The sequence below is a fragment of the Mustela nigripes genome, unplaced genomic scaffold (assembly GCF_022355385.1).
Source record: "Mustela nigripes isolate SB6536 unplaced genomic scaffold, MUSNIG.SB6536 HiC_scaffold_148, whole genome shotgun sequence".
NCBI classification, from domain to species: Eukaryota; Metazoa; Chordata; class Mammalia; order Carnivora; family Mustelidae; genus Mustela; species Mustela nigripes.
The window spans coordinates 5,999,477-6,141,903 of NW_026739562.1; the positions used below are offsets into that span (position 1 = coordinate 5,999,477).

Genomic DNA, 142,427 nt, shown 5'->3' on the forward strand with positions numbered 1-142,427 from the left:
GGCAGATGCTTAACCGACTGAGCCATCCTAGTGCCCTGCATTATATGTATTTAATCAACAATTCCAAGGCCCTTTGAAAATGCAGGTGTCATTTTTCTTTGTTGTTGGTTTCAAGATATTACAGATAACCTTAACTTTCTTGAAGGATGTGTTTTACTCACAGCTAGCTAGACCAACAAGGGTAATGAAATGTCAGGATACACTTAACATTTGCCAACCTGTCACTTTGGGGCATTCTTCTAAAGGCCTTTTTGGTAGGAAAAGATTGTTTGAGCACTTAAGATTAGGAATCTTAAGGGATCTTGGTTCACAGATACTCTCTTTGATAACGTATGTCCCTTTCCAGGAGTACATTTTGGGAGACTAGAGCTCACTGTTAAGTCCTTAATTATTTGAAGATCTCTGTGCCAGTATTAGGTTTCAGGCAAGGCCAAGTTTAGCCAAGTTTCCTGAAAGTATTCCCAGTGTTAACTCCAATGATTTCATCTGATTCCTTTTTATGCACTCTTTTTTTTTTTTTTAAGATTTTATTTATTTATTTGACAGACAGAGATGACAAGTAGGCAGAGAGGCAGGCAGAGAGAGAGGAGGAAGCAGGCTCCCCGCTGAGCAGAGAGCCTGATGTGGGGCTCAATCTCAGGACCTGAGCTGAAGGCAGAGGCTTTAACCCACTGAGCCACCCAGGCGCCCCCTTTTATGCAATCTTGACACAGCCAAATTTTATAGAGTATATAAAATAAACTGCTGTCTATAGAGTGGTGAGTGGTTTCGTGATTCTCTTCTGTTTTGAGAATGGCTTCTCTCCACTGTTTATCTGATGCCTGCAACCTCAGCCATCATGAATGTTTTGTTTTCTCTTTTGCAGATGACACGATTGGTGCTGCCCGGTATGGTGGAAAGGTGAGTCACGAGCACACTCACAAACACTAGAGAGACAGAGCTCATGATTATTTATAGGGAGAATCCTTTCTTTGCAAAATTCAGTAGAGTGACTAATGAACCTATCCTCCATGTCTTAGCAACAGAGTAATGTGCCTGGCGAGTCACACGGTAGAGCATGAGTCATCTGGTGGCGGAGGCCTTTTCCACTTGATTCCCTTTTTATTTCTCTCTCCAGGGTTGTGGTGGTTCCTTTAGATCAGGATTAAAAAGTCTGCCTGAGTCACCATCACCAACTCAATTGCCTGCTATTCTGAGGGGGTGGACAGAGTTCCTGGGGTATTCCCGGGAATGCCTTCTTAAAGCTATATGCTCTCAGAACTAAAATCAGTGGAGTTTCACAAAGCAAAACCCCATCTTCTGGTTGTTTAGTTTTTAAGGGGTGAATGGATATATGAGGAACTTAGGTATGTTATAAAATGGTTATAAGATGTCAAACCTACCTTTGGAACAGAAACCCACACCGTGGAGCCCCCTTTGTGTTCTGGCTTGGGAGGGGTTCCCCTAGAATATGTTAGATGTCTTCATTTTCATTGAGAAATGTGTCGTAGAGTTTCTTCTTGAAATAGCACAAAGTGTAAAATTGTAATTAAGCTCTGTTTCTCCCTTGGAAAAGCCTGAATGATGCCTTGGCTTTCAAAAGAAACCTGTTGAAAAGATCTGGGCTTGCATCTTGAGTTAGCTTGATCGTTTGCTAAATTTAGGGCTTCACAGTCATCCTTCCTCTGCAAAACAGCTTTGAGTTTGGAGGAGATCCAAAAGAATCATAGCTTCGGAAAGGGCATAGTCCAAAGACCCTACTTTGAAGAAACCTCTGTGACCAGCTACAGGCAAGGTTGACAGCTAATGTTTGTTGAGAACCTGTTACGTCCCAAGTGTTGTACTGAGGACTTGATGTGTGTTAACTCATTTAACTTCGATAGCCTCCCACCATTGTACAGAGGAGGAAGCGAGGTTAGGAATCCATTTTGTTTGGCATCTACAGAGATTGGTGGAAAAACTCCTTCTTTGCAGTTTTTGTTTGTGATTCCATTTTATATGAAGTTTGGTATATTTCAATTCCTGTAGTAAAATTTCCCTCTAAACACTCAGACTGCTTCGTGTTGGTCGACAGTGAGAGTGTGCCTCTGATGGTCAGATATGGAAGTGAACAGACAGTGGTCTAACCGGACAGAACCCTAGATTACAGAGAATTGGGGCCGACAGGGTAGAACGCTGGAGGGATGAAGTAAGTCATGGCCATCATCTTAATCCAGTTTCGCTATCTGCCAGTGACTCGGTATTAATTCAGGACAGTAAGTCCATCCATTAAAAATGAAATACTTAAAAACCACAGAAGCATTGGAAAAGGGATTTTTAAGTGTGTTGGTGAAAACCATATCAAAAAGAGATGATTGTTGTGAAGTAATCTTGCAGATCATAATGGATTTAAATAGTCATGGAATTCTAGTACTGTAATTAGTTGAAACCAGTCCCACCCTTATTTGATAGAAAGTGAGTCCCAAAGAGATTGAGCGCTATGAAGCTTCATGATTCGTTAGTAAATGATACAGACACAGAGTGCCAGGAACTTCACTCCTATCTTTAGAGACCTGGCAGCCTTGACTGCAGTTATAGCTAGAGCACCTAGATAAAAACCATGCAAAGAAGAGGAGCCATTCATTCAGCAGGCACTCACTGAGTAGAGTTTATCATGGAGCCATTCATTCAGCAGGCACTCACTGAGTAGAGTTTATCATGGAGTATACAGAAGACGAAGCCGATCTTTGCCTTTAGGAAATCAAGTTGATTTTAAACTAAATTTGAGAAATGATCTGGTGGGAAGCCGTCATAGGCTGTGGACTGAAGCTGACACCGTGAGGGTGATCGTGGCTCTTGCTAAGAACTGGTAAGAAATATAAGTGGACTTTATCCATCAGTACTTTTGGTCAGAAAAGGGAACAGCGAAGTCCACTCGAATTAAGAGTTACTGGTTCTATTAGTTAAGGTAAGCTAACTGCTGTAAGAGACCATCCTAAGATCTCCGTGGCTTACCATTCTAAAGGCTGACTTTCTTCCTCCGGGTACATGGCCAGTATGGATCAGTGGTTGGGGCTGTGCTCTACCCGGCCATTCAGGGATCTCAGACTCCTTCTGTGTAGGGGCTGTTCTTCCCTTGGACCTAGCAGCTCTCTGCTGCGTTTTCTGCATCCAGCTAGCAGGTGAGGGAAGAGCGAATAGGATGACTTTATGGGAGGTTTCATTGGGCCAGGCCAGGCCTGGAAGGGGTATACATCACTTCTGCCAACAATTCATTGTCTAGAACTCAGTCACAGGCTACCACTAACTGCACACGAGGCCAGAAATGTTGTTAGCTGTGTGCCCAAGAGGAGAGGAAAAACTCCAAGGTAACCGATCATCTGGAAGCCTTCTTCCTCGTACATATAAGTGATTTTATTATAGCCTGTCCTTAAACGGCATATTTCCTATGGTTGGTTTCCATAGGAGTCGAATTTCCATTGAGGCAAGCAGAGTCCTTTCTAAAGATCCTTTGTTGTTGTTGTCGTTGCTGCTTTTCCCCTTTCACTGATTCTACCTCTGATGTATGAGATTTTCCAAACCCTCTAGAACGATAGCCTAAAGCCAACTCTCACTAAACAAGTACCTATAATTAAACTAAGGTATTATTACCACAGAAATAGAAAGTGCATAATTACATTATAGAGGAAACTTGCTCTTTCCACTTCTCTGGAATTATAAACATTGTGTACAGCTGGAGCCAGGAGGTGGTTGCCATAACAACCATGGAAAAGCTAAAAATAGCCCCTTTCATACTGTATTGCTTAAGGTGGAATTATGACATGTTACCGTGTTTTAGGGCAGGCAGTCCTCTTTCATGTGGGAAATGTTTGCAAACTTCCTTCAGCAAAGCACGATTCGTATAATGTATTTGGATTGCCGGTTCTAATTATGTGTCTGACCCCTCTGTTCCACAATTCTTTTCTGACATAGAACTCTGTTTTGATACGTTTCTCAGTCTTCTGGAGAGTCTGCTGGAGAATTGTCTGGACCAATTTCAGTGTTATATTTAAGCTTAAAAAAAAAAAAAAAAAAAAAGTAAGGACCCTCCAGGAGCTCCCTTTTGAGCTCCTTGATAAGAAATGGAAATGGGAAGCATCATCATGGCGTCTTTTCTGCACAATCTCCCTTACCTGCCATCAAACTCTGTATACAGTTAGCCGCCCGCATCAGAGTTGACCCTGTGTTCCAGTCCTCCACGGGAGCACTTATACCTCCCCATCTCTCTCCCCAGCATCACAGGGCAGTGCCGACCTTCCCGAGGAAGGCGGAGATCAGCGACTTATTCAAAGGAGACCTAACACTTCCTCTGTGACAGTAGTATTTTTACAGAGCTGTGGGCAAGGATACTGCAGCAGTCCGATAGCATGGTGGGGGCATTTATGGGAAAATAAAGGCCTGACAATTTTTTTATCCAGGTGACAGTTAAGGAGAGCCTTAGGATAGGGTTTCTTTCCACAGGTCTGCGGGAATGCTACGAGAGAGCAGAGCTATGAGAAGCTATAAATACCAGATACTGAATTTTATAGGGTTGGATGAGTTTGACCTTTGGCTTGTAAAAGGGCTAGTAATTGAAGAGAGTATGTTTCTACGAAAAGGCGCTTTCTTATCAGCAGTGGTGTCTTCTGTTTTGTTTTTGCAGCATTTTAGTTCTGGTAGATCCTCGGTAATTTGTACCACTGAGACACCATCGTGTGGCTGTTAGCAAGGAAGCAGTGTGATTAATTAAGAATGTTCTATCACAGAAAATATGACTTGACTTGTTTATTTGTCATAACAGGCTGGGAAGTGTGCCGAAGTAAGAGCAACACGCGTCTTCATTATGGAACTTGGGCACATATTGTTAATGTACCTTCCGATCTTAGAATTGTTCCCCAAGTCCCCAGAAAATGAGAGATTAACTAAGGTTCGGTTTTCTGTTTGTTTTCGTGTGCAATTAAGCGCAGCCCATTTTGTCCTCCTGCTTGATATAACAGAGCTGTCGTGAGTCTGGCTCTGCCATGGAAACTGGTTTGACGTCACTAATTCTGCTTAGATGGAGGGATGGAGGATTAGAGACAGACAAAGTAGTTGATTTTAAAGACGAGCCCTTTGTGCCTCGCAGTCCCAAATGTTCACCACATCCCTGCATGGAGAATAGATACTGTATACAGTACAAGGATTAAGACAGCTCTACCAGTGTGTTGTTTATGATTCACACAAAACTAAGTTGAATATTATCATCCTTGGAGAGAAAGAGCATTCTGTGCTGTTGTGTGTGTGGGTGGGGAAGGAAGGTTTTTGCCAGACAAATTCGTGAGCTGCTTGTTGGCACAGAGTTTTCATGGAAGGGGTGTTTCTCTGCTGTCATTATGATACAATTATAAATGCTCTTTTATTTCCTCAGGTCTAGTGCGTTCTTGCTTTAGACTTCGTTGGTCTTGGGTCTGTTTAATGTGGTCTTAGAGTACAGATACTTTGTTTGAAAACGTTCTCTCAAATTCTGACTTTTCACGAACAACCAACTCCTAGCTCCCAGGCATTTTAACTGGGGTAGAGTATCTGAGAAACGAAGATCTTAGTTGCGTCAAGGGGTAAACAATTAAAGGAGCACACGTGCATAATTGTGACGTATTTGATTATTGGTCTATTATTTTTGAAAATGGGAAAGAAGTTTTTATTGTCTTTAAATAAATTTTTTCTGTATTGAAATCATTGCTTTGGTGAGTGAAGTTAAAAGTGTGTTCTGTTTTGGTAAGATCAGAATTTCATTTTTAAAATGCATTTGAGGGGCACCTGGGTGGTTCAGTTGGTTAAGCAACTGCCTTTGGCTCAGGTCATGATCCCGGAGACCACGAATCGAGTCCTGCATCAGGCTCCCAGCTCCACGGGAAGTCTGCTTCTCCCTCTGACCCTCTCCCCTCTCATGCTCTCTCTCACCTTCTCTCTCTCAAATAAATAAATAAAATCTTTAAAAAAATGCATTTGATAACATTAAACTTTAATTTTGGAAGACTTGTAAATTGCATTTCATGTGTGAGGAATGAAATTAAAATTTCATTTCATTTCAAAATTAAGATTTTTGTTCAAGGGCACATGTAACCGCCCACCAATCTGAGTGTAATGGAGCACACAATCCAGCTGACAAAACCAGCCGCGCTGTACCCCAGCTTCCATGAAGAACACGATCATCTAGAACTCCTCTAAACTAGCTTTTCTTCTTCATTTGCTCCAAACGATTGAGGCCATGGCAATTCCTGGTTACACCAGAAGAGGTTAAAATAAAATGCTAACCTAAAGTCACAGGAGTGCTTAAGGCTTAGACAGGGGTACAGCTTGTCAGGATTTAAGGTTACTTCTCAGAAAGCATTCTGTGTTGTGGAAGACACCATAGCTCTCTCCTCTTTCCTGTGATTGAGGTCTGCTCTGAGCTTAAAAGTGACACCTTGTAATAGATCATAAATACGCTTCTCTCTCTCTTTGTCTTTTCCAGGTTTGTTGAGATACATTTCACATACCATACAATCCATCCATTAAAGTGTACAATTTGGTGGTTTCTAGCATGTTCACAAAGCTGTGCAACCATCCCCACAATCTAATTTGAGAACATTTTTAACACCCTAAGAAGATAGGGATATTTTAAACATCGTTAATTAGTATTATTCTCTTAAAGGTCTCCAGTAACAAAAGTTGCCTTTTAGTCCACTTTGATCAGAGGAGTTTCTCACAAATAGATAAAATCAAAATCTTAAATACTTATTCCTAATTACTAGTTTTTGCCCTAGAGTGATTGGGTTCTAACTCTTGATAGGCATTCTTACTCCCTTCTAGTATTTAAAAACAAAAGCCTTTTGGGGCACCTGGGTGGCTCAGTCGGTTAAGCCTCTGCTTTCAGCTCAGGTCATGATCTCAGAGTCCTGGGATCAAGCCCCACATCAGGCTCTCTGCTCAGCAGGGAGCCTGCTTCCCCCTTTCTCTCTGCCTGCCTCTCTGCCTGCTTGTGATCTCTCTCTCTGTCAAATAAATAAAGTCTTAAAAAAAAAAAAAAGACTTTTTTTGGTCTCTGAGATACAAACAAAACATGCAAGAATCATATATCAGTGCATAGACTAAATATTTCCAACTTTCTTTAAAACCTCAATATAATACTTTTAAATTTGACATTTGATTTCAGTGACCAAAATATGAGTGGATTTCACTGTTCAGGAACATGTGTATTACTAGTAAAGACTTGGGTTCAAAAATGAAAACACAAGACGACAACTTGTTTCCAGGGACACAGTAAGCTAAGAGTCCAGACTTCCGTCTGATGGTTGAAGTGGCATCTCGCCTAGGGGCTGGCAGATGGACTCAGTGATTTTGGGGGATTATTTCTTTTCAGATTTATGTCTAAAATAACGTAGATTCCATTTAATCATGTTTCTTTTATTATTTTGCATATTTTATTATTTTGCATGGGTCTATAGAGTTCTTTTTAAAAAAATGCTGAAAAAATAGGTCTTGGGGGAGGTAAATTCGGAAGAACAAGGGGAAGCTGAGTGGAAGGAAAGGAGCCTCACCTGGAGGACAGGAGGTGGGTAGGGTTTGCTTGAAGTAGATGAAGGGGACTGACACCCCACCCACTACCCTGAGAATAATGGATTTGTTGGGGGAAGAGTGGCTCTTAATTCTGTTGAAAATTCCTAAAGCCCTAATTCCAAACTTTACCCAAACTGGATGTACTTGCTGGCCACTAGTGTATTTACAGCATTGCTTTCCTCCAATTATTGTTCATTTATTAGTAAAATTAGTAATTCCTAATAACTTTCTGACTTGGACCTTTCAGTAGTCTCTAGAAGTTACAGTAGAAATTGAGCTTTGCCTTTGGGCAAAGAATATGGTTTGATCTCCTATAGAGTTGCATAATTTTATAGTCAACTCTTTGTTTTGTAACCAAGTAGCAACAGCCTGGAGGAAGAAGCAGGGCAGAACATAACCATTCGCTTGTCACTGGGAGATTTTATTAAGCACCTGTTACATGCTCAGGACTGTGCAGGGGTGTTGGAGGAAACGTGTAAGGTAAGGGCTATGATGTGTAGAAACTTAGGGTTTTGTCGAGGGAGAAAAGCATTTATACATATGCGATGATTAAATACTACAGCAAGGTAGTTTGTGCTACCAGGCCAGGATTATGAGAGTGTTTCTAAGAGCAAGGATTCTTGGTGATGTGGCCAGAGAAGACCTCTGACAGGAGAGATCAACCGGAGGAGATTGTCGCTCTGATCTGGTCATGCCCCGGATTACTAAAGCAGAAATGAGCTAATCGCAGACAAGAGCTATTTTTAGTTGATTGAGTTATGCCTCATTCACTGACCAAGGATATCATGTGCTATGAAAGGCAAGGAGAGATGTCTGTTAGAAAAACAGTTATATTCTGTTTAAAGTAATTCTATGTCACGAACTGTAATTTACAAGCCATTGTGTCTGTGATTTCATTCTGTTTACTTGGTGCATTTTCCTTTTCAGATCTAAAGGGGCAATTCTGAATATCTCCTCTGCCAGTGGCATAGCCCCAGTTCCACTGTTGGCCATCTACTCTGCAACCAAGGTGAACAATTTTTTAGTCAATCATGTCAGGCTAAGAATGATGAGAAATAACTATAGAGGCTTCTTGGAGTTCTCTTCTTGGCTGTTTTCAAATGGACTGGGAAGGAAAGGAATGAGGCACTAAGAGCTCAGATTCACAGATGCTTTATTTTCCTGGCAGTCAGCTGGTTTTAAAACCGATACAGGCGTACCTCTGAGTTACCAGAGGCTTGGTTCTAGACCCTCACAATAGCGCGAATATCACAGTAAAGCAAGGCCAATGAGTGGTTTGTTTTCACAGTGTATATAAAAGTTACGTTTACACTAGGGTCTGTGTGGAAAAAAAAAGTTATGTTTACACTACACCGTAGTCTTTTAAGTGTGCAATAGTATTATGTGTGCAATAGCATTATGTGTGTAATAGCATTATGTCTCGAAAAGCAATGTACCTATTTTAATTAAAAAATACTTTATTGCTAAAATTTGCTGTCCTCTGAGTCCTCAACATGTGGTAATCACTGAACACAGATCACCATAATAAATATAATAATAACGAAAAACTTGAAATATTACGAGAATTGCCAAAATATGATGCAGGGACAAGAAGTGAGCATATGCTGTTGGAAAAATGGTGTCAGTAGACTTGCCTGATGCAGGGTTGCCACAAACCTTCCACTTTGTAAAGAACACAGTCTGTGTGATGTGCAGTAAGGCGAAATACAAGGAAACAAGGTATGCCTGATTTTGTGCTTTCCATGGAGAGCTGGCCTAGGCCAGTCAGCTCTGTTGATCAGAACATGTTGATGATGGCGGATTTGGCTCATGAATGAGTCAGCTTCCTCATCCAGCAAAAGTTTGAACTCTGCAGAGCTAAGTGAAAGAATTTGCCACCAGTCAGGACATAAATATACATAGTAGGTACAAGACAGCCCGGATCAGAGTGTGAGTATTTTACATTATTCAGAATTCATAGGTATTTATTGTCACTTCTGGAGTGAGACAAGGATTTTCTAGAACTCTGTAAGATGTCATAATTCTATACAATATCACCACTCACCTCTTCACATTACTAGGAGGAAAAATAATTTAGAATCCATTTCCGGCTGCCGACAGGTCCATGGTGTCTTCTTACCCGTTGCTGAGGCATACGACACATCTCTGAAATGAAAGTAACCATTGAGATGCTGAAATTAAACAAGCTTTTAGGGGAAAATGAGCAAAGTATAGTAAGAACTTGCGATATGTCAGAGAAGGAAAAGAGCAAAATGTTTGCCTTCTTTTTCCCTTGGCTCCGTATCCACCGGAAAAACGTGAACAGTGACTACTGTTTTGAAAAAGCAAGGCACCACGCCCCCTCCTGCCATCTTCTTGCTTTCTGTATCTCTGAAATATACAGAAGGTGGGTTTAAGATGAACACCATGTTTCTTGAAGTGATTTTTGGACCCAAGCTTCTCACCCTGTTCTGCTCTGTGGGCATAAGACTATGATTAATTGGGACCCCAGCAGAGTCATTATTGATACATTATTTTAAGCCTGAGGTGGAGTCCATATTTGAAAAATGGGACATTATATTTTACAAATAGATTTAAAAGTATTCTATCAGAAGAAGATGGGCTGTCACATTCATCCCTACACTTCTTGGATCTTTCCATCCCCAAGGACCAAAAGGATGCTTGCTCTTTTCTTTACTGACAACAAAATCCCTATAGAGGAGAGTTGAACAGAATTCATATTGTGTTTCCGTTCGAATGGCAAGTGGGGAGGAGGAACCGGAGCCTTTGTTATATAATAAAACATTTCTTCTTGGAAAGTAATTTTCTGAAAAAAATGAAAGACCCTTTGCTGGTTAAGTCAAGATTTTATCTTGAGATTATATTTGGTAAGAGAATACTTAATTTAGTGGCAGATAAAAACAACTTGAGGTTTTGAGGGTTTTTTGTTTTTTTTTAAGGTCTCTTCTGCATTGGAAATAAGAAGAATGATTAGGAACTCAGTGTTAAATGGTTAGTTTGTTATTTGTGTTGCCATGACTACTGATCAGACCAATTGATGCAATGTATGTGTTTCCTTCTCACTCCCACCCCATCCCAGGCTTTTGTGGATTTCTTCTCTCAGTGCCTCCATGAGGAATATAAGAGCAAGGGTATCTTTGTGCAGGTGAGTAGGGTTTGTCTCAGTTGCCTATCCCTGTTTTTGTGTGGTTTCCACAGCAACTGTTGCCGTCTTGGCAACGAAAGAAAATCACATTCCTAAAGAAGTGAGTGTGACGTTAGCACACCATTAAAGACATGATTTTTTTTTCTTTTATGCACTTAAGTCTAGATTTAAAAAAATTATCCCCTAGAATTCTGAAGTAGGGATACTTAAAGTAGGACCAAGTGCATGGTTTTATTTCTTAACAGTTTTATTTTGAGAAAATTGGGACTGTCAGTATCTCTTAGCTGCCAGGTGTGAAAGGTGTGCTGTGACTCCATTCCCAAAGCCACAGGGTAAGCATCGCAGGGGCAGGCGGAGGGCTGCATAAAACCCTCTCTTTCCAGAGCAAGGCTATGACTCTGGGGTGGTGGTGAGTTTTCTTTTCTTTTTCTTTTTTTTTTTTTAATTGTGGTAAAAATACCTAACAGAAAACACTTAAATCATTTTTCGATATTGAGTTCAGTGGCATTAAGGACATTCACACTGTTGTGCTACCATCAGTACCATCCCTCTCCAGAACTTTCTCATCTTCCCAAACGGAAACACTGTATCTATTAAAGTAACTCCTCACTTCCCCCTCTCCCAGCCCTGGACACGCTCCATTCTACTTTCTGTGGCTCTGAACCTGGCTACTCGAGGGACCTCACATGGGTGGAATCCCCAGTCTTGGTCTTTCTGCGGCTGGCTCACTGCACTTCGTGTCACATCTTCAGGATTCGCCCATGTTGTTGGCTGTGTCGCACTTCCCTTTTGCTTGACGGCTGAATGGAATTCCGTCGTATATACACGCCGTGTTGTGATTCTTCTTCGTTCATCAGCTGTTGGACATTTGGGTTGCTTTCACCTTTTGGCTGCTGTGAATAGCGTTGCTGTGAACATGAGGTGTACACCTATCTTTTTGAGACTCTGCTTTCAGTTCTTTTGGACAGGTGCCCAGAAATGGAGTTGCTGGATCAGGTGGCAATTATTTACGCGTGTGTGTGTGTGTGTGTGTGTGTCTGTGTGTCTGTGTGTATGTATCTTTTCTTTGAACTGCCTTACCTTTTCTTTAGAAGCTTACCTATTTTGTATTCCCACAACATATCAGGATTCCAACTTTTCCATATCCTTACCAATACTTATTATTTTGTTGTGTTTTTGTTTTTAAATACTAGCTGTCCTAATGGGTAGGAGGTGGCCTGTCGTTGTGGTTTTGATTTGCGTCTCCCTCATTCGTGATGCTAAACACCTTTTCGGTGCCCTTTCAGCTGGTTATTGGTCATTTTGTATCTTCTTTGGAGAAATGTCAGTTCAGATTCGTTGCCCTTTTTTACTTGGGTCGTTAGCTCTTTATTGTTGAATTGTGGGAGTTCTTTATATATTCTGGATATTAACCCTTTATCAGGTATATGATTTGCAAATATTTTCTCCTGCTCTGTGGGTTGCCTTTTCATTCTGTGGCTGTGCCCTTGGATGCACAGAAGTTTTTAATTTGAATGTGGTCCGTTTCCTTTCGTTGCCTGTGCTTTTGTGTCCTATGCAGCAAATCGTTGCCTAATCGAATGTGAAGCTCTCCGTTTTCTTTCAAGTTTTTTGGTTTTAGCTTTTACATTTAGGCATTTGATCCATTTTGATTTAATCTTTGTAGAGACCTTTGCTTTTATTATGTAGCTAACAGACACAACGCTGTGAAAGTATAATACCAAATATGAGAGGGAGCAAAGGTAGGGGGTTTTATGACTACCTGTCTCAGAGCAGCTCTCCTTGTTCAACACAAAGAAATAATGGCTCACAGTGTTTCCCTGCTTAGGCACATTTTTAATAGTATCTTAGAGAAGTTGCAATGCACATCCCTTTCGTACTCCCACCCACGACCTGCCCCCACTTCTCTACACACCCCATTGTTCATCATGGCTCTCTTTATTGCGAGCCTCATATTTCGGTTTTTGTGCCCCGAAGCCCCAGATGATCAGTCATCGTAATAGCTAATGTTTGAAGTGTTACTTTCCACGCACAGGGCTAAGTACTTTATATGTATCCATTTATTTCATTTTTATCTCGTAATGACTTCATAAGGTGGTGCGATTATCATCTTCTATAAATTTATGGAAATCAGGGTTAGAGAGGTTAAGCCACTTGTCCATGTTGAACCAGGCCTCAAATCCAAGGCCATTTGGCACCAAAGCCTTTGTTTTTAATCACTGGGCTCCTAACTTGAGGCCTTTAGGGCAGCGTTGAACACATTGCAGCCATCTATCTGTGCTTGGGCAGTTACGGACTCAGTTCCATTTCTTCCCTCATATCCTTGGATGGTCAAGGTGGCCCGAAGTGTGTCTGGATCTAGCTTCCAAGCCATTATATTCTATGGGTGGAGACCACAGCTAAGTCACCCACAGTGAGATGGCGTGGTAGGTAAGGGAAGAGTAGGGTCAATGTGTCCTCATCTTCCAGGGCCACCTAGATTCTGCTTCCTGAGGTCTCGCGCCTGCAGTCCTTAAGTATCATAGCCCTTTGATGTTCTTCTGATTTGCAGCCTCCCATTAATACGCAGCATACATGGCGGGGAGGAAGACAGGTTTTTGAGAACTCTGAATTTTACACTGAACTACCACACTCCCCCTTCTTCCCCTGACCCTGTCATTTCAGTGCAAGTAGCTGAAGTCTGCCGTGTGGAATGTGGTGTATTTCAGTGACAAGGAGCTGATAAAGCACACGTGGAATGTAGGGTATCACGTGCCACACAGTGTCGTGCCATTTCCTCATTCTGAGGAATCTGTTGTAATCAAGTTATTAATTTCATAATTTTTAAACACCTGCTGAGACTCAGTAGGATCTCACCGATCCATCAGCGGGTGGCCTTGAGGCAGCATGGCCAGAAGCTGCCAGTGGCTGAATGACAAAAGGGAGTATTAGACTCTGTGAGCGCAGACGAGCGATTTCTGAAATTCTCTGAATAGATGAGACTGTCTCCTCCCTCATTCCCACAGCTTTTTTCCCTCAAAGATCTTTTCTCCATATTCTCTGCCTATTAGCCTGGCGTGATTAGAAGCTACTCCAAAAACAGTAACAGTTTGTTTTTTGAAATGTGTAACTTTGATAAACTTGTTTTTCCCCAATAATGAATTCTTAATTATGTCATTTCATTGATCATTGTCTTCCTTCAGAATGCATTCATTTGAGGTTTAAATGTAGCGTGAATTTGGCAAAAAAGAAATAAAAGCTCACATGTTTGGGAAGGAAAGTACAGCTGTCGTTTCTGTGTGAACGTACCAGAATGCTGAAGTAGAATAGAATGTCATACTAGTTCTGACCAAAGGGACAGAAATAGCTGGTCCAAATAAAGCTCAGAGTTAAAAATTATTTTTTATTTTATTTTTTTTTTTTGGTGGTGGTTTATGTCTGCCTGTTTTTTGGACCGGGAGTTATTTACTGGCAATTTTTTTTTTTTTTTCCACTCCACCCCACATACTGTTTCCCGGATGGTCTTGCTAGAAGCCAAGTCAGGTAAAATGGCTTTCCTGCCTAGTCCTCCAGCGGCTGCCTGCCGGGTTTGAGATTGAATTCTGACTCCAGAAGGCCATCGCCTCTCTTGCCACTCATCATCCCTCCCTGCGTCCGGCCAGAGTGGGCCTGGAGTGTCCAACACATACTCCGCTCTCGGCGGACTGGCTCCTTGGCCGTTGCGCCTTTCTCCTCTTCTCCCCGCTCCCCGTCTCCCCACCCCACTCGGTTCACGCTGGAGCCGATGACCCCTGTCCGTCTTTCAAGGCTCAGGCCACATTTCACCTGCCCTGGGAAACCAAATCTCAGCTACACGATATGATTTTCCTTCTGCTCTCCTCGTTCTGCTTACGACCTCGGCCCGATACTCTCTGGCTCCCCTGCCTTCGCCCACTTCAATATATCCTTGAGATCTGGATTTTTTCTTTTTTTTATTTTTTAATCTTGTTTGTGTCTGTGGTTGCTAGTGGCACATGTAATTTGGGGCACACTAGGGACCTGCTTATTGCTTGGTATCAGGGAAGACTCTGGTTATGCATGGCCGTGCTTCTCGGTACACAGACATTCATTTTAAAGGCCCTTTGAGCTTCTTCTCTTGCTCCCATAGGCTCTGGTCTTGAATTTTCAACCTCTGTATCTAGAGGGCTTCCAGGCTAATGCTGTGTTGCCATATTTCAGTTTCTTCTAATCCTTGGAAGGAAAGCTATCATTTTTAGGTCTTCCTCCATGTGAAGGTATATCAGATTGCTCTTTGGGGAGAGAAAGAGAGTATGTTTTTTTTTGAATTTAGGTTGTTTTGTATTAATTTCTTCTTAATATTTTTCCTTTGCTTTTCCCTTTCCATCTTTCCCTCAACTTCTTTTCCATAATTTTGTGAGGATATTTAAATTTTCCTTCATAGATTCAGATTTGTCATGAAATAAGCATTTTGTGGAAATGTAAATGAACAGTGGAGATAGCAAATGAAAAAAAGGTGAATTTTGGACCTGATAAATTCTGTCCATTATGTTTGAATTGAGAGTAAGAAGTTCTTTCTTGAGTAAGCCTTATCAAAAGTATGCTGTTGGTATGTTGGTGAGGACTCTCTGTTCTCATTACTGCCTTATAATTAAAGCCTAGTCAGAATTACGCTTAACGGGGCACCTGGGTGGCTCAGTGGGTTAAGCCGCTGCCTTCGGCTCAGGTCATGATCTCAGGGTCCTGGGATCGAGTCCCGCATCGGGCTCTCTGCTTGGCAGGGAGCCTGCTTCCTCCTCTCTCTCTCTCTGCCTGCCTCTCCATCTACTTATGATTTCTCTCTGTCAAATAAATAAATAAAATCTTAAAAAAAAAAAAAAAAAGAATTACGCTTAACACTTTCAAAGGACAAAATCATAAGTGATCCGATTGGCTAGTGGGTGGCCTCCGTCCTGGCTCCTTCTGTCTGCCAGGTACCAACTAGCCATGAATGAATGTATAAGGAGCTAAGACTAAGCCAACTTCCTGAGTCATACTTCTTGAACGCTTACTCTGTGAAACCTTCACAAGCTGCCTTGTTTTTTTAAAAATGTCTTATTTGGAAATAATTTCAAATCTATAGAAAAGCTGTAAGAATAAGAATAATACAAAGAACATTCTAGACCCCTCTACCCGGATTCACTTAATGTTACATAACTTACTCCATTTGCTCTATTACTGAAAGGTAAGTTGCATACATCATGGTTCTTTACCTCTAAATACTTCGGTGTGCACTGCCAAAGAATAAGGATATTCTCTTATATAACCACAACACACTTATCAACTTCAGAGTTAACATTGACATCATATTTTTATCTAATTTACCATCTGTGTTCTAGTTTTTGACTCCATAATATTTCTTATGGCATTTTTTATCCTCCAGTTAAGAATTCAGCCTAGGATCGGGTACTCCATAGTTGTCCCGTCCCTTTAGTTTACTTTAATCTGGAATAAATCCGCAGCTTTTTATTGTTTTTATGACATTGACATTTTTAAAGAGCAGAGTACGCGTCCTGCTCCTTTTGATTGAACACTGCTTATTTGGGGTTTATCTGATGCTTCCTCATAGTTGATATCACGTTATGCTTTTCTGGCCAAAATGGCACGCGTGGTTTTATATCTTTCTCGGGACATCGTATCCGGAGACACACGATAGCCCTCTGCCCTTCGTTGCTGCTGTTGATTTGGTTGCTTCACTCAAGGTTCCCCCCAGTTTTTCTGCTGTAGAGTTACTGTCTTTTCTTCTTGCACTGCTAAGCAGTCCGTGGGAAAGCACTATGAGACCAAGCAGATATCCTGTCTCCCTGTCAGTTTAGTGTTCCCTAGGTTTAGCATCCTCTGATGATTCCTCACCAACCTGTCTTAGGAAGAGGTTTTTGATGATAAAGAATTCATGAAGCCCTGCTTCATGAGTGGGTAGTTGGTCAGTTCTGTGCAAGAAGTCTCGGCTTCCTCAATCCAGACCATGGTTTTATGCAGACCGCATTTATCACTGGTATGCTTGGGGGCAGTGAGGAAGGGACACTGGGCTTGGCATCAGCAAACCCAGGTTTTACTTCTGATATCACCAGTCGGTGATCATTATCTGACCGACAGAAAGCCGCTTCCTTACTTTGAGCCCTAGTCTCCCCTTTTGGCAAGTGGGGACAAATAATGGGGCAGGTGTAAGAATGCCAGAAATGGAATTGATATCCAAGTGTGAAGAAGAGAGGAAAGAAACTTACATTTATTGAGTATGTACAATATGCTCCATGTTTTCCACTATTTTGTTATATTTCTTGAGATAGATAGACCTCAACCTAGTTCCATTTTACAGCTAGGAAACAAAGAAGCAATAGGAGTTGTGTCACTTGTGTAAAGTCCGTCTAGTGTGTCAGACCACAAATGCCTGCTACTTGCCAGGTCCTTGGGCAGGCAGGGAGGTAACGAAGTGAATAAGACACCATCCTTGTCCTCAAGGCACACAAAGAAAGAAAAGACAGGTATTTAAACACATTAGAAAGATAGTAAGTCCAAAACTAGAGGTATATATTGTGAGCCGCATTTCTTCGATGTAGACAAATTTAGAGGGTACCTGGTAGTCTGTACCTGGGGATACAATGGCAAAAAGACGGAGAGAGATGGATGTGGTAGAAACTTATGTTTAGTTGGGAGACCGACAGTAAACAGGTAAACAGATACAAGAATTCTCATTCACGACAGTATCCAGTGAGAGCGCTATGGAGAAATTAGAGGGGGGTGATGTGTTCACGAATGTGGGGAAGTGTGGGGAACTTGCCCATCTCTGGATTTTAACCTGGGTTTGAATAACTCCAAAGTCTGTGTTCTTTCTGTTTCTCATGGGGGTGTTTCTCTGCACCATATAGTTTTCTTCCTTGGAGCTGGGAAACCAAGTCTCTGGAAATGCTATCAACAAGGAGACCATTTGCTAACTGAAACCATCCCTTAGGGTTTAGTTTGTCTGACTCTTTACCAGAGGACAGACGAGGACACAGGTCGAGACCACGAAACCCAGAGAAGGTGGTTGTGGTTTCACCTGACCTGAAACTGAAATGGGTTTTCTCATTTTTAGCATGAGATTGCAGAAGAATACTCTGTTTAGATGTGAACTTACTGTAATGGGGACATTCACTGGGCCCCCTTCTCTTAAGTTACCGCCTTCCAGTGCTTTGGTAAACTCTTGGGTGATGAGAGTTGGTGGTTTCGTTAATTCATCTAAATGTAGTTTTTAATCAGAATAAATTTAGAAAATAAATAGGACACATTGAGATGAGGGAAAAATAAAATTCAATTTTTTTTAAATGAAAGAAGATAGTTCTCTTTTATATTTTGTTAAATATTTTATAGCTTTGAATAATCATGGAGATCTTTGGGGCTTCAAAGACCTAGGAAGCTAAATACTGAGAAGCGGCTATCAGGATTGAAAACCAAATTCTTCATCCATTCTTCTTGTTAATTGCCAAAGCCAATAAAAGAAGGCAATGGACTGTGTCTTTCTCTGCTAGTGCAGATGGAATCTAAGTAGAACTATAAAGCAATATAATTCTCCCGAGAAATAATCGTATCTGCACCATAACTGCTCCAACTTTGAGAACTGGCTTAAGAATTTTAACTTTAGTCCTGTTGGAGGTCATCAGACTCTGATCCCTTCCAGCCATGTGAATCTCCATGTTTGTCATTGGTAACATCCACTTTACTTGACTCTTTACAACAGTGGTAAATCACAAGAAATAAAACCTTAAGAGGTAATAATTATAAGGTGTCGGAGTAAGTCCAGAAAGAACTAACAGGTGGTTACCTCAGGAGTCACTCTATAAATACGGCGTTCTTCCACTTTTTACAAGATATAAAAAGATATAAAAAGATATAAAAATTCAGCCAAGTTTTTCTTTCTAAATTTATTCCAGAAAATATAAACATTATACACCTTAGAAAATACCAGAATTCAAACCCCACACACTTTCACTGACAGTATTTTATTTAATCCTCATAATAGTAAAGTAAGAAGGATGCTATATCCCCCAGCTGCAAAGTAAAAAACTTAAAGCTCAGTATTTTGGTCAAGATCAGACAACTAGTAAGTGGTCAAGTCCACGTGATTTCAAAACTGACATTCCCCCACCTCATACCCTACTACCTCTTTCTCCCATACCCCAAATTCAGTGCATTGGGAAATCCTGTTGACTTCAGTATCCTTTAAACATAATCCACTATCTGACCACTTCCTGGGACCACCACTGCTACCGCTAATTTAAGCCATTGTGATTGTGTGCTCTGAATATTTTGCAGTACCTTCCTACCCAGCAGTACCTTCCTACCCAGCCTCCCCTCCTCCCATCCTTGCCTATAGTCCACACAGTCTGCTCCCAACAGTCGGAGTGATCTCTTTAAAGCTAAATCCAGGTCATTTCACTTTTCTTCTCAAAAATTCTCCTGTGCCCTTTAATTTCTTTCAGAGTTAAATCATGAGCTCTTATGACCTACTATGTTCTGATGTCACACATCCCACATTTTCTCATCCCTTGCTATTTTTCTGGCCTCCTTGCAGTTCCTCAAACATTTCAAACGCATGTCTGCCTCAGGACCTTTGCACTTCTGTTCTTTCATTGAAAAGGATCTTTACCAAGATAGACTTTTTGCTAGCTCTCTCCCCTCACTGAAATCTTTGCTTATATGTCACCACATCAGAGAGGCCTTTCTTAGTCACCTGCAGGAACAGCGTCTGTCACCCCGTCCTTACTCTGTCCTTATTTTTCTTTTTTCCTTTTTATCATCACCTCCCAATGTAGTATCATGTTTTACTACTTGTTTATAATCTTTGTGTCCCACCCCCGCCCCAGATTTAAGCTGTATGAGATTAGGGACTTTGCTTTTGTTCACAAATGTAGTCCACTGCTGACAACAGTGTCCTAGTAGGTGCTCAGGAAATGTTTGTTGTTAAGTAACTGTTTTTTTTCGTGCTGTACAGTTTTTCCTTTTGTTATGTGAATGTTAACAAATAAATTCCACGTATTTGGAGGTAGGCCATTTGTGAGATTACCACCCAGCCAGTCTTTATCAAGGATTTTCTTTGTACAGAACATAGTACATTTTAACTCCTTCATTTGGGGCTTAGGCGTTAAGGTTTATATGTAATGTTACTGTGGGGCTGTTTGCTCAATGCCATGTAACCAGGGATCTCTGCCCCATCAGAGTGATGAGATAAGGAAGAGCCCTTTTGTGGAAATGCTCATCTCATGGCCTGCAAGTAAAGGAACACCAGCTCCCCAAACTGCATTCTGTGTACATAGTTATGGGTCTTCTGGAGGATCTCAGATCCTGAGATCCTGAAAGATGAACAGACACACATAAGGAGAAAAGGTTTTCTAAATGATGCCTCCGCAGAGCCACAGTTCTGCATGAAGAATGTGTGCTGGTCACACTGGTGAACTGATGCTCACAAAAGGCAGATCAGACATCGTGTCTAGAATTCTGTATTGTGCAAATGCCTGGAGTCCGGTGTCCTTTGGATCCACGTTTTCCAAAGCCTGGTTGTGAGTTGTTCTGGTCATTTTTAAATTCAAGAAGGCATGTTTAGTACAGGTACCAACATGAGAGATGCTTTACCACCTGAAATTATGATGTTCAGTATCTGATTCTTGAATGCCTGCCACGCAGTATTTCGTGTCCATCTTTTTTTTTTTTTTTAAGATTTTATTTATTCATTTGATAGACAGAGATCACAAGTGGGCAGAGAGGCAGGCAGGGGGAGGGGGGAGCAGGCTCCCTTGTGAGCAGGGGCTCGATCCCAGGACTCTGGGATCATGACCTGAGCCGCAGGCAGAAGCTTTGACCCACTGAGCCACCCAGGTGCCCTGTGGTGTCCATCTTTCCAGTATACAGTGATGCTATTATTAAGTAGCCTTCCTACTCTGAGTCAGGCCCCTAAATTGTTTTGTAAGGACCAGATTACCTAAGCAAGCTACTCCAGTAGGGGAGGAAAAAAAGATGCACGTTGTTTCCAGGGATTGTTGTTTAAAAAACACACTGGGGTGCACCTGGGTGGCTCAGTCGGTTAGATGTCTGCCTGCAGCTCACGTAGTGATCCCAGGGTTCTGGGATCAAGGCTCCCCCTGCAAACTCCCCACCTCCGCCCACCCGCCAATCAAGCTCCCTGCTTCTCCCTCTCCCTCTGCAGCTCCCTCTGCCTAGGTGCTCACTCTCTCTCAAATAAATAAAATATTAAAAAATAAATAAATAAAATTTAAAAAGCAAGCTGAATAAGGACAAAACAACAGCTTTGCTTTCTGGCCTAATTATTTTCACGTTGGGATTCCAAACTGGAAGACCAGAGCACTTGCCTACACCTGTGGTTGTGAAGGTCCAGGTTGTTTCCAGGCAGGAATCTTTATAATGGCAAAGTTTTGAGCTTAAGCAACTTGTAAAATTTGTTCTGCCACAAAATACTTCCTGTAGAAGGGTGACTATATTCCCAACCTGTTCACTGTAATATTTCCATGAGTAGGGAGGAAAATGGATTAATTTAGTTATTGTTTACTGTGTTTTTGGTGACTTCTTTAAGGATGTATCTGGATGACACTTTGGGGTATTTCTTTACTTTGACACATACCTTAAAATACTCCTTTTTAAATTCTTGGAAAGTAGCTAGACCTGTACGTTTGTCTTAGTTTAGATAGGTGATCTTGCTTAAGCTTCAGAATAATATCTAAAATTTTACACCATATTATATTGTGAACTTCCTGGCATCATTAATTATCTGTACTGCAGCAGTGGAAGGGGGTCCCGATGCAATTCCTTCAGTGCCGTGCACACTGAGGAGTTCTGTTACCAAGTCACGCAGCAGATCTGTGCGTCCCTCCTATGTGCTAGGGGCTGCTCTGAGCTTTGGCCATATGATGGTGAATAAGACCATGGCTGCATAGAGCTGATACTCTAGAAATCACTACTGTCCCGTGATTGGGTTTAGTTTTCTGTTCCATTTAGCTTTTGTCCTGCCACTGCTCCATACATTTCTTTTTTTGCTTTTTAAGATTTTATTTGTTTGACAGAGATCACAAGTAGGCAGAGAGGCAGGCAGAGAGAGAGAGAGGAGGAAGCAGGCTCCCCACTGAGCAGAGAGTCGGATGCAGGGCTTGATACCAGGACTCTGAGATCATGACCTGAGCTGCAGGCAGATGCTGAACCCACTGAGCCACCCAGGCGCCCCGTGCTTCACACATTTCTGACTCCTGAACCATACTGAACAGCTTTGCAGTTGCCCAAGGACCTTGTGCTCTCTCTCTTTTTCTTTGTCCCCACTGTTCTCATTACCCAAAATGTTCTTCCTTTGTTTGTTTACCTGGCAAAGTCCTCCACTTTAACACTTCGCTCTAAAGTATTTCATCTTTGAATCCTTTGCATCCTCTGCTAGACCACATTAACTGCCTTGATTTTAAGCCATTGGTGGAAATAAAAAACCTTTCCAGAACAGAATTTAAGTTTCTTCATTGGAAAAACATAGCTCGACTTGGGATTCCTAGGCGTGTGTCTCTTGCCTCCACTTCCCGGAGCTAGGAGGTTCCCCAGGCTCTCTGGATGGTTTAGCTGAATGGTGAGTGACCTTATTGCACCATCAAGTGGTTCATCCGGGCAGTGCCACTTAATTCTTCTGCAGGATGCTAATAGTCCAACTTATGCCATGTATCTACAGAGAGAGGGAGGGTGATAATATCAAGATGTAATTGGAAGGTATAATTGTCAGACCATCTTCATCCTGAGACACTCAGAACTTTACAGAACCCTCAGTGGCTCGTGATCCATAGATGGAAATGGGGTTTTAAATCTTCACTTTTCTTATTAACCGGGAAATCTGAAACAGAGATGTGACACGGCTTGCTTGTGTTCCTTCATTATTTAAGATGGTGCATAGGCATATGCTTTCTTTTGTTTTGTTTGCCACTCAGCTTGGCAAACGGTTTTCATTCCTCACCCATTGTTAGAGTCTCAGGGAACTCTTCATGTCATACTGTATCCTGGCCACATGGCTTTAAAATTAAATACCTTTTTGACAAAGTATTTTTGCTCAGTTAAGTGGGGGTTGCATGGATAGGGGTAAATTCTCAAAAACCAAGAATCACCTAATCAAAGGTAGCCCAGGTATTGAGGTACTTGGGGGACATTAATTAACTTAGTGTGGGTTTGTGGCTGCCGGCACATAATAGAAAGATGGAGAAGGACCGTGTTTAGGCCCTTGGGCTCTTGGTTCTTACCAGGCAGGCTGGACTTTCAGCCCCCATGTTAATGAGGGTGGAATATATTCCTTGACTCATACTTGGAGTGGGAAAAATTCAAAAACCTAAAAGCAAAAACCCCAAAGAGACATGGGAACATTCCTTCCAGCTCTCAGCAGGAAGGAAACACCTCCTCTGGGACATATCTCAATTTTATTTCTACCTCTAGTGAAATTTTTTATTTTGACCACCAGGTATTAGATCCTCCTCTTTAACAGAAACATCACTGTCCTCAATACCCTTTCCTTTCCTGCACATGTGGGAAACGGAATACATTCACTCTTTGATGAATGATCGCCCAACCAACTTCAAACTGCAGAAGGAACCTCTTATGTCATGAGTCAGGACCCGTTGGAGTAGGGTCTCCTCGTGTTCTATGTTGAATCCTATCCAAATGTGTCAAGCCTGAGCACTAAAGAACTTGACACTAGTTAAGTCCTTCTGACAGGTCATGTTCAAATCTGTCCTCCCACGCCACTCCCCTCAAGGGTCTCTTGGTTAGCCAGGCTGTTTCCATGTGGTTTTAGGGTCTCTCCCCACAACGAAGAAAGAAAAAAAAAAAAAAATGGTGTGCTGGGGGAAGATCCTATTCTATCAGCAGCAAAGTTTATAAGACTCAGACACAATGGTAAGAAACTAGGAAAGGAAGAGTAGTAGCTAGACTCTGAGAGGGGAAATGCTTATTTTTTAGAGGCACCAAAGCTGTTAGAACTATCTTAAGGAACCACAAATTAGAAGGAAAATGAGCATTATCTCTTTGGGAGGATAAAATGTCAAAAACCTTCATGGTGGTTTTGTAACAATATTCAGTTTAGTCAAGAATGGAAAGAGTATCCTTTCCAGAACCACCGCTCTCCAGGTTTGTTTAAGTGCCTTCTTTTTAAAAGGTACAAAAAGGTCTGTTTCTGCTTATGTTTAATACTTTCTAAGTCTCAAATTGTTTCATTGATAGATTGCTGTATTACAGTTGATTTTATGCCATCATGTACTCTCTCAAGCTGACTTTAGATCTCACCAAAATGTTTCTATGCTTCTGCCAGTAAGAGCAATCAAACAATTCTCAGTTTGTGGTCTAACTAATCAAGAGCATGTTTTTTGTTTTTGTTCTTGTGGTGCTGGTGATGGGCTGTTGCCCTTCTAGAGTGTTCTGCCGTACTACGTAGCTACAAAGCTGTCGAAAATCCGAAAGCCAACTCTGGATAAACCGTCTGCGGAGACATATGTGAAGTCTGCACTGAAAACTGTGGGCTTGCAGTCCCGAACCACCGGATACCTGGTCCATTCTCTTATGGTATGTAGACTTGCAAGTCTCCAATCAGCTCTTTGGTTTGGAGTTTTCTTTCCTGTTAGGTCGCAAAATAGCATGTGGTGTGTTAGCATCTATATGTTGTCTAGACTTACTAATGAGGCATCTGTGTTTTATTTTAAACACCCAAGAACTTTAAACTTGACCAACGAAACAATAGAGTAAAACATAAGATCGGATGCTCTCAGTTAGCCCAAATTGTAGGCTGTCATGACATATCTCCCCATTTCTCTCCCTAGGACTCAGTAATTTCAATCATGCCTACCTGGCTATATTTTAAAATCACCATGAATTTGGGCAAGTCCACACGGGCTCGCTATATGAAGAAAAACAAGAAGAACTAAGCACTGGTAACTCGCTGAGTAGCTTGGCCCAGTGTGCCAGCCTACGTGTGTTTACGGCAAAGCACCCACCCGTCTCCAAAGTCTGCGGTTGTCGTTTGATCAGTTACTAATAAGGCTAAATGTTGTCATAATTGGGACGAAAGCAGAAATTGTGTTCAGCAGTTCTGGACATACATTTTGAATACTGCCAGGAGTTATTTTGAAATTTAATGTAAATGCTCCTATCCAATGGACATAGAACTAATAATACTAACAAGAACAGTGTCATGGGAAGAAACGTGATTTTGGCAAATCACGGAATGACAGAGTCAGATATAACACTTCAGTGGTTTGCTCTGGCCCGGATGGTGATGGTTCTTGTATTTTCTCTGAATTATAACTTAAAAAGTAATGGCGAGCTTCATTTTTTTTTTTTTTGTAAACACTTGGAGGGAGCGGAGATTAATTGATTCACTTATAGGAGGACACATTGTAATAAGCATTGCTGTGAGGTTTTCTAAAAGTATGTCCCAATGTGTATATTTCTGTGGAACTTTTTGTTCTCAAAGGTAGCTAATGATGTAAAAATAATACAGGAAACATGAAAGTTCCTTTTGACACATGGAGCCCACTAATACATGCTTTCCTCTAATACATATTTCTTCTCAGTTTAAATGCGCGTAAATACCGAAAGCTATATGGTATGATTTATAAAGGTAAATGGGCCAAAAAATACATTGAGATGAGCAGTCACTTATTGTGCCGCTAAAACCCTGACCCAGGAGAGTGGCCTGCTTGGACCCCAGCCTCTTTTGTCTCTGCACTGCACCAGTCCTGTTCCCATGTGTGACCACAAGCTATTCCTAAAAGAGTAATGGTAACAGAGAAGTGACCTTAGACTTTGAAATCGATACCCTGTAGATAGCAGTCTGACTAGTTTTAATAAAAGATGATATAACCACAGTGATGATTGTAAATGTATTTCTTTGGTGCTTGAAATTAAGGCTGTTTTTACACAGGCTTACTATAAATTAAGACTTACTTTTATCCTGCTCCATAACTTGAGGGAAATCACCAAGAGATAATTCAGTATTGTGAAACATGTAACACAGAAGGTAGGTCTTTATGAAAGCTGTGGTTCCTAAGCTCTGAGTTTTAAGCACCAGGAGATTTGTTTTAAAAAAAAAAGAAGTAATTGCCGTGTTTAGGTGTTGAGGTGTTTCTACCCTTTAGTTTTGCTAGCTAAGGATGTAAAACAAAAATAGGAAGAGCCAAAGTACGGTCTGCTCTTAGCATCATTACATAGGAGAAAAGACAATTTAGCACCCAAAAAGTAAGAACATAATCTCAGAATCATTTAAACTGACTTTTGAATTATGATTTTGAAATGAAAATAAACTTAGTTTTATGAAAAACACATTGCCTTTTTCTTTCTCATTTTGTTGTTGAAATGGTGAAACCACAGTGACCTGAGCGATACTTTGTTTGCTTTCACACGTGGGCTCGTTGATTATTGTGGGTGGTCGTTTTCAGTGGGTTGGTAGCATGGGGAGGGATCGATGTGCAAGCATACACAGTATGCTCCCTTCCACCCAAGTTAGAAAGCAGTTGTATTCTGACCAAATCCTGTAGCAATCTCCAAACTTCTGAGCTCTAGCTTTTACTACTTCAACTTGGGTTGTGTCCTCGTATATTTGACACCTAAGACTGAAGATAATGGAATGAAACTCTGTTTCTAGGCACAGGGAAAAATTCATTGAAAAAAAAAAAAAAACAAAAACAAAAACCCAGCGTACTCCAAACTTTCAAAATAGTGGAGCACAGTTTTTAGACTTCACTTTATATCAACTTGATGTTCTAGTCCTATGTGTGCTAGATAAGGTTGGAACCCAAGAGAGTAGAGTAAAAGAGAGACTGATTCATGTAGAATCAGCTCATTTCACAACACAGTGAGCTAGATTTTAATTTCTTGTTCTTTCATGGTTTCCGGCAGTAGCATGGGGGGAACACACGTAATGACATTGCCATTCTGAGTTGTCTTTGTGCCAGTCCCCCATGCACTGGGAGTAAATACAGATGTTATGACTGTTTCTCAATTTCCTCAAATGTGGTCCTGCCCTAAATAGATGACTTCCTCTCATTGGATCATTTATTGCATTGAAATACGACAGAACTGAACTTTATATGGGGTGAACATCAGTGGTGACACCAGACAAATGGTGCTGATGCCATGTAGAAGAGATTTATTGTAATACCTTATGAGAATGCAATAAACTTAGGTTGTACTCTAATTTTTTAAACTCTGTTGATACCAAGTTATCTGAGATTTAGATGGTCCTGGATTCTGCTGCTTTGATCTGTAGTTACAGTGTCAGAGGAAATTGTCAAAGCTCTTTATTGAATATGTTGGAAACTATTCCAATTAAAAAATGTTAAAGGGCTCACTACTTTGTACTTTGATACGCACCTCATGATGAAAACTATACATGTGGACAGAATTTAAATTCCCTCTTGGAATGTAATTCTTTCTGTAGAGGTTTATGTAGAGATATCTAGAAATGAAACATTGTGTCCAGCACGAACACAAACATATTAAATGAATCCATGTTAACGTGATGATGGCATATTACAACTTTGCCCTCTCCTTTTACCTATGTATCTGAAAAGCCAGCGAAATGGGTACTACGAATGATAATCCTAAAAGGATATAAGGCAAACTTGTTTTCCTTACTACAAAAGTTTCTAGATATAGCATTGTGTACATTTATTGAGTGCTAACCACATGCTGTTTACTCTTCTGGGAAAGAAGAAGAGACTACAGTGAAAAAGGGACCAAAGATTTTGCCTCCGTAGAGCTTACATTTGAGCTGGGGAAAGGTGAGGCAAGCAAAGGAGGGAGACAGGTTAAAAAAGAAGAAAGAAAGAGTAACATAGCATAAGTGCTTTATGATATGCAGTGAGGGGTGCGGGACGAAGCTAGGTAAGGAGGTTGGGGAATCAATGTGTGTAGGCTTGTATACTCATAGTGGGTGTGGAGAGAGGTTTTGAATTGTCTTGGGGAAGCCTTTCGGCTTTGTGGGAGAAGGCAGACTAGCCTGAGCAAAGAACCCAAGGAGACTGCATGCCTGGTATATTCCAAAATGGCTATGAGTACATACATATTGAAGTACATACTGCATGAAGTCTAAAGATTTCAGAGATCTTGTTTAGTTTAGTTATGACTTTTTAGAATGAAATCACCTTACGTTGTTGGTCATATTTCACTATCTTTGTACTGCCGAATTCAATTTGCTGGTATTTTATTTGGAATTTTTGCATCTAAATTTAGGAAATTGGTTTGCAATCTTTTTCATATTTGTCTGGCTTTCATATTAATATTATAACTTCATTAAAAGAGCTGGGAATTGGGGTGCCTGGGTGGCTCGGTGGGTTAAGCCTCTGCCTTCAGCTCGGGTCATGATCTCAGGGTCCTGGGATCGAGCCCCACATCAGGCTCTCTGCTCAGCAGGGAGCCTGCTTCCCCCCTCTCTCTCTGCCTGCCTTTCTGCCTACTTGTGATCTTTCTCTCTCTGTCAAATAAAGAAAGAAAATCCTTAAGTTAAAAAAAAAAAGCAATTTTGGCTTTATCGATCCTTTTGGCCCTTCTCATTATATGTTCTCCTGATTTCTGGCAGTTTATTCTGTTATTTTTCTTATTTCACAAACTGAACATTTCATCCATGTTTTAAATTTTTTTCTATTCTGACATAAACATTTATTGCTCTAAGTTTAATTATCTTTCACTACATCCCACAATTCAGGAGTGTGTGTGTGTGTGTGTGTGTACATAAACGTGCATACACACATTCTTTTTCAGTGCTAATATTTAAAAATTTATGACTTTGACCTCTGACCTGTTTAAAAATATTTTTTTAAAGGACAAATTCAAATTTTGATAAATGCTACTTCCTTTTAAAAATGCTTGTGTTGGGGCAACTGGGTGGCTCAGTGGGTTAAGCCTGTGCCTTCAGCTCAGGTCATGATCTCAGCGGCTTGGGATCGAGCCCCACATCGGGCTGTCTGCTCAGCGGGGAGCCTGTTTCCTGCCCCCCTCTGCCTACCTCTCTGCCTACTTGTAATCTCTTTCTGTGTCAAATAAATAAATAAAATCTTAAAAAATAAAATAAAATGCTTATGTTGGTATCACCATTAATGAGGCAATTTTATATTTTGTATATTGTGTTATCGTGGACTGAAGATACAATATCAATTATGTAGTATTCCTCCCAAAAATGTATAATCTGAACCTAATCACACTTGATCTTTGCCAAAAGGCCAAGAAGCAATAATATGAACCTAATCAAAAAGAAATATCAGAAAAATCTAAATTGAAAGACACCCTACAAGATAACCAACTTAAATTTGTCAAAAGTTTCAGATTAAAGAAAACTAAAGAAATGTGACAAGTAAATGTTACATAATCTCAGATTGAATCTTGATTAAAAAATGGGATTTTTGAGACAATGGGTAAGATTTGAGTAAGGTCTGTAGGTTAGATAATAGCATCATATCCATGTTAATTTCCTGAGTTTGATCATTGTACTGTGGTTATTTAAGAAAAAGCTCTTGAATTTTAGGAAATACACACTAGAGTATTTAGGGATAATGGGACATTATCTATGCAACTTAATCTCAAAAGCTTCAGAAAAAAATTATTTATACAGAAAAAGATAAAGCAAACGTGTTAAAATGTTAACATTGGAAGAATCTAGGTAAAAGTTGATATATGAGAACTCTGTGTGCTGCACTGTAGAATTCCCATAAATCTGAAATTTATTTGGAATAAAAAGTGAAATCTTTTGTTATTGATTTCTAAATAATTAGACGAGAACATGTGGGTGTGGCCCAGCTTGGGCAAGTTATAACCTTTCTCTGCCTCAGTTTTGCCTTCTGAAAAATGAGAATAACAACACCTGACTTGTAAACTGTTGGTGAGCAAAATTTCACATTTTTTAGGTACTCAGGATCTAGCCTGGCATAAAGTAAATATATATAAAAATGCTGTAGTAGCCTGAATAGTGGCCCCCAAAGATACCAGATCCAGATCCCTGGAGCCTATAAACACTACCTTAGGTGGAAAAAGGTCTTTGCAGGTGTGATTAAGTTAGAAGATCTTCAGATGAGATTACCTAAGTGAGCCCTAAATGGAATCACAAATATCCTTAATAAGAGGACGATTACACACAGAAAAGGAGAAAGCAGGGGGACCTCGGAGGCAGAGATTGGAGGGACGCAGCCACAAGTCAAGGAATGCAGGTGGCTACTGGGCACTGTTAGAGGCCAGCAACTGGATTATTTCCCAGAGTTTCCGGAGGATTGAGGACCCAACTGACACCTTGATTTTGGACTTCTGGCCTGTGATCTTGTTTTAAGCCACTGAGTTTATGGTAATGTTACAGCAGCCATAGGAAACTAATACAAATGTAAACCCTTTACTTTCACCAGTTCTTAGAAAGTTTTTAAGATATATTTTATGTCTAGATATAGCCAACTTATTAAAAAGTTTTTACTTAAATTCAATTTAATTAACATATACTGTATATTAGTTTCCGAGGTAGAAATTAGTGATTCATCAGTTGCATACAACACTCAGGCCTCATTCATCCTGTGCCCTCCTTAATACCCATCACCCACTTACCCCATCAACCCTCAGTTTGTTTCCTATGATTGAGTCTCTTATGATTTGCCTCCCTGTTTTTTAAAATGTACCATATGTGCTTAAGAAGAATGTTTATTTTCCAATTGTTATCTTCTATATATGTACATTAAGCTTATTAGTTCTTCAAATCTCCCCTGTCTTTACTAATGTTTGTTTGCCTGACCTGTCAATAATTGAGAGAAGTATTTTGAAATCTCTCACTATAATGATGGATTCAGATTCCCTGTTTTATCCGTTTTTGCTTTATATATTTGGAGACTATCTTGTTAGGCTAATAAAGTTTAGAATTATGCCTTCCTGGTGGGTTGAACTCTTTTTTTGGTCATGCAGTGACAGCCTTATTGCTAATGCTTTTTGCCTTAAAATCTGTTTTCTGTGATTCCAAACTAGCTATCTCTGCTTTATTTTGGTTAGCATATAGTAGTATATATTTTTCAATTGTTTTACTATCTATTTTTCTATGTATTTATGTTATTCTTTACTGTAAATTCCAATTGTTTATTGAAAAATCTACCTTTTTCACGTTTTCTTCTTTTCCTCAGTTTTTATAAATATTTATGAGTTGTTTTAAAGTTCTTCTCTGCTTAATCCTACATTTGGATCATCTGTAGATCTACTTATTTGGTTTTGTTTTTCTCTTGATGATTGGTCATATTTTTCTAACTCCTTGCATGTCCCATAATTTTCTTTAATTGTATGCCAGAAATTCTATATAAAAGAAACATAAAGACTAAAGTCAGGGCACCTGGGTGGCTCAGTGGGTTAAGCCTCTGCCTTTGGCTCAGGTCATGATCTCAGGGTCCTAGGATCGAGGCCCGTATTAGGCTCTCTGCTCAGCAGGATCCTGCTTCCCTCACTCTCTCTGCCTGCCAATTTGCCTACTTGGGATCTCTCTCTCTGTGTTAAATAAATAAATAGATCTTTAAAAAACAAAAAAAGTCTAAAGTCAATGTTTTTATTCTCCAGACAGGACTTGCCTCTTCCCTGTTGGATAGAGTAAGGACTAATCACTCCAGTCTAAACAGGTGTTCAGCTGAGTTAGGGCTGGGTAGCCACTTTTTCTTTTTCTTGTTTTTAAAGATTTTATTTATTTATTTGAGAGGGCATGAGCAGGAGGAGTGGCAGGCAGAAGGAGAGGGAGAAGCAGGCTCCCCACAGAGCAGGGAGCCTGATGTAGTGTTTGATCCCAGGAGTCTGGGAGCCTGAGCTGAAGGCAGATGCTTAACTGACTGCGCCACCCAGGCGCTCCAAGTTGCCACTTTTTTAGACTTGGTGCCCTATAGTTTCAAATGTCAGCAGAATGAAAGCTGTCATGTTTCTTGTGGACTCTTCTTTCTCAGAACCTTTTTTTTTTTAAGCACTGTAAGACTATAAAAGCTTTCACCTTGTCTTCCCAGTCCAGCCCTCTCCCTTCTGTAGCCCTAGAAAGAGTGTCTAATGTTAATCATAGGGTTCATACCATATATAAACACTGACTACTTACTATGCCTCTCAAAGCCTGCATGGTCTGACTCCTCTCTACCCCATCTCGAAGAACCCCCTTAACTGCCTCTCTATTCCTACAGGAACCCTCTTTCAGTCTTTCCAATACACCTCTTCATTCAGTGTGGTTGAATGATTGCAAAAACAGCTCCCGTACTCTACTCCTCCCAGTATCCAGACCCTTTGCGCTGTGACTTTGCAACAAGTCCAGTCAAGAGGTGAAGTCTATTTCCCCACTCCTTGAACTTGGTTTAGCTTGCTCTGGCCAATAAATGAAGTGCTTTGTGCTACTTCTAAGCCTAGGTCTCCAAAGATGTATTTGTACATGCCTCCCCGGACACCACTAGTGAGCTCGTTCAAGGACAAGACGGCACATGGAGTCAAGGCTAGTCTACATCAGCCAGCCCCCAGCTGCTGATGCACCAGCTGAATCAAATACAAATCAGAACTCCCAACCAACACAAGACTCCACATACATTGTGGATACTACTCCACTAGGTTAGGTTCCCCCATGAGTCTCATACCAAATACGACAACTGTAATATTTATGTATTTTAAAAAATGTCTACCTCTCCTGCTAGACTGCAACTTCCATGAGGGCGGAAGCCGGATCTGTCTTTGATCACTACTTTGTCCTTAGTATCCAGCACAGTGCTGTCTACAGTCAGTACTTGTGACATTTGAATCAAGACTTGCCTGACATCCCAGTTCATATACTCGAAATAATGTGGTTCACGTGGCCTTGAGGACTTGGTGATTCCAGAGAAGAATGTGCTAAACCATCTAGATAAAGCCATCAGGAAGGATTTATAACCTAGGGTCTGCCCAATCCTTCACTTTCAAAGTCTCTGAAAGAACCCAGCTATTAGGCCCCAGGAAATGGCGCCATCTATCATTCCAGGAATAGTCCTGTCTTTCCTAATTTGGCTTTGCATGTGCCACATATTTGCAGAGGAGGGCACGGTGGCCTCATGTAGCATCATGGTTTAGTTTTTTCCTTTGTAATTGGGATTAAGAAAATTGGATCGGTGTATGCATATAACTACAGCATTACTCGGCATGCTCTCAGGAAATGTTAATATCATGTGCTATTATTTAGAAATCAGATGCGTAAATGGTGCCTGCTCTTTTTAGGGGTGACGTGACTATCAATATCTTAGCCACCGAATGCTCCATACTGTTTAAAACTCTGACATAACTTCCTGTTTGCCGTATGCCTTCGCATAGGTAACCTCTAGTCCCCTCTCTTGTCCTTGGTATTTGTCCGCTCTCCACCATTTCACATCCGATTATGCCGTTCTTTCATTGTTCCTCACAGTTGGTGCTATGGCTTACTGGCATATTTTATCTTGAGCAGCATCTGTAATTGTGCTGGGTGTTGAATGGGAGGAGTTCCTGTCTGGAGCCTGGGGAAGCATCCTGTCTTCCTCGATGTCGCTTAGAGTTGGTGGAGACATGAAAGCATCCTTGCCCACCCGCTGCAGAGTTGGCGGTTTCCTGCCCTATTCTCCTCCCCACTTCAAGCTGGGAACCGCTAAGCCTCTGGCAGTGAGACATGGGCTGGGAATTTCTCTGTGTAGTACCTTCACTGAAAGCTATTAGCAAGACGTGCCGTTATTTTCCCTGAATTGGATTTTCTCCAGAATTCTCAGCGGGCACTCCACAAGCAGCATATGATCAAAACAGGCAAGGTTTGGCAAGAGTCTGATGTGAAAATCAGCAACTGAAAATAAGCAGCAGTGTGTAGCTCATTCAGAATCCTTTTGGTAAAAGCTACCAGCACTTCGAAAGCATCTATCAGTTTTGCCATCCAAGGGATAGGGTATCTGTTGAGTGGGAAGTAGTCACCTGCAGAAAGCAGGCAGCTAGAAAAGGTAGAAGTCTGGCAGGTTCTTGAAAGATAAACAAGGCACAGTCAAATATCCAAGTTGCTTGGCCCTGCCCCAGACCCACTAACCCAGACTCTCGATGGGTGGCCTGGAATGTTCATTTTTTACAAGCAATGCCCTAGGGATTCCCAATGCAGATAGTCTTCCAACCATAAGCTGAGAAATGCTGGTTTCAGAGTAGAGGCAAGGCAACCAGCTCAGCACAACTTTAAGAAGGCTGTCTTGGGTGAAGGAAAACAAGAGAGCAACACGAGAGCAAAGGGCCAGGGTTGACAGTGTCCAAATCAGAGCCAAACCGATTGCTCACAGTTTAAGGGCAACTCTGGGGCCAGCCACTTGCTAGCTATCGCTTCCGACCCCTGATATCACAATCACACTGTAAGAGTTAGGAATCAGAGTAGACCAAAATTAGTTTCAGGGGAAATAATCAATAACCATAATAGGGTATCACCTACAAGGGAAAAGTAAATTCTAAGAATACAGAAACAGCAGACAGAGGGAAGAGCCACTACCAGCATCTAGGTCCAGGCAGAGGCGTGCACACATTCACACACACACCACCACCACCACCACCAAGGAAGGAACAAATCTGGGGGTGCTCTCCCATCTGTTAGGAAGTTCAGAACTATGCTGTGCATTTCAAGTAATCTGCTCCAGGTGAGGGTTTCACAGAGTTTTCAAGCAAAGGGCTGCTCATGTCTTCAGACACAGGAGAGCAAGCTACTTCCATTGCCACGAGAAGTTCAGGGTGACTTGGGTGTCCAAGAGATGTCAGTTTCCTCTGGGTCCAAGCAGATGTCACTATTTCAAAATTTGGGATCCCATTCCTTCCCAATCAATGCCTTAACTTCACAATAGGAACTTAACAAGGCTGTCAGTGTCACTAACATTGCAATTCAGCCCACAGATAGATGCCAACCACTGCAGGCTGCTTGGCATAGCACAGACAGCTGAAAGGAGCACTTGAATCAGGAAGAACCCTTTCCTCCTCCAATGTCCCTCCAGCACCCTCTACTGATGACGTTTCACATTGGACCAAATGGCAAGGGAAAAATGTTCCAGTATTGCAAGCAGGGCAGTGGAGGATGGGTTTGGAGCTGAGAATCTGGCAAGATTTGGGCTGATAACAGACAAAACACCTCACTTTCATTCCCTCTCCCACAGTCTCCACCACCACTCCCTGATAAAAACACAAACACTGCCTCTAGAAATGGAGAAACCCATGATATAAGACTCACAAAGAACATCTTTCTAATACTACGTACTAACATGTAGCTAGCATAACCAACCATGTCAGTTGCCCAGTTCTTTTTTGCCTTTAGCATTTGAAGTCCAATGTCCTGCAAGACCTCTCAGTACCAGACAAATGGGAATGATTTGTAACCCTACAGGCATCCTGAAGGTTTCTAAACTTTCTCTGCATCCAAATTACCCCGAACACTTGGTAAGAATGCAAGTGGTTTTTGTTAAAAATGCAGTTATTTTGGATGCAAGCAAGCCATGGATGGATTTTTGAGAAATGTTCTACGTGGAGGCCGAAAAGGTGTTAATCACTACTTTTAGGGACTCCTCAATCCAAACTTCTTTGTCCTTGTTCCAAAACCATAATCACTGAAAAGAAAGAAATAACATCCTTTGGAAGACACAGCTAAGGTTCCTGAACCAGAAACAGACACTGACAAATGACTAGTTGATGGGGACAAAAAAAAAAAGATAAAAATTATAGTCTGCCCTTACCACTTTTCTCTCCTTTCAGTTCTAGGATAAGTAATTTTCCTTCAGTGTCACAAAGGATAACAATGATGAATGCTGTGAAAATTAGATTTGTGGGGTACACTGAACTTTTGCAGGTAAGCAGTATATAATGCAAGACTTATTTTAAGGACTCCGACAGTGACTGTTGTTTGGTAGATCTTAGAGAATAAGCTGCACAAAACAATCTATTCAGTGCTACTTTTTCTATTTTCACACTGTAAGATACATGGTTGAAGACGGCCATATTAAAGATGCTTCTCAGAAACTCGGAGGCGGTGAAAAGAAGACACTCTTTGACCCACTGGTCAAATTTATTTATTTTTAATTTTATGTTTAAAAAATATTTTATTTATTTGACAAAGAGAGAAAGAGAGAGAGACAGACAGACAGCACAAGCAGGGGGAGCAGCAGAGGGAGAGGGAGAAGTAGACTCCCCACTGAGCAGGGAGCCTAATGTGTGGGGCTCCATCCCAGGATTCTGGGATCATGACCTGAGCCCAAGGGAGACGCTTACCTGTCTGATCACCCAGGTGCCCCAATTTATTTTATTTTTTATTTTTCAAGACACTCTTTTTTTTTTTTTTAAAGGTTTTGTTTATTTTTTATTTGACAGAGATCACAAGTAGGCAGAGAGAGAGAGAGGGAAAAGCAGGCTCCCTGCTGAGCAGAGAGCCCGATACGGGGCTCGATCCCAGCACCCTGAGATCATGACCTGAGCAGAAGGCAGAAGCTTTAACCCACTGAGCCACCCAGGCGCCCCTTTCAAGACACTCTTTTTTTTTTTTTTTAAAAAGATTTTATTTATTTATTTGACAGAGAGAGATCACAAGTAGGCAGAGAGGCAGGCAGAGAGAGAGAGGAGGAAGCAGGCTCCCTGCCGAGCAGAGAGCCCGATGCGGGACTCGATCCCAGGACCCTGAGATCATGACCTGAGCCGAAGGCAGCGGCTTAACCCACTGAGCCACCCAGGCGCCCTCAAGACACTCTTAATATTAACTGGATTTCTGTTGTGTTCCAAGGACCCTGCTACATTCTTCACATGCATTACCACATGTAACTCTCCCAACAAGAGCTATGCCCTTTTCCTAAAGAAGGGGAGTACCGGGACACCTGGGTGGGCTCAGTCAGTTCAGCGGCTGCCTGCAGCTCAGGTCATGATCCCAGAATCCTAGGATCGAGCCCCACATCGGGCTCCTTGCTCAGCAGGAAGCCTGCTTCTCCCTCCGAATGCCGCTCTGCCTGCTTGTGATCTCTCTTTGGTTTTCTGACAAATAAATACATAAAATATTAAAAAAAAAAAAAAAAAAAAGAGAGAGAGAGAAAGAGAAAGAAGAAGAAGAAGCAGCGGAGTACCTGCCCTAGGTCACACACCCAGTAAGTGGCGTGGTCCGGCTCCAGCCACACGTGGTTCAGCACCGGAGAGCGCGGAGCAGAAGGCGTGGTCCCGTGCCCCGCCGTGTTGCTGATGGAAAGACGCACGGGCTGCGGTGGGAACGCAAAGGAAGCGCCTGTGACCCCCTCCAGGGCTTCCAGGGTAAAATTCAGACCCTTTTACTTCGCACATCACGACCCGGTTTCCCACCCCCCTCGCCCTTCCCCCAGCCCCGCTGGGACCCAGTCACTCTTTCCGCAGAGACCAAGGTTGCCGGCACTTAGACGTCTCCGGCTTGGTTTGGGAGCGAGGCCGGGGGGTGGGGGGTGGATTACGGCCCGAAGGACCTCGGCCTACCTAACGCGTCTTCATTCCCACCTTCGCCATGTCCCGGCTCCCGACCGGGCTCCCACCGCACCTTCAGTCCGCGCTCTGCACCTATCCCGGCCCTTATCGGCACCTTCAGCAAGCCGGACCTCTCGCCTCAGGGAACAGGTACCTGCCCGGACTCCAGCTAACGGCGCCGGAAGTAGTGGCGGCGACGCGTGACGTCAGAGGAAATTCCTGACGCCGCGGCCTGTGGTTGCGAGTTGTCGGAGTCGGTGTTTCACTCTTAAGGTTCCCCGACAGCCGGTGGCGGCGCGGGTCTGGGCCTGGGCCAGGGTTCGTTCCAGGACCGGGCGGGTTTGTACCCGCGCGGCGGGCTCCGCCGGCTGCTGTGGGGTCCCGCATCCCCGCTGGGTGGCTGGGGCTTTGGGGACCGTCCCCTGAGGGCCGTCCCGCGTCGAACCTCCAGGACCGCGCGTCCCGAGGCTCGTGGAAGAGAAGACTCGAAAATAGGGCCGGTCGCTCGCGCTGCTTGAGGACCAGGCTTTTTCACCGCGAGGGTCTCCCGATCTGCGCTCCAGCCGCGAGAGAGGCCTTGGTTCCGCGCTTTACGGAGGAAGAAACTCGGGCCGGGAAAGGTGAAGTCCGTGGACAGGCGGTGCGGCCGGGAGCTGCCGGCTTGAGATTCGGAGCGAGTCCGGCTGGCGCCCGAGCTGCCGGCGTTTGCCTTGTGCGGGGTTCTCGGGGTGGGAGGTGGGCCTGGTGGGCCGTTTCTGGGCCACAGAATCGGTTAGGTCTGGGGTGGGGGCTCCGAAATCTCTCGTCCCAGCAGCTGTGCCCTGGCCGGTAACAGCGTCCTGCTCCCCTGGGAACAGAGCGAGAACTACAGCGCAGGGTGTTCAGAGCTTTTGACCCTCCCGTTGAGAGGAAATAAATGCAAGCTGTCGCGACACAGCTTGTGGGTGTCGAGGGGTGGCATTGGACTCTGCCGTTAGCTCTTTTGGGGGCAGATGGCCGTCTCCGTCATCTCCCTGCCTGTTCAAGGAGAAGGAATTCTATGCTGCTCGCCTGGGGAAATGTGTTCAGTGCACAGATTCCTGGGCTCACCCCAGCTCAGAAGGTCTGGGGAAGGTCTGGAAATTGGAGTGCCAAATAAGCCATAAAACGAGCTCGTCACCTGCGAGGACTCGAAATGTGACGCTTTCTTAGAGCAATAAAGAAAGGAATCATAGGTTCAGAACATGTGGCTTGGACCTCCCTGGGTTGGTCTCTTTAGTAGCTGTGCTCCTGTATTTGCTGTGAGCTCAAAATTTAATGGCAGAAATGCCAAAATAGTATACTGAGTATTAGGAGGTGGTTTTGTTTTGTTTTGTTTTTTCAGTTGACTGAAAACTGGAAGTTAATGAAGTTTGAATGTTAATCTACCTCCTGTTGACGTCCCAAGTGACTCTGGGTGAGCTGCTTAACCTTGTAGTCATCATCTGTGCTCCCTTCGCAACATCTCCCACGATGCTTGTCGCAAAGAGGAACACTTGGATCCATTCTGAGATGGATCCATTCTGAGACAGACCGTGGGTATTTTTTTTTTCAGATTTATTTATTTATTTATTTATTTATTCGACAAGGAGAGAGAGATCACAAGTAGACAGGTGGGCAGAGAAAGAGGGGGGAGGCAGGCTCCCTGCCGAGCAGAGAGCTGGATGTGGGGCTCCATCCCAGGACCCTGAGATCATGACCTGAGCCAAAGGCAGAGGCTTAACCCACTGAGCCACCCAGGTGCCCCAACCATGGGTATCTTTTAATACGCTTCCAGGGAAGTTTGATATAGCCGGTTACAACGGAATATGGAAGTGCCCTTGGAAACGGAGTCTGAGCTATTTCTCAGTATCCGTATAGGTGAGAGAATATTACGGTTTCTTTGACACTACTAAGACTAATGTCGTTTATGATAGATCTTAGAGTTTCTTAACGTGTACTTTCTTGGGAAAGAAGCAAATGTCCTGTTAGGTCATTGGGATGCCTGGGTGGCTCAGTCTGACCCTCGATCTTGGCTCAGGTCATGATCTCAGGGTGGTGAGATCGAGCCCTGCATGGGCTCTGCACCAGGCGTGAAATCTGTTTAAGATTTTCTCTTTCCACGGCAAACCCTCCTACACTGTTGGTGGGAAGGCAGGCTGGTGCAGCCACTCAGGAAAACAGTATGGAAATTTCTCAAAAAGTTGAAAATAGAACTACCGTCTGATCCAGCAATCGCACTACTGGGTATTTACCCTAAAGACACAAGCGTAGTGATCTGAAAGGGCCCAGGCACCCAAATGTTTATAGCAGCAATGTCCACAATAACCAAACTATGGAAAGAACCTAGATGTCCATCAAGAGATGAATGGATAAAGAAGATGTGGTGTATATATACAATGGAATACTCTGCAGCCATCAAAACCCTCAGAATCTTAATATTTGCAACAATGTGGATGGAACTAGAGGGTATTATGCTAAGCAAAATAAGTCAATCAGGGAAAGACAGTTATCATATGATCTCACTGATAGGAAGAATTTGAGAAACAAGACAGAGGATCATAGGGGAAGGGGTGGGAAGAATGATGATGAAACCAGAGAAGGAGACAAACCTAAGAGACTTAATCTCAGGAAACAAACTGAGGGCTGCTGGAGGGGCAGGGGGTAAGGGATGGGGTGGCTGGGTGATGGACATTGGGGAGGGTATGTGCTATGGTGAAGGAAAAAAAAAGAATTTCTTTTCTACCCCACTGCCAATGCACGCTCATTCTCTCTTGGGGAAAAAAAAACGTTCTATAAGATTGCAAAAATGAACGTTAAAACCTGCAGTTCTAAGTGACTTAGTAGGCTCCTTGATTGAGATGTTGTGATGACAGAAATTAATTTTGTATAGAATCTCCGATTGCATTGAGCTTGAAAGGATTATAAGGACTTCCTTAGGTGGTTCACACTCACAATCCTAACTAAAAGCACTTTTTTTTCCCCCAAACAGATACCCTCGTGTGGTTTTAATCAGGAATGAAATCTGAAAGCTAAGAACAGAAGCGTTTTTGGTCAATATGGAGGACAAAAGACGCCGAGCCCGAGTGCAGGGAGCCTGGGCTGGTCCCCCTAAGAGCCAGGCCCCTGCTCAGCCAGGCAAGAACTCGTGGGGATCTTGTGTGAATGTACTTGCATTTCAGTTGATGTTAAGAAGTTATTTAAAGTGTAGCTGATGCCTTGATTTTCTTGATGATCATCTTTTTTTTTAAAGATTTTATTTATTTATTAGAGAGAGAGATCACCAGTAGGCAGAGGCAGGCAGAGTGGGGGGAAGCAGGCTCCCTGCAGGGCTTGATCCCAGGTTGATCCCAGCTCGATCATGACCTGGGCCAAAGGCAGACGCTAACTGTAGGAGCCCCAGGTGCCCCACTGGTGGTCATCTTTTATTGGCGGTTGAGGTATAGTGTTCCTCGTATTTTATCACAGCTCTCACACCTTTCAGTGTGTGTAGCGGGATCTCCGACAGACTTTACTAATTAATTTCTAGGTGTCTTATCGGTTATCTTCAACTAGATTTTATTGCCCTTGCTCCCTAGAGCAGACTTTTTGAGTCTGGTTCACGTCTCTTCTTGCTCGTTTCAGCCACTGCTGCTAAGAGCCATCTCCACCAGAGACCTGGTCAGACATGGATGAACAAGGAGCATCGTCTTGCAGACAGACAGTTTGTGTTCAAAGAACCCCAGCAAGTAAGTTCTTAGTTCTCCTACAGTATTAACAGATTTGCTTGTAAGAGCTATATTCACATAGTAGACACTCCAATAGTGACTGAATAAATTCACTAATAAAAGGAATGTGAAAGGCCTTTACTTATAATGGAATGTGGCATATCAATTCCTTAATATGTCTGAAGATTCTTTATAGTCTGCTCCCAGCTGATGGGCAAGTATAATTCCCATTTTGGGGGGAAGGAAGGAGGTTATATCGTGATTAGCACTTGCATTCGCTTTCTGATTTCTAACATGGTTCTAACAAACCATGCTGTCTTAAGTGCTAGTGTAGCAGATGTCTCCGGATTGGGTTGAAATTTTCAGCTACTACAATGCCTGATATTTTAGCCTTTTTTTCCTCCCGTGGGGAAAAATTGTAAGAAACAGTGAAGATTCACTGTTGTTAATAACATGGAAAAAGCTAAAAATTAGTCATCTTGCTGTAATAGTGATTGTGTAAATAATGATTAAAACTTACTTCTTAGTTTATCTTGTATTTTATTTTTTAAAAGGCTTAATTTAATTAATTAATTTGAGAGAGAGAGCATGCATGTGCATGACTCAGCAGAGGGAGAGGGAGAATCTTTGAGGCCGACTCTGTGCTGAGCACGGAGCCCAAGCAGGGCTCAGTCTTACAACCCTGAGATCATGACCTAAGCCGAAACCAAGAGTCTGATGCTCAACCAACTGTGCCACCTAGGCACCCCAGTATGTCTTCTATTTTAAAAAGTCTCCTGGAAAAATAATTAAATAAATAAATAGTTGCCTGGCCTGAAAAGAAGGTTTTTCCAGAATTACTGGCTGCTCTGAAAGTGGATTAATTCCACTTTTATTATTTTTTCTTGCCCGCTACTAACTGTGAAATAGTTCTAAGGAAAGCAGACAAGGGTCTCTGGTAGGATTGTAAAAGCTTAAAGTAAAAAAAAAGGGATAGTTTTTAAACTTGACTTACTTTTATCAGAAATGAGAAGATGTGGTAGTCCTCCACATAAGCGTTTCTGAGGATTAGGGATCACACCAGAAGTAAAATCTGCCTGTTTCCTTGCAGGTAGTACGCAGAGCTCCAGAGCCACGAGTAATTGAGTAAGTAATTTGTTGCCTTTCTGTATTTGTTGCCCACAGGAAAATGGAGAGCCCAGATCTTTCCCTCACGGGGTTTTCCATCTGAAAGAGATAAGGGCCCAGTTACTGTATTAATTTTAGGCTGGGATAGTTGTCTCTTAGATGTCTTTAAACTTGGTCTTTTGGGAAGCCTTGCTCAATTTGCTGATGGTGTGGAAAATGCAAGAAGATACTTGTATCTTAAACTGTGATTCTGGTGTGGATTTCTTGACCCTGATCATTAAAATATCTGCAGACAGTAAGCTAAAATATCTCCTAGGTAAAGACAGAGTGGGATTTTTCCTGAGTCATTGAAATACGGCGTTTTTTGTTTTTGTTTTTTTAAGATTTATTTATTTATTTTAGAGAGCATGCACAGGGAGGGGCAGAGGGAGAAGGAGAGAGAAACTTTAGCAGACTCCTCACTGAGTTTAGAGTTCCACACCGAGCTTGATCTCAAGACCCTGAGCTCATGACCTGAGATAAAACTAAGAGTCAGATATTCAGCTGACTTTGCCACCTAGTGCCCTGAAACTGGCCTTTTTTTTTTAAATAGATTTTACTTATTTATTTGACATAGAGATCACAACTAGGCAGAGAGAGAGGGGGAAGCAGGCAGCTCTCAGCTGAGCAGAGCACCTGATGCGGGGCTTGATCCCAGGTCTCTGAGATCATGACCTGAGCTGAAGGCAGCAGCTTAACCCACTGAGCCACTCAGGCGCCCCTGAAACTGGCCTTTTGAGAGGCCTTTCATCAGGTACTGTTTTACTAGCAACACTTAACGAAAGCTGCTGGAAATCTAGAGGGCCTTAAATTCTCATATAATTGTTCCAGAGCAATTTCATTTCCTCTTATGTTGATCTATATATAAAATGTCATCTTTAATTTATAATTCCTCTTACATTGATCTGTATATATAATACTCTTTTCCAAAATTAATGAAAGATGCTTTGTGGGGTGCCTGAGTGGCTCAGTCAGTGAAGTGGCCAACTTTGGATTTCCGCTCAGGTCATGATCTTAGGGTGGTGAGATCGAGCCCCACATCAGGCTCTGTGCTCAGTGGGGAGTTGGAGCCTACGAGATTTTCTCCCTTTCTTCCTGCCTAGGAATAGTCTTTTAGGCTGCTTGGCTGTTTCCAGGTTGACTTGTAAGCCCAGGAAAAATTTGAAACAGGAATGTCATCGTACTTTTTTATTTTTATTTTAATTTTTTAATTTATTTATTTGACAGACAGAGATCACAAATAGGCAGAGGCAGGCAGAGAGAGAGAGGAGGAAGCAGGCTCCCCTGCTCAGCAGAGAGCCCAATGCGGGGCTCAATCCCAGGACCCTGGGATCATGACCTGAGCCGAAGGCAGAAGCTTTAACCCACTGAGCCACCCAGGTGCCCCAGGAGTGTCATCATACTTTCAAAAAGGGTATATAGTTGTGGCCTGGCCACTATTTAGCTATGTAATTAGTCCTTAGGTACATTAAGGCCATCTCTCTGAACTTTAGTTTCTTTGTCTGTAACATTAAAGGTTTGTACTATAGGATCATTTAAGTAGAGTCTAGTGGCTCTAACAGTCTTGAATTCGTTTGTGAACACCATGTGACATTACCTCCATTGGTGATAAAGAGAATAAAAAAAACATGAAACTTATTACTAGGTACAGATGGGACATTCAGGCTGAAAAAATAGGCAGTTGTGAATATTCAGGTCAGAGCAAAATGACAGAACTTCTGGTTTGACCCCAAGGTTTGTTAATTCTGGTTATCTAAAGTTAGCTCCTTAGATTTTTATTTAATAGCCAAAAATGTCACCCATGTTTAAAGTGAGCCAATTTCTAAACATGGCCCAAAACATATCACACTGAAACATTGTAATTATAATTTACAGTTGCAGTTAAACATTGTAATTTACACTCCGGGGGAGACCATCTAGAGATGTGATAAATGTATATGACAATAACACTGCCCACATTTTTGCTCGGAGGCACTCTCACATTTGCCCAAGAGCCCAGCTCACAGATCACAAACTACTAACTCTCATGGCAGAGGGTGATGTGAAAACTGTCCCTTTATGTTCTCTGTAACTGAACTCTGTCCAAGAAGGGTCTGACTGTTAGCCTGGTATAGGAACCTGTGCAGTCTGGATCAGTTTTCTCACTGTGGACCTGGCCATGCTGCACTTCTGGAACAGTTTTGTACTTTTTCACATTATTCCCATCTACAATGTGCAAGGCACTGGGAAACACAACAGTAACCTATTCCTTGCCCCTTAGTAGCCCACAGTTTAGTAAATGAAATAGACATGTAATAAGAAATTGCAGTCATGTATGTTGTAGAAACAGTAGAATTATAGTAAGGTCTAGTGGTAGCACAGAGGATGAGATAGTTAACATTATTTGGGTGGATTAGAGGTCAGGAAAGCATTACAGAAGGCAAGGCGGAACTGCGATGTTGAGGAATGAATTAGAATTTTCCCCCAGACTAAAGCTCAGGTGGGTGGGATTGGGGGTGCTGGATGGCAGGGAAGCATTTCAGCTTGTAGGAAAGCAGGATTAGAAATACCGTGGTGGGGCACCGGGGTGGCTCAGTGGGTTAAAGCCTCTGTCTTCGGCTCAGGTCATGGTCCCAGGGTCCTGGGATCAAGCCCCGCATCTGGCTCTCTGCTCAGCAGGGAGCTTGCTTGCTCCTCTCTCTCTGCCTGCCTCTCTGCCTACTTGTGATCTCTCTCTCTGTCAAATAAATAAATAAAATCTTGAAAAAAAAGAAAAAAGAAATATTGTGGTGTGGAAGGTCAGGGTGGGCTCATTCAGTTAAGTGTCTTTCTTTGGTTCAGGTCATGATCCTGGAGTTCTGGGATCAAGCCCCACGTTGGGCTCCCAGCTCAGAGGGAGTCTGCTTCTCCCTTTGTCCCTCCCCCTGCTAGTGCTTGCTTGCTCTCGAATAAATAAAATAAAATAAAGTTAAAAACAATACTGTGGTGTATTCAGGAGATTGCAGACAGCAGTGGAGGATCATGAGTGAGTGGGAGCGGAGCTACATCATGGGGACCTTGAATACAATGCTGAAAAGTTGGTGGGGAGCCTTTGAAGGATATTAATTAATCAGAGCAGGAACCTCATTAGGCATGTATCTGAAAGCAGCGGAAGCTCAGAGCTCTGAGATGTATTTGCCATATGTAAATGCACCTATTCCAGAGTCTCCAAAGAGATGCTCTGTTTGGTACCCCTTTATGATAGATCTCTGGACCCTATCAGCCTAAATTATGGGTGAAATATAAAGGGGTAGAATCGGGATTCATTTTATCCCTGTCTTTGTCTCCATGGCCTGATCCCCTCAGGATTCAGTTCCCAGTGACATCGGTAATCTGCCACCGTCTTGCCCTTCATCTCAGTAGTGGAGGAGGTGGGGATGTGCGTCCCTCACAGTGCATGTTCATTCTGAAGTGGTGTAGGTGACTGCAAGTTTGGAGAGCTGCAAAGCACAGCTCTCCCACTGGAGGGAGTGTAGTATTTGCCTGGTACTAACGAGTCTGTTTTCTTAATTTCTGTAGCAAAGAGGGTGTGTATGAAATCAGCATGTCACCCACAGGCATATCTAGGTAAGTGCATTCTCCCTAGAAAGTGACTATAATTTCAATTGAGTTATAGTCTCTTAAAATATTCTGTTCCCTGACTTGAAATAGGTAACTTCTGCCTCTGAAATTCTTTGGTGTGTAATATCTCTTTTTATATAGCACTTCTAACTTCAGAACATTTTCAAAGTCTGTCTGTCAGGTATGGTAACTATTACTTCTGTAACTTTTTAGATGAGGAAATGCAGGCCAAGGAAATTGAGGACTTTTTCCTAGTGCCACATAGTAACTTAAAACTCCCGTTGATCTAGCCTTTACTTCTGTGCTCTGGGTGCTACATTTTATTATGTTACATTATATGTATTACTACATTCATTATCGTATTAATCATAGTACTGCATATATCTATATGCAACATATTAGGTTATGTTAACCCTTAATCTACATGAGTGGATCAGTATTTCAGTCTACATTAAGATAAGTTTCAGTAAAGGTAAAGCATATACAACTTAGGGTATAGATGGCATTAATCATTATTAAAAGCATTTTGAGATGTACCTGGGTGGCTCAGTTGGTTAAGTGTCCACCTCTTGGTTTTGGCTCAGATGATGATCTCAGGGTTGCTGGGTCAGGTTCAGCATGTAGTCAGCTTGAGCTTTTTTCTCCCTCCCCCTCTGCTCTTTCCTCTGCTTGCACATGCTCTCTCTTTGTCTCTCTCAAATAAATAGATATAATCTTAAAAAAAATTTTTATTAAATGTTCCCTTAATTCAAGAATATACTTACTGTCACTATAAAATAATGAAGCATTTCAAATAAATGTATCTGAACTTGCATATCTGAATGCATTACTTAGGAAGAGCTTCAGAACCTCCGTTTCAAAGCCAGTTTAACAGTCACACGAGAAACCCAGTTGCATTATTTTGGTCATATCTCATTGTTAACCAGAGGTGGCTTCAGGTGAGCTTTGGCTCTTTCAAAAAATCAGACACACCCTCAGAGAGTGAAGTTCAGCAGAATGTTCCAAGGGCTTTGAGAATCAATCCAATCTATCTTTCTTTCTTTCTTTCTTTCTTTCTTTCTTTCTTTCTTTCAAGATTTTATTTATTTATTTGACAGAGATTACAAGTAGGCAGAGAGGCAGGCAGAGAGAGGAGGAAGCAGGCTCCCTGCTGAGCAGAGAGCCCGATGCGGGGCTTGATCTCAGGACTCTGGGATCATGACCTGAGTGGAAGGCATAGGCTTTAATCCACTGAGCCACTCAGGCACCCCGAGAACATTTCTTAAGAAGGATATCCAAAATGATTTTGAGCTGACTTGGCATTATTGAAATAAGTGTATATTTAGTGAGAGAAAGAACCCTCATTTGGAAATGTTTATTTTGATAGAGTCATAAATGATCCTTTTCCCTACTTGGCTTAGTCTCAGAAGACAACCAATTGTTAAAATAACACAGGGTCAGGCATTTTATTTATTACTCTGCGTTCCAGAGTGAGCCTATGAGGTGGATATCATTTTTGTGTTACAGATAAGAGAAACCAAAGTTCAGAGAGGTTAAGTAATTTGCCCAAGGTTTCACAGCAGGTGGTGGTAGAGCAGTATTTGAATCATGTCTCTAAAAGCCCTCATGCATTATTTTTCCTTTATTGCCTCTTTTATTTGTCCTAACGTGAACGTTTATTTCACAATTGGAAGAACATCATGACCTGGTGATAATTAGGTTCTTCCATGAGAGATGTAAGATGATTTCACCTACCCATGAGGAAACATCCAGATTAACTTCCTTCACTAATGGTTAGAGACTAGCTCATCTTCTCTGTTTTTTTTAAGGTTTTTATTTATTAAAAAAAAAAAAAAAGATTTTTATTTATTTTGAGTGAGAGAGAGTGTGCATGAGCAGGGGGAGAAGCAGAGGGTGAGAGGGAATCTCAGGCAGACTCCACACTGAGCACTGAGCCCCTGATGGAGGGGCTGGATCCCAGAACCCCGAGGTCATGACCTGAGCTGAAATCAAGAATCGGATGCTTAACTGACTGAGGCACCCAGGCTCCCCTCTTTTCTGTATTCTTCAGTTAATAATGCTTTAGTTATTTAGTTATATTCAATTGTAATTATTTATATATTTATATAAATATTTATATGTATTTAGTTATATTTTAGTTATATTTAGTCATAATAATGACTTAGTTAATAATGGTTCTTTCTGCATCAAGGGTGTGTTTGTATCCTGGCTTTATTAACTTAAAAGAAGCTGACTGGGTATTGGAACAGCTTTGTGAGGTCATTCCCTGGAAACAGAGGACTGGCATCAGAGACGGTAAGTAGATGTCTGAGATCGTACTTGTTGCTGCCTGGTCTCCCTTTCTAGAATGTTTTCTGATGCCGTTGCCTTTTTCACTATGCCCAGTCTTACGTAAACAGATTTAAAACCTAACAGAGGTCCTAAAGATGAGTAGGGATTTGTCAATCAAAAGGGACAAGGAAGAGTATTCTAGGCAGAAGAAACAGCAGACAGCAGGCTCAGAGATCAGAGTGAACAGGGCAGGGGCATGGAGGTGGGATTCAAGCAACCAAAGGATGTTTGGTTTGGCTGAACCGTGGTTGACATCTCTCTTTTTGAGTTTGTTCATTACCTCTATTACTTTAAATAGTGACAGTTTTCCTCTTTCTTCATAGAAACTTCCAGAGCTTCTCTTTTTCTGATTCCATTTGGCATATGTTCTTTTATGATCCTTATTACCGGCTTTTTATTCTCATTTTCATTTCATTAGAGGAGTCCAGTGTCCTTTAGTTTCAGCATTTGTGCTCTGGGAGTTTGTAAAGATTGCCTGGCTTGGAACCTGCTCCTTTGTGGGCATCCACAAGCCAACAGTATCTGCTGTACCAGAGGTGGCCACTGGAGGACGTCTGTGCTCTAACATAAAATTTCCTTTCTGGCACATTGAACGAATTCAAATTTTCTGTAAAGAAAGAGGCAAAGTATATAGACTTCATTTTTGTGACTCAGACATCAGAATAGGAATCCACTTTTTCTCCTGACTCCCAGAGTTTCCACAGGAGGGCTTTGGTGGCCAGCTTGGCATTGATTGCTGGCCTTGCCATGCAAAGTAATTGTTGATTTTAAGCAAGTTCTAGTTAAGTAGTTTTCCGATTCTTGGTTTTCTTATCTGTAAAATGGTCTAATAATAATACCTATCTCGTTAAGGGTGGTGTGATAATTAAATGAGATACAGCATGATAAGTGCTTAGCAGAATGACTGGTACATAGTAAGCCTTTGGTGAATGTTAGCTACCTTTATCATTATTGTTCTTATTATAGCAGTTGATTTCATTTGTGGGGAAAAACAGCAGATCTATGAATAATTCCCTTCTCGATAAATTGGACATCAGAAACTTCTGACTACTATCAGCTTTGTGCTGTGGTTGGTCAGAGCCCTTTTTTCTTAAAATCAAAAGGTAGCACATGGATGAACAGTATGTCGTGTTTTGTGTGGATGTTGGTGCCACAGATTCCTGCCTACTAGGGTTCAGACTCCATAACCTGCATTTTTTAGACCCTCTCTAATCTGAATTGTTCTGCAGTGTGACTCCACTCTTTTTTTTTTTTTTTTTAATTTTCTTTATTTATTAGCGAGAGAAAGAGAGATCATGAGAAGGGAGAGGGTCAGAGGGAGAAGGAGACTCCTTGTGCAGGGAGCCCAATGTGGAATTCAATCCTGGGGCTCCCAGATCATGACCTGGGCCAAAGGCTGTTGCTTAACCAGCTGAGCCACCCAGGCGCCCCTGACTCCACTCTTACTTACGTCCTCACTGACACAAACAAGTCATGTATACTCTCACCTCAGAGCTTTGCTGCTATGGTTTGTGCCAGCATACCTTCTCTTGTCTTCTTTCTTTGATCTCGTGAGTCTCTCTACTCCTGAAATCTCCTGTCTTCTAAATGTGTGGAACCCTGAGTCACAGCTCATCTTTACTCTGCCTTTGTATTTCTCGTAGTTTCTTGCACATTGCATGGCACTCAGGAGGCACACCTTAAATAGCATTAAACCATTTCAAAGGCCCTGTATTTTCTTTCTTAGATGTAACTTACAAGCAACCAAGACTTACAGCATGGTATGGAGAACTTCCTTACACTTATTCAAGAATCACTATGGAACCAAATCCTCACGTATGTTGGAATATTGCTGTTGGTATGGTTTTATAGACTATGTGCTATAAATGTAGAGTACTGTAAAATAATAGTACATTATTTTGCAGAGTTGCATGATGGTTCCTAGTACCAAAAATCCTCTGGGTTCAAACACTGCGTCTTTGTGCTTATCATTCTTCCTGTGTTTTTTGATCTAGAGATGAACTCTGACAATGAGAAAAAAATTGGAGCTAGAATAAACAGGAACTGGGCTTTAGGATTTCAGAAAAATGAGCCATTTCTTCAAATCTTCCCCTTTCGCCTGCTTTTCTGGCCATAACCTTCTGTGTACACCCTGGTACACGTTTGCTCTGGAACCAGATTCTTAGGACTGGCCAGTGAGGTCAGAACATCTCTTTCCATTTCTCAGGCTCTTTTGCCACTTGTGAAAAAAAGCTGGTGTTTTTCTTGTTGACTTTGTATTCATTCTGTGGCTGCAGTTCTTAGACTTTGGAAATCTTATCGTGGGTTTGGCTTATTTCTACTGTTTCTTTTGTTTTTAAAAATTTCCATGACAGTAGACAAGGAGATTCTAGTATATAAATTAAGATTGTCCAAAGGATAGAGTTAAGATCCAAGAAATAGCTCCCTGTTTAGTTCCTGGAATCTTGCCTTTGGCAAATAATCTTATGCTTTACTGAACGAGGCTTTGAAGAAAATGGAGTTTTGCTTATGACATTGGGATAAACAGAAGTATGACACATTTTAGAGCTTCTAGTAATTTGTAATAATAAACTCCCACTTGACTAAAATGTTCAGGACCAAAACATTGATGGGAGTGGGAGTGGGGACATGGCTTTTTCACATGAAAAGATAGCTGCATGCTTTTGTTTGTTGGGCTGCGTTTAGAATGTGACCCAGGGAAGTGCTGAGACCCTTTATAGCTGAGGTTGATTTGGAAACATGAAGAGAATTGAATTAGACCAATCCAACAGATGGCTGGCCATGTTTCTGTCAGAATTAATTTACCTTCTTGTCAACAGTCATAACAGAGAAGTTGAGGATTAAACAGGCTCTAGGGAAGAAGTTCTTTCCCATCATTTTAGTTAATCTTTTAGAACGGGATTTCTCAACCTTGATATTAGTGGTTTTTGGGCTGGGCAATTCCTTGTTGTTGGGGCTGTCCTGTATATTTTAGGATGTTTAACAGTATCCATGACTTGTACCCAGTAGATGCCAGACATTTGCTAGGGAGCAGAACTGCCCTTGGCTAAAAACCACTGCTTTATAATAAATGTAAGGCACATCAGATATGCTGAGTAGTAGGGCCTCTTATGCGTTGAGGACATATTGACAACTCTTCAATAGAATTTTTTAATGACAATCTTTTTCTTATAATGTATGTAATATGAATTTATTTTTTAAAATTTTAGAAACTACAGATAAGCCTGAAGAATATTAAAATTTTGGGTAATTCTTCCACCTAATGTTTGGGTCTAGTCTTTTTATTTTTATTTATTTATTTTTTTAAAGGTTTTATTTATTTGACAGAGACAAAGTGAGAGAGGGAGCACAAGCAGGGGAAGTGGGAGAGGGAGAAGCAGGCTTCCCACTGAGCAGAGAGCCTTATGCGGGGCTCAATCCCAGAACGTTGGGATCATGACCTGAGCTGAGGGCAGATGCTTAACGACTGAGCCACCCAGGTGCCCCTAGTCTTTTTATTTTTTAAAGCAGACTCCATGCCCTACATGGGGTTTGAACTCATGACTCTGAGATCCAGAGTCACATGCTCTACCAACTGATCCAGCCAGGAGCACCTCCCTTCCCCCCCTTTTTTTCATTTTAAGGAAATAAACAGAGAACTTGTCTATAAAAATACCAATTATGTATACTACATTTCATTTGACTGTATCATTACCATGTCTTAGTATCATTAAGTATTCTTTTAAATCATATCTAATAGCTGTGTAGTAGTCCATAACCTGTATGTACAGAGCATAATTTATTCAAACAAGCTTTTTTGTTGGATATGAAGGTTGTCAGAATTCTTTTATTTGAATTTGGCTGGCTCATAACTTTGTATTCCTCGGTTAAAGATTTAGTTTGTTTTTATGGCACTGTGAACAAAATCAAAAGAGATGCCTCTTAGACTTTTTAAAGGTATATATGTGTGTTGGGGTTCTTGCTTAATTTTAACTTGTTTAATTTTGATATTATTACCTCAAGCTTAATAACCCAAAGCACAGGAGCAAATTCAGTCAGAGGTTATTAAACTTCTTTTAGTCTTTTTTGAACTGAATCTTATATGAACCCAGTGTATGAAAATAAAGAAGTGCCTTGACTGGCTGGGAGTCCCACCAGCTTGACCTCTCCTTTCTCCTACTGAATTTCCAGAGATACCTTTGTGGTACCTAAGACTCTACAAAACACTTTTTGAAATCCACTGAATAGGTCCTTTTACTTTTGTGATTCATATTTTCTCATACTCTTTTCCTCAAATGTCTTTTAAGGATAGAATGTCTTCACTGAACAGTGAGATGATGCTGAATTTTAATTTAGACATTCAGTTCTGAGGGATCTGTATATAGAGTATTGGTTGGAGAGTCTAAATTAATCCTCTAGTTCATTATCCCCTTTTTTTCTCCTTACTTCACCACCAAAAATAACCAGTAAAAATATATACCCACTTAGAAACATAAAGCAAACTTGGAGTTATCACAGTACTCAGTCCCTAAGCAAGTCAGGGAAGTGCTAATTAGTTTTTCAGTCATATTGCAAAAAAGCTATCTTCCTCTTTTACATTCTTGTTTTTCTTGCTAAGTGTATAATTCTAGCATCTGATCTTTATCTCCATGAAGATAAGCTTAAAGCCATAAAATAAATAGGAAATACAGCTTGCTAACATTATTAGGAAAGTTCCCTTTGAAATTTATTCTCTAGAACATAGGTTACTTTAATAACATTTCTGTTTTACTGATCTAAGTTTGGTTTGTTTTTGTCATTGTTTATTTTAAAAAAATTCTCTGCTTAGAATGTAATGCTAGTATCCGTAATAAGGAATCCCAGCTTACCACGATTGCTACATCACAGCAAAGCTGAGTGATTCCCACATATGCTTTCTTGGCAGTTTTACCTGACAGTAGCTGTGGGATATACTGAAAATATTATGTTTTCCTTTGCTGAACATCTATTCCTTCACTAGCATACATAGAACCTGATTTTGAAGGTGTTCTGTCAGGTGGGGTTTTTAAAATAGAATCAGTGGATACCTGGAGGGGTCCATGAAGTCGTTTTGGGAAGTGCACAGGTCAAAACTATTTATATCATACTTGGTGAGGGTGACGTTTTCACTCTGTTGAATTTTCACTGATTATGCGAAAGTAATCGTGGGTAAAACTTCTGGTGCTTGAGCATCAATCAGGTCTTTGTCATCAAACTTTATTAGTAATCATGGTATTCTTCACCACCATTCACTTCCGGTTTAAAAAAAAAAAAAGGCTGGTTTCATTTAGGAACATTCCTCAAAGCAATAAACATTATTAGTTTTATTAAATCTCAGTGTTTGGGTTCATGTCTCTCTAATAGTTTGATGAAATGGAAAGTATGCATATAGCAGTCCTGCTACAAGCCAAGTGTGATGGCTGTCAAGGCGCAGAACACTTGTGTGATTCTTCACGCTATAGCTGAACTGCCCACTTCTATCGTGGACCATTTTTGTTTGGAAGAGCAACTAGCAGACTAGTTAATAAACTGTAGTTATTCCGGCTTGAGTATTTGGTTGCCATTTTCTCATAAATGAGTGAAGTGAGTGTCCCTTGAGGGAAAACAATGGATAGGTTTTGTTACTTATAAAAGTTGAATTTTCAAGAGAATCAGAGTTTTGGAAAAAGTCATAACCGCCACTTTGATCCTGACCTCTTTCTATTACTTAGTCTTTTCTGATGAGATCAGTGCTGATATTAATGGATATGATTTTTTAAGACTGTACAATGAAATGTGTCAACAGTAATGTCTGTCTGTATTACTCATTGGATCATTATTTTCCACATGACCAATGCTTGATGTTATAGAATCATGAAAGATTAAAAGACTCATTTGAAGTGCAAGCTGGACCAGTAGATTTAAATGTAATTGTTGGTGTGGTTTCCAGTTCCACACTGCAGCTGACCTTTAGGAAATCAGTATATGTTGAGTTTTTGTGTAATAGCAAAGAATATCCACAATTATTTGGAAAGGCTGGAAAATACTTCTGCCCTTTTCTGATTACATGTTCATGTGAAGCCAATTTTCTTCACATACTTAGCAAAAGCAACATATTGTAACAGACTGAATGCAGAAGTAGATGTGAGAATCACCTCTCTTCGGTGAAGCCAAACAGTAAAGAAATTTGCAAAACAGTGCCACTCTCTTTGTGCCAGTTTTTGTATTGGAAAATAGAGTTATTTTTTGTAATATAACGTTCATGTTAACATGTCATGGGTTTGTGTTTTTTTAAATGAATTAATCAATAATTTAACTTTTTTAGGTTTTAGTTTTTAATGTGATAAACATCATAGCTGTAACTCATGTGAACAGAAGTTCTTTGAGGTCCTCAATTTTTGATAGGGGTGTGAGAACAACTGTTGTAAAAGGAAGTTTTATTTAAAAAAAAAAAAAAAAGCAAGTTCTATAAAGTACTTGAGGCTTTGTGGCAGGAAGACAGAATTCTAACAAGAATTAATACAAGCTATGCTGATTGTAGCTCCCAGCTACAGCCTAAGGTCGGGGGTCATAGTTTCCTGTAGTACATGTGGCAAGACATGAGTCTGAGAGACAAACCACACGAGTGGCCTGGGTGCTCAGGAGGCAGGGCTGTGGCATCTGTGTAAACTGTCTATAGCTCACGGCCCAGGTGTTTATAAGGCCCTGTCATAATTCTATTCTGTAGAATGTTTTTTTCCCTTAGGTTCTATTTTTAGGAAGTTAGCCACTCTGGAAATACTGAATATCTTTTTTTAAAAGCAATTCTGTCATTCGTGATAAAATAGGAGTCGAATGAAGAGGGCCACCCAGCAGGAAAGTTGTTTCCCTCCTCAGACTTCAGTCTGTATCTGCCAATATCCCGGCAGCCCGTCGGCTGCGGCGGCAGGTCGGGCTCCGCGCTCCGCTTACCTCCTTACTGACTGACCATGATGACAGTTGCTGCTTTGTGACAGTCATGAATTTCGCATGGACAGAAAGGATGAGATGGGAAGAGAGGGTTGGTCCTCATGACGTTGCTATACCAAGTTTAGTACCTTAATAAAATCGTGGAGGTCAGCTTGCATCGAAGTAGAAATAACAGGCGGGAATCGACTCCTCTTGCCTGTGGCTGTCGCATTCCCTGCGTTTTGCTTACTCCATGCCCCTGTTCGCAGCATGACCGGTTTTACCCTGCCTTCCATTTTACCTGGGGCTGCCACCTTGTGTCTGACGGGAGCCATCTCTGCCCTTTCTCTTGGCCTCCCGATTGCAGTGGCATCCTGTGCTGCGCACACTGAAGGACCAAATCGAAGAAAACACTGGCCACACCTTCAACTCCTTGCTCTGCAATCTGTACCGAAACGAGAAGGACAGTGTCGACTGGCACAGCGACGATGAACCTTCGCTAGGGAGATGCCCCGTCATCGCTTCACTGAGCTTCGGCGCCACACGCACTTTTGAGATGAGAAGGAAACCCCCGCCAGTGAGTATTCGCTTTAGGTTTTTCCTGCCTTCTAATACTTTGTGAAAAACGTAACGCCCTGTAAAGCTCCCGGGTACAGATTTAGAGAATGGGAGTACGTGTTTCATTGTTGAAATGTTTTCAACGGGTCGCCTACCCCATGGTTAACATTAGACTCCCTCCCTCCCTTCATTCATTCGTCATCTTACCCAGCAGAAACTGCTTGCCTTTCGCCAGGTGCCAGGGTTCCGTTTCCACTGGGTGGAAAGGACCATACACAATCCCTGTCCTCATGGACATAGGGGATATTGAAATAATTATTGAAATAATTAGAATCATGATAAATGCTGTGAAGGAGAGCTTATAAAGGGAAGGCTCACGCTAGTAGACGCGAGACGGGAAAGGAAGACGGTGTGAGGAAGATGCCCCCGGGACCTTGTCGTACGGAAGTCCTCTGCATAGCCGTGTTGCCTCTTTTCTGTGAGGGAACATTGAAAGCATCCTCCTTGCCGCCTTAGCCATCTTCTAACGTACAGATGAACCTGTAATTCGTTCAGAAAATAGATACTCAAGCCAAATTATCAGAGGTGGTGGTCTGTCCAAGTTTGGAGAAGCAGGGACTAAACTGTGTAATGACTTGTTTTCCGTCCCCGCTTTTACCTAATGACCATGACATTTGAGGGACATGAAGACCGTTAATTTTTTCTTAAATCCAAAAATTATAGGACCTTAGAACTAAGATAGATAGAAGAATAGTAGGAACTCAAAAGAGCAAACCTCTACCAGATTATCTTACTATCTTTGTGTCTTTTTCTTACCAGGCTTCCCGATCATTTAGCTTATCACGTTAAAGCAGACCCAGTCCGTGCAGAAGGGCTTATAAGGCTGTGTTTAGAATATGACCTAATCCAGACCAAGTAGTTAGTGTGTCAGGGCCCATGTCTGTTCTTCATCAGATATGCTGCTTCTAAGAACATAGTTAATGGGCCGGGCTATTTTCCTGGCATGTATTTCAGTTTCCAAGCATGGTATTTTGAAGCATATTGTGTTATTTGCATTTACGCCATTAAGCAGCTTTTGTTGGTGTAATTTCCATCGATTAGGTTTCCTTTGGTCTGAGTCAGCAGGGGGCTCGACAGTTGCCAGTGAGTTACAGGGTGAACTGGCTCCTCAGGGCTTGGAATAAACTTCACAGTTCCTTGGGTGATTAGCCTTCTCACAAACCAGGAGTACCACTTGAGAAGCAGACAACCCTACCTTTGCCATATTCTCTTCGGGTATGGCTGTGCTTTATATGTAGCCTTCCACTCAGTTAAAACCCAGTTAAATCATGTGAATAATTCATCCTGCCCTTGGGAAGATTCGTGTTGTGTGAACAGCAGAGGAACACTGTGTGTCTCATTTTAACTTCAGGTCCTCTTCTCAAGCTGGGCCTAAGGAACACCGACTTTTTGTCAGGCATGGTCTTGGGAGCCAGGGCAGTAGCAGCGATTGAGTGAGATAAAGTCCCCCTTTCCCTCCTGGAGCTTATGATCTAGCATATGCTCGTGCTGTGCCTTCCTATGGGAGTTCTCCTGTAAGCTGTGCTAGATGCAGTATAATGCTTGCTGTAATCCTAGCCTCTCGTTCTTGGTGGTTTTTTCTTTGTTGCCAGGTATTTTAAGTGCTCAGTTACTGTTTCGTTACACATATCCATTCACCACCACCACGCCCCTTTTAAAAACATTTTGGCCTATTTATAGATTTGAAGCCTAAGGATTCCCAAAGCATGCTTTCTGGATAATTAGTTTTACTGTAGAAGCAGTTTCCAGCCATTAAGCATTAGCAGTGTTCTGATGCCCAGCATACACCCCATTCCATTTCCTCTCCAGGCAGCCGAAGGTCTTCATTTTCTCATATAAAAACATTAGTCATGGTGACCAAGAGCTCTTTCTTGGTTATACCTGATGTCTGTTATAGGTTAATGAGTGGATGGATAATACAACTACCACACAGCCTTGAAGGCAACCATTTGGAGGAAAATCTCAGTTTAAGAGGGAGACTGCCCATACTGAAGCTTTATCTTCTCAAGGCTTCTTATAGTTTATTTTGATGAGTATAGTGAACGCACAGGCCATGAAATACTAAAAAATGTGGTACTGTCCCTTTAATTATCTGCCAGTAGCCGGGGAATCTGTAATATACCTATGATGGCTGATTTAATAAAAATACAGATCTCCTAAGTAAGAAAATTCACCTGAGATCTTGAAACAAAGTTGGCTGAGGACCCAGATTTGGGAGGAAGTATGAAGGTGTCAGTACCGTACCTCCGGCTATTGACTCCAGTAAGTCTTGGCTTCCTGCATAATCTAAACTATGACTGAGTTTGATATAATTGTATATCTCTTCAGTTCTGGGTTTTGTTTAAGATGGGAAAATTGAAGGTTAATATATTGGAAATTATCATCATGCATTACTGAATACAGTTTAAAAATGCCCCCCCCCGCCCCCCACCAGAAGCTGTAATTCCATTCTTGGGTAAACAAGACCCAAGTTTAAACTTTTGGAAGGATTCATTTAGGTTTCTTTAACAGATTCCAAAATCTAGGGCTGCACAAATGTAGCTAAAGCAGAAGCACAGAAGCCTTTCTTAGAGTTGACAGCATTAGGCATGTGTGTTAAGAGTACATCAGCTCTGTCTTATTATAATGATCCCTTTTCTGAAGGATTGAAAGGAAGTGGTTTTTGCAAATCTGTGTCTACTTTTCTTTCTAAACTCCAGTCAGGGCTCTGAGAACATGACTCATGATTCATACAACTCAAGGTAAAAGCATAAATTAAAAAAGTATAAATTACGTTAGTCTTCTGTGCAGAATTTGTAGGAGTCTGACTTTCTGTCAGGAAACTCTTAGGAACCGAACTTAGTATGCCACCATAGGCTGTAATTTTCATGTCTGTCACCAAGACATTCAGAGTATGTTAGAGGTTGTAGGAGGGAATCTCTTTCAAAATCTGGTTCGTTTTTACCTATCAGAAGAGAAGCTAAATACCTGTTTGACTTGAGTCAAAGTTTCTCATCTGAAAGTGACATAGAAGAGTCCTGAGATTTCTGTGTACTTTATTCAGGTATGCAGTTTTGAGACCGAAAAGCATCTGTTTGGGGCCACTTTGTTGTTGTTGTTGCTTCCTGCCATCCCCTCCAGTGTGCAGCAGGTGTTTATTGTGCCGTCTGGCACCTTCGGCTGCTCTCTGTAGCTGCTGATCTTCTGAAAGCTGCCCCAGTTATACACACGGCATTCCTCACTGTTCTCCCTGCGCTGAGAGGGCAAGGAGGTCTTTGTTTCCGAAGTCCAAGTGCCCTCTGATTCATGCAGTTGGCTCAGTGGGCCTCGTGCAGGCCTCGTCCCTGGGGTAAACGTTTCACCCCTCCAAGCTGCGAATCTTGCTTCAGTGTCCTCTAGTCCAACCCAGTCTACTCCTACCCATTCATTTTGATTTTAGAGTAAATTACCATTTCCTTTAATGATAACAAGGTACTCGGTGGCCGAGGAAACTTGCCCGATCTTGCCGTTCCGTTCACCCCGTTCCTTCTTTTGTTAATTCAGTTAAAGACGGAGTGAATAGCACCATATCTGTCTACTGGCCAGTGTCAGGATATACTCTCTCAAGACAAAAGTAAAGCTTACCAAATATACTTCGGTGGACACTTTTTTAGAAACCAAGACCCTTTTTTTATTCCTTCAAGCTGAGCTCATTAAAGTTTGTCTATACTCCTTGTCCCAGACCCAGTTGTACTTTCCAAAATGCGTCGTGTCCCTGCTGTAAAGATTAGTCTGGTTCTTTTCCCAGCTAGCTTTAATTCTATACTGAAAAACAAGCTGGAAAAGGAACTACAAAAGCCATTTGGCAGGCTGCTATTTCTCTGTCGGTTACCATGGAAACAGTGATGGCTGAGTTGGGGGGATATTAGATAATAGCAGGAAGTTTGTGATGTGCTGGAGGTTTAGATGCCAGAAGCCTTGTTCTTCTAGCACATTACCCATGGATAAGCTCTGTCCTTCATCATCAGCTGAATCCTGAAAATGTGAAGGGCTTCTGTCCACCTCAGGCTAGTGAGTTGAGGCAAGTTCAGCATTTCTCAAGCCGCTTCTCTCTCTAGCACCTTCTGAAGAACGTGAACGCTGTTCATAGGACCAGAAGAGGTGGTTGTAAAACCACTTCCAATGGTGGAAGCTCTGAGAGCTCCCAGTGACTTGGAGTTCCTAGTACCTCTTTTGCTCATTGGTTTTTTTGTCTGCTTTGGAAAGAGTGGAGTATGAAAAGGTCAGTTTGATCATAAATACTGGTATTTTTTCAGGACTTAGAAGAAATGAGGGTATCAGAATCCAAAATGCTGTAATACTGACTAGCTTAAATTTGAAAGCTGGTTAAGCTACATGGGGCAATATTTCATGGAGTAGTGACTGACCCTCCGCCTCAGCCAGCACCCCACTGCTGCTGGTTGGTCATCCAAATCTCTTAATCAGCCCCGCTTCTGATTACAGCGTCTGTTCTGAGAAGTTACAGGAAATACCAGAAAAAAATTGTTGATGACCATCATATTTTTAATACATCCCTAAATGAAGTCTAGAAAATCATTTTCATTTCCTGTTTCTGTTACTGATATTGGCAAAAAGCACCTATCCACCTCATTTACATTTTCTTCTTTGTTTGTACATGGGGTAATAATTGGTAGCTACTTTATGAGAGCAGAGGTACTGGAATAATCCGTGAATTTTTAAGCTGTTAAAAATGCTAGATGCCACAGTGACTTTTCAGATTTGGAAATTGGAAAAGGACATGAAAGGCAGTGAAGCCAAAACCCCAAGATTCCTTTGGCCTCTGAAATGGCATTCATTGAGGGAGTAGAAGGGAGACTTGGGGAGGGTGACACGTGGCCTGTGGACCAGGAATCTTTGAGCTCCTATCTCTAGGGCCATTTAATGGTTTGGAGAATGTGAGGCAGTGGATGGGTAAATGAAAATGCACATGTTTGAGCCCATAAAGCTGAGTAGTTCTGGGAGGACTTGAATTATCCTCAGACGTGAAATCCTGTGGGAGCTGGAATCATCCTTTGCTGCCTTGGGGCCTTGTCTAAGCCGGAATCCATGCCCTGACTGCCACTGGGAAGAATTAATTTTTGCCACGGATGGCCCAGTTCTGTAGTGCTCTGGCAGTCCTTCTAATCTTGGAAGAACAACCTTTTTCGAAGTGATTCATCGTATTTGCATGTGCCGTGATTGGGAATGCCGTGATTAGGAATGGGGTCGGCTTCCAAACTTGACTTTTTTTTAAAAAAAAAAAACATATAATGCATTATTTGCCCCAGGGGTACAGATCTGTGAATCATCATGCTTACACATTGCACAGTACATGCCCCCTGCAACGTCCATAACCCCACCACCCCCTCCCTACCCTGCCGCCCCCCGGCAACCCTCAGTTTGTTTCATGAGGTAAAGAGTCTCTTATGCTTTGTCTCCCTCCCAATCCCATCTTGTTTCATTTTTTCCCTTCCTGCCCCCCATGACCCCCCACCCTGCCTCTCAAACTCCTCACATCAGAGAGATCATATGATAATTGTCTTTCTCTGACTTAATTTGCTTAGCATAATAACCTCTAGTTCCATCCATGTTGTTGCAAATGGCTAGATTTTGTTTCTTTTAATGGCTGCATAGTATTCCATTGTGTGTATATACCTCATCTTTATCTCTTCATCTGTTGATGGACATCTAGGTTCTTTCCATAGTTTGGCTGTTGTGGATGTGGTGGCTGCTGTAAACATTTGGGTGCACGTGCCCCTTCGGATCCCTATATTTGTATCTTTAGGGTAAATACCCAGTAGCGTGATTGCTGGGTTGTATGGTAGCTCTACTTTCAACTTTTTGAGGAACCTCCATGCTGTTTTCCAGAGTGGTTGCACCAGCTTGCATTCCCACCAACAGTGTAGGAGGGTTCCCCTTTCTCTGCATCCTCGCCAACATCTGTTGTTTCCTGACTTGTTAATTTTAGCCATTCTGACTGGTGTGAGGTTGTATCTCACTGTGGTTTTGATTTGTATTTCCCTGATGTTGAGTGATGTTGAGTACTTTATCATGTGTCTGCTGGATGTCTTTTTTTTTTTGAAAGATTTCTATTCATTTATTTGACAGAGACCACAAGTAGGCAGAGAGGCAGGCTGGGGTGGGAGTGGGAAGCAGGCTCCCCACTGAGCAGAGAGCCCGATGCGGGGCTCGATACCAGGACCCTGAGATCACAACCTGAGCCAAAGGCAGAGCCTCCAAGCCACTGAGCCACTCAGGCGCCCCTGGATGTCTTCTTTGCAGGAATGTCTGTTCATGTCCTCTGCCCATTTCTTGATTGTTCTTTGGATGTTGAGTTTGATAAGTTCTTTATGGATTTTGGATACTAGCTCTTTATCTGATACATCATTTGTGAATATCTTCTCCCAGTCTGTCAGTTGTCTTTTGATTTTGTTGACTGTTTGCTGTGCAAAAGCTTTTGATCTTGATGGAGTCGCAGTAGTTCATTTTTGCCCTTGCTTCCCTTGCCTTTGGCGATGTTTCTAGGAAGAAGTTGCTGTGGCTGAGGTCGAAGAGGTTGCTGCCTGTAAAACTTGACTTTTTAAAATTGTATCCCAGTGGTAGAAATTTTTTCTCCCCTTGCCATACCCATAAGAACTATTCCTAAGCCTTGTGGTGATGGTCTCCTCTTTCCCAAGCGCTGCTTTCATGGTAGATGACTGCTTGGCTGGGGCAGAAGAGGGCTAAGTGAGTTTGAGGAAGGAGAAGCAGACCCCACACCAGAGTAGAGTGCGCAGTGGAGCCCCAGAGCAGGCGATGAGGTGGGGAGAGTGGGCAGGGGCCAGATCATGCAGAGGCTTCATGAGCCTCAGGAAGGAGCAGATTTTAAGCCCAATAAGAAGCACTGAAATGTGTGAGGCAGAAGAGTGACATGATCTGATGGATAATTTTACAAAGTCATTTGCTGCCGTGTGGAACCTGGACTAGAGAGGAGCAAGAGCGGAAGCCAAGGGACCAATTAAGAGCTTGTTATACCTCGTGCGTACCAAGGCCAAGAAGGACAGAGGTGAACAGATTCAATGACATGCGCTCAGAGGAGCAGGGATTTGTAAGAGAGGCCTGGGAATAATGGTCTGAAAGTGTTAATACGGAGTATCTCCTGGCTGGCTGGATGTGAGAGACATGATCACTTTCCATGTGAGAGGGCTTTAGGCATTTGGAATCCTGGAGATAGCAAGGCTTCAATTAGGGTATGCAAGTCTAGGGAACCTTCAGAGCACATGAGGTTGGGGAACTAGGGGTGCTCGCTCATCACTGAATTGGAATTCCAGAGGACACAGAGGAAGGGTATAGGAGGGGAGATCAGGTCTGATCAGGTCACGTCTGGGAACAGTTTGGGAATGAATTTTGTGCGTTTGATGGATGACTGGAGAACCCTGCACTTCTGCTGGGGGCTGGGGTCATCTGGATGTCAGACATGGCTGACCTTTGTTTCTGGTGCTGCAGTGTTGCTGGCGAGCTCTTTCAAGATAGCAGTTCCTTTAAGTTGCATTTCTTAGAAATATATTGCCAAAAATGGAATCATTATTACATGAAGCCTTCTGGTTTCAAATGTGTATTCAATGTTGCTAGAAGGACTGTAACAGTGAGGGTAAAGCCATGTTTATTTTTGCTGAAATTCAGTAACTTCTTACTCCCACACTGCCCCTGGCACTATGTTGACAAGTCTGAACAATAGACACTGTCAGCAGTATTTCGCTCTGTTTGCCTTTCCACGTGTTTCCATCCAGAAGGAAAGGCAGGAGTTCTTATGCTAGTCTGGTCCCTAGTGCCAAGTTTTCGCTGCCTACAGAGAGAGCCTCTGTTGCACTGAACAACTGCCAGACCTCCCAGGCAAGACCTTGGTGAGGTTCTGACTTACTGAACTATGGAGGTCACCGGGCATCCCTGGTATAGGATGACCAATCACCAGGGCCAGTCCTCATGCCTCCTTAGTGTCCTCACTCATCTCACCAGAACCTTCCATGCCAAACATCAGGAAAGAGTTGGATAAAAATGCAAAGATTTGTTGTGGCAAATGAGCTTACACCTGTTTTGGACAGATAACCTCAGTGATTTCAAATCTGTATTTTTCCAGCCAGCCTTTTTCTTTAGCAGATCTCATTTCAGAAAGAGCTGCTTCTCTTTTTAAAGTAATGTATTTCAGATCGATATTGAGGATACAGTCATTTAAAGTGTGGATTGAGTCAGCAGAATAATAAGTAGAGATGACATTGTGGGGTCCTAGCTTTATTCTCTTTTTGTAATTTCCATAAGTAATGTATTTTGTTTATGTCAGATTTAAAAAAAAAAAAACCATGTTAGCACTATGAAGAGTAAGTCCAGCTGTGCTCTTCCTTGGTGCTGTAGGAACAACGTTGCAGTCCACATATAGCCACAAGCATACATGATCCATGAAGCCCTCCAGAAGCCAGCCAGCCAGTTCTCAAGGGCAAGGGAACCCCACATTCTGATGGTGAAAGCAAGCTGAAAAAAATTAAAAAAAAAAAAAAAAAGCAGGTTGGGCGGGGCGCCTGGATGGCTCATTCCGTTAAGTGTCTGACTTGATATCGACTCAGGTCCTGATTTCAGGGTTGTGAGATTGAGCATTGTGTCAGGCTCCACACTTATTGGGGAGGTTGCTTAAAGATTCTCTCTCTGTGCTTCTCCCCCACAATCCCCACCCCCCATGCACATGCATGTGCGCTCTCTCGCTGTCTCCCTCTCAAATAAATCCTTTAAAAAAAAAAAGGCAGAGAGGGAGACATTATTGGCATAATCATAAGTTGGAAGGTAGGGCAACTAGAGGGACAGGTGGCCCTCAGCAGGTTACGTAGTGGTGCCCTGGGCTAACATTCAATTTTCAGTGATCATTTCAGTCTGCAAAAAGCCATGACTGTACTTGCCAAGCGCTCCACCATGAATCTGGTCCTTGGACCGGAGAGCTAGGGAAATCCCTTTATATCTGTTACCATCTTGAGAAAATCTTTTCCTGGACTCTTACTAATATCTGGGGTGTTTTTTTCTTTGCTTGCTTGCTTTTGAGGCACAAATTCTGGAGTAAGTTTTCTCTGTCTGCAGTTTCCCTTTCCTTACAACTGAACTCTTGAAGCCGCTGCCCCGTAGGTCCATCCCCACCGCTTTGCTAATATCCAGATGCCATTGTATGGAAGAACCTTTCCTTGATCATCATTCCGTTCTTCCTTGTAATATTGGTCCCCAGTATTGGTCTCCGTATCCATCTCCTCTCTGCTTGAAACTCAACCATCTCTTTCTTCTCTTTGTCCTGTTGGCTGGGATACTGTGTTACTTTAGCTACTCTCAGACTTTTCTCACTGCTATTGCCCTCCCTCCTTTTAGGATTTTTCCTTTACATTCACCCCTACAACGTGGATATTCAAGATTACTTTTGATTCTGTTATCTTTGTTTAAATTAGTTCTTAGGAGATTATAAAGTGGCTATAGATTGTAAGTGCCATATGGGCAAGGTCCATTTTTGTCTTACTGTGTCCCCATCATTTAGCACTATGTGTGTGTGTGTGTATGTGTATTTTGGTTGAATAAGTTAATAACCATGGCTTCAGCTGTTCCTTCTTAAGGTGGAGTGACTTCTGAATCTCTTATCTCCAGCCTTGACTTTTATCTCAAGTTCAAGTCATCAGTCGTATGTGTTCAGGGGACATTTCCACTTATTTATTTATTTGTGGCAGGGGGACACTTCCACTTATAACAGCACATGTGACTTCTGACCTGAAAGTATAAAATCAGCTTTATTATTGTTCTCTCAAAAAACTCCACAATTCCACCTGCTGGTAAGTCCATTTATGTTCATGATATCACTGTTCTTGGTCAGGTTCACACATAAGTTATTTTATTATTATTATTATTATTATTATTTAAGATTTATTTATTTATTTCAGTGGGGGAGGGGCAGAGGGAAGTCCAGGCAGACTCCCCGCCAAACATAGAGCCCAGTGCAGGACTTGATTTCATGACCCTGAGATAATGACCTGAGCCAAAGTCAAGAGTCATACACCCAGCTGACTGAGCCACCCAGGTGCTGCACATGTAAGTTTTTTTTTAGTTCTTCCCTGTTCTCTTAATTATTTCAATTTCCAAATCTTCTTAATTTGTTCTTGAAATGGCTGAAGAATTCATCCCACAACTAGTGACCATCTTTATCCCAGGCTCTATTTGCCACATGTCTAAAATACTAGCATGTCTTTAACTCCCATCGTTTCTCTCTCATTTCTCTCTGAGACCCAGATGCCAGATATTTTCAGGAAGAGGTAGATCTCTCTCCCTCTCCTCTCTTCTCTGTCTCTGTCCCGCAAATACTAACTGCCCACTTACTGTATGTCAGGTGCTGTGCTCAACTCTGAGCAGACACCAGTGAAAGTGGCAAACGGGGGGCCCACCGGCATGGAGGTCTTAGGAGCTAGACAGTAATCCAGTGAACAGAGAAAGAATTATAACTTGTAGTTAGAGCTCTGAGTTTGGCTTTTATTCTGAGTCCAGCAGGAATAAATGAGGTTATGACATGATCTGGTTTGTATCTGGAAGGATCGCTCAGGCTGCTGTGTGGGGAATAGTCTGAGGAGCGGCAAGAGCAGAAGACTAAGTAGAGGGGGGAGAGCCGGTGCTGGGCTGCCGGTTTGGACTAAGGTGGTGGCAGTGGGATGAAGAGAAGTGGATGAACTTGAGGTGTGTTTTTGAGGGTGCAGCCGTAGAAGTTGCCACTAACATCTTAGATACAAGGGTAAGAATCAAGAATGACTCCCAGGTTTCTGGCCGAGTAGCGGTTGGGTAGACGTGTTATTCACTCATATGGGGGAGGAGCCGGGATTTTTGCTTTCAACTGTGGCCGTGTTTACAGAGGATTTGTAGATGGAATCAAGAGTTCTTTCCACATGCTAGATTGGAGATGCCGGAGACTTCTGTGGGGGAAGTAGGCCGCTGGCTGTTGAGGTCTGTGGGTCAGATGACCGGCTTGTGCTAGAAACATCATTTGGGGAATTGTCAGAATAACAACAGTAAAGTGATGATGATAAATAACAAATGTGCGGACTCTGTGCCTGGCCCTGTTCTGAGAGCATTACGTTCCGCCCTCCAGTAATCCCGCAACGTCTGTACAGCCATTAACCCTGTTGTACAGAGGTGGCCGAAGCACCCTGTTAAACCACTTGGGTAGCGTGTCCCCAGTAACTGCTCGCTGAGCCGAGTTGGAACTCATCATGGAGGTGATACGGGAAGCTCTGCGGTCGCACATCATCACTCAGAGCAGGAGCGTAGCTTGGGGCGCCTGCGTGGCTCAGTCAGTCATGCATCTGCCTTCAGCTCAGGTCATGATCCCAGGCTCCAGGGATCGAGCCCCACGTCGGGCTCTTTGCTCAGCAGGCAGCCTGCTTTTCCCTCTGCCTGTGTTTCTCTCTCTCTCTCTCTCTCTCACAAATAAATAAATAAATAAAATCTTTTTAAAAAGAAAGAAGAGCTAAAGAGGAGCAGAGAGCCAAGATTGAGCTCACTGCTTTCATCACTTTGTTTTCCAACTCAGAAGCCTTTATTTGCTTCTCCTGGAACAAAAGATAAAATAAAATGTCAGTTCCTTAGTCAGACTGTCAAATCTTTACATAATCTATGCCCAACCTCCTTTAGTGTCTTGCTGTTCCCTGTGTGCTTGTACCATTCCATGAGATCATCTCTACTCTCCTCTCCCTTCCGCTCGCTCGCCACCTTCGTGTTCACGTAAGTCCTCTCCAGGATTCAGGGACTCACTGTAGTCTTGAAGCCTTCCCTCATGCCTCCAGTGCAGAAACTAATCACAGTTACTGCATGTCAAGTGCTTCTGGAGAGCTCAGAAAATGAGAAATACATAGCATGCTCCTACTTTGTTCTTTCTGCTCATTTGTGTTTTGTTTTCATCAACATCTTCTTAGTAAAATGATGGAATTTTTAAAAATAAGTAGCTCATCTACTTTTCAGAGGATCAGAGATGACTTGGAGAATCAGATGTCTCACTGTAAATTGAGATCATTAATTTGGAAGTATATTTTGCTTCGAACAGCCTTTTTTGCTTGAGTTGGGTCAGAGATTAAGAATATATACTTGAAATTGCATGAGCTTTTCTGAACTTTCTATCAGGCACTACTATTTGGAATGGCAAAGCAGGATCAGAGGAGCCAGGCAGATTACAACTGGCCTTGACTGGGAGCTTCCAGGCCAGATAGGATGACGAGATGTGGGCATACAAGGAGTCCTATGCTGGGTCCATCAGCAGCACAGGTGGGCAGCTCTTGTGAATTTGGTCCTCAGACTTGTTTATACTGCTTAGCATTTTTAACAAAATTTGATTATTTGGCAAAATTTATTAACTCAGGAGATTTCACATAAAAATCCCATTTATCAGCTTCCCTGGAAAACCTGGAAAATCAGACAGCCCTGAGGGAGCAATGAGCCAGAGCTACACCTGTCTGCACACCCCATGCTCTCTGGTTCCCCATGGTCTTCACTCCCTACTGCACTGAATCCTGCCCTCACTCTTCGTTTATGCTGCTTGCTGGTGTTTGTGACCCTTAACGGATCAGCCAGGGTACCATGGGATTTGGACAGGAAATGTGATGGGATTTCAGAAGGAATGGAGATCACTTGGAGAGCACAGTGGACTGGAAAGAATATAAGCTTTAGTGCTAGACAGATCTAGTCCAAATACTAGCCCTGCCTTCCTCCTGCCAGCCTTCTGCCTTAGAGATATGCTTTCCCTGCAGCTCCCTTTGCTTGTGATAAAATGGAAAATAGCACTGCCCTTCCGGGGTTGTGGTGAGCATTAGCGGTGATGTACATGTAGTTCCTAACATGCTTGGCACCTGGGCAGCATACATTAGTTGATCCTGTCCAAAAAGTCTGGCAGGGTGCCTTGGTTTAAGTATTTGGAAAATGTTACAAAAAGAAGCCTTGGTGTGAGGAGGAAGCCAAATACCAGGTAGATGAAAGAGTTAAGTCTAAAAAAGCGTATACTTTTTTTTGTTAACCAAAAATTTGGAAATGCAGTTGTATATTTAACTTCCCCCAGGATGAGAAAAGACTTGCTAAGCATAAAAACCATGAAAGAGAACCAAAGAAAGGTCAGAGTTGACTCAAAGTTTTTGGGCTTCTCTGTATTAAACATCAACATAGTTAAAGGACAAATAGCAAATGAGAAAAAAGTATTTGCACAAAGTACGACAAAGGGCAAGTATCTTAGGGTCTGTGGTTATAGGTCAATAAGAAAAAATGCTAACATCCTGTAGAACAATGGACAAAGAATGTGAAGAGAGAGTTCACAACAGAATTAATGCAAATAGCAAATAGGCATGTGAAAAAATGTTGAATGGGGTTAGTAAAGAACTCCGTTTGAATAATGGATTGTGAGTTTTCCCTCAATTTTTTTTTTCATCATTGTTAGTTGGTAATGTTCAGTATCAGTGATGTGACCAGAAGGTAGGTACTGTAGTATTTTCCTGATGGAATAATAAATTGCTATAACCTTCTTAGGAAAGCAGTTTGCTAGTATAAGTCAGATTGCTTTAAAGTTTATATCCTTGGATCCCATCATTCCATTTTTGAAAATTTATCCTTAGAAAAATACTCAGAAATGTTTTGCCTGGGATTTACTTGCAGTAGCCTTTCTTTCTTTCTTTTCTTCTTCTTCTTTTTTTTTTTTTTTTTTTTTTGGCAGTACCGGTGTATTAAAATCTCAGTGTCCAAGAGTGAGTACCTTGTTGCCATATTCTTAACATTAGCACAGTGACTGACATATACAGTGGTCGAAAAATATTTGCGAGTGTAAAGAAGGAAAGATATATAAAGGAATATTATGTAACTCCATTTCTGAAATACCATACATTTGAGGCATAAAAACATCCTCACAATATAATGTTCAAAATGTAAAGTACATGATTGTGTATATAGAACGTTTCCTCTACATGCATTGCATGAATTCTGGATGATAGGATTATATTTTCTCGATGCTCTTCCTCATTCAGCACATACATACTGATGTGTGTAATAGGTGCTGAGCATGTTTTGAAAGGGTAAGACAACACTCTCTTCACGGAGTTTTTATCAGAGAGGAGGAAGGCAGGCAGCAAGCCGGTAATTTCCATGTGTCATTTACTTTAGTGAGGTTGTGTCACTTTTATTCTGTAGAGAGAAAAACTCTGCTGCTACTGATTTTCAAGTATCAATTGTTGGTTGTAATTCCTAAGGCACGTTCTTGGGACAGGAAAGGAGCAATTACATGAAGAACCTACGTAGAGCTTGTGAAGCATTAAGTTACTTTTCCAGTGAAAAGAAACATGTTTAGGTTTCCTGTCTTTTGAGTGGTTAGTAATGACAGGACGACAAATACACCCAGACTTTTCCCCTAAATACCATTTTCCTAACGGAAACCAAATAGGCTGAGGCGGGAGTATAGAATTCAGGAAGGCCCAGAGCTCCTTGGGAATCATAATTGTGTGTTCAAATGAACTGGCTGTGCTTGGGGAGGGGGGGGAGAGTGTGTTGGTCAGCATTAATATAAAGTATGTATTTTTTGCATTTTTTCATCTGCTTGTGAAATTTTGTGTGGAACACCAAATCATCAATAACAAAACCCACCCTACAGACTGACTGTGATCCTGAAAAGCCTTTTTTGTTTTTTTAAAGTAAGCTCTATGCCCAGCGTGGGGCTTGAACTCATAGCTCTGAGACAAAGAGTCACATACTCTACTGACTGAGCCAGGCAGGCGCCCCTGAAAAGCCTCTCTTAACTGGGATCATGGATGGAAAATTTTATCCCAAGCAATGTTTTTTTTAGGGGTGTGTTCTGTTTTGTTTTGAAGAAAGACCTGAGTAAATCAGAAGGGTCACAGAGCCCTGTTTTGATAACTTAACCATGCTTAATGGCTGTGAATGCACTCCTCTAAACAGTCTGACCCTTGCTTCCAGCGTGGCTTATCCATTTATCAATTTGAGCCTTTATGCACAGCCACGTGAGCTCTGTCGGCCTTTTATCTGCTTCCTGAGTGGAAAAAGTCTCCCTGTGTCGTGGTTAAGTTGAAGGGTAGCTCTGGGCTCTGTTGGCACTCTGGCCTCAAGACCAGAAGGAAGCATTTGTGAGCTCTGTGTTGCCTCAGTAGAACCCCTTGCCCTCTTTTCTGTCTCCTTCTGCAGATTAGAATGTGCTCTCTGAGCCCAGGGTGTTGGAAGGGACAGATAGCAAGCAGCAGAGTGATGACATCACCTCGTGCAGTGGGTGCCCTGGGCATCGGCGACTCTTTCAGGGACTGATCAGGAGTAGCTCTCTCCCAAGTGAAGGGTCTCCCTCTTTTGCTTTTAGGTACAACTAAACGTTATACTGGATGTAGTATGTATAAAAGCAACCCGAGGCTTTCTGTCATTGGAAAATGCAGATCTTAGGAACGTAAAGTGGGGCATGGCGCTGTGGAACGTCATTTTCCATTGGGGCTGGTATTTCCCCTTTGCATGTGGAACTCTCTCTCACTTGCTGGCTCCGTTCCTGCTTCATGTTTCCAGGCAGAACTACAGTGCTTACCCCTTCGCTTCCATTGGCGTTGGCGCCCCCTCCTTCCCAGGAATGCTTTTACTGTTCAAAGAGATCTTCGTCGCAGGCTTGGCTTCATGTCTGGGTAGCGCGTTTCCTCTCTACTTTCTTTGGTGTCCCTGCCCTCATGTCTGTGCTTGAGCAGGTCCCACTGCACTCCCAGAGTATGCAGTGTGCAGAGGGCAGGAGAACCATCTGCTTCTCCCTATGTTGAACCTTGATCTGGTAGCTGACTTTACAGCTTAAATCAGGGACCCTTGAGCCCTCTAAGTCTCATGGACGATGCACTCCCTTCTGTCTCTTTTCTCTAGTAGGATGTGCATCTCCTCTGGTTGGAATCCTTTCTTTCATAGAGCCTCCTCTTGCTTCTCTGGATGCAGCAGGGCCACCCAAGGACAGGGTCACCTTCCCACCACTCTCTGGTTGGCTGAGGGGTCATTGGTTAATGCTGCAGTGCTTACTTGCTACTGGAAAAGAAAAGGTGGCAGGCACAATTGAAATCAGTCAAGGAGGGGCGCCTGGGTGGCTCAGTGGGTTAAGCCTCTGCCTTCCGCTCAGGTCATGATCCTCAGGGTCCTGGGATCAAGCCCTGCATCAGGCTCTCTGCTTGGCAGGGAGCCTGCTTCCTCCTCTCTCTGCCTGCCTCTCTGCCTACTTGTAATCTCTGTCTGTCAAATAAATAAAATCTTTTAAAAAAAAAAATCAGTCAAGGAAACCAAAAGTTGTTTCAAACATTGCTTTTATCTTCTGCCTGTTAAAGTTATGACTGCTCCACGAAGTCCCTGCCAAGGGCTGGGACCTGGAACTTAAACTGTTTATGCAAGTTCATTATTGTGCTGATTTTGTTTTTCCTGAGGGAAATCATTGTAAATAATTATGTTCTCAGAAGCACCCCTACAATAATAAATATAAACACAGTATTGCAGGGAAATCAATCCTGCAGTAACCCAGATGCAGTCCCTTGCATCAGAAGTGAAGTAGACGGATGCGTGGATCTGCCCAGAATGGAAGTGGAAAGATCAGGAAGCTTGGGCTTCGACTCTTGACAGGCTCTTTGAACTCACCCCTTTGTCGGCTGCAAAGGAGGAATGACCCTCACGTACTGGCTGTTTTGCAGGCCGGGCCTGAAGCTTCCTTAGAGCACTGGACATGAATGAACTTGGAGCTCTCTGGAAGAGGGGGTGATGTAAATACAAGGCATTTCTGTGTGAAGTGGTCAGGAGTTGTGGTCTGTGCTCCCAGGCTTCAATGGCCAGTCTCAGTTCGCAGCATTGTTCTGGGCAAGCCAGAACTTCCTTCTTCAAGAAAGTCTTGCTGTTGACTGTTCTGAAAGAAACAAGGTTATATCTCCTAGACACCAGAGGAGCTATAGGAAGAGTTGTAACCAGTTTTAACATAGGCTCCGGTTAGTGAATTAGCAGAAATTGTAAAAAGGCAATGAGAACTCACTACACCGTGTCTTATTTAAAAGCCCGTTTTTTTCCACACAGACCGTGGCAAAACACAGAGCACAGCATAAAGCAGGTGTGAAGAGTTCTTGTATAAATAACTTAATTCCTTCACAGGCCAGAATGAGCTCTTCTGCAGTTTAGATGCGGATGACAGTATCTGGCACTTAACGCTGCACTTAGTGTGCGCCGGTCCCCAGGTGACCAACGCAGACTGCATCAGTGGAGGCTCACAGCAGCCCTGTGTGGCAGGTCCTGTTGCCATCCCCAAACTAAGGTACAGAGTGGTGATACAACTTGCCAGATGGCTGCCGCGGACGGAGCCAGTAGATGAGCCCCGACTATGTTGCTGAGGAGAGGTTTGCACTTCTAGACCACTGCCAGGTGCCATTGCATCTTGATCACACAAGCAAAAAACATAGTGCAATGAATGCTGTTTTCTAGGAAGAGAACGGAGACTACACGTATGTGGAAAGAGTGAAGATACCCTTGGGTCATGGGACCTTGTTAATCATGGAAGGAGCGACACAAGCTGACTGGCAGGTGAGAACATGTATGGAACTTGGATTCACGTGGAGGCGGTGCCCTGACGGCTTCTGTTTATTTATTTCTCTAGTAAATGTGAAAAGTAAGTTGCTTTTATCATGAGCAAGAGGTGGTACAGTGACACCATTTTCCAAGAGTTTTGATTCTGACAGTCAAAATGGACCTCTGCAGCAGTGGCATCCAGTAGAACTTTCTGTGATAGCGGAAACATTCTGCATGTTCTGAGGCTCCATGTTGTAGCCACTGGACACACACAGCTATTATTGGTCTTCTGAAATGTGGATAGTGTGTCGAAGGACTGAATTTTTAATATAATTTAAGTTCATTACAATAGCTTCGGGTGGCCAGTGGGTGGCTACCGGGCGGCACAGCTTCTCACCTTAGGCCGGGCTCTCTTAAAACCGGGTCATCTTTAAGGTGTGCAAGTTCATGAAAGAACACTTAGCTTGGGAGCAGAATCGCATGTCTGTCTTTGGTCTCAGTAATTTATGTGTTGCCTTGCGAGATTTGGGAACATGGCAGGAAGCTGCGAGGAAGAACAGCAATTAGAAAAGATAAAAACAATACCTCAGTGTGAGGGCGCTGGCTTATTGGAGTGATGGGGGTGGGGGAGGATTTGCTTCAGAGAAGAAAACCTTTCTCCACAAGACTTCAGAGAGCTTGCTGATGCTTGTGGGGGGTGCAGGGGGGATGAAGTCAAAATATGTCCCATGTCCTCATAAATGTGTTTATGTCAGAATTATTTATATTTCCGTTTAGCATCGAGTGCCCAAAGAGTACCACTCTAGAGAACCGAGAATAAACCTGACCTTTCGGACAGTTTATCCAGACCCTGGAGGGGCGCACTGGTGATATGAGAGCTTTGAGAGAGAAACTGTGCTGAGACCGAACAAATCCTCCGCCGTGAAGAAACTTCCAGAGGCTGGTCTAGCTGATCTCGCAGGGAGGCTGTTCAGAAGACAAGGGTGGGATTTGCTTCCTGGCTTCGGAGTCCTATTAAATGAGAGCCAGCGGGTCACATTTATACTGTGTTTACTGTGGGAACAGTACCCCTAATCACATCTTAAAATCACAGAGCTTCTTTAGGCAAATTAAAAACTGCTGTGGCTGTACTCTCGGTAGGTTTGTCCGTAAGCTGTTTCTCTCCTGCCCCTCCTGCTTCATTTAAGGCACTGTGAATGGGCTTTGCCTCCGTGGTAAAGGCGCACGTGTTTGTTCCTTGTGCCTTTGTGAAGTAGGATATAAACATGTGTCAGTGACCCTGGAGGCCTCCGCAGGCAGACAGCTGCCGAAACCCAAACAGAGGGGGCCTCACAGAGCCTTGTGGAAGTCTGCCTTGACTGCTCAACATCTTGGCTTCAGTGCTTTCGTAATGGAAAGCTGCATATTCTAGGAGCACTTTATTTAACCGAGTCTCCTTCCTGGGACAGACCCAGACAGGTTACAGGCCTCTGAACAAAGAGTGGAAGCCGTGTCTTGTAACCCAGCCATCTTTAGGCAGCAGTTTGGATACTTGTAATACGAGAGGAAACCGTCCCCTCTGAGACAGAAGTAATCAAGTGATGTCATGAGAAATTTAGGCTGAAGAGCAGCAAATGCCCTGCTAGTGACAGCTGTCCCACATAGATGAGTTTCCCCTAGAGAGTGACTTGAGTCATTTAAACCCAAGCCAGTGAGAAGAGAGAGCAGCCCTCTGGGGTTAGACTCAGTTACCTAATAGTTGTCTTTACCTTAAGTTCCGGGAGCCGTGTGACAAAAGCTTTCTTCTGACTCAGTGCTCTCTTAGACATGAGCTCCTGAGATTCAGCAGTCTATGATGTCACCAAGGTTCCCAAAACAGAACAGAGTGGCTGCCCTTTCTTGCCTCATAAAAATCACGTGTCGTCTTGACCTCTTGACTTAGGAGTGCTGGGCTGGATTGATTCCAAACCGACATAGGGAAAACTCGAGAGAAAGAAAATGGAATCAAATGGATGAAAACAGGACAAGAGAGTTAGAGTTTCCATAGCTGCCTGCTGGGAAAACCTACAGAGCCTTCTTGCTTCCGATCTTGTTTCCATTCTGTTCTGGAAGACAGATTGGCTTTGGCGATGGTGGTAGAGTGCCAAAAACTGGCCAGGCTCTTCCCCGGAAGTCAGATGTAACACCAGGCCTGGAAGGCCCTGCTTTCTGACAAACTTCCTGGCTTTTTGCATTGGGGTTCCCCCCTCCCCCTGCCACTTTTTTTTTTTAATGTTTTACATGTGGATGGCTCCTTTCTGTAAGAAATATGAAATGCTTTATAAAATCTGAGCGTCATACCAAGCCTTTCAGTGAGGGCAATGCAAATCACCATAAAAGCCAAATAAAACCTCTAATTCCTAGCTGTTTTCCTGTTAAACAAAACCTGGCCAGGGTGGTACAGCCGGCTTCAGTTGTGAGTTTGATGCACGACATTGGGAAATTCTTCTTCCGCTCCCATAGACGAAAGAACTGGCAGATGGTTCCCAGTGTCCCGGCATCCCTCCTAATGTAGGGTCACGGCCTCCCCTGGTGTCAGCTGCACATTTGATCTCTTCAGTCATCACTGCCATGGCTGTCGGGGAAATGAGTTCCTACTTGACAGCCGACAGCCTGAGCCATGCCGGGCTTCTTTAGCTGAGAGCAGCGGTCTTGGCTTTTGTTCCTTGCTGCCCAATGCTAGATCTACCCCTTATACACACACACCTTTTTTTTTTTTTTTTTTTTAAACCACGAAGATAATGTCCCTTTTGAAATGACTAGTAGGTACTTGTCATAGAGTTAAAGTACAGGGTTTAGGACTGCACAGGGATTTTCAGAACCTAGCAAAGGATGCCCCGGGGCCGCACTGACCTGTTGCTGTGTTTTACTGGCCTTAGATCCTCCCTAGGAATTAGGGGCTGAGCTGCTTTGCCAACATTACTTGTAAAGCAGAGGAAGCAAATATAACAATGTAGCATGAAGAAAAACAGATTTAGTTTTTGCTTTTTTTGAGCTTTAATAACCTACCAGGAACTGTCCTGGGAGCTTTTTCTATGTAATCCCTTATCTTCCCCAAAGCTCGGCAGGAAAGAGGTGTTCTTCCCATTGTAGAGACCAGGCAGCTGAGGCCCCCACAAGAAGGGCCGAATGATTTAATAGGACTTCCAGGCAGCAGAACCAGAACTCAAACCACAGGTGAATCCTTAAACTGCGTGCTTCTTCCTCTGCCTTGATGAATTTAGGCAGAATGGTTGACTGGGCGTCCCTGCCCAGCTCACCCCTGGACCCCATTGGCAGAGCGGACCACCCGGCCACCTTGTTTGTCCTCTGGCTTTTCTTTGTCCTCAGGCATCTGCATCTCCTCTCTTCCTGATCAGCGTTAGCAGCTCCTAGTCAGAAACCAGACTGCCAACTGGACTCCTAGTCAGCCACTTAACTAAGGAAGCTTATTTTGTGGGGAGAGAATGCAGTTTCAGGCAAGTTAGACAAATTCTCATCCAACCTTCCTGTGACCCAGAACAATGTTTCTGATCGTATCCCAGCTAACTCTCAGGGTGGTTGCGCGATCCCTTCCTCTCGATGCTCATCTGTGAGTCCCTCTGGGGGCTCTGAGTGACACCCAAACTCAGCATCAAGCTTCTTCGTGACACTTAACGACAGCACTGTTGCAGTCAGCACACAGCCCAAAGAACACAGGTCCGCTTGTACCCTAAAGAGGTCTTGACGACAGGCGGCTTGCCTCAGGACAGTGCGCAGCCGGTATCCGATTGTATCCTCCATACTGAAATCCCGATTCACGTTGTTGACTAAACCACTCGCTCTGGTGGCTTGGACAGTTCATGTTAAATTTGGAGTTATGCAAGCTCATAAACCTGACATCGCCTGTGGCACTCCATCTCTGCGGCCTCTGTGGCTGATAATGACCTTGCCCTAGTGCTGGTAGGTCTACCTGGACCACAAGTGGCCAGGTCTCCTGAATTGTGTCATGGCAGCCCCACTAGAGGGAAGCGGGTCCTGTGCTGAGCAGAACACTCCCATCGGAGAACTGTAGAGAAATCCTCGACACGTGACGGGTCCCTGCCCTGCTGGGAATACTTCTTCCTTGAATTCTGGCAGCTTTTACTTGGCTGCAGAATATCCAAGACCCACTTTGCCTTTTCTGGTCATAAACACTTGTAAAGTGTTGAATCTGAAGTCTTGATTGCTTTATTTTTCTGAACGATGCTTTTGAAAAAGCTGAGTGTTTCCACAGCGGTGCATTCTGTTTGTTTAAATCTTTACTTCTGCGTGGTTCCACCCATTCGCTGTCCTCAGAAGGACCTGGTCTACAACTGTCCCCTTCCCACCACCCCATCTTCTCCTTGGAAGGAACCGTCGTGGGAGAGCCCGGTCAGTTTTGTGCTGCTGGAATCCAGTCTCAGATATGGCGATTCCTGAGTCTGAGGGTCAACAGGGAATGACGTTGATGTTTGTTTATTAGAGCGGAACACAGACTGACGGTGCCTTTTCCCGCTGGCTTAGTACTGCTGCGCTGATTTACAAGTGCCTTTCCCAGCCCCTTCTTGGGCTGGACTATCTTTTAGGGCTAAAGCTGGCCAAGGGGCCTGGTGTCAGAGAGCAGTACAGGACAGGGTAAGCGAGGCAGGACACTTGTAGCCAGCGTTACAGAAAAATTTGCTTCTCAGGTGAGCCAGTGCCATGCTGACCAAGGTATATGTGACAATGTTGTCATTACAGTTACACCTGTGCTGTCACACACGCACCCCCACACACACTCCCCGAACCCCAGGGACAGTCCCTTTTCTCAGGGGACCTCCAGAAGTGTGGGCATGTTCAGGCAAGATCCTGGCCTCTGACCCCACTAGCTTTTAACTCTGGACACAAATTGTAGGTTTCTGGATGGGGAAAGAAAGATGAAAGCCAGAAGGGAGTTTCCAGAGTATACTGTGTTGGGTCTGGTGTGCCTGGGTGGCTCCATTGGTTAAACATCCAACTCTTGGTTTCCGCTCAGGTCACGATCTCTTGTCATGAGATCAATCCCTGCATGGGGCTTGGCACTCCGTGCAGAGCTGGCTTGGGTTCCTCTCCCTCTCCCTCTGCCCCTGCCCCCACTCTTGCACTTGGGTATGCATGTGAGCATTCTCTCTCTCTGAACAAAACAAAAACAACTGTGTTGGACCTGTAACATCCCTAATCTGGTTTCTTCCTAAAAGTGACCCTAATGAAGTTATTTTCTCATTATTTAATCAGCTGGAGGAGCATGTACCTGAGGACGATCAGATCCTGAGATCTGGTGTCCTGGGGTGGGCTGGAAGAGTCCCATGGGCTGCTTGTCAGCAGGCCTTCTGTGTTGTCTTTGGGCTTTCCCCAGCCCTGGCCCCAGGCAGAGGGGACAGCTGCAGTCTTGGTCCCTTCACCAGAAGCAGCATAGAGACACCAAGCTTTTCCCCTGGGACAGGAACCAAAAAGAAGTGGGCTCTGGAGGGGCCGTGTGATCGGGTTACAGTGAGCGGCCTCCTGCAGGAAGGGCCTGCCGAGCAGCACACGTGATAATCCAGATGCCCCTGAATGCCCCATCAGAACACATACACCCTCCTGGCTTGATGTGGCTGAAACGTTTCCGGTGGCTGCAAAGGGCTGCCTCCCCTGTCCAAGAGGCTGGGGCAGGAAGCCACCCTCCAGGCCCTTCTCCAGGTGCTGTGATGTCCCTATGCCACTGGCTCCCACCCTGCCCTTCCCGGTCTGTACTTGGAGAACAGGCCTGAGTGAGGCTCTCCGGGAGCGGAAACCACACCTCCCAAAACAATGCTGGTCTGAGGGCTCTCTCCTCCCTGCCTGAAGAATGTGGGATGGGTGGATAAGGATGCCACAGGCCTGGGGCCGCTTCCCAGACTCTGGCCCAAGTGTGTTCAGGCTTTAGACCACCCAGGCAGGTCTCAGGAGAAGTGTCTTCCTCTGCCCTTGTTGGTTAGAGAAAAGTTTTCTGGAATGCTTCCCCTGAAAATGTCTAAGGGATTAGCTACTCATTTCTTCCCAGCATGCTGTCTCACATAGTAACTTTTTGTCTCCACTCACCTGCAGTGAAGGGGAAGGGAAGACCGCTCGTCCAGAGGTAAGAAATCCAGGGAGAGTCTTAATGTCTGGCTCCTCTCTCACTGTCCCCCTGTCCCCCAGTCTACCTTCTCCAGCAGCCTCCTGCCTCGTGCTGGGAGGAGGTGAGCCCGAAAGGAGCGCAGTGCACTCTCACGCGAGCCTTCATCTCCCCAAGTACCGTGAGGGTGAAGGTTAGGAACAGCTCCCCCCATTGGACAGATGAGGAAGCCGAGGTCCAGAGGTGCTCCTGTGGGGGCACCTGGCCTGTAAGGCAGAACCAGCAGAAAGACCGGTATCGAGTGCCCAGGCCATTGTTCTTTCCACCACTCAGATCTGTGACCTCCTTTGAGATTTCTGGCCAAAGGCAGCACTTGGGGACAAGCAGGAACACAGACACAGACAGCCCGGAAGGTCCTACTGCCTGCGGGGCCGCCCTCCAAGGAGAGGTCTTGGCTGTCTGCACTGCACCGGTCAGGGGGCTCGATGCGTGGCCAGAGTCCCTGCTGCAGCTGGAGGTGGCCGCCTCCCGCCACAAATAGTGCAGGCCAAGCCCCGCAGGAGCCGAGGAGGGCAGGGAGCTGGACAGTTTGGGGCAAGACGGGCCTGAGTCAGCCTTGTGACTGGGGCGAGCCCCCCTCTTCCAGTGCCGCAGGCACAGGGGGAATTAGGGAGCAGCCGTGACACGCCACACCTGCCCCAGCCTCCACATCTGCCACGGCCTTGTGGGAGAAGCCTCCACTTGAGGCCGGCAGACCGGGGCTAGAGTCTCACTCGGCCCTTTCCAGCCGAGGCCCCTCGGGCCACACAGCTCCCGAGCCTGTTTCCTCAGCAGCGCAGTGGACGCAGAAGCAGCCACCTCTCCGAGCTCTCTTGAGGGCCGAGATTGCAAAAGGACCACTCCTGATGGTAGCGCGCTTGCTAACGTCTGTCATAGGCGGGCGTCCCACGTGCCCTACTGACCCCTGCCCAGATCCACCCCCTGGCTGAGTGATCCCTCCGCAGCTGACCCCTGACGATGGCCCTGTGACCCCACCTTGCCTCTTGGCAAGCCCCCCGGGGTGCCCACACCTCTGTTGCCAGCGGGGCTGCGAGGGGAGGCCCAGAAGCTTGCGGGGTGGTTGGCAGGGGCGGGGCGGCGGCACGGATAGGGACAAAACGAAATTGTCCCTGAGCGAGGCTGATCACATTAAGATCTGGCTGCACTTAAGTGTCTCCTGGGAAGTTGTTCAGACCAAGCTGACGAGAGCCCCCAGATGCCAAAGTGGCCTCGCGGCAAGGCTCGGCTCCCTCTCAGCAGCCCTGCCACATGCTCCCCAGGTGACAGGTCTCTTTATGCCTTGTCCCTGGCCTCATTCCATTGCCCCTGCCCCCTCGGGACAGTGTTCAAGCCTCCCCAGCCTGGGGGAACAGGCCACCAACCAGGCGCAGGCGCACCCCTGCCGGTCACATTGTTTTCTCATCCTTGCTGGCAGTTTCTAGATTCTGTACAGAACGCCTTGGCCTGGAAGATTTAACCAGACTGTCAGACTGGAATTCTGTTTGAGACTGGGGCTTTTATGCCCGCAGATTGTGTATCAGATGTGGCGGGAACACGTAAGAGGAGGACACAGCCCCTTCTAGTGCAGAGAGGAGAAAGCCAGCGGGGACTGACTTACTCTCAATATTAGTTTTTATTCCGGACTACAAAAGGAGTGTTTTTTGCAAGAAATTAAAAAGAAAGATAAAAAGGAAAATCCCTTGTAACTTCACAACCAGAAGCAACAGTACTTCACATTTTGTAGTATACTTTTTCTACATATTTGTATCCTTAAAAAAGGGGGGGGGGGTGCAGCTTCACACTGAACTCATCATTTTGTAGCCTTTTCCCATTTATCAAGAACCTGAGTGGGCGACATTAACCCCTGTCCTATAACATGGCTCTGAATGGCTGCATAGTATTGTGTGTAGTTGTGGCGTCGGTAACCACTCCCATTGTGCTGTGTGTTTAGATCTTTGCTGTTGTCATCGCTGGGGTGGGGTTTGCTATTATTAGTAACTGTTCTGTTGGTTTGGGAACACGGGAGAAGGGATGGTGGGAGGCAGGGTGGTATCATAGCAAGGAGCCCAGGATTTGGCCTCATTCAGACTTCAGTTCTAATAAAAAGAACAGGTAACGTTTCCATAGAGCCTGGATCTGGTGCCAGGCACTGTGTTAAGTGCTTTATGTATATTAACTCATGATTTATTAACCCTCATAGCAGCCCAGGGACTGGGAGCTATTTTTAGCCCCATGTTACTATTCAGGAAACAGAAGCACCATCCTGTCACTTAACGTGAACGTCCTTGTGGCTAAACCTTCATGCACATCTATTATTTTTTTCTTAGAATACATTCCTAAAAGTGGGGTCCTCGCCTGGATTTGGAAGGCTGTGCCTATTTCTAAGGCCTTGAATTGATCATGTAAATGGCTTTCCAAAAAGTTGGCACCAACTTCTCCTCCTCCCAGTGGTGTCTGAGCATATCTGGAAATTCATGCTGTGCTTTAAGAACCAGTAACAAGCCAGGCCCTGCACTCAGCATTCTCCAGAGCTTCTCTCGGGGGGAAGGAGAAGCAAGCAAGCACTCAGGACGTCCTGGGGAGTAGTATCATTGAGGTCAGATGTTGTGTCGTTTGTTGAGAAAACAAGACAATTCAAACACTTGAAACACCTTCGTGACAAGGTGACTGGGAGGCAAGGGGCCCTCACAGCGAGAGCTGCAGGGCTGGGAGGAGCAGGAGATACAATTTGGGGTGGTGGTCAGGAGGGGCTGCCTGGTGGAGGCGGACCTGGGAGAACGGGGAGGACTGGGAAATGACGGTGGGGGTCCTAGGTGGTTTGTGTTGAGGCGGCGGGGCTGGGGGTGGGGGGCGGTGGTGAGCTGGAGCACAGACAGGGAGGGAGGGAGAGGGGCCCAGATCGGGCCTGGGGGCCACGGGGGGCTGGGAACAGTTTTCAGGAGGGGTGAGGGGAGGGGCTGCAGGTGGGAGGACCCACGGGGCAGGAGCCCACGCAGAGAGATGGGGATCCCCAGGACAGCTGAGGAGAAAAGATGTCGGGTTTTTTGGTGCTAATAACACCCTTTCTTGCCGTAAATGCTGAAGCATGAGTAAAACAGACCCAGGACTCAGCTACAAGATCAAAACACCCGTGTTCTTACCGATAACCCTGGATGGGAGACCTTGGCTTATAGCCACCATCACAGTCAGACTTCTCGCTACTCCTTCCCAGAGTCTAGGGGCACATGGGGCACATGGGGCACCCTGTTCGGGAACCAGCACAGCAAGCCCTGTCCCTACCAGCTGCCAACCCCCCTGAGCCTGCGAGGAGAGAGATTCCCCGAACCCGGTTCCTCCTCCCAAGCCTGCCTCTCGGGGAAGTCTGTGCTGCCCTCCTGGAGAAAGAAGGGGTGCAGGAGAGGGGCGGGTGCTGCCTTTCCGGCGTTCTGCCCTCCTGAGAGTGGGGCAGTCGTTTCCTCAGTGCAGAGTCAAGTGAGTCCTCCTCGCTCCCATCCCCTTGGTGTCCTCCCGCCCAGCCCCAGGATGCTTTGGGGGAAGGTGTGCCAGGGATCAGCCCGGCAGGGCAGTGCCCAGGGATACACGTGGGGCCCGTGTAGAGCTGCTTCTAGAGCGCGTTGCTTCGCTGACGGCTGCCTGGTCTTTTTGGCAAGTTCCTTCCCCTGAGTGTTTCCACCTATAAAACAGGGCTGCCGTAAGAATTGAGCGTGATGTGTGTATCTGGGGCAGCTGTTATCAGATAGTGTGTAGATGTGAAGGAAAGTCCTGGGCCCCGGAAACAGGGTGGGGTGAGGCTCACACAGGGCCTCAGGCAGATCTCACAGCCGGTGGAGCTGGAGTCACTTTGTAGAGGGGTCTAGGACAAGGCCTCAGGGGAGAGAGGGCCCAGCATGGCCAGGAGGGACCTGGGAAGTGGCTGCACAGAGGCATTCGTGGCAGCAGGGGGGAGTGTGAAAGCACCCTGGTTCTGGGATGTTCCCATAGAGAGGGAGTCGGGGGAGGAAAGGAGGCAGGGAAAGAGCCTGAGTAGGACCAGTCTAGAGAAGAAAGGGCCCAAGGACATTCTGTCACAAACACCTCCATGCGAAGGCCCGAATTCTTCCTGCTTCTAGCCTGGGAACAACATCGGGTACGAGTGGCCAAGGCTGAGAGTGTCTCTGAAAGCATCCTGTGGCGCTGGGGAAGTAGTGTCCAAGCGTCAGGACACGGTTCTTGTCCTGTGTCTGGACTGTGGGCCGAGCCTTGTCCTGCCCTTGGCCCCAGATCTCCATCTGCAGAATACAGGGGTTGAACCAACTTAGTGTTTTTTGGAGCTTTTTGGACCAGAACCCATGGTTTAAAAAAAAAAAAAAAAAAAAAAAAAAAAAGTTTACACACATACACACACACACTGTTTAAAACTAAAGCTTTATTACATGTGTTTACTCTCCTGTTTTCTGTACTGTTGTGCATCATTAAAAAATGCTGGCCGTGGCCCCCTATCCATTGGTATAGCCCACTAATGAATCACGCCTCTTGGTCTGAAAACACTGCCCCAGCTCATCTGGAAGATTCCTTTCTCTTCTGGCAGCTCGCTGTTCTGTTCCATTTACTCCGGCCTCATGGCCTCTATCAGCCAAGCCTTTGTGCTTTTCTTCTCAGTATCTGCAAACAGTGGTTTCCAGTCTCAGGTGTGGAGACTCTTGGCCCGAAGGTGCTGGAGTGCGCTGCTCTGAGTGGCCTCCCGCCCGGGCTCACGGTGAGGGGCCCCGGCGCATCCGTCTGGCCACGCGCTACCCACTCTGTCTTGCATCCCTGGGCTTCGTGAGTTGGGAGGGGCGCCCAGGCCTTCTCCTGCACCTCCACATGAAACAAGTGGGCTTGGATGTCATCCACACTCCCCTCCCTCTACTTCTGTACTACAGGCTCTACTACTTGGCCCACAGGACACCAGTCTTCCTTCTGGTAGAGCTGTTGGGCAGTGGAGCCTGGCTCCCAGTTAGAGTTCCAGACTCTTCCCCGGACCCAGCCCTCTTCATCTAGTCCTTCCTCCCACTGAACCGCTCCCTGGTCAGGTTCAGGAGCCACTGTCATGGGGATGACTGACAGATGGGAAGAGTTTTGGCAACCAGAGGACCTAGGAGCAAATCTCAGCTCTGTCTCTGCTGGGCTGTGTGGCCTTGGGAAAGTTCCCGAACATCTCTGAGCCTGTTGCTTTAACTAAAGCTTGGAGATAGTAACACCTATCTCAGAGGCTAAGCTTAAGGGTGCAGTGATAGGTTCAGGATGCTTTGTTTGTGACCAGCATGAAGAAAGACCAAGGAGATGCCTTCCATGACCAGTGACAGGCAAGGCAATGTCAGAGAGAGGCTTCCTGACATTGGGTACCTCAGGAGTGACTGCCCCTTGCCATGTCCATATCATGCAAAGAAACTGGGGCACAGCAAGCATCTCATGTCCACTAGGCAACCCGAGGCCGTGTCTGAGGAGGAAGATGGGGCCTGAAGAGGACAGACTTTCTGGGCCCCCAAAGTGGGCCAGTAGCTATTCACAAGACTGACAATGTACCCTGTCTAAAGGCCAGGCTCAGAACACATTACGTGAAAGGGCATCTTTTTGACACTGGTTTCTTGGAATCTGTTTAAAAATTCACCCTCCTACGGGGCTAGTTTGGCCTCAGTATGTTTTAATAAATCAGCTAGTTTGGTTCGGGAGAAGGATGGGGCAGTCATGAGGCTTCCATAATCACAGAGTAGTGAGAAGAACTTTCTAGCAAACACCAGAACCAGGGTATCCAAACAGGCAGTCTTGAGCTGCTGTTTGCTTATTCTCGCGCTGTTGCCTCTTACTACGGCTGCGGGAAAGTCATCCCTACAGGCTGTCTCCAGAGTCCACAGCACTTTCCTGTTGGTGCCCACCCCCTCCTGCCATGCTGGTGAATAATTGAAAGGTAGATGTAAGCCGAGCTGGAGACAGGCGTGACGCTGCCTCTGTCCTCTGAGACTGCAGTTCCAGGGTAGCTGTTGCCCAGAGCTTGGGAAGTAGTTCCTCGGAGGGCTCCCAGGCACGCTGGCTCTCCACAGCTGCAGAAACAGGGGCTCCCACAGCCCAGGGCCACATGGCTCCCACAGCAGAAGCTGGGAGGCCCCGAGCAAGACGTCCTTATGCAGCTGGGACTCGGCAGCACCCCAGCAACCTGCTTATCTCCTTGCCTCTGGGTCCCCGGCCGGCTCCAGCTGCCCTCTGCTCTGTTTTGGCAATAACCCGAAGACCGTCCTTCCAAGACTGGCACTTTAACCCAGGAACAGAAATTTAAGTCCCCGAGCTTGCTTTAAGGGGCCACCTGGGGCTGGCTGATGGCTTGGTAAAGGCAGTGACAACTTCTAGCTTTATGCTCATTAGCCGGGGAATGTCTGTGGGCCTCAGTTTCCCTGTCCATATGTGAAGTGAGTAGTGCCAGATGGACCCATTCCAGAGAACCTGTCTTCCGTGAGGACAATGAGGCTGGGGTAGGGTCCAGGGCTGGGTTCCATCCCAACTCTGCCTCCGCACTGCTACTTGGTGTGGGAACTCGTTCTGTTTCCCGCCCCTTTCTGGGCCTCTGTGACCTCATCTCAGAAGATGGCAGAGATATCCCCTCTTTGGCCAGAGAGGGGAGAGAACCCACTCTGCAAAGCTCACGGGCCTCAGATGATGTGGGGTTTCCTCCTGATCCATATAGGGATTGTCACACCAGTGGTCCCTGGAGAGGGACACTCAGACCTGCAAGAAAGCATGTAAGAAAACCAGAAGCCCAGCCTCTGGACAGCCCAAGCCATGCCAGGAAGCAGGCCCCTGGCAGGGAAATGCGCCGCCATCAGCCGCATTAGCAGAGTCAGGCCTGGAGGCTGGACATGATGCTTAGGAGTCTTCCTGGGGTTCTGGCTCTGGCTGAGTTCCTGAAAATCTCCCTGCCTCCCCTCCAGTCTGGTACTCCCTGGGGCTCATCCTGAGAGTGGAGGGAGGGTGGCAGGTGCCTCCCCCAGTGGGACCAGCTCTGCCCTGCCACCCCTGGGAGCCTGCCAGCCAGTAGCTGCTGTCCCACCGCACTGTCTCCAGTGAGACCCTGGTGAGACAGGGAGCTCACTGCTGCATGAATGGGGCCACTGGGGTGCGGGTGCTGAATTCAGGCTGAAGGTCTGACTTGGGGAGATCGTGGGGGTCTCCCTGGCTCCTCTCCCTGCCTCTCTTTGTCTCTCCTGTCTCTCCCTCTTGTGTCTCTCGGGCCCTCTTTCTCTCTCTCTCTCTCTCTCTCTCTCTCTCTCTCTCTCTCGTGCACACCGACACCCCCTCTTGGAACTTGCTGGGGATTGTCATGGCAACCCTCCAGCAAAATTATCAAAACACTTTTATGCTCACACTCGTACCAGACGAAGTGCTAATTCCGAGTGAGGCAGAAGCAGTTGGTAAAATGCTGGAGTCCCAGGCTTGGTCCGGATGGCTCGCTGGTGCTGGCGGGGGCAGAGTGGCCCCAGCAGGAGGTGAGGGTGGGGTCCGGAGGCAAGAAAGGCCCCGCCACAGAAGGTGTGTTTGTGGCTGACCCCTCCCCACCCCTTATGCCACATTCACGTTTGCATTCCACCTCCACAAACCCAGAGACATGCACACACGTGTGCGTACACACATATACACACACACAGTGGCTAGACCAAATACACCCATAGTGCAGACTGACCCAAACGGCAACTTCTGGAATAACCATCACCTCATTCAGCCCTTGGAGGCATGAGATTGACTCTGGGGAGACTTCTGGGTGAGTGTAGGGGGGAAGCCAGCTGACTAAGGCTTCTAGCCGGCCTGGGAAGGTCCATATGCCAGGAAGGCAAAGCAGTCACCGGAAGGGGCCTGACCCTCCTGCCTCCCCCACCCCCACACTGCCCCCCTCAAGGAAGCAGAGGAGCATCTGGGCAGAACTGCCCCAATCTAGTTCTTTCTGCTTTACTGTGTGTCCTCCCCAGCTCACTGCCTCTCTGCCTCCCAGGACAGACTTGGCCTCCCTGCTCCCATCCGACCGGGGCTAGGGTACTGCAGGCTCCCTTGGAAACAAAGCCCTGTTAATAGCTGAAGAACTGGTGATTGCTTTTTTTAATCCTAGGCTCTGCCCAAAAGCCAAAGTGTGGGTGGGGACGGTGGAGGAGGTGGTGGCACAAGCCCCTCCCCGGGCTGCTTCCACCTTCCTGCCCCATCTGCTCCCCCCGCCCCCCCCCCCCCCCCCCCCGCAGCCTTAACCTGGGCTCTTTGCCACTCTCGGGCTCAAGAGGAAGCATCTCCTGCTTGCAAACAGGTCACCTCATCCCTGATCCTCCTGAGGATTTGAAAATGTTAGAGCCGGGTGGGCCCCATTTCGTGAGTCTGGCCTCCTCACGTCACAGATAGGGAAACTGAGCCTCAGAGGTGGGAAGCAACGGGTTCAAGGCCACAGAGTACACGGGCGATGGAGCACATAGGGCATCGCGCGCGCCTGACTCGGCCGGTGCGGTTCCCGTCCCGTCGGAGGGGCAGGGAGACGGGGTGGTGCGGGCGAGGAGCAGGGCTTTCTGGGCCAGGCACATTCACCCGGCTCCTGGCGCTGCACGTAGCACTGAGAGTTACCCCGGTGAGCTACAAAGCACCCGAGGCTATCGGCAGAATGGAGGTGATGGCTAGGCTCCCCCTCAAAGGACACCGTGAGGATGATTTTAGGGGAGGTTCGAGCAAAGCACCATTGGCAGAATGCCAGGCACGTAGTGCGTCTTCAACAGATGACATTTCTGTGTCCCTCCTCTGTAAGCCCAGGGCTACGGGCCTAGCAAGAAAAGGAACCATTCTTCACTCCCTTTAATGGCTCTCCTCTGCCCCACTGGGCCCGGGAGGCAACTTAGCCTGTTCCGGCAAAGCCCACATGGACCCAGCAAACTCAGCAATGCCCGGAGGGCAACAGAGCCCAGGCCCTGACCCCCGGGCAGACCCCTCCAGAGCCCCCAGATCTGCCCACCGCTCCTTGACACATGCAGCTCTCACTGGCTCGCACCCCATGCCCCATCCCACATCTTTGGAGGAAGGTAGATAGGGGCTGGGGGTGCTGTCCAAGAAGGCCAATATCCCGTGCTGCCCCCCAGGACCACCTTTGGGCACTGGTAGTAACGCCAGACAATGAAGACATTACTTAGTTGCTCTGAGAGCTTGACCTTGCTGGGTCTGGCTTCCTCCTCTACCTTGTGAGTCAGGCAGAGGATAAGTCACCCAAACCCTAAACAGCCCTCCCTCCCAGCAGGAGCTTCTTGGTCCCTGTCCATCTCCTCAACCATGCTGGGGGGCGGGGGAGGTTTGAGCATGAGATAATGAACACGAAAAAGAACTGGATTCTCATGTTTCTGCCATGCCGGCCACTCGTCCAGGTGCTTTCCCTACACTCATCGTGGACGCCCAGCATTACTTCTGTGCTGAGGAGCAAAAGGGAATCTCAGAGAGTAGGACCTGCTCAAGGTCACAGAATGAGCTCAGGGCAGAGTGGGGTTGGACTCTAGCTTCGTGTTCTCCTGACCGGACGGTGGTCCCTGGCTGATTTCTGTGGATCTGGAGGGCACAGCACATTTAAAAGGGTCACCTAGGGCTAGGGTTGGTCCTGGAGGCAGCCTGAGAGGTAGAGCTGTGGATGGGGGTGGGGGAGGTCAGTGGTGGAACAGAGGAAGCTAGGTCATGTGGGAGTTCAGATGCCACCCTTGAGGCAAAGACCATCTCTCTACCCTCCCTTCTCTTCCCAGAAGGCCCCTGTGAGCAAAGCCAGACTTGCTGCGGAGCAGAAGTGACAGGGGCCAGGCTGGTTGCTAACCTGGGCCCGTTGATGTGAAGCAACGGCCTCTTTTTTCCTACTTTCACCTCCCTGGGGCTGAGGATGGGGAATCTTCTATCAAGGAAAGCTGAGAGGAGTGACCTAGGGTACCCCAGTCCCTGGCCTGCGGACTTGGGGTCCGGAGGAGCTGTGCATGTTGGGAAGGAAGCCCCGGTGGAGATGGTGTCACCAGGAGCTATGGGAAGCACAGGTCACGGGGAGACGAGGAGAGGGTGGCAGTCCACTTGCAAGGAACCTGGAGCTCCTGCTGTGGCCAGCGCTGGCTGGGGTACTGGGGAGCTGGAGGCTGGCAGGCCGGTGGGGAAGGTAGACAACACTGTCGAGGGGAACAAACATGTGAGAAGGCTGTTTGGTTAGTGGTATAGAGTGCCTGAGGGACCACTTAGAATAGGGTGGCCAGGAAAGGTTGCTCTGATAGGAAAGCATTTGAGCGGAGACCTCAGTGGTGCAGAGAGATTAGTGACTTGCCCCAGGGCACACATGAAATTCAGGTAGAGCTGGGTTAGGACCTGTCTCTTGACAGCCATTCTAATCATCCTCCTTTTAGAAACATCCTTCTGTTGCATTCTGACATGTTCTTCTGGTTTCCGTCTTAACCCTGTTGGACATTGCTTCTCTGAGGACTGGCTCATCTGAGCCCCACCCCCGTGTTGGCTGCTCCCACCCCTTCTTTCTCTGGAAGGTGGCCTTTCACTCACTATCCCTTCTGCACCCCGAAGACTCCCAAACTGCTACTCTGTCCTTCACCTCTCCCGGAGTTCTTCCAGTGTCCTGCTTGACCTTGGATGTCTACGGCTCTCTTGGTTAGGACAATGAGTTGATATAATAGAGACCTGAAATTAGAGTAGTTTAAAAATATTCAGTTGACTGGGACGCCTGGGTGGCTCAGTTGGTTAAGCAGCTGCCTTCGGCTCAGGTCATGATCCCAGGGTCCTGGGATCGAGTCCCACATCGGGCTCCTTGCTCGGCGGGGAGCCTGCTTCTCCCTCTGCCTCTGCCTGCCTCTTTGTCTGCCTGTGCTCGCTTGTTCTCTCTCCCTCTCTTACAAATAAATAAATAAAATCTTTAAAAAAAAAAATTCAGTTGACTGTTTTCTCATGTAAGAGCTCCAAGGGAAGTGTTTCAAGTTGGTAGATAGCTCTGCCCCACAGGGTCATGTAGGGATCCAGAGTAACAGGAAGGATCTGGGGTCTGTCTGGTAATCACTCTTCCAGTCGGTATGGGGGGAAAATATGGGAGCTTAGGGTGGGATTTTCCTCTCATGCAAGTGGGACAGAATTCGAACCATTGACTTCTGCTGACATTGCACAGATGACTCTTTTGACACACGGCCCAACCTTAGCTGCAAGGGAAGCTGGGAAAGGTGACCCAGCTGATGGACAGCTGGCAGTCTCTGCCACAGCCCCCCTTCTGGAACCATGAGGACTTCCCTGCCCTGGTGGTGGAGGAAGTTCTTGCCCTTTGTTTGTCTCCCTGGCCCTTGACTTTGCCCTTGGCAAATTCCTTCTTGCTTATTACTCTCCACTACCGCCGTATGGGATATTGAAGGTCTGTCTTCTTCTAGCACATATTTGGACTGGAAGGATCATGGGCTTTTGAAGTCCAGCCTTGCAATTTTGTTGATAATAATAATTCCTTCAGAAACTTGGTCTGCCTCTAGTCAGATCCACGTGCCAGCAGCTACACCCAGAGCTCCTTTCCTGTCTGAGTTATTAAGTCTGTCTGCCTTGCCCAACTCCTCTCTCTTTCATTGTAATGAAAGCTATCCTCAAGGCATCTAAAATAATGGACTTGAATGACAAGGCAACAGTGCTAATACAATACTTCGCTGCAGGAGTGATCCCTCTGCCTGGTGTCACAGACAAGCTTGGAGAGAGGCTGCAAACCACGACAGTCTGATCTTCTGCTCTTTGGACAAAACCAGCTGGGCTTTGCAGCCCTGACAATAGCTCTTCTCTGTATTAGCTCCCCTTCTGCTCATCTCTGCTTGCAGACCAGCCAGTCTCTTTGCTGGAGTCTCAGGCTAAAAGCATCATTGAGCAGCCAACATGTGCAAATGTTTTTAGCTCTTTGCAGCTATTTTTTGGGAATTACAGGCTCAGCGGGCATGTGGCCCATCTTCTCAATTATCACAGGTAATGTTTTTCATAAATGTTTTGTCACAGCCTAACGAGGGTCACCAGCTTTCCATCCTCCACTCCCGGTTTCTGTACTCCCTACCACCTGTTGCCAAAGCCAGTGCCATAGATTTTAGGTTTTTATACGTGGCAGCTTTGCATTCCTGGTACCAATTTCTGTATCAGAGTATTGCTAAGCCGCTGTTAAAAGAAAATCCCAAATTCAATGGCCATAAACTAATTTTTCTCTCACGTAACATAGTTCGGATATGAGTATCCAGGCCTTGCCTGCATAGGTAGAGGACTTTAATGGCTAGCCAGCAGACTCCACAATGGGCCTACCCATCTCCAACCTTCTCACCCCCCACTACCACTTCCCCGTCTACCACTTGCGCAGGCCAAATCCATAAAAGTCAACCTTGGTTCCTCCCCCCACCCTATCAGCAAGTCCTCTTCTCCTATCTTCAGACACGTCCCAAATATGGCCTTTTCCCGCCCTCTCTTCACCCAGTCCGCATCTTCAGTGTCTTGAATCTGGGTGATGGTCTCCATCTTTCTTCATCCCCACCCCTCTCCAGTCTGTGCCTCCCATGGCAGCTGGAGTGAGCTCTTAAAACATGAATTGAAGCATGTCGCCTGCCCCAGACTCCCCAGTGCCTTACCACTGCCCTTAGAATAAAATGCTATGTCCTTAACATGGCCGTCAAGGCCTTCTGTGACTGTCCCTGCTTCTCGTTACCCCCTTCCCACTCTGCTTTAGCCACATGGCTTTTCTTTCTCACTGGCTCTTCCCCTCCTTGGTGCATTTGCCCTAGGATTCCCTTTGAAACACTCTCCTTACGCTCTCACTTGGTCACACTCTGGTTCCTTCTTTGTACTCCATAGGACAAGGGGCTTCAGTGTAAGTTAAGAGTGAGGGCTCAGGAGAGGAGTCACCCGGGTTTGAATGTCAGCTCTGCTGCTTACTAGCTGTGTGACCTTGGGTAAGTTGCTTACCTGTTCTGTGCCTTGGTTTTTCTATCTGTAAAGGACAATAATAAAAGTATTTGTTTCCCAGAGCTGTTGAGCTAACACATAAAAAGTACTTAGAGCATGGCCTGTAGTAAGCTCGTAGCAGTAACATTATTGTCCCTCAGATCAACCACTCTGAGAAGCTTTTCCTGGCCCCGCCTTCTGCACCTTTCTCCATCTGCATCTCTCCCACATCACCCAGGATCAGGGTCTTGTTTTGAGATTTATTGTCTGCCCGGCGCACTGGAATGTAACCCCTGAGCTGGGACCCAGGAGGTCCTTAATGAATCTGTTGAAAGGCTGTGGAAGGAATGGAGGCCAAACCCCACTGATTCCTTCCTTTCCCCGTGGCCCTGTGAGCCTGGCTGGGTGCCTGTGGAAGAAGGGAGTGGGGGAAAAGGGTGAGCTGGGCTCTGTGCCTGCCACCCTTGAGACCCATGTGGTCTGGGGTGGGGGATGCTCACAGTTCCTTCTTGGGAGTCAGGGAAACCAGGGGACCTGCTCTCAGAAGCCCCAGGGGCACTGGTGGGTACCAGCCCTCAGCACAAGGCAGTAATAGCACCGGCTGGTTCCATCCATTACTAAAGGACTAACTACTTATCCTCTCGGTGCCTCCACTATGTCGTATGTAAATTTGGGAGACCAATTACCTCACAGGGCTGTTATGAAGATTAAGTAGGGTAATATATGTAAAACGAAGCTCCCTGGGTGGTTTGGAGTGAAGCTCTCCAGATTGTAGTTATTATCATTGTTATTAGTGCCTATCCAAGTGTCATTCTTCTGAGCTTGAATAGGGGGCTGGTGGCGGGGGACCCGGGGGCGGGGTTGTGGGGAGACAGAGCGAAGATGGCTAGGGAAGGGGAGAACCGGAATGGAATAATCGGGCTGCGTTTTTATTCGTCCACGGCTCTGTGCGGGTTTGTGTGTGTCTATGTAATTGCGTTTGTCTGGGGAGGCGTGACGAGGATCCAGAGAAGAAACCCAACCTTTTTTCCGAACTCAGTTCTGGGGAGCTAGGTGCCCCGCTGACCGGCGCCCGGCTCTCCCCGCTGCGAGGAGGGCTGGGAGCTGCCTCCAACACGCGCCCAACGCAGAACCCGCGGCGGAATCACCAGCGTCTTGAGTGTGTGCATTTGGGATCTGGGAGGGGGAAGGGGACTGCGCCGCCGCGGCCGCCACGGTCGGTAGCAACTTGAGGATCCCAGGACGGACAGCGGCAGCCCAGAGTCCGCCGATCCGAGCCCCCCGCCCCCCATCCCCCGGGTCTCCGGCCACCCCGCCCCGCCGTGTGCTCCCGGGGCCTCGGATGCTCCCGGAACCCCGCGGGCGGGGCCTGCCTTCCGGAGCCGGGTTGGCTGGGGGCGGGCGGGCGGCGCTGGGGAAAGGGCCGTTACTTTCCCAGAGCGGCGGGGCGACGTCAGGCGGAAGGGCGCGGGGCGCGCACGCTTTAAATGGCATTCGCTGTCATCCGAGCTCGCGGCCGTGTGGGCAGGAGCGGGCTATATAAGCGGCGGGCCGGGCCGCCGCGGGGCAGACGGTGACTGCCGCGGCGGCGAGCGCCCGGGAGCGCAGCCCAGCAGCGCGCGCCGAGCCCCGCGCCCCCCGACGGGCTCTCCCGCCCGCCCTCCCAAGAAAACGCCGACCCGGGCCCGCGAGGGCCGCCGCCACCCCGCAGCAGATTTGGATCCCCCGCCCGGCGAGCCCCAGGCTGCTGCCTCCCGGGGGGCCCCGGCGCAGCGGCCGCCCCCCGAGAGCCCCGGCGCCCCGCCGCCCGGCCCCGAAGACGCCGGCAGCGCCATGGCGGCCGCCAAGCCCGGCGAGCTGATGGGCATCTGCTCCAGCTACCAGGCGGTGATGCCGCACTTCGTGTGCCTGGCCGACGAGTTCCCGCAGCCCGTGCGGCCCGCCAAGCTGTCCAAGGGCAAGGGCCGGCTGCGGCGGCCGCGCCAGTCCCGCTTCAAGACGCAGCCGGTGACCTTCGACGAGATCCAGGAGGTGGAGGAGGAAGGGGTGTCCCCCATGGAGGAGGAGAAGGCCAAGAAGTCGTTCCTGCAGAGCCTGGAGTGCCTGCGCCGCAGCACGCAGAGCCTGTCGCTGCAGAGGGAGCAGCTCAGCAGCTGCAAACTGAGGAACAGCCTGGACTCGAGCGACTCCGACTCGGCCCTGTGAGGGGCGCTGCCCGGGGACCCGCGAACCCGGCCCCAGAGGGCCCGCGCCCCGGAGGCCCGCGAGGACGGGGACCTCTCGCAGGGCTGCGAACTGCTCGGTGCGCCCCGCGCTGCGCTGCTCCCGGGCCGGAGCGCGCGGGGCTGCCGGGGAGGGGGGCCGCTTTCTTTGCCCTTGTAAATGTTTATTTTTTAACTCTTTCCCAGTACGGACTCTGCCGTGAGTGTGTGCGGGAGGCGCGCCCGCGCTGAGTCGGCGCTGGGTCGCCGGGGCTTCCCGGAGAGCCGCTCCACGCCCTTGTCTGAGGGTCTGCAACTCCGATTCCGCTCACCGCTCCGCCGTGCCCCCCTCCCCAGCGCTCACCCGTTCACACTCACGCCAACACACTCTCGCTGAACACTTTTATAATTGTTAGGCGCGGCTGATGGGACTTGGGGCGCAGCTGCTGCTGCGGCCGGAGGACTGATATTTATTTTTGCATTGCGATGGCTGACGGCGTTTATTTAACGATCTTTTTACTTGGATATGTCTGTGAGGCTCCCGAACGGAGACAAATAAAGTCAATATATTTGCACAGTGCATTTCTCCAGGCTCTTGACTTCTTGAACCTTCGGGGCTCAGGCTCCTGAGACTGGGGGAGGTGGGAAAAGGTTGTGGTTGGAATGGGAGGTGGGATCCCCGGGTAGAGGTAACTCCACAAACTTCAATCACCGGAACGAGGTCGCGCCCGGGGTTCCCCGGGGCCGTTACTCGCCTCCCCAGGTGGATCCATTCCCGGCTCCGAGCGCTCTTGCCTCCCTACTCCGTTCCCCATTGCCGGCGTCCGGGATGGAGGGAGACGCCCGCGAGGCGAAGGTCGGCGCGGCGAGGACGGAGAGAACGTTCCTTGGTGAGGCTGACTTCTCAGGGAGGCCGGGTCAGGGTCATCGTCCCGCCTTCACCGCAGAACACCCCACTCCCTCGGCGCCCCTTCCAGGCGGCGGGTGGGGCGCTGCCTCAGTCAGCAGTGGGAGACCTGGGAGGGGATATTTGGGTGGTGGGATCCGACAGAGTGCTGCGTGTCCCCTGCGCTGACTCAGCCCCGTGCCGGGCGCCCCTGCACTGCCCCCAAGCAGACAGCGGCCGTTTTGGTTCTTCGTCCCCTTTCTTCAGCCTCCTTGGCCCTCTTCAGGGCTGTTCAAGGAGACTGGGGCATGTCTTTGGTCAGAGCCTGCAGGGCGCTTGGGTACCACTGAATCTTCCCACCCCCTCTGTTTACAGATGAGAAAACAAACTTAGGGGAGAGGGAGAGGTCACACAGAAAGTAGTGGCTGCGCAGTCAGCTGTCCTGACTCGCTTCCAGAGCTCTCTCCATCATGCCAGCCCCTTTCCAGTGTCTCCGGCAGCTGCCCCGCACCCCTGCCTACACCCTAAACCCTGAGTTGGCAGTGTAACACTATCACCTGGCAGTAGGTGGCGATCTATGTAATAAACAACATCCGGTGGAAGAGGGCAGGTCCACACACTTGGGGCCCCCACCCAGCCAAGCCCTCCAGGATTGCTGCAGATCTGACCCACCGTGGCCAGGCCCTGGACGGAGGAATTCAGAGATCCGTGCAGAGTTTGGGAGCTTTCCCTACTCCGCCTGCCCCTTCTCTGGAGATTACAGTTTCTGTTCTCGGGTGCCCTCTGGTGGTGGGGCTGGTGCTGGTGCTGGAGCTCAGCTCTGCCCGCAGGGCGTCTGTACTGCCTCTTGACACCACGCCTCTCCTAGCCCTGGACTCTGCAGAAGAGGGGAGCCGAGGAAGTGAAACAAAGAAACAAAAATAGAACCCGTAGGGCCTGAAAGAATGTTCTCCCATCTAGGAGGCCAGCCCAGGGCCTTGGGGGTCTTTGGCGCTGCCTAGCCCATGGGAACACACTGGCCACTGCAGTCCCAGGCCACAGCTTCTTTGTGCTTGGGGTTCCTGACAGAAAGCCCTTAACTTCAGCAGCCACAGCCCGGCCAGGCAGCCATGAGTTCAGACTTTGATTCCAGCAGCATGGCTAGGCTGGTTTGAGCTCCTTGGGGAGAGGGGGGTGGCTGAGACTTGGAACTGTACCCGCACCCCAACCCTGTTCTAGTCCCTCATCCTCCTCCCCTGTCTTATCTTCCATCTTTAGCAGTAAGTCCTGTTTCTGCTGTTTAAGTGGTGGGTGCCCCAAGCCTTCTTGGGAGGGTGGTTCCACACCCTTAACGTTCGAGATCCTGGCTGGGCGGCTCCCCTCTGGGTGCCGCTCCCCTACCCCTTTGCCCCTGAGAGCCTCTTCTGTTCACCTTCAGCACTGGCCCCAGCTGAAGACCTACCTGAAGGGTCTTCTTGGGTCACCCTGGCCAGTCTCCGGGGATTGTCATGGGATCTGTCACGTATTTGATCACTCTAGTTCCTGTTTGCCTCTGGCAGGGGCCAGCACCCAGTTGGGGCTTCCGAAATGTTTGTTGGGTTAAAATCAATAAAGGGGCAGCAAAGAAGATTGATGCCTATCTTGGCTATGTCCTGGTGGGCTTTATTTGTTCATCGCAATAAAAAGTTCCTCATACTCCCACCACCCTGAAATAAATATGTGATTTTGGACATTATGCATATTTCTTTTCTTTTACAAGACAGGTTTATGCTCTAAATACTACTTTTAATCCGCGTTTGACTTACCTGGGTTTGTGTTTTACACCGATATGTACGGCTCTACTTCGTAATTTTTATAAAATTCTCCTGAATAGATACCGAACACTTAATTAAGCCAATTTCCCTCCCTTTGGTATAAAAATGATGTCCTATTTGTCCCAGTTTCTTCATATCACCCGTAACTAGCAGTGAGCTCTAAGGGTTGGATACAGAAAGATGTTTAGAGGAGGCAGTGACCCCGAGAGGGCCTGGGGGAGGAAGAGGAGGTTGGAATGCTCTATTATCAGAGCGAGCAGGCTGGGGCGGGGGTGCTGGGGCCCTCTGGTTCTGAGCATGTCCACCACACACAGAGGAAGAGGGCAGATGGGGGATCGGGGTGCTGCTCCAGGGTCCCTATGGAACTTGCAGGACTCAGCTGCTCCTTGTGGCTTGAAGGCGTTCCAAGGCAGCACACAGCTCCAAGGAGGCAGCTGGGCTCGGAGGTCAAATGGTGGAAGAGGAGGAACCAGAGGGAGAGAGATGGGCCGAGGGAGCAAGAGAGCATGAGAACCAGCAAGGCAGGGAGGAATAAGGCTGCTCGGGGAGACGGGGAGACTCGGGGACCTCCAGAGATGGGGAAGTGCAGAGAGCTACACACTCAAGACTCAGGAGTACGGGAAGGTGTCAAGAGATGGAGAAGATTCGGGGCGACCATTGGAGAGAGAGAAGAAAGGCGGGTGGGAGCGGGGAGGGGCTGAAAACGTGCTCTGGAGAACGGGCACTGGGGGAGAGAGAAGCCAGAGACAGCGCCTCTCAGGAGCTGTAGAGCCGGCGTGTGCCTGGGGTGGGTGGAAGCCTGCCCAGCCGTCTGCCGTCTGCCGCCGCGATTTACAGGCTCGTCCAAGGAGCCGCTTCCTTCCTTCCCTTCCCCACCTGGGCCTCAGCCCACAGTCCTAGCCTGGGTGATGAGTTTTCAAACAAGCTGGAGCCCAGGGGAGCTAACAAGTGGCTGTCCCAGGCCTGGCCGGCAGTCTCTTCTAAATATTTCCCTTCGGCCCTGGGGGAGATATTTATCAGGGTGCCTCTCGGACTGGTTTGCCAGCCAGCTCGGCCTCTGAGGCCCACTTGCTGCGGGGCGGAGAGGGAAGGCCTATCTGCTGTCCCAGGGAATTGGGGTCTGCTGTGGACTTGGGATTCCTTCCTCAGGGAGCACGTGTGGAGTACCTCTAGACCCACTGAGCTCTGGCAAAATGGCGAGGGGTTAAAGAAAGGCCACCGTTTGGTGGGTACCTCCTGCTGAAACTCGACTTTCCTCCTGATAACATTTCTCCGGCATTTCACATATGAGGAAACTAACAAGGATCAGAGAGGTTCCATTTCTCATCCAATGCCACACAACTTGTCGGTGGTGAGCAGGGGGGCAACCCATTGCAATTGTTTGTTTTTTTTTTTTTAATTTCAGAATTTTTAAATCCTGTGCTCTGTCTAGAGTATGAATCCCAGATCTAACCATAACCTCCCGTGGCAGCCATGAGAAATGGCCTTGCAGACTTCTTGGGACAGGCGCGATATTGATCAGAGTAGCCCTAGCTCTGACATCCATCCCCTCCCCTCCCCCGACGAGCTGCTTCCCACCAATGACCATGTGCACAGCTGGGGACACTAGGACAGAACCGTTCTAGGAGACACCGATTTGTTTCTTGGTCGACTTTGGTTTGAGGATTTCCCAGTGGCTCTGTTGAAGCTTTCTTAGATTGCCACAGTCCTCTCTCCCTGTCCCCTTCTCTCGGGGTCGCTCTTGCATGGAGGCCTGCCCTGCTGACTCCCTCAGACCTTCACTGGCTCCTTCTTGTTCATTTCCCACGTGCATGTCTCCTAATGACATCCTTGCACACGTAATCCTCTCTGGGCCTCTGCTTCTTGGAGACTCGAGGCTAGCACACCCTTCTGTCCCCCTGCAGCTTCCTGGGGCTGCCATGCGTCTCTCTCAGGCACCCACCGGTACAGGCTGGGCATCATTTTAGAGGGTGCCGTAGAGTACATTCTGGATATGGCCAAGCTGGCCAAGCAAACGTGTGTCATTGTGGTCTGCTGGCCCAGCGTTCTAAATGGGCAATAAGTGCGTGCCTGGGGTGAGAGGGCCAGGGCCTCCCACAGAGACCAACCTCCTCTCGCGGCTTATGCTCAAGGCCATGTGAGCCATGAGGACAACCTGCCCATTCAACTCCCAGCCGCAGGGAACAGCCTGCCAGTTGCCCACCAACACTGATTTCCTGCTTCATCCAGGGCACACAGCCAGCCTCTAGGTCCCTCCTGCACGTAGGTCTCTCAATGTGATTACATTCTTGCCAGTGGCGTATACTAGCAAGGGAACTGGGTTCCTCCCAGGCTTTAGCCTTAAATCAAACCCTGCTACCACCCCACCCCCCATGCCCTCTTTCCCCTTCCCACAAGTGGGAACGTGCATGCGTCTGCGACCCAGCAGTGATCAAACTGCCGAGGCCAATGGCCTAGAGGATGGCAGGGCGACCGGACGGAAGGCCCCCAGGCTCCTGGATGACCTTGTGGAACCCAACAGCCTGCCAATCTGGAATGGTCACCATAGACTATTACATGTGAAACACGTTTCCATCTTCGTTGAGCCACTAAATCATTATAGACTCTCATTCTTATAGCCGCCTTCCCTGACCCTAAATAAACAAAGAACAATACAGGTATACTGGCAGTTTATTACTGCTGTTTTAGCAAAACCCCTATAAGATGAGGCATTGGCTTAGTGGTTTTGTTGCAGGTGGGAAGGGTACAGGCATTGCAGGCTGGGAAGTTGGCTAATCTTGTTATACCTTGGAAAAACAGCAATAAAACCATTTTTATGACACTTGGGAAGGCTGGTCATATACTGGCTGAGCTCACAGCTCTAGGAGAAGTGGTTAGAAAGAGCTGGAATATAAGTGTATACTGGTTGCTGTTCTTTATGACTTTCAATAGATTATTAAAGAAAGACACGAGAGATGGAAAGGAATAGAGAGTATCTAGAGACATGGTACCCTGAGAGGTGAAAGCCCTTTGTCATCCACATAGAAGGAAATCCGTTGTTGAGGCTCAGCCTTTCTGGAAGACCACCCAGGAGGCCCCATACAGGATCCAGCCCTAGAGCGAGGTTAGGTTAAGGGTATTGTCTTCCCACTCAGACTTATTGTTATAGAATTCCCCCGAGTAGCCCGAATCAAAGTTAGCTGGGCCAGAGCAGGAAACAAAGTAATAAAACGGGCCTCAAACTCTGCTGAGAAAACATCTTTGGGTGTGGTTATTGGCACCTGGAACTAACTAGAAGCACCTAGACCAGAAGCCTTTTGAAGGCATTGCCAAGAAAAGTAGGAATTGACCGGTGATTACAATTGTTTGAGCCCCAAGGAGGTCAGAACTTTTAACACCTACTTCAGAAGTGGTCGCAGAGGATGATGGGGAAAGGAGAATTTTCCAGAACTGGGTTGGCCAGATTAGCCTCATATGCCAGAGCGAGTCCTCACCAGTTGCTACTACAATTCGTCATGTACCATGACTTCTTTTTTTTTTAAATTTTAATTCCAGTATAGTTCACATACAGTTATCTTGGCTTTATTCGTGCAATACAGTCATTTAGCAATCTAAAAAAAATTAACCCCTCTCCTATTTTACCCATCCCCAGACCCCTTCCCTCTGGTAACCATTGTTTTGTTCTCTATAGTTCAGAGTCTGTTTGTTTGTTTTTTTTTCCCCCTCTTTCTTTTTCCCCCTTGGCTCATTTGTTTTGTCTCTTAAATTCCACATATGAGTGAAATCAAATTGTATTTGTCTTTCTCTGACTGCTGACTTAGCATGGTATTCTCTAGCTCCTTTCATGTCATTGCAAATGGCAAGATTTCTTTTTGCTGGCTGAGTAATATTCCATTGTATATATCTATCACTTCTTTATCCATTCATCAGTCTATGGGCACAGGGGCTGCTTCCATATCTTGGCTCTTGTAAATAATGCTGTTATAAACAGGGGCGCATGTATCCCTTTGAATTAATGTTTTTGTGTTTTTTGAGTAAATACCCAGTAGCGCAATTACTGGATCATAGGGCAGCTCTATTTTTAACTTTTTGAGGAACCTCCATACTGTCTTCCACAGTGGCTGCACCAGTTTGCATTGCCCCAACAGTGCACGAGGGTTCTTTTTTTCCCACATCCTTGCCAACACTTGTTTCTTGTGTTTTTTTGTTTGTTTGTTTTGTTTTTGTTTATTTATTTTAGCCGTTCTGACAGGTGTGAGGTGGTATCTCATTGTGATTTTGACTTGCCTCTCCCTGATGGTAAGTGACGTTGAACACCTTTGCATGTATGCACTGGTGACTTTTCACTGTTTCTCTTCTTTCCTTTTCCACATGAGAATCTGTGGTTTCCCCATTTCCTGTCCACCAATGTATTTGGGTGTGCAGGGAGAGGGTCTTTGGGGAGGGAGTGGAATGGTGTGGACGGAGGAGCTGTCTTGAAGTTTACACGTTCCTGGGCCAGGAAGAGCTATATGTGGCTCTAGAGAGGCCTTCCTTTTTCCTGATAAACTGTCTCCGGTAGCCAGTTGGACAGACCACAGTTGAGACTGCTCATGAACACTGAAATCCATTTTCTGCATCTTTCTCTGCACGCGGCTAGACCGAATCTCTCAAGCCCCCTTTGCCGTGAGCATGGCCACGTGCCAGAGTTTCCTGGAATAAGCAAGCAAGCAGGGCAAGCCATGCTGGGCTGAGGCTTTGAGCCCGTGGGCATGTCCCTCTTGTTCTTCCCAGAAGAATGTAGGCCTCCCTGCAGTCTGCCTTTGACCCAGCATGAAAGCGAGGCCTGGGGGACCTCATGACACTGAGCTGCCTGTGGAGGTGGGATGGGGACTCAAGACGGGCCATTGGCTGAAACGAGCTCCTGTCCTCCCCCAGACCGTTGCATTCCCACTGGATCTCTCCGCATCAGCCGGGCCTTCCCCTCCATCTGCAGCAGGGCCAGACGCTGTTCCCCACCATTCTGACCCAGAGCAGATTTTCCCACACCAGAAAAATGTCCCATTCTCCTGACTGGTATGGGGGCAGCAGTTTCCCACCCCAAATGGGCTCCCGCAGCGGGAGTGGGAGAGGACGACAGGGGCTCAGGACCGGGACAGGAAGCAAACAAACTGTGATCCCTAATAAATCACCCAGGGAATTGTTTTTCTAAAGAAACCACAAAAGCCCATAAGTGTTTAGGCCCCACAACAGCCCTAAAGGAAGACATATTTGCTGACATCCCCTTCAGATAGGGACAGAAGACAAGGGAGGATCTTCCAGAGGACTGAACATCCCCACCCTGGTCAGGGGTCCTCACAGTTCCTGCCCAGGACTGGGTAGCATTGCCCATGCTCGTCTTCTGTAATTAGTACCTATCACAGTCTTGTTCTCTTGGCTTCACCATTGCCCATTGGTCAGGCGGGTGGGACAAATGAATTGTCTTGTAGCCTACAGGTCCTCAGACCACAAGCAACCACATCTGAACCTGGTAGAGGGGTCTGTGCCTCACTCAAAAATCTGGAATACGGTAACTTTGGTGTCTTTTGGGGAGGAGGGTTGAGTGTGTCTGACTCAAGGGGGAATGAGCACATTCAGGTGTTTAGTGGCTACTGATCCCAGTAGTGATCCCCTAAGATCTGTTCTGTCCTTTATCCCAGGCACGAGACTCAGCCACTCTCAGCTCACCCCACGCCTTGGATTTAGTTTTACCCAGTGACAAATGGCAAGTTTTCTCTCATCAAATGTGAGGGTGGGTTGTATCTGCCACTTGTGAATCCAGGTCTGCGATTGTGGGCTTGCCAGCTCTGTGATCTCACCTCCCTCCTGCTGGGATCAAAGTGGGCATATGGTGGTCATTTGGCTTCCACCAAGCAAAGGATGGCATGGTCTTAGGGGATGACAGCGCCCCAACCTTGAAAGGAACTTAGACCTCTGACCCACTGAATGAACAGAGCCATCTGCCATCTTGGATTGTCACAGGAGAGAAAAATAAAGTTCTTTCTTCTCGCTGGCATGGTGCTGTAACCCCCTCACGTTATAGCAGGGCTGCCTTAGTGACCATACTACTTGGATAATGAGAGATGAGCTCCAGTCCCCTGCTCACATGCTCTGAGTGTCCTTGCACTGCTGTGGTTAATCTGGAAAATCTGGGACATCTGCTGCACAGGTGTTCAAGGTTGTATCAGCATTTGAGTGGCAGCTGATACACGATCCTTTCCATTGTGCTTAATTCTCTTTGGACCAAACTGCACTTTGTTTGATACTTAAATCATGACGTCTGCTAATCATTATTTTTTTTTCTTTGCCTGGTATGGCTTTGTTTGTCATTTAGTTTCAACCTCTTCGGTGTGTCTCTTATGTACAGTGGAGAGTTGGATTTTATCTTGAGATTTAATCTGAAAAAAAAGTATATTTTAAAAATTAGTTAAATACAGACCTATAACAAATAAAGAGGTTGAATGGCTAATCAAAAACCTTCTCACAAACTTTTGGGCCCGATGGCTTCACGGGTGATTTCTACCAAACATTTAAAGAGTTAAAACCAATACTTCTCAAAATCTTCCAAAAATCAGAAGACAAAGGAACACTTCCCAGCTCATTTGATGAGGCCAGTATTCCTTTGCTACCAAAGCCAGACAAGGAAATGTTCTTTGTCTGGGTGGCAAAGTCAGTTAAGCATCTGACTCTTGGTTTTGGCTCAGATTATGATCTTAGTTGTGAGACTGAGCCCGATGGGCTCCCTGCTCAGCTTGGAGTCTGCTTAAGATTCTCTCTCTCCCTTTCCATGTGCCCCTCCCACTGGTGCTCTCTCTCTCTCTCTCCCCCCCTCTAAAAGAAATAAATTCTTGGGGAAAAAAAAAAGAAAAGAAGTTATGAGAAAATTACATGCCAATATCCCTTATGAATATAGATGCAAAAATCCTCAACAAAATGCTAGCAGACAGAACCCAGCAGCATATTAAAAAGGATTGTACACCAGGACCAAATGGGATTTATCTCAGGAATGCAAGGATGGTTCAACAAACCCATCATTTTCCATCATAAAAACATTTAGCAACTAGGAAGAAAAGGCAACTTCCTCAACATGAAATGAGACACTTATGAAGAACCCACAGCTAACATCATACCCAACAGTAAAGGACCAAAAGCTTTCCCAGAGATCAGGAACAAGGTAAGTGTGCCCACTCCTGTCACTGCCATTCAGCATCTCATTGGAGGTCCTAGCCAGAGCTATGAAAATTCTTATTGAGGAAGGCTTCTTTGTATTTTTCCTAGTGTTTGCCTTCATAATTATAATACTGTAGAGCAACCTTAGTTCCCTGTATATCAGGCAGTATCTATTAATCTCCTAGAATGAGCAATGAAAAATTGGCACATTCCTCCTATCCCTTCCCTCAATGCAATGCAAAACGATCTCTATACATTTGTAACTTTGTATTATTAATATGCCATATTAAATATGCTTCTACTATTTGATTTCTCAATTCTTGATGGTGTTATTTAACTCCTAGCTATCACAGACTGGGCCATGAGGAAATGTTCTCTATTCTCATCTTCTTTCTACTTTCTCCTCTCACTTCTCATTAGATACGTTATTCCTATATTATGGCAGCCCATATACATTTACACAAGCAGATGCCCAGGCTTCCTTTTATCTTCATTCTACTTTTAAACATATAAAACTTGTTTTTATATGTGCTTGCTCCAGCTCCTCCTTTTGCCATGGCTTCCCTGGTCATCTCCTGGTGGTCTCAATTTGTTCTCAGGTAGTTCGCTCAAGAAGGTCCACGCACACGATACTCCCTGAGTTCCCACAAGTCTAAGAATGTTTGTTTGTAACTTTTATGCTTGAGGAACAACTTGATGGCACATAAATCCTTACATAACCTATGAGGGTTGTGCCACTGTTTGGCATTGAATAATGCTGGGGGCAGCTCAATTTTGTCCCTGTACGAGTGATCATATTTGCTTTTTGGTTTTTGTTTATTTGTTTGTTTGGTTGGCCTGGCTGCTCACAGGGTATCTTCTGTATCTCTGAAGTCTGGTAATTCTATTAGGAGAGTCTTGGAAAGGACTGTTGTAGGCCTGCGATCTCTGGCACACGTGATGTTCTTTATAGATTCACATATTTTATTTCAAGCACGTTTCCCTCAATGCTGTTCTCAAGTATTCATTGTATTTCATCGTTTTGTGTTTCACATCTAGAGACTCCAATTATGAATATGTTGGCTCTCTTGTCTTTTTGAGATACCTATCATTTTCTCTCTAATTAAAAAAAAAACTTTTTTTCCCCATTTTGTCTTATTTGGTCACTTTCCTGTGTCTGTCCTCCATTTTTATTGTGTTTTGCCTGAGTCCTCCACCCAAGCGCATCCTCATTTCTGAAATTATTTTGTATTTTCTTATCCCTCCGTTCTTCCAGTTCTCCCTTCTTCTCCTCCCATTGCCTTGCTGTCTCTTCCCAGAGTCGTTCCATTTCTGCTTTGGGGGCTTCCCTCCCGGAGGCACTTGTTTTAGTAAGATTTGTTCCATCGCAGATCAATGTTTAGTCAGATTTTTTCATCTATTCTGTGGGAACATTTTTTTCCTGGTCATTGTTCTTTATGTGGCAGGCTTTGCCGATTTTCCCACCCCACTTTTTTTTTTTTTTTAAAGCGTCCTTGTATTGATTTTGTGCTAAGTCGATTAGAAAAAAATTATGTGCCATGAAATGAGTTGGATTTTCATGCCCTGGATATTTGTAGAAGGTTCTTTCAGGGAGTATAGCTTTGCAGGCTCTTTCTGAGATTTGCTGCCAGTGGGTCATTGTACTATTTTCTCTGGACCTTAGTTGCTTCACGCTACCTCCCACCACCTACAATAACGCTACCTCCCACCACCTACAATAAGCCTTCCCATCCCTACTCTGGCTTCTCAGATCTGTGGCCTGTGTTCATTATTATCATCATCTATGTTCATCAGTTTAGGTTGGTGGTTCTCAACCAGGGGCAGTCTACCCCTTAAGGGATATTTAGCAACATCTGGAGACATTTTTGGTTGCCACAGTCCAGACTGGAGATTGATGCTCCCAGCATCTGGCGGGTAGAACCCGGGGATGTTGCTGAACATCCTACAGTGGGTCAGCCCCTACAACAATGAATTACGTGCCTGAGGTTGAGGCACTCATCTCTGCAGTGGGCCCTTGGTTAAAAGTGAAGTATTTTGGCCCGAGTTCTTTGAAGTTGGCCACTCCTGGGCTGGCTTGCTCTTCACCTCTCCACCTTCATGGCTTTTGTGTGAAATCTTTGTTTTCGCCAGTCTTTACATATTTTTGAATCTGTAGTTTATGTAATGGAGTCCGTGTTATTTTTTTCCATTTATCTTTTCACTTTCTAAACGTCCAGGAAAGAAGAGGGAATTTGTTTCTTCCTGCTTCGACACTCGTACCCAGATCTCTGCGGGGTTACTTCAGTCTACAACTTCGGCTTAGATGTTTTTGTCGAACCAGGGAATGTGAATTCAGGTTTCAAAACCACCGGCCGCGCACTTGAGGTTATGAATTCTCAGGGAAAATGCTTGCCTCCTCAACTCAGTGCTAAGATCTGTTTGTAGGGGTTAGTGGGGATGATGAGTGGGGCAAGTGGTGGTGGTGGTGGAGGGTTGTGCTTCTAGTTCCTCCCTAATCTGATGGAGGTCAGCTTTGTGCAGGGCTAGTGTCTTCCGTTAGTTTCCCACTTTGGCTTGACCCTTGTTTCTCATCTTTATTGGTCCATCAGAACCAAAGCCAAGGTCACATGATCTGACAAATGCCCTCAAGGTGAAAGGCAGCCCTTTGCCCTGCCCACCTCTCTGGGCTCCTGATTTCACCTGGATTTTGACTTCAGAATGTTTTATATTTTCATGCCAGATCCTTGATTAATTTTTTTAAATTCTTATTTTAACTGGCTTTTCTGTTGTTGTGGCTTTCAGCATACAAATCAGTGAGCATCTCTGGTCCACCGTCCTGCCCCCACACAGAAGTTCTGTCCTTACCCCTCTGAGCCTCTACTTCCTCCTTTCTAAAATGAGAGTCATAGCAGAGATTGTCTCCAAGCCTCCTGTGAGGATTAGTGAGGTAATAAACGTAAACCAACCAGAACGGTGCTTGGCAGATGGGGGGTGCCTCGTGAACATTAGTCGTTCCCTTTCTCTTTTTTCTGGTCCCTCCTTCCCCTTTCCCTGCAGTGGGAGAGAGCCCCCCTGGACAGCAGATCCCTGGTCCCCAGCAAGCCCTGCTGGCTACATGTCCCAGGGGGACCCCACGTCCTGCCCACGCCTCAGCTTCTGGTGCCAGCATCTCAGCCCTACGGAGCTTTCACTGTTTCCTCTCACTGTTTCCTCCCACACTGGCCAAGGGCCAGGAATAATGTTTCTCGCTGTCAGCACCCTTCCCCAGCCCGCCGGAAACGGCTCCGTCTGCAGAGAGGTTCAGCCACCTGGGCAGGTTTGCCCGGTCTGTAGCCCTGGGGTCACAGCTCCCTCTCCTCCCCTCTGCACCGCACGGCTCCCCCAAAGAGGCATGGGGGCAGGGGTGAGGTGTCCTTGATTTTTTGACAGCTTTTAATTTTTAATAATCTCATATTTAGGGAAAGAAGGTGCAAAAATAGTAGAAAGAACTTTTGTATGTCCTTAACCCAGACTCCCCAAGCATTCACATTTTATGTCATTTGCTCTATCATTTTATCTATTGGTTTATTGGTCTATATATACACATACATTATTATTATTATTTATTTTTTTTTTCTGAACCATGTGAGAGATGCAGATATGAAGTTCCCTTATCTTTTGGTACCTCTGAGTGTGTGTTCCTAAAAACAAGGACATTATCTTTCCTACCTACAGTGCTGTTCTCAAATTCAGGAAATTAATATAAATGTAATATTATGATGTAATCTACAGACATTCATATTTTTCCAGGTGTCCCAGTAATGTCCTTTATAGCAAAAAAGAAAAGCCCTGTTTTTCTTGTCCCGGATCCAAATCACACGTTACACTCGGTTGTCAAGTTTCTTTCTTTTTCTTTTTTTTTTTTTTTTAAGATTTTATTTATTTATTTGACAGACAGAGATCACAAGCAGGCAGACAGGCAGGCAGAGAGAGAGAGAGAGAAGGAAACAGGCTCCCTGCAGAGCAGAGAGCCCGATGCGGGACTCGATCCCAGGACCCTGAGATCATGACCTGAGCCGAAGGCAGCGGCTTAACCCACTGAGCCACCCAGGCACCCCGGTTGTCAAGTTTCTTATCTGGAATTGACTCCCAGTCTGCCCTTGTCTTTCATGATCTGAACATTTTTGAAGACTATAAACCCGTTCTTTTGTAGAAAGTCCCTAAATCTGCATTTGTCTGCAATTTCTTCATGATTAAATTCACGGTCATGCATATTTGACATGAATACCACAGCCCGTCAGATCAGGAGGCGCACGGAGTCTGTTTGTCCTTCAGTGGGGATGTTCACTTTCATCACTCGGTTAGGGTGGTGTCTGCCAGGATTTTCTACTATAGAGTCAGGATTTTAAAATAACTGAGCATAAGGAGGAAAAAAAAGAGAGAGAGAGAGGCAAACGAAGAAACAGGCTCTTAACTACAGAGAACAAACTGATGGTTACCAGAGTGGAGGTGAGGGCGGGGATGGGTGATACAGTGATGGGGGTTAAGGAGTGCCCTTGTCATAGTGAGCTCTGGGTGCTGTGTGGAAGTGCTGAACTTAAACTAAAGCTCTAAAAAAGAGAGTTGCGGTTAACTTAGAAAAAAAAAAAGATAGGATTTTCCTCTTGGAGTTAAGAAGTATTTTGAGAGCAGGTAAATATCCTATTCCTCATCAAACTTCACTCTGTGGTTTTAGCATCCGCTAAGCAGGTAAATATCCTATTCCTCATCAAACTTCACTCTGTGGTTTTAGCATCCGCTAACAATACCTTTTTTTTTTCTTTTTTTAAAGATGTACTTACTTATTTAGAAGAGAGAGAGAGAGCACAGTGGGAAGGAACAGAGTGAGAGAGAGAGAAACTCAAGCAGATTCCACTCTGAGCGCAGAGCCTGATGCAAGGCTCCATCTCAATCACGACCTTAGGGGAAATCACGAGTCGGCCACTTGACTGACTGCGCCACACAGGTGTCTTCATGATAATTCTTGCCTGAATCAGTTTCTACTATGATGTCTGTCAATGGGCAATTTTTCAAAAACTCCACCATTTCCTCTGCATTCATTAACTGGCATTCTAACAGGACAAAGAATCTTCCCCCACACCTCTGTGTGTTCACTTACTTATATCAGAATGGACTCATGCATTTCTGTTTTATTCAACGCCTTATCATTTTTACCATCATTGTTTATGTGGAGGCTCCAATCGTCCCAGGCTTGGTCAGTGGGGGCCCAGGGGCATTTTAACTGCTCTTCCAGCATGGAAGGAAAGGGCCTGCGTTTCTGCTGCTCATTGCCAATCTTAGCTCCTAGCACAGCACCAAACGTATTTTTTTCTCTCATTTTTCTTTTTTTAAATTCAAGTACAATTAACATACAGTGTTATCTTCGTTTTAGGTGTACAATACAGTGATTCCGCCTTTGTGCAGATCACTCCGTGCTCCTCGTGATAAGCGGACTCTACGTACCTTCCCCTGTTCCCCCGTCCTCTGCCCCATAACCATCTATCTGTTCTCTAAGCCGAACATATTTTTAATGAATGATCAAACTCTTATCTATAAAGTATCAGTAAGAATAGTGACTGTCATAGGGTTTTTGCAAGAAGTGACTCGAGCTATGACATATAAAGGGCTTAGAGCCCTATTAATGCGGAGAGCTCGTATTTATCCCCCACTTCCTATGTGTCAGGTCCTGTTCGACAAACTTCGACACATATTAGTTCATTATACCGGTCTTGTGAGGAAAGTGGTAGCGTTTCCTGGTTCCGGGCTGAGAGAGATGCCGCGTCCTGCCCGAGGTCGCCCAGCGGTGTGCGGTGGCTCGGAGCGGAACACCGAGTCTGTCTGCTGCACAGCCCGTGTTCTGACCACCGCGCCGTATTGCCCGCGTACACCTGCCACGACAGCGAGACGATACTCGGACGAGTACACAATGGGTTGGGGGATGAAACGACATCCAGAGGGCACCGCGTGAGGGCTGTCACACCCACGGCAGGGCGCAAGGTGGGAAGGTCCGCACCCCAAGGAGCCCTTCCCACCTGGCTCCCTGGTCGTCGTCTCGTTGAACCGAGCTGCCCTCCTCCAGCTTCACCCTTCTGGGCTCCCTTCCGTCTGCGTCCACCTGTCCTGCTGCTGCCGCCTTCCCTGAGCCAGGCAGTGGTTCGGGGGAAGCAGCTCTGGGTCATAGCCCTCTCGGTGTTCCTTGACAGTGAGCTCCCTGCCTGTGGGCCTGTGGCTTTGACCGCTGACCTCTGCTTCTTAGCGCCGACCCCTGTCTCAGCTTCAGTCATTTATTTGACTAGTCAGTTCATGTCTGCCTACCCCGGTGAACTCTAAGCTCCCTGAAAACAGACATCATGTCTCCTTTGGTTGTCATTATACCTCCCCAGCCAACCTGCCAGATAGGAGGCGCCCTGTAAATACGCGTGGAAGGTGTGAATGACTGCAATTCTTCACCCTCTCCTCTCCTCTCTCCCTGCCGTCCCCCAAGTCCTGCAGGAGATCCTCCTCAGCTATAAAGAAGGAAGGTACCCTTGACGGCCCCGAGAAAGAAAGGGCCTGTTTCCCAAAGCCCACACCAGGCAAGGAGCAGAGCTGGAACCCAGGCCCACTGCAACTTTGTGACTTATGTCCCAGTGTCCAGATTCCCAGCCCCATGGAAGTAGCTCTGGGCTTCTGGAAACTCATGCAGAGGGACTCTGGGTAATAATTAGTTCTCAGGAAAATGGAGTTATTTATATTCCTAATACTTGGTTTTGAAATTTATGTAATTGAGGTGTTTCTGGCGAGTCATGCGGACACCTGGAGTGGCCTTACAACCTGTCTAAAATTGAGAGCTGTGCTTGGCTGTGTAGACCTGCCGGTGACCAGGTCTTCCCCTTCTGGGAAGACAGTTTTTTTTTTTTTTTTTAATTTTTTATTTATTTTATTTGACAGAGAGATCACAAGTAGGTAGAGAGGTAGGCAGAGACAGAGGGGGAAGCAGGCTCCCTGCTGAGCAGAGAGCCCGATGCGGGGCTCGATCCCAGGACCCTGAGATCATGACCTGAGCCGAAGGCAGCGGCTTAATCCACTGAGCCACCCAGGCGCCCCATGGGAAGACAGTTTTATGCCCCTATGAAGTCCACACCCACCGGTAGGTATCAGAACTAAACCCAGCAGATTAGGAGACATACCCTAAGGCACAAGTGATTCACTGTCCCTGCCAGGCACAAGAGAGAAGTTTCTGTATGTGGTTTACCAACAGGACCAAGTAAAGGGTGAATATCGATTCCAAGAAAAAGTTCACTTAAAACCCAAGCCATGAGCCAGGAGCAGGAGAAGAACACCCACGAGTGGAACTTCTCTGTAGCAGAATCACAGCGAGCTGGTTCATGCAGACTCTTGGGCTGTACCCCAGTAATGCTGAATCATGATCTCTAAGAAGAATTTTTCTCTTTCATAAGCATCTATCCACCCAAAGGGATGCTGGTTTACACCGGTCGTTGACGCCCAGTGTCCTCGAGAAAAGACTATATGATGTGACCCAGCATGAGAACTCTTCAGTACCAAATATATGGGTGGGGACGAAGACTTTGCAAGGTAACCTGACACTATTTATCCTAGACAGCTACATAGCTATTGTGTAATACGCTCTACACACTACCTGAGTCGAAGTGGTAGCTGTAATGTGTGACTGTTACATTTTATGCATCCTACTTGCATCTACGTTACAGAGTCATGTGTGTGTGTGTGTGTGTTTTAATGTAGATGCCCTGTTCTTTGATTGGTTTTGATATCGACAGGGAAGAGAAACCTCAGTACATGTAATAATAGTTTGCAGGGTCATAATGCTTAATCAGATATCATCCCCATGTTCATCATCTAAAGAATTGCTTTGGTCTGCCTCCAGCCCCTGTGGTGGGCGAGGACAATTGAATGCAGTTGATAGACAAGGGAGCTCCTAGATCCTGAGAGAAAAGAGAAATGTCTAATGAAGGAGAAAAGGCGGAGGAGCACTGCAGCGGCTGCAGGAAGGGTTGAGAGAGGAACTCTGGAATCCTCCATGGAAGAAGGGCGTCGGGACCTTTCGCTGGCCATAGTTCCCTCGGGTTAGGCAATGTCGCAGCATTCTGTTTGCCTTCATTTATTAGATGCAAGATCCCAACCCAGAACTTTCTATCTCAGTTTTCCTCCGGTGGCCATGTGGGGTCCAGCATGGGTGAGGAGGTGCTCCCATACCTGCCCCAGCCCAAGGGTGGTGCCTCTGGAACTTTCTCACAATAGGGGTCTCACTTGCCTCGCCCTGGTCCTGGCTCTGGGCAGGAGAAAGCAAATGAATAAATATGCCGGGGTCACTGAGAACCACAATTTTTGGTGTGCGAGGGAGGAGTGAGAATAAGTAAATGCACTGGACTCCTAAATTGGAATTGCAAGTATCAGTATCAAGTCATAATGTTTTTCTTCTTGCGATATATTTTATTTTATTTTATTTGCGATGTATTTTATTTTAAAAATAAGAACACATTTTCTAGTTCTGTCCATGGAAAAATCCAGAAACAAGGACTAACCCAGTAGTGAAAATTACCCCAGGTGCCCAGATTATGGTCTTTAAATACCACTGGCCACCAAAAAACTACTGTGGATCTTTGGGAAAATATACAGGGTGAGCCTAGAATATTTCTTTCTCACCAAAAAGCAAAGAATCTCTTAAAGGCTATGAGAGTCCGTCCAAAGGACTCAGGAGCCAACTTGAACGAGCTCCTGCTGCCTACTGATGGGACAATTGGAGCATCAATAAGGACAATAAGTGTAGTGGATTGAAACATACCAAATATGTTTAGCTGCATAATTTCTATAGTGATAAAGATCTCCTTAATCATCTTTGGGAGATACCAAAGATGTTTGGGAGAACAACTCATTTTGGAAATGGCAATGATAGGGAAAGAATCAGTTATTCTGCCTTTTCTATGTCAACTGTACTTCACAATCATCAAAGGACTGATGAGGGAGTTCCTGTCCGCATGAGGACCCCAGCCGATGGATGGAGAACGACGGCTAGAGTTAGTCCTTGCTGCCACATCTACCTCCGATGAAGTTGTGGATCTAGGCAGTGATCATTCTTCCTATTTACATTCCCCAGAGGGAAACAGCCAGACACTACGTGCTTCTTGGTGGTAGAAGGCAGCCTCACCTAGGAAGTAGTCTTGCCAAGTAATTGAGCCTGAATTTGATGATGTCTCCAGATCCAATCCTGAATGCACGGGAAAAATGCGGAAGGAACAGAGGGGCATGTTAGATGACAGTGAAGGGGTGTAGTTTGCAGAATCTAGACTGTCTCTGCGCTAACAACAGCAACAGAAAATGAAAGACCAAGAGGAGATGGAGGGGAGCCTCTACAGAGGTGAAGAAGCGGAGGTGGCAAGTTAACCACTAATAATCCAAATAACTCATTTATTCCCAGCTTACACAGATGAAGAGTAGGAACAGAAACTAGTGGGGCAATTAGGGAAATGTGAACATCAGGATCTGTGATGATAGAAAGGATTGATTGCCGGTACTTTCTCCCCTGGCTGGCATTTTTTTTCAGTCTTATTGTAATATAATTGACATATAATGTCGTAATAGTTTAAGGTGTACAACATAATGATTTGCTGTATGTACGTACTGTAGAATGATTACCTCCTTAAGTTTAGTTCACATCTGTCACTGTTATTTTTTTTTTTTGGTGGACAGTATGGTTTTTTTTTAAGGGAGTCCACCTTCTTAAGATAAACATATTTATAGGCAAACCAGTATGATATTTACCACTAATGAATTCTGGGTAAACAGACGTGGGTGGGAAGCCAAGGAAACAGGATTGGACGTGAGTTGGGAGTTGCTGAAACTTATTATTATTATTATATCATTATAATGTTATATATTATGTTATAACATAAATATATCACAATATAATTTTTATATTATATATTAATATTATATTATTATATAATAATTATTATTTATATTATAATGATAATTATATTTATAGTATATATAATTATTTATATGTATAATTATATATATAATTATATAATATATAATAAATAATATATTTATATTATAACATAATAATATATTATTATATATAATAAAATATAGTAATATTATTATATATAATAATATAATATTAATATATAATATATGGTATAAAATTATATTGTTATACATTAATATTATATTAATATAACATTAATTTATATTAATATAAAATTATATTGTTATATATAATTTTATATCATGTGATTAATAATTTATTATTATATATAACATATTTTATATATTATTATATGTAATAATTATTATTATTGTTATTTTGCCAGTGGGGTTCATTGCAGCAGTTTCTTTTCTTTTGCTCATGTCAGTTTACACCTAAAGTTTTCACAATAAAGAGTTTAAAAAGAATAAAATCAAAATAAAGATTTTTCAGAACCGCTGCACTCGAGTTCCAGGCAGAAGGGAGATTGTGCTGCAAGGTTAGAAATGCAGGAGTAAAGGGTCCACAGAAGGTTGCACAGTTTGGAAAGAGGATTAGGTATGCAGTCACACCGGGCTCTGGCAAGTTGGGGACACACGTTGTAATTTCTAGGATAAGAGCGTAAGGAATGGGAGGGTTGCATATTGTCTGTTGCTAACTGTGGGGAAGGAAAATGGAATGAAAGCAATTGCTCAATCCATCCAAAGGCAAACAAGAAGAAAAATGAAAAAGAAACACAGCAGGTGGGCTAAGTAGAAAGAGCAAAATAAGGCGATAGATTTTAAACCCAAATACATCCAAATAAATAAGCCCAAATAACCCCAATCAATTTACATACTTGTAATGATAGACTAATGACTTCAGTTTGAAATTAAGGATATCAGGCGATTGAAACATTGAACTCTACGCTGTTTCCAGGAGATGAATCAAAAGCATAAAGACACATTGAAAACAAAAGGCTTAAAGAAAGAATCCCATGTAAAAACTAAAAAATTAAAAAAATAATAAGTATAATTACTTGAATATTAGACAAAGTAGGTTTTCAAACAAAACAAAACATGGAGACCAATAGAGATAAAGATGGTTGTTAAAGCAGGCTCAGCATCTTGATTACAGTTAAGAGTCTGTGCAGGGCTCATCTCTGGGGTGGAGGAGAGCAAGGGGCTGCAGTATGGACCAGTTCAGCGGATTTAACCGTTGCCAATGATGGTCAGTTTCTTAGCAGGACAGTGATCTTATGGGTGTTTGCTTTATCATTGCTGTGCACAGGAGATAATGTACTTTTGCTTTATGTCCTCTTCTGGATTGTACTTCACAAAAGAGCTTGTTTTTGGTTCCGTAGATGAATAAATGGTGCGGGCATTTCTGTTCCAGGCAGCCTGACGACAAAGCATAAGCCTTTAGTCACATTTAATTCTGTGCTTTCTATTACCTAATAGTAAGTAAAGCTCTTTATACCTGTTAACTTATTTAACCCTCATAACAACCCTATGAGGTAGATTCTATTTTTTTTTTAAATCCCCATTTGAAGCTGTGCAAACAGGGCATCAACATGTGAAGTTCAGAGTCAGAGCACTAGAGGACAGAGCTGGGAAGTGAAATGTGTAGTCTAATTTCTGAGCCTCCGTGCCGGGCTGTGTGCGCTAAAAGCACCTCATGGTCATCACAGCACTCTGGAAACAAAAGAAAGAGGTTTTGTGGATGTACTGATAAGACTTTTATATCTGCAAATAAATCTCTGCTATCAGATTGGGCGAGAATTCTTGTTGAAGACCAATTCATTTACAAGAATAAAGGTAATTTTGGAGAAAATTGGAAAAATTATCCCATATGACACTAGTATTTACTAAGGCAGTAATACTTAGGGCACCTGGGTGGCTCAGTTTGTTAAGTGTCTGCCTCTTGGTTTCAGTTCAGGTCGTGATCTCATGGGCTGTGGAATGGAAACCCACAGCAGGCTCCTCGCTGAGTGGGGAGTATGCTTGAATTTAACCGTTGCCAATGATGGTCACTTTCTTAGCTGGACAGTGATCTTATGGGTGTTTGCTTTATCACTGTTGTGCACAGGAGGTAATGTACCTTTGCTTTACGTCCTATTCTGGATTGTACTTCACAAAAGAGCTTGTGAAGCTCTCCTTCTGCCCCCTCCCCACATTTGCACACGTGCATGCACTTGCTCTCTCTCTCTCTCTCGCTCACTCGCTCTCAAATAAATAAATAAATAAATCTTTAAAAAAATAATTATTAAACACTGTGTTTTGGGGGAGGGGTAGACAAAGACAGTGGAATGGAACTGAGAACCTATAAACAGACCCACATAAGTATGGGAATATAGACTCCGTAGAAAGACACTGCAGGGGCATCCGGGTGGCTCAGTTGGTTGGGCATCTGCCTTTGGCTTGGGTCATGATATCCAGATCATGAGATTGGGTCCCCCATCAGGCCTCCTGCTCAGTAGGGAGTCTCTTTTTCCTTCCCCATTCTCCCCAACCTCTCCCCATTGCTCGTTGTCTCTCTCTCAAATAGATAAATGAAAATTAAAAAATAAAGACCCTGTAGATCAGTGAGGCAAGGATGGACAATTTAATATATTCTGTTGGGGAAAATAGCTATCCATATGGAAAAACATAAAGTTAAGTTACTAACTCACACCACATGCAGTTATAAATTTCACACAGATTTGAGACTTTTTTTTTTAGCAGAACACATAGAAGGAATGTCTTTACGTCTTTATGACTTTACTGAAATTTTTAAAAACCCAATCCTGCATATACAAAAGATACATCATATATCAAGTTAAAAGATGCACCGCATATGTCCTAGGCTTCCTGTGTTTCATCTGGCAGCTTTACCGAAAAGATGCTTGACCTCCCTAGAAATCAAAACATACAAATTACAACAACAGTGAAATTTCACATCCACCAATTTAGCAGTAATGATCTAATCTAATAGTATTTGCAGGTGGGTGTGTAATAATATTTGCAGGTGGGTCTCCCCTTAGTGAGACTTTTGTCATACCTACTAAATCTGAAAATATTCATTGCACTGTGACCTAAGGATTCTACTTCTAGGTATCTATGGAGAAACTTTCTCATCAGTGCATAAAGAAACACAGACAAAGACGTTAATTGCATGCATAGAAGCAACAAAATGAAAGAAAGCAAAACAAGTTGAAGACAACCCTGTTATCCCTCAGTGAATCAGACCTTTGTGATCACGTAACATAACTGTATCCTCACAATCATAGAACAAAAAGCTAATCAGTTGTTAAAAATGAATGAACTAGATTTGTGTGTTTCTACATGGAGAAACTATAAATACATTATATTGAGTATTTAAGGTAAATTACAAATAGAAGCTTTTTAAAAAATATATTTATTTATTTTAGAGCGAGAGTGCGTGCTTGAGCAGGAGGGGCTGAGGGAGAGAGGGAGAGAAAATCTTAAACAGATTTCGAGCTGAGCTCAGAGCCCGACGTGGGACTCGATCTCATGACCCCGAAGTCGTGACCTGAGCTGAAACCAAGGACACTTCACTGACTCTGCCCCACAGGAGCCCCTACAAAGGCATGCTTGCAGCAAACTCAGATCCTCAGAATCACAGAAAACGCTATGAGTTAGTGCGGATGTACACTGGAAGCAAACGGTGAACTTACGTGTGAGAATGCGTCATGGCGGTGACCTCAGGTAGGAGATGTGAAAGTGGAAAGTGTAGGTGAGTTTCTCGCTGTCTTTTTGCGGCTGTCTTCCTAGGATAAAACGTTAAATCTGTTTCATCTGGGTGATGGGATATAGGGGGCGCCGGTTTTCACACTTTCCGTATCTTTGACATGATTCCAAATTAAGAGTAAGAAGGTCATTTTTTTATTAAAGGAGGGAAGTGACCCAGTCGGCCCCATAATGCCCAGATGTGCTTCCAGCTCGCGGGGGATTTTTGGTGTCATCTCTGGCTCAGGTTGCTGATCTCGTGGCTCCCCTTGGGTCACCTCCAAAGGGAAGGGTGTTCCAGTGAGTCATTGTCAAGCTGGTGCCGCTGTCAAGGAGGGCAGGTGTGTCTCCGGTGGGAGAGCTGGGTGGCTGACAAGAACTGCAACCAGATGTCTTTTGCTTGTGTCAGTCCTGCCCGAGCGAAAGCTGAGGGGTGGTATTGAGAAGTCCCTTATTCACACCGAACTTGTCGCAGCAGGCTTTGATGGAGGCCAGGGGCTGTCAACCCCGAAGGTTGCTCTGTCCTGTCCTAACCCAAGCCGGGCGTCGGTGCAGTAAGCCGAGCTGGATCCCATGCCTTCTGTCAGCTTCCTCCTCCCTCTTGGCATCACCCTGCCGGTCGAGGGCCTCTGAGGCCAAGCCTTACCTGGGCCACAGACTGATGCTTCACTGGGCTTTCTCTGCCTGCCAAGAGAAACAAGGAGCGCTGGGAGGAGGCACGAAAGTGGAATTGGAGAGGAAGGAAACCAAAGCCGGGATAAAATGTAAAGCAGCCTTCGACTTAGCCCCTCAAGGAGGCTTCTAGATACATGCATCTTTAGCAGCAGGCCTGTGGGGCCCAGTTCTGAAAAAGCTTAGCTTTTCACCCAGCACCTCCATTGAATAGGGAAGATCAGCACTTAACCTGAAGACGTTAGTTCTAGTTAATTCAGTGCAGCTTTTGAGATCCAAACCTTTAGTCGTTCCTAAGTTGTCTCCTGAGTTCAGTGCAGACACCTAGCCTGGCGTTCAAGACTCCTAACCTGCCTTTTCCGCCTTCTCTTCCCTACTTCTGACCTAGCCCTGGGCTCTCACCGGGCCGGACCACCGGCTCCCCAGAGGCCAGGTGGGGAGGCGAGCCTTCTGCCTCTGGAACGCCAATGCCAAATCCCCTGTCCGTTCACAGGGGGATCTTGGGAAAGCCAGTTTGAGCCTCTAAGTCTGTGTCCTCATCTGTGAAATGGGAACAAAACAGACCTGAAATGTCTCGATGAGGAATCCAGAGAATAACACCAGGGCCATGAAAATCGCCCAGAGCCTGGTGTGTACGTGAACATGAGTTCCCCTTCCCCACATCTGTTGAACCCTCTCTTGACTTCTTTCAAAATCTGTACTTGCTGACCATCCTTCCCTTTTCCCTGGTGGCATTTTTCTCACTGGAAACTTTCCTTTCTTCTGTCATCAGTTACGTGGCTCTAAGTGCTAGACGTAGCCCTCTCTATTGGCCTTAAAAATAATTTGTATTGTGGCAAAATATGCATAACATGAAGGTTACGCTTCTGACTGTCTTAAGCCTACCACCGATGGCATTATGTACCTTCACACCATGCAGTCACCGCAACCAGCCATCTCGAGAATGTTTTCATCTTCCAAAATGGGGACTCTGTACCTACTGAGCACGGACCCCTCTCCTCTCCCCTGGGGCCCTGGCAGCCGCCATTCTACTTGCGGAAGTTTTGGGACTTACTGCCCTAGGAACCTGATGTATGGGGATTCTCATAGTATCTGTCCTCTTGTGACGGGCTTGTTTCACTTCCCATGATGCCATCAGGATCTGTCTGTGCTGGGCAGCCGTCAGAGCACCCTCCTTCTCCCACTGTAGATGTACACCACATTTTGTGGATTCCCTTCGTCTGTTGGTGGACACTGGGGTTGCACCTGTGCGTCTCTGAGTGTCTCGGGGAGCAGGGTCAGGTGTCCTAGCAGAGCCTGGCACACACGAGGTCACAGCAGTCTTTCTGAGTTGGAGAGGCGTTCTCTGGCAACGTGAGCACGGAAGCTGAGAGAGGCCCCACCATGTTGAGAAGGAAGCCAGGGGAATCCAAGGCCAGTGGTGGGAGCAGCTTTCCGGCTGGTCCGTCTGCCTTCACCCTTAGCTCTCCCAGCTATAGCTGATGCAAAGGTGACCCCATCAGTCTACTCTCAGGACTTTTACGGCTCCGTAGAACCCTCTAGAGAAAGTGCGAGCTCCTGATGACGGCTCACACAGCTCTTTGTGCCAGCGCCATCCTATCTCCACCATCGTCTCTTCGCGGCCCTCTTGCCAGCTGGCTTCGGCCACTTCTACGCGGGGAAACAGCATACGCAGACACCCGCCACCCTGTCTGCCTAGAACACTCTTCTCAGGGCTGACTCCTCTTCGTCCTTCAGAGTCCAAGCCTGCCATCTGATCCTTGCCTCTCCGCATGAGGGTTCCCTGCTATGAAGCACATTTACAGTTGCAAGTCATGGGAGACTCCAACCATGGCGGCTAATTAGGAAGGCTTGCTATCCCGTTGCAAGAAGTTTAGGATTGGTGGCGTCTAGGTTCCAAAAAGCCTCTGTCTTTCCCCTGCACCATCCCCAGGCAATCGGCTCATCCTTTTGGCCTCGCTCCCCTCCTGATGCCAAGGTCCTTGCCGCAGCTCCAGGCAGGATCAAGCCTCGTGTGTGTGTCTTTTTAGGCACAAAGAAAGTCTCCTCGGAAGCCCCCTGTCCGATGGTCCCAAATGTGTCATTGGCCAGAATTATGTCACAGGTGCCACCCCCAGCTAGTCACGTGGCCCAGGGAGTGGGATGATGCTGAATACTCAGGTGGCTCAGGGACCAGCCCTCTGCGGGGTGGGGAGGGACCCAGCCCAGAGCCGCAGGAAGGGTGAACAAAATCACTTTCTCTTAGAAAGAAAAGGAGCGAAGGAAAAGGAGTGAAGGAATGACTGTCTCATCGTCTCCTCTGTGCCCCGGCGTATATAGCCAGTGCTTGGTACATAGTAGGCATTTATTTAATAATGATTTCTTCCATGCTGTCATGGGCCCAAAGGGAGGGTGTGGCATGCTTTACTCTGCTGTAAGCATCCACGAATGTGTCACTGCCGGAAGTGGGCTCCGTCCTGTGTTAACAATCGTCCTTTGGGTGTTTCATGGCGTGGATGTCCCTCGGGACCATCCATTCCCTACCCTGTCATACCATGCTCACCAAAGGACTTCAGGATGAAAGCAGAAACACAAACCACCAATGCATCTTATTAAAACTGAGGCATATTAAGGCATGCCAAGGGAAATAAGCTGCCACTTCTTATCTAACAAGTTGGCAGAGATGAAACAGCTCGATGGCACACAGCATTGGCAAGGGTTTGGGAAAACAGGCCCTTCCATTCACTATTCATTAGCGTTGACATTGGTACAAACTTCGGGGAAGGCCAATTGATGACAGCCCTTACATTGGGTAGACGAGTCAGTCTTTGATCCCAGCAGTTCTCCTTGTAGGAACTTGGCCTCCAGGAAGCCACACGAGGCTGAGCAGAGCTGTATGTACAGGGAAGCCCAGAGTGCGTTATTCATACCATCAAAAAACTGTGATCATTTGGAACATCTATGAAGGGCGATTGGCAACATAAATTATAGGGCAGCCGATACCAAGAAATGTGATGCTACTAAAAAAAAAAATAAGTAGATACACTTCTTCTTCGCCCGAAGTCTGAGAAGCAGTAGAGTCTAGAGTTCACAGGATAGCTTTGTCTGCTTCACAATCTGTTAGCAAGGCATATCTCATGTCAGGTACAAACACACACACACACACACACTGAAGGAAACTCTGAGAGGTGCTGGGTATGCCTATCGTCTTGATCATTCCACGAGTGTTTGCAGATCTCCAGGCTCATCAAATTGTACTCATCAAATATGTGTGGTCCTTTGTAGATCGCTTTAGCCTTAATAAAACTGTTCCAAAAACAGCCAAGTTGATCTACAAGTATTGAAGAATGCCCTTGGTCTGTTGCTAAATGAAAAGAACAAGTTGAAAAATAACATTCATGTCATGGTACAATTTCTATATTTGTCCTATAGGTATATGCCATATATTTGCCTGGTATAAGTCATTCTCAAAGATTTAACAAAAACCTACATGTCTAGCCATTTGCAACGATGTGGATGGAACTAGAGGGTATTATGCTTAGTGAAATAAGTCAATTGGAGAAAGACAACTATCATATGATCTCCCTGATATGAGGAAGTAGAGATGCAATATGGGGGGTTTGGGGGGGTAGGAAAAGAATAAATGAAACAAGATGGGGTCGGGAGGGAGATAAACCATAAGAGACTCTTAATCTCACAAAACAAACTGAGCATTGCCAGGCGGAGGGGGCTAGGGAGAGGGTGGTGGGGTTATGGACATTGGGGAGGGTATGTGCTTTGGTGAGTGCTATGAAGTGTGTAAACCTGGTGATTCACAGACCTGTACCCCTGGGACTAATAATACATTATATGCTAATTAAAAAAAATAAAGTAGTGAGAGCTGGTATGACCAACTACCAAAGCCACCTGGTATATGCAGTATAACTTCTTCTCTGGCTCATGAAGTCAGGAGCAGGTATCTTGACCAGTGATGCAATTTTCCAGATCCATCCTGAACTGCCATTTTCTGTACTGGGTGTCCCAGGAGGATGCCCTTGAGGAGGCTTTCTAGGACCAGGTCTGCAAGTGACACCCTTCACTTCTGCTTGTCCCCCTGGGCCAGAACATGTGACGTGTCCACACAGGACTAGAGGGAAAGCTGGGAAGGGAGGGCCAGCTGTGTGCCCCACTGAGAGCGAGAGGCGGGTTCCCATGAACACATTATGGTGCCTCCCAGACATACACTTCTGTAATGTTTGACTATGTTGCCTGAGCAGATATTACTTTTGTGAAGTCACCATGAATAGGTTTGGCTAGATAATCCTCACACCTGGTCTTTCTGACACTCTCAGGACCAGACAGCCATGCTTCCAACTGTGACGTATCACTGATGTTCCTGGCCTGGAAATCAGTCTCTTGGGCATTTTGGTCAGGATGAATCAGTTTCTCAAATGGCACATGTGGGTGAAAACCAGACCCTGACTTTGGTGGCTTCTTGAAGTCACTATAGGTGAAATAATGTACCCCCCTCCACCAAAACACATGTCTGGGACCTAATTCAGAACCTGTGAATAATAAGCTTTGTTACATGGCCGAGGGGAATTAAGGCTGCAAATGGAAGTAAGGTTGCTGATCAGATGACTCTGAAAAGATTCTCCTGGATTACCTAAATAGCCCGGTGTAATGACACGGTCTTGACCTAGGGAAGAGGGGCCCAGAAGAGTGAGAACCAAGGAGCTGGCATCATGAGAAAGATGCTATGGCCTTTGCTGGCTTTGAAGATGCTGGGAGAGGCCGCTGGCCAAGGAATGCAGGCAGCCTCTGGAAGGCAGAAAGGACAAGGAAATGGATTTCCCCCTAACCCTCCAGGAAGGAAGACAGCTCTAAAAGCACCTTGAGTCTAGCTCAGTGAGACCAATTGTAAACTTCTGACTTCCTTCCAAATTCTAAAATAATACATTTATGTTGTTAAGCCACGAAGTTTGCGTGATTTGTTGCAGCCACAACTGGGAATGGATATACTGGGTATCCTGCCTAAGGAACCCACCAAGATTATTTGGAGACATCTGGCCCTCAATCTAACAGTGGTGCCCAGTTGTGCAGCCTGATTGACTGGGTTTGACTCTTGACCTCAATACTCACCAGCTGTGTGATCTTTAGCAAGTCACTTGATGTCTCTGAGCCTCATTTTCCTCACCCGTAAAATGGGGAGATAAATGCTTTCAGGGTTGTTGTGGGTAATAAAGGGCATCATTTTCGTATAACACAGAGGATACAGTCTTCATAATGGGTAATAATAGTGGAGACTCATGTCACTGGATGGGAAGCATCTCTCCTTTACTTGCCTCAGGAGAGCTCCAGCCCAAGACAATTTAGGTCCTTCCTTGACCCGCCATTTTGTCAAGTGTTTTGTAAGGCACTCACTCACGGGTTACAAGAAAATCTCAGATTAGTACTACAAGTTCATACAGATCATTGCATGAGTAATAGAGGTTTTTCTGAGGTCCTGACAGGGTGGTGGGGACAAGGGGCCCAGAAGCTCCCTCCTCAGGCACCCCACTGCCAAGGACTTTTGGCCATGCCTACAGGTGGATTTTGTTCCCACCTGGGCAGGGAGGCACCGTATCTCTCACCGCTCCATCATTTTGAGGTGGGGAGACTTGTTTTCCTCTTTCTTCTTGAGACAGCGCTCACTGGGGTTGATGAAACACCTCACGTACTTGATGCCAAAACTAAATAAATAAGTAAGTAAGTAAAAATAAAATGTGTGCGACTTCCTGCTGGATGAGGTGGGGTTTTCACCGATAAAAAGAAGGACTGCTCTTCTTCCAGCTCTGAGCCTGTCCTGTTCTCGAAGGTCAGCTGGTCTGGTAAGGAGTTTACACTCTTTTAACTAATGTGGCCCCACTTTAACCCTAAATGGGAAAGATTTTTGACTTGGGGTTTCATTAGGAAAGCCTTTGGTACTGATTATTGTTGTCGTTATGATTTCCCGGTAAGGAATGTTTCCAGTTGCTCTCCCTTAAATCTGGGTAAAGGACCAAGGAAGAGCCCTCATGCATGGGGTTCTGGGTGGTTTGTAGCTGCCTGAAGTCAAACGCTGATGGTTTCTGTTGCATTCAAGCCTAATTCAGACCAAAGCTTGATGAGTCAGTGACATCTCATGGGGGCTGGGGCAGAGGTCCTGTTGTGTGGTCGTGGCCCTTCGTCACAGGGAGGAAAAGCTGCAGAAAATAGAAAATAGAAGAAATCACAAAATACAGAACAAAAAGTAGAAAGAACAAGAAGAAAGTCACCTGTGTACCATCCCTGTTAATCTTTCTGTACTTTCTGTTCTTCCTTCATATTAATAGTTTTATATCCTCACCTCATGGTACATATAGTATTTTATGAGCTTTCATCACTTAAAATAATCTGGTTTATAGGGGCATTTCTGACAAATGCTTATATGTTAAAGGAGAACGCCTTTCTCTCAATACAACCCTATATATTTCCCTCCCAACTTCAGTCAATGACCCCTTCCCAGCGCCCCACCATCCACGGGTGTTTCATAGGAAGGAATTCATCTTTCTTGCTCTTACTCTGAGTAGTTTGCCTTCTAAGCTCCAGGAAGCCAGCCCAGAAGCTAAACCCTAGGGATCCTTTGCTCAGGATCCTCCTCCCAAGATATCTTGGCAGAGTGCCTGGGTGGGGAGGGGTGTAGCCTGCTGCCTGCGCTTGCTATTAGCTTGCGGTGGGGTGGGGGGGGGCAGATTCTGAGGAGGCCAGCCCGGCTTCCTTCTGCCCCAGCCCCTTCTTCTGCACCCCCTCTCCCTGGGGTGGGGGGAGGCAACTTCCCAATCTCCTTTTCTCTCTCCACTGCCATTCATAACACCCTCTGGAGGACCCACAAGGAGAGTGACAGGTGTTGGGGTTAGGTCTGTTTGCGACTTTTTTTTCTTTTTAAGATTTTATTTATTTATTTGACAGACAGAGATCACAAGTAGGCAGAGAGGCAGGCAGAGAGAGAGGAGGAAGCAGGATCCCCGCTGAGCAGAGAGCCCGATGTGGGACTCGATCCCAGGACCCTGGGACCAGGACCTGAGCTAAAGACAGAGGCTTTAACCCACTGAGCCACCCAGGCACCCCCTGTTTGTGACTTTAAGGGTGTGGGGTAACCAGAATCCATTTGCTGAGAAGGCTTTGGTGACAGAGTCAGCTCACTGGAGCACGGGGGCTGGTCAGAAGGGGACCTGCGGGGTATACCAACAACCCCTTTCCTCGGTCACAGGGGTCAAAACCCGAGCGGTTCCCAGAGGACCTTAGTCAGAGGGCTGTGGGCTGAGTGGGACCCTCAGCTGACCCCATCCTTCCCCTTCGTCCCCTCCCAGAGGCCTTCCTGGGGCCTCCCCACCCCAAAACCCTCATGACCACTTACCCATTCTGAAACTTTTCTTTATACAACGTATCTCCACTTTATACTATCCACTTTCTTTACTGGGGTGTGTGTGTGTGTGTGTGTGTGTGTGTCTCACAAAGGGGAGGAAGTGGGGAGGCAGGCTGTGAGCACTCAGTCCCTAGCACTCAGACTGGGACCTGAGCACCCAACAGCCCAATCCTCTAGTGGGGGCCCGGGATCCGAGGGTCCTGGAAGTCCTTCCTCCTGTCGGGGGCTAGGTGCTTCAGGAGGGAAGGGGGGGAGCCCTGGGCTGAGGCACAGTTGACCTCTCGCCCAGGTCAGTCCAAGGACGGGGTGGCCTTGCTGTTCCAAGTGGGAGTCCCAGAGCAGGCCTTTATCTCCTTAGTCAGCCCTCAGCTGCAGCCTCCCAGGAAGATACTGGTTGGAGGCTCTCTCGGCCAAGGCACTCCGCAAAGGAGGCCGACCGCCAAGCGTGGGTGTCAGGCACTGAGGGGCTCTGAGCCTCCACCCACAACTTCTTGCGCTCCATCCAGGCATCCCTCAATGGAGGGGATCGTATCTCCTCTCCCCCAAGCTCTCTAGGGACTTAAGAAGGCAAATAGGAGAATAGATTTGGTTAAAAGGCTGTTTTTTAAAAATTTTTATTACTACTATATATACTATACACACACACATACACTATATATATATATATATATATATATATATATATATAATTTATTTATTTATTTATTACTACTACATATACACATATATATGTATACATATTGCATTTATTTATTTATTTATTTTGGAGAGAGAAAACACAGAGGGAGAGAGAGAAAATCCCAAGCAGACTCTATCCCCAGCGAGGAGCCTGACATAGAGCTCGGTTCCACAACCCCGAGATCACGACCCCAGCCGAAACCAAAAGTCAGGTGCTCAACCAAGACTAAGCCATCCAGGTGTCCTGGTTAAAGGGTTTTAAATGAAGGAACTCCCGGCAAAACTCATTCATTGGAAATAATTACAGAGAAATCGGAGGCCAAGTTTGAGTTAAGAATATTTTTAAGAAACAAAGAATTTCATTGTTTTCATTTATTCATTCTTCCATAAATACCCATTGAGCACCTATTATGTGCCTGGTATGAGAGACTTAGTCTCTGTCTTCATTCATGTACCTTCTAACGCGGAGACAGATGACCACCAAATACAGAGGATCCCTTTAGGTCTTGCTCGCTGCTGTGAGGAAGGGAACAGGGAAGCCCAGAGGAGTAGGATGGGCTGTGTGTGTGGGGGGGGTGCTCGTTCAGACAGTGGGGCGGGGAGGTCGCTGTGAGCAGACCTGAGTGCAGGGAGGGGTGGCCAGTGGGAGGGAAGGCACAGAGAATGCTGTTGACTGAGGTCAAAGGGCCATGAGTAATTTTGAAAGATCGGAGTATTCTTCCAGGGTCACTTTTGTGAGTCGTGCCTTAAATGTTGTTCTTCAAAATAATCTTGGTGGGGGGCAGGGAGAGGGAGACAGACCTGGGGGACAGACCTGCCCCACAGATGGTGGCTTTGCTGGTTCTGTAATCCTGCGGGACCTCCGTTTCCTCCTCCGTGGGACCCAGGAGAAGAGCGAACACAAATCACCAATATCAGGACGGGAGAAGTGGACCTAACTAGAGACCCTACAGACATGAAATGAGAGAGGGGATATTATGAGCAACTTTCTGCCAGTACAACTGAAATTTTAGATACAAAAAAATTCTGTGAAAGACATAAATTGTCTTTCAGGAAGTTTCAAGAAGAGATGGAACACCTTAACAGCCTTAAAGCAATTATAGACATTTAAAAAAAAAAAAATTTGTCTTGCGGAGATGCCGTGAGAAAGAGACCAAACCTGTATAAAAGCCCCAGCTCTGTTTCTGGCACGCGATGGGTATCTAACACACATGACCATTAGTATGCTTTATTCCAAACACAATGCCAAGACTCCATCAGCTTCCGAACCACATAACAGTAGAAGAAAAAAAAATGCTCTGTAGTCTTCTCCACCGCTGCCCCTAGTAGCCCCAAATGACATTACCTGCCTTGTTTACAAGACTTGATACAAAATGACTTTTTCCTTGTGACTGAAAACATTACTTGCTTGCCTTGGGAGAGGGTGCTCAGATGACTGAGCTGCAGGCTGAGCTCTCTTCGAAGCACAAACAAGGGGTTTGGGAGTGCAGAAGCCGCAAGCGAGGCCCTGCCCCTGCAACTCCATGCATCCTTGACAATGACCCCGAGGCTCTGTATTTAGGGATGCTGTGGGGACACAGCCACTGCAGCCAGCCTCTGGATTAATTAATTAGCAGTGACCCAGAGTTAGCGGTGTCCAAAAGGACATTTCTCTGTGGGTCTTGCCAAGATATTCATTTCAAAGAAGGCCCTGGCTCCTTCAGACGGCCTTTCCCGTCGGCCACGTGCCTCCCCTTTGCAGGACTGTGTTGCACAACTGGTTTTCCAAGCAGAGGTCAGGTCTTGTCCCTTTCCTGTCACAGCCTTGCCTAACAGAGGGGAATTTCTCCAAGCCTGGGGCCGCAGGACTTGGATGTGAAGAGCAGGTGGTGTGTGTCTGCCGGACTGCGCTGTGGCTGCTGGGAAATGACCAAGGCCTCCTGTAGCCACCAGAGGGCTGAGGGCGGCGGGGTGGGGATGGACTTCAGATCCACAGTCTTTAGAACCTTCTGGGGAGAGGCTAGAGCTGGGGTCCAGGGACCTTCAAATTAGAGAGACTCAGAACTAAAAGGCAGGAGGGGAGAACTGGGCAACTACTTCCTACTCCATTTGTCAGATGGGGAAACTGAGGCCCAGGGAGAGAAAGGGAGTTGGTCAAAGCAGCATGGCAAGTTCTTTCCATCACCTTCCACAGAACCCTCTGCCAGAGCTAGTGGGAGTTGTTTTCAGGTGGAGGGTGAGCCTGGATCACGGAACATTGTGGAACGTAAAACAATGTAGAGGGAGGCTAGCTTTCCCACGGAATCCTATTCAGAGGCACAGAGCGCTTTGTGTAGAGAGGTCCCATGTGCCCAAGGCTTTCCCCAGCCCTGCATTCTCCTTGGCCGGATGTCTCAAGACCTATAGGGCCACCATTAACACTCCCTCTTTTTAGGGGCTTCTCTGCTATTTGAAGGGCAGGGTCCTTGGGGAATGCAACGCTCCCAGACTCTCTTGTGAAGGGAAGGAAACAGAGGTCCCGATTCTGCCAGCACCGCTCTGAAGGCTTCTTCCCTCACCTCCCCTCTTGGCAGAGGCGGGTGGGCGGGCGCTACCTAGGCCCCCCTCCCAGGCTGCTTCCAAGGATGCTTCAGAGATAATGGAAGGCAGAGTGTTTCGAGGACTGCAGTGCAGCTCCCTGGTAAGAGGTGATTGTAGTTAATGATGTATGCCTGGGGGCTGCTGTTTCCTGGCAGGAAGCTGGCAGGAGGGGAGGAGACCCGAGGGAGGGGGTGGGAAAAGGGGAGGCCCAGGGCTGGGTTTCCCAGGGGGCCAGGTGGGACTGTTGGCTTAGGCAGGGTCTGTCCGGGACTGTTGGCTTAGGCAGGGTCTGTCCCTGGTATCTCAGTTTCCAGCTCCATCTGCACACCCAGTGGCCTCTGTCCATTCAGGTTTATTTGACAGATGTTCACTGAGCCCCCACATCCCCGCGGTCAGGTCCTAGTGCCGCAGTGGATTCGAGGCTGAGAACAGGCGTCGGAACAACTCCGGGCTCAGCCCCTGCCTGAAGGGGCCCAGTCTGGGGCGGGAGGCCCAAGGCACCCCGGATAACAGAAACACGACTCAGAACTTGGTCACCATGATTCTTGTCATTGCTCTGAATATCCAGATGGCTTCTTAGCCTCTCCCCTTGGACGTCTAACGGCTTCTCTACCTTAACTCGTTTGAGGCTGAGCATTTCCTTTGCCCCTCCCCGGTCTTTCTCGTTTCCCCTGGGAGCCATCATTATTCCTCCCTGTCCAGCCAAAGCTCTCTTCAAGCAGCGAGAGAGGCGAGGGGATGGTGTCCCCAGGCCAGAGGCGTCACCTCCCATCCTGACTGATGTCCACACACTCCCCTCACCAGTCTCCCTGCTGCCTCTCTCTCCCATCCCGCCCCGTGCCCCCTTACTCAGAGCAACAGAAGGTCTTAGAACATAAACTGGATCCCCTCCACCCTCTGGCATATAGCCTTTCCCCGGCTTCCTGGTGCCTTCACCGCGCTGGTTCCTTCTCATCCGGTGGGCTCAGCCTAAATGCCACCTCCTCGGAGAAGCCGTAGAGACCCCTCCTGGTCCTTTTCTCTGCCAAGCGCATCCCAGCACCGCTCGCGTCTGTCATGTGGCTGTCGGGTTGGTCATCTCTCATTCATTTCTTTGCCTGTTGGTTAGTTGTCGCCCCTACAAGCGCAGGGACCTTGTCTGGAGGGTTTGCAGTGCACATTCCACAGCCAGCGTGATATGCCCCCCCGTAAACTCCTCTCAGCTAGGGGAGGAACATGTTCCCTCCCTGCCCCCATCCCAGAAGATACGAAAGCTGCAGCTTCTTGGAGCAAGAGAAAGTGTGGCTCCAGGACTCCAGTGACTTCTCGCGACGCCCCCCACTCCCAACTAGCGGCCCGGTGTGGGTACTGCAGGAACCCGGGCCTCCCTCCTCTTCCCGGGCGGCTGGTATCCCAAGTCTGACTTTAAGAAGAGCGGTTTCATGGATCCTTTTTACCCCTGCTTCACCGCTGTAGGGCCACATGCTTCAGGATTTTCATTCGTGCATTTATTCCAAACATCCTGAGTACCTGGATTCCTAAGTCCCAGGCTTAGATGTGACCTCTGCCACGCACCCATTGTGCAGCTTTGTTGGGTCTCTTCCTAGCTCTGGGGCTTAGTTTGTTCCTCTGTCAAAAGGGAGGTAAAGGCTGGACCTCATGGGCTGAGTCCATGACTCCGTCAGAAAGGGCTGGGGACATGGCTCAGGGGCACCATGAGAGCTCTAGGATGTCTGACTGCCACTGGGGTGAGCCAGGCGCAGCCTCACTCACAACAAGGAGACATTCGGTTTCCTGCCGGCCTGTGCTCCAAGTGTCCAGCCCTCTCTAGTGTCTGGGAATGAAGGGAAGCGGGACAGGAAGTGAGATCTGGGTCACCAGCCCACCCAGCCTCCCCTGCCCACGTTCCCAGGCCCCCTCTGCCTCCCTCGGAGCCGAGCTCCCTCACGGCCCGACCATGGAGACCGCCTGTCCGGGTCTCCTCTGGCTCAGTAACCACCCTGATCTGCGGGAGGAGGGGGAGCACAACAGGAAGCCTAGCCAACTTCCCAAAATAATCTCACATGTCTTCCCAAGGGAACAGAGTCAAGATAATCCAGCATTCTGAAGTTCAAGGCCAAGGCAGGGCAGAAGTCCCAGCAGAAGTCGGCTGGAGGCTGGGACTGTGGCGGGAATAGTCATATGCATTTGGCAGGCAGAGGAGATTTTTCCTTTCAGGAGCTTCAAGCGGGTCCTTCTTCCGGCACCTCCTGTAGGGAATTTCCTTAGGCCAAAGCCCAGCAGACCCTGGAAGAGTCTGCATGGAAACTGCATGGTCTTCTTGGTTTCTGTCCCAGGGGTCAGATCTGCACCCCCATTCCAATTCCAACAAAGCAAAACAGGATGGATGAATTCTCCTGACGCCCTGGCCTCGGGCAAGAGCTTTCCTGGGTGTGAAATCCTTCTCCTCCAGACGTGGTCATCTCACTAGAAAGCCCCCTGCCCCCTTCCAAGGACAGCCACGTATTAAACTAGCTCATCCCTGCTGGCTTTCACCTGCCTTGCGCCCTTGACTGAATTCCTGCAGCACGGGCCTCTGTTTTTTTCTTCTTTGTAGTTGCAGTTGGGGAAAAAAGTTAGTGTTGTGTCAATAATGATGAAGATGACAGCAATCGTGGGTAATAAATATTAATGAGGTAGAAATGTTGGCGTTCGGAACTGATGGCCAAGGAAGAATTCTCGAGACAGCTTGGGTGCAAAAAGGTGGTTTTATAACAGCCCAGGGACGGGACCCGTAAGCGGAAAGAGCTGCCCTGGGTTTGTGACGTGTGACTGGTTATATACTTTCAAGTTGGAAGGGGGTCGGGGATAACAGAAGTGTCTAAGGAATTTTAGAAGCAGGGTTTCCAGGACCTTGAGGGGCTAGCTGTTGTTAGGAAAAGGTCATTTATTACTGTTTAGTACAGGCTCGGGCATGAGACCCTTTAGATGTAGATCAGTGTGACAGATGGCAGGAGGAGGGTTGCCAACATGTATCTTGCGGGGGTGGGGCGAGTAGAGAGAAAGGAGGTTTCCAAAGGAATTTTTATATGTTAAAGTAGACTCAGGATCCTGGGGAGTTGGGATAATGTGAAGTTGAGATTGCCTTTGCCCTTAGCCAAGTATTAACACGGAGGCAGCTGAGCTCCCAGAGGAAGGTCCCTCTACCTCTTCCAAGGACTTATCAATGGGCTGCAGGCGGTAAGGAAATTTAACTTTTCCTTTTGCCTTTGTTCCCCACGTCAGGAACAGCTAACAATCACCGAATGTTTTCTAAACGCCCCGCCGCCGTCTGGCAAGGGCTTTCTGTCTCTTACCTTATCTCACCTCACCGCAGGTGCTGTGTTCCCCTTTTGCAGACGGTGGGGGAGGGGGAGAACCAAAGCTCAAGGAGGGTAAATAACTTACTCAGAATCTAACAGTGGTGGAGCTGGGTTCAAATCAAGACAATCTGGCTCCAACAAGCTAGTTAAGTTTGAACCAAGATTAAATAGGCTTTCTCTCTAAAGTTCCCCTTTTATAAGCTAACACCTGACCCCCCCAACCCCCCCCCGCAACAGGTGTCTCTAATGGTGGAATTTTAGGCACGTTCCAAGGCTACCATGAATGGGTGGGAGTGATAGCTTCTTCCAGGAAGTCCCCAGATCACAATCAGTGACTGGGGAGAGGACAGAAGAGAGGTCAGTTGATACGCTTCTCCTTCCTACCCTCTCTCTGGCTCCCACCTGATTGGTGAAAAGCATAGCGGCCCCGGGGAGGCCCAGCTTCATGGCAGGCCGGGAGAGGCTCAGAGAAGCCCAGCCTCGGCTGGAGAGCAGGGAGCCTCATTTTGGGTTGGCTCCCAGCTCCCACGTGCCGGAGGTCCCCCTTGTGCCTTCTCATGACGGCACCCGTCAGGTCACTTTGCCCATTGTGTTCCGTCTTGCCTTTGCTGCTCTGTCTCCCCCACCAGATGGTGCTCCAGAGGACCCCGGGCCCAAGCACGGGCGCGGCATACTGTAGATCTTCACAAAACGGTGCCTGTTAATTTGGGAGCTGGCCCTGAGCCCCCCGGGGCCGCTCCTGGTTCCACAGCCTCTGCGGCCCCCGATGCCAGGAAGGTGGTCATGACTTTGTGTCGAAAGGGAGACCCCACAGAGATGAAGCAGAGCTACAGCCACAGCAGGTATGTGCCTGCAGAGATGGAGGGGGCGAGAGCCACAGCCTCCCGGCCCATCTCCATCCTCTGGGTCGCAGCCCTCCTCCTCCAGGAAGGCCGTCCTGGTGAGCCACACCCACAGGATATGCTTCTGCTGCTCAGGCTCCACGAGGCTCTAGGCGGCCACACACCTGTGTTCTGCCCTGGGGAGAAGACGAGGTAAAGACCAGGACTGTCGTTGGAGCTCCCAGTTCCGCTTTGTCTACCTGCTCCCCACCGTGTCTCCGGCAGCGGCAGCGGCTCTCCCATTATCTTGCCTGCTCCCTCTGTTCCTTCCTTTTCTTTCATGCCTCTTTCCCTTCTTCTTTCCGTCTCCCCCTTCGTCACCTGCCCCCTACTCCTACCCTGTCTGTGAAGGGCTTGAGGCCACTGCTGCCCTCGGCTCACCTCCTTCTGGGTGACCAAAATGGCCCGAGTTCCGCTCACAGGGATGCCCGGGGCTGCTGCTGTTCCTCTGGGCTGAGGGTCCCCGCAGGGAGGGTTGGGGACAGCACCCAGCTCCAGCACGCCCCTGCCCCTGTTGGGCCAGCACTGGAGCCAAGACTCCCGGGTGGGGTGAAGCCACCCCTCCCAGACAGGTGTGTGAAGGAAGCCGGGGAAGGGGAGAGAGCACTGGAGGAGGAGTCTGGAGCCAGAATTCCACACACGCTTGGCCTCCGTCTCTATCCCCAGGCAGAGCAGGCATGACACGCACATTTGTTGAGTGACTGAATGACAGCCACAGACTGCAGTCCTGACGGCTCGCCTCACCTCGGACGCATCCCTCCATCTCCCTGAGCCTTGGGACCCTCTTGGGTAACATAGGGAGGAGTCACTCTGTCCTCATCCAGCCCCTCGGGGCAGTGGAGAGGATCAGGTGCCATAGTGCGTGGAGCTGGAATGCTCCTGCCGCCAGGGGTGCGGGTGGCCATGGTGGCAGGCGGGAGAGGGCCGAGCCAGGTCCCAGCTCTGGAAGTAGAAACGGACCTGGGGCATCTGCCTGGTTTGTGCGGAGTCCCCTCCTTCCTCTCAGGCAGAACCTGGGCAGGGTCTGCCCAGAGGGTCCAAACCACCCTTCTCTGCCAAGTTTCTTGTTGCTGGGGCCCTCGCTGCCACAGACTTGTCCTTTCGGGGCTATCATTGGTGAGTCCTAAACTTGGCTTTCAAGGGGAGCTGGTCTCATGTTGGGTTTAGCCCAAAGATAGGAGACAGGAGACAGCAAGTTCCAGGGCGGGTGGCAGGCCTTGCTGTCCAGCCCCGTGGCTGTGAGCACAGCTCCATGCTGGGCGCAGGCCTCCTCAGTTCTGCTGCTTGCCTACTGTGTGTCCTTGGACAAGTCACTGTGCCTCTCCGAGTCTCGGCTTCCTGAGAGTTCTAACGACAACGGTGCTCGCCTTGCCACTGTACCGTAAGAGTCCTCAGAGGACGAACAGAAAACCTGGCAGGGAGAGGTGCCGGGTGAATGGTGGGCGCCCGCTCGGCTCAGGGCTGGCAGCCCATCCACACTCTGGCTCCCCCCTCCCCTGCCGCGCTTCCGGCCCAGGCTTGGCCAGATGGTGGGACCTGGGAAATGCAGCCGAGCTGCACGCTCCTGGTCTATTTTGAGAATCCTCCTGTTTCCTTTCCTGCCTGGGGCCATGTGGTGGCTGTGGGTCTCTGCTCACAGGATAGGCTCGGAGCTGGCCCTTATCCTTCCTCTGCCCCTCACTCTTAGCCCTTCCCTTCCTCACAGCCTGGGCCCCGTGACCCCCCGCATCCTGGTTCCAGGCGCAAACACCACAGCCCCTACCTGGAGGGGCCAAGGTCAGGTCCCCAAAGAGGCTTGGGGACGGGGCTAGTGACTTGCCTACACTGTGGAGAAGGCAGGGAGCTAAAGCGGGCCCCTTGTTGCCCTGGCCTGGCTCATGCCAGTCCCGGCCCCCTCCCTTCAGCAAAGTTGGCACCCTGTTATCACTGCCGGGGTTGAGGGTGGGCTGGGGTCATCTGTATTCCACACACAGCTTCCCTCACAGACGCCTTGGGGTCCTACAGAGAAACAGAGCCTCCCAGAATGCTGGCCCAGCCAGGAAGTTAGGCAGCTCCCTGGCCTGGGGCCTGACTCATCTACATTCCAGGCCAACAGGGGAAGCAGAGGCCCCACATCCCTCAGTCCTCTCGATGGAAACAGCGGGAGTCACCCATGCCTCCTCTCCCTTCCTCCTCTGGACACAGAGCTCTGACCTCCTCTGCCTGGCTTTGGGTCCCCCCTTCCTCACTTACTCGATCTGTCACCTTTTACCTCTCTGTGCCTCGATTTGCTCATCCGGGAAATGGAGCTAAGGCGGATTTCTACTCCATGGGCCTGTGGGGAAGTGACACTGAGTTGATACTGCGGGAGAGCCTAGGCCAGTGCCTGGCGCACAGTCACTGCTCAAAGTTGGCCCGCAGAGTCTGCGCCCTCCAGTTCTTCTGCATGGGTTTTATCTCCTCTACTAATGTCTTCGTTCAACCTCTCCTTCTGCTCACTGGCTTCACCCTCTCTGTCCCCCACCCTGCTAAGCCGGGGCAGCTTTCTAAGTAACCAGTTGGATTTGTGTGGCAGGTTTTGGGAATCTGGTAGATTCCCTCATTCCCTCTACAGTCTTTGGCTGTCTACTATGCACTCAGCCGTGTTCTGAGAGCTGGGTGCACTGAGTGCCCTAAACCAAGAGGGAAGCGTATTTTCCAGGCCCAGCCCTGCTGCTGGGGGGGGCCAAGGGCAAGTTCCTAACCTCGGGGAGCCTCAGTTGTGACAGCTACGGAAGGGGATCATGGGGAGCCCGGGCCGGCCGTGAGGACTAAGTATTTCGTGTGTCGAGCACACGGCTCACATGCAGAGCGCGTGAAATGTTGTCCCAGTGCCAGCAGCAGAATAAAGACGGGGAGGGTGAGGTCATGGCCCTCCTCACAGCTTTCCAAGTTTCGTGCTGGCCTCGGGCACGGCATTCAAGGCTCTGGTGATCTGGTGCCAGGAGCCGCCTCCCCCATCCCCAGCAGCCCTGACTCCAAATCTCTGTCCTCCTTCGGCTAGAGCAGGTGTCCCAGCCCTCCCCAAGCAACTGGGACTGTTCGCACCCCTTTCCTTTACCTGCACGGTTCCCCTTTCTTAGAATTTCTTGCCCCTCCCCTTTCCTTTACAACCCCTTCTTATGTTTTCAAGGCAGCCACGGTAACGCGCCCCTGCTAAGGAAATGCAGTCTCTTCAGCCTCCCTCCCGGGGGCTGGGCTCCTCGTCCCAGGTGTTCCTGTCTCCGGTTCATTCCTTCCGTATCATTCCTGTCCAGCCACAGGCGGTCCCCGAAGCCCCTGGGCAGGAGCGCCAGCTGGTTTGCCCTGTGTCCCCAGAGCCTAGCCCTGGCTTGGTATGTTGTGGGATTTGGTGGCTACACGTGTGAGGCCACCATCTTGGGGCAGGGGGGGATCGATGTTAGAGATTCACGCTCCCCTGGAAGGGAAAGGCCGGGGCCAATGCCATCGCCACGGCCAGCTCTAGTGGACAGGACCCGAAGGGCCCCACGTGCTCGTGCAGGGGAGGCTGTCAGCGGGCGTAGGCCATGGCAACACACAGGCCCCCCAGTGGGTAATGGGCCAAACGTGGTAGGTGTTTATTTCTCACTCACTCAAGTCTGAGACGAATGGTGCTGGTCTGCACGTGGCCTTCCTCCACACGGCGACTTGGTGCTGGCTCCCTCCGTCTTGTGGCGCCACCATTATTTAGGTCCTTGTTGCCATCGGCATCCGACTGGCAGACAGAGAAAGACTGTGGAGGAGGTACAGCTGCTCTGAAAAGCCTTGGCTCTGAACTGGTACACGTCACTTCTGCTCACGTCCCGGTGCCCAGAACTCCCGGGAGCAGCGCAGGGGGGGAGATGGGGTGCGGCCATGTGCCCCGGGAAGAAAGGGACGAGACGGATTTGAGTGATCACTGACCATCTCTGCCAGTACAGCCATGAGGCTGACTCGGTTTTTCTGGCTCCCGTGTGTGTGTGTAGACGGCTAGGCAGACCCCCAGGTCACATTGAAGGGGACTGGGCTTCCAGCTGGGCTGCCCCCACATTTCACAGCGGGCGGGACTGACACAGTGTGGGTAATGTAGGTGACCATCTCCTGGTCTGTCACGCAGAGATAGAGGCTGACCACAGGTCAGGTCGGGGTTGGGGGGCTTAGGGAAACCCACATGGGGTTGGAGGGTGGCTCTAGGTCAGACACTCTTCTTGGGGGCCTGAGGGCTCTGTCAGGCCTCTGGAACAGGGTTTTACAGATGCAGGAGTCCAGACCCCGGGCAGGCTGCAGTCTTCTCCCTTTGTTAAGAGTGGGCTGGGCTGCGTCCTGAGTGACTTCCCACCGATCTTTTGGATGGTCTCAGCTTCTTATCTGCAGCCCCAGCCCCAACCAGTACAGGAGACCAGGCCTATGTCTACGGCCCAGTGTGTTCGGCTGCCGTCTGAAAGGCTCTTTGAAAGCCAACAAGCCTCCTTTGCCAGCAGAACTTCCAGCCATGGGAAGCAGAAGCCAGCCACCACCCCCCCCCGCCCCCGGCTGCCCTTGCTGGGGGTGAGCCGTATCACTCAGCTGGGACACCTGGCAGCCCAGGCGGCTCCGCGGCTTCCCGCCCAGCCTCCGTCCACTGTGATGCTGGCCGCTGTTCTCAGCCAGCCCCGCTCCCAGGCCAAGCATCTCAGGGAAACTGAGCAGGGAGGATGCTGACTGGCCACAGAGCCTGGTGGTCCTCAGTGGGGATGTCTGGAGCCATGTGAGGGGAATTTTATCTTCCTGCGGGGCCAATGGGGTGGACACACTGGCCGTGGAAGGTACAGATTTCTGGGGACTTGCAAGAACCGTCCTGCATCCCGCCCACCTGCGCAGGTGTGGCCGAGTACTCCTTCCCAAACTTGACCGTGCAGGGCCTGAAAGCTCAGCTCGCCGGGCTCCGCCTCGCCATCCCTGACTCACCAGGGCTGCAGCCGGCCGAGGAATGTGAGTTTCTAGCAGTTCCCAGGTGATACCCAGAGACCACAGTTTGAGAACAACTGTCGGAGATGGAAATCTGTTTTGGAGGATTTGAGCCGAGGATATAATTCTGTTTTACATCTAAACACACACTGTGTTTTGCATTTTTATATTCATGAAAATTCTCTGGATTGCAGCTGTGTAGAGAGTAATCTCTCTTGTCCTTTTGGGAACTTTACCTGGAGTTTTTCACCATCTCAGAAAATAGTGTCCCTTGGCAAAGCTCCTGGAGGTGTCTGGGCAGCTGATTTCACATTCGCAGCTGCAACACGATGTGTGGGATTGTGGCACTCTGTCCATGCCTGCCAGTCTCCAACTGCTTCCTCAGGCCTTTGGCATACTCAGATCATCATTCGAATAGTTTTAAAATGCCCACAAGTGTAGCACACAATACTTGCCTTTTATTTCTCCTTTTCATCAGACCTGGAGCAGCATGTGTGCGTGTGTGTGTATGTGTGTTTCAGTTTAGTGAGTGGGTAATTTTTTGTTTCTAAGAATTTCATCTTGGGAGGTCAAGGGTGTGTTACTAAATATCTACTATAAAAAGGGGGTAGACCACTGGTTTGGTCCAGCTCCCACCCTGGGCAGAGTAAAACAGACCCCGGACGTGGAGTGACTAGGTCTCGGAGGCACAGGGAGCGCCCGCCCCTGCCCTGACTCCTGGTCCCACACTCCTTCTCGCAGCAGAGAGCATACCTCCCCGAGAGCCTCCCGTGTGCTGGGCTCCGTGCTGGTTACTGCAGGAGACGGGAGAGGGTGTCGTTAAGCTCATTTTGCAGCCCAGGAAGGTTGGGTGACCTGCCCAATAGGCACACGGCTGTTCAGTGGGTGGAAGCCTAAGACCCGGGTTCCACAGAAGGCAGCTTACTTTGACGTTGCGAGAGGGTATTCTCAGGGACTGCTGTTCTCGCCAAGCAGTTGATAACCCACACATGTTGAGGACGTGCACAAGACTCCGGTGTGCAACAGCGGTCAACAGAACTGATTTAGTGTCTCTCTTCAGGGAGCTTCTGCTCTCTTGGAGAAGATAGAGTGTAAAGAGCTTGTTGCGACGTAAATATTCTAACAAAGAGTAGGGGACATGAAGAGCGTGTGCTAGGAGACGGCGCCCGACCTGGGAGGGAGCACAGGATGGCCGGGCTGGGGACTGGGAGGGCCTGGGCAGTCGGGAAGGAAGCAGGAAGGAGAGAGCCCTGTGCCCGAGGAGAGAGTAGCAGGAACTGTCCGATATGACTGGTGTCCAGCTGTGAGGAAACCAGGGCACTTAAGAGGAAGGAGGCCAGTATGTTTGGAGCCCGGAGAGCAAGAGAGAGAGTAAAGCACAAGAGGTGGCCAGGCCAGATCCCCAGAACCAGGATGGACAGGAGAAAAGTTTGGTTTTTATCCTCAAAGCAATAGGAAGCCTGGTATTATGGTTGGATGGGCCCCTCCCTGCACTCCTTCCAAAAGATGTTGAAGTCGTTACCCCAGTACCTGTGACTGTGATGTTATTTGGAAATCAGATCTTTGCAGATGGTCAAGTTGAGACCACAAGGGGGACCCCAATGCAATAGGCTAATATCCTTATGAAAAGTGGAAATGAGGACTCAGAGACAGACACACACAGAGGGAGGACCATGTGAAGACGCAGGAAGAACGGTCTCCAGGCTCCGGAACGCCTGAGGCTACCAGAGGTCAGAATGGAGGCATGGAGCAGGGTCCCCATCCCAGGCCTTCAAAGGAACCCGCCCTGCCCCATACCTCAGTCTCTGGCTCCAGCCTCTACAACCATGAGATGATACGTGTCTGTCATCTGAGCTGCCCAGCTTGTGGGGCTCTGTCGCAGCAGCCCCAGGAAACTGCAGAACCGCGGGGAGCTGTTGGCGAGAACATGGCTGGACTTGGTGTTTTGAGGTGTCTGTGCTTGGCCTGGCATAGAGCAGGGACAGAGTCACAGAAACGGCCATGGGGAGAGGACTGTGATGTTCTGGAGACAGCTGATGGTCCCACGCTTGGTGTGACTGGGGCCGGAGACAGAGCAAAGCAGACAGGTGTGGGAGACACGCAGAAGGTAGAGCTGCCAGGGGTATCCGGGCTGGCTCCTAGGGTCCGGCTTCTGCTCAGGAGAGCACAGCGGAGCAGGTCTCTGAGAGGAAGACTCTCTGGCCAGGTCTGAGGGTAAAGATCATGAGTCTGTGTCTGATTTTAAGGTGCTCTTAGAGCTACGGATTCCGTCCCTCAGAAAACTTGGACTGGAGATAAAGTGTGGACCCTCATTCCAGATATTTCCAGGAGCCTTTGTCTTGGGGACTCGAGGTACCGTTGATGGGCCTCTGGGGGTAGCTTATGGCCCCCAGTAGAGATTCTCAGCCGTGGCTTCACATTATGCTCAAGTGGGGAGATTTTAAGATCCAACACCCAGGCCATATCCCAGACCAAGTAAACTGGGATCTCTTGGGGAGGGAGCCAGGCATCAATGTTTGTTCTTTCTTTTTTAGCCGAACACAGAGTGCCACGTTGTCGTTCCACTGTGAGGGGGTCAGAACCCGCTGGTGTCAGTGTCTTTTGGGCCCTCCGAGTTCCCAAGAAGATTCTTCCGGTTTCTTCCTCTCCTGTGCTAGTGTGGGGCTGGGCAGGAGGGCCAGGATGGGAGGGGTTGTCCCAACGCAAGGGATGGAAAAGAGGATCTGGGAGTCTAACTGCTGTTCTAAAATCTCTCAACCAGTCCCCTTTATCTTAGTTCACCTCTAGACTCACCTTCCTGCCTCATCCCAGCTCCCGCATGTGCATATCCGGATCGCCTGGGGATTCTGCAGTGCCAATCCCTGTATTTGACCCTGTGAAATAAATACTGTCAGCCCATTTCACAGACGAAGAGGCTGAGGCACAGAGAGGTTAAGAAAATTGAGCCTAGATTCAAACCCAGGCAGTGAGATTCCGGAGACCTTGACGCTGAGGTCTTTCCTTGAGAAGTGTGGTAAGCTGTAATTGTTAGTACTCAAACATTAACTAAGTACTCAAATATTAACTAAGTACTCAAACATTAACTAAGCACTGGTTTTGCGCCAAGTCCTGTTCTGGGCAAAGGGGTAGCAGAGATGTACTAAGATACAGTCTCTACCCTCAAGGAGCTCCCAGTCTTGTAGGGGGGGTAGAAACATAAACAGACACATAAAATCAGGCTGTGTGGAAACCAGGAACAATTTACCAGCAGAAAAATCGATGAACAATACTCATTATTTGTATGCAAAATGAAATCACAACGGAGAATTGTGCTTGCATTCGGGAGCAAAGCTAGCTGCCCAGCTTTGGGTGGTGGCTTGCTTCCAAGTTCCCCCTACGGGTCTTTTCTGGCTGTTTCTGTTCAGGCTTTTGCTGGCAGAGAGAGCAGCAACAGGCATTCAAGGTTTAAAAAAAAAAAAAAAAAAGGAAAAATTCCAGAAATATGAAAATTGGGAAATGTTATAAGATTGGGGGGTGAGACTGTGTGGAAAGGGATGGGATGGAAGTCGGTGCCTCTTCTGACTTGCCAATGGCAGAGTCTAGCCTCAGTTTGCCCATCTGTTCAATGGAGAGCCATTCATGCGTTCCTGTGTTCATTCAAGAAACTATGAGAGAGATCCTGCGCACCGCCTTCGGAGCTGAGTCAGAAATATACACTTTCAGTGGCCGGGAGAAACTATAGATAAGGAGGCTGGGGCTCTGCCTTGGGAGACTGGCCGGGAGGGAGTGCCGGAGTAGGGCTGTTGGGGTCAGCCCGCACGTGGGTGCTTGCGTAAGAAGGAGGCTCAGCGCTGCTTCCCCACAGGCTCCTTCTCCTGCCCGCCCGGGAAGCTCAGAGTCCCTGTTTCCCTGGCACCCCTCACCCTGCTGCACCCTGAGTAGCAGGTCCTCTAAGAGCCAGAACGGCTTGTTCCCAGTATTCATGGCACAGGGAGGGGGCCCTAGTGGCAGGCCATCAGGGAGAAGGAAATGGGTTTGCAATTACAGCCTTGTTTTGTCTTTTATTTTTTTCTTTTCTTTTTCATCTGCAGGCAAGGAGGTAGGGAAAGCATTTGTCCCTGCTCCTTTGTCCCTGCTTCTGGGCCAGGTGACACAGGCTCTCTTTCCTCTCGTGCTCTGTGACCCCAGCCCACCTGG

The 142,427-nt window shown here is 46.6% G+C and overlaps 3 protein-coding genes across 7 annotated transcripts in view; all 3 read left to right on the top strand.

Moving 5' to 3' along the window:
* Nucleotides 1–26,029, top strand: part of LOC132008350 (very-long-chain 3-oxoacyl-CoA reductase) — a 160,672-nt gene extending 134,643 nt beyond the window's left edge. Inside the window, exons 7-11 of the mRNA XM_059386869.1 lie at nt 866–900; nt 8,482–8,563; nt 10,634–10,699; nt 24,125–24,274; nt 24,529–26,029. Of these exons, the coding sequence (XP_059242852.1) occupies nt 866–900; nt 8,482–8,563; nt 10,634–10,699; nt 24,125–24,274; nt 24,529–24,633 (438 nt within the window). The 3' untranslated portion in view covers nt 24,634–26,029. The remainder of the gene's footprint in view (nt 1–865; nt 901–8,481; nt 8,564–10,633; nt 10,700–24,124; nt 24,275–24,528) is intronic.
* Nucleotides 26,030–37,373: 11,344 nt separating this feature from the next.
* LOC132008402 (alpha-ketoglutarate-dependent dioxygenase alkB homolog 3) lies at nt 37,374–77,279 on the top strand. Of its 5 annotated transcripts, none has more exons than XR_009401628.1 (11): nt 37,374–37,773; nt 38,517–38,706; nt 40,143–40,288; nt 40,775–40,878; nt 41,948–41,982; nt 45,541–45,588; nt 47,774–47,877; nt 49,640–49,728; nt 55,184–55,393; nt 67,591–67,731; nt 72,922–73,010. XR_009401628.1 is itself a non-coding variant. In XM_059386942.1 (11 exons), the coding sequence occupies exons 3-11, from the start codon at nt 40,210–40,212 to the stop codon at nt 73,809–73,811; spliced, it is 819 nt and encodes a 272-aa protein (XP_059242925.1). In that variant the 5' UTR covers nt 37,376–37,773; nt 38,517–38,706; nt 40,143–40,209; the 3' UTR covers nt 73,812–77,279. The 5 variants fall into 5 exon arrangements, 4 of the variants coding, with proteins under 4 accessions (XP_059242925.1, XP_059242921.1, XP_059242922.1 ...); XM_059386942.1 differs by lacking the exon at nt 67,591–67,731 and adding an exon at nt 73,761–77,279 and having other exon boundaries at nt 37,376–37,773; nt 72,922–73,020; XM_059386938.1 differs by lacking the exon at nt 67,591–67,731 and adding an exon at nt 73,783–77,273 and having other exon boundaries at nt 37,378–37,773; nt 72,922–73,020.
* A 10,305-nt stretch (nt 77,280–87,584) lies between these two features.
* LOC132008477 (uncharacterized protein C11orf96 homolog) lies at nt 87,585–94,855 on the top strand. The gene is made up of 2 exons (XM_059387132.1): nt 87,585–87,746; nt 93,299–94,855. The coding sequence occupies exons 1-2, from the start codon at nt 87,585–87,587 to the stop codon at nt 94,277–94,279; spliced, it is 1,143 nt and encodes a 380-aa protein (XP_059243115.1). The 3' UTR covers nt 94,280–94,855.
* Nucleotides 94,856–142,427: the final 47,572 nt, after the last annotated feature.

Excerpts from the sequence above, each read along its gene's own strand:
- LOC132008477 (XM_059387132.1), top strand. The coding sequence starts at position 87,585 with ATGGAGCACATAGGGCATCGCGCGCGCCTGACTCGGCCGGTGCGGTTC. Across the intron at positions 87,747-93,298 it reads TAGCACTGAGAGTTACCCCG|CAACTTGAGGATCCCAGGAC; the intron begins GTGAGCTACAAA and ends CACGGTCGGTAG.
- LOC132008402 (XM_059386938.1), top strand. The coding sequence starts at position 40,210 with ATGGAGGACAAAAGACGCCGAGCCCGAGTGCAGGGAGCCTGGGCTGGT. Across the intron at positions 45,589-47,773 it reads TCACCCACAGGCATATCTAG|GGTGTGTTTGTATCCTGGCT; the intron begins GTAAGTGCATTC and ends TTCTGCATCAAG. Across the intron at positions 55,394-72,921 it reads TGAGAAGGAAACCCCCGCCA|GAAGAGAACGGAGACTACAC; the intron begins GTGAGTATTCGC and ends GCTGTTTTCTAG.